Source organism: Halichoerus grypus, chromosome 6, assembly GCF_964656455.1.
Source record: "Halichoerus grypus chromosome 6, mHalGry1.hap1.1, whole genome shotgun sequence".
Lineage (NCBI taxonomy): Eukaryota > Metazoa > Chordata > Mammalia > Carnivora > Phocidae > Halichoerus > Halichoerus grypus.
Genome location: NC_135717.1, coordinates 43599082 through 43741104, shown reverse-complemented (window position 1 = coordinate 43741104; position 142023 = coordinate 43599082). Strand labels below are relative to the sequence as shown.

General features: G+C 49.8%; 2 protein-coding genes across 6 annotated transcripts; one reads left to right on the top strand and one right to left on the bottom strand.

The window, feature by feature from the left end:
* Positions 1–26140: 26140 nt before the first annotated feature.
* On the top strand, positions 26141–70483 carry PITRM1 (pitrilysin metallopeptidase 1). Of its 3 annotated transcripts, none has more exons than XM_078075083.1 (27): positions 26141–26276; positions 28863–28926; positions 30836–30942; positions 31473–31624; positions 32192–32306; positions 32381–32477; positions 33648–33808; positions 42657–42783; positions 43060–43148; positions 43949–44077; positions 44653–44766; positions 45743–45839; positions 46449–46583; positions 56041–56179; positions 60880–60996; positions 62028–62160; positions 63342–63462; positions 63565–63641; positions 63876–64041; positions 64283–64383; positions 65768–65888; positions 66624–66695; positions 67249–67361; positions 68503–68628; positions 69388–69533; positions 69876–69978; positions 70076–70483. In XM_078075083.1, the coding sequence occupies exons 1-27, from the start codon at positions 26152–26154 to the stop codon at positions 70167–70169; spliced, it is 3141 nt and encodes a 1046-aa protein (XP_077931209.1). In that variant the 5' UTR covers positions 26141–26151; the 3' UTR covers positions 70170–70483. The 3 variants fall into 3 exon arrangements, with proteins under 3 accessions (XP_077931209.1, XP_035944697.1, XP_035944698.1); XM_036088804.2 differs by having other exon boundaries at positions 28863–28962; XM_036088805.2 differs by lacking the exons at positions 69388–69533; positions 69876–69978; positions 70076–70483 and adding an exon at positions 68741–69372 and having other exon boundaries at positions 28863–28962.
* Positions 70484–71228: 745 nt separating this feature from the next.
* On the bottom strand, positions 71229–120263 carry PFKP (phosphofructokinase, platelet). 3 transcript variants are annotated; one of them, XM_036088808.2, is made up of 23 exons: positions 120073–120263; positions 108639–108712; positions 98890–98967; positions 96205–96394; positions 94856–95021; positions 94071–94115; positions 93777–93885; positions 90949–91044; positions 89623–89715; positions 88912–89037; positions 87625–87689; positions 87102–87171; positions 86817–86963; positions 85262–85332; positions 84702–84789; positions 84028–84180; positions 79743–79895; positions 77917–78081; positions 76301–76362; positions 75843–75954; positions 74820–74919; positions 71912–72014; positions 71229–71636 (listed from the first exon to the last, which is right to left on the bottom strand). In XM_036088808.2, the coding sequence occupies exons 1-23, from the start codon at positions 120182–120184 to the stop codon at positions 71489–71491; spliced, it is 2526 nt and encodes an 841-aa protein (XP_035944701.1). In that variant the 5' UTR covers positions 120185–120263; the 3' UTR covers positions 71229–71488. The 3 variants fall into 3 exon arrangements, with proteins under 3 accessions (XP_035944701.1, XP_035944702.1, XP_035944703.1); XM_036088809.2 differs by lacking the exon at positions 79743–79895 and having other exon boundaries at positions 120073–120261; XM_036088810.2 differs by lacking the exon at positions 108639–108712 and having other exon boundaries at positions 120073–120218.
* Between the last annotated feature and the right edge of the window lie 21760 nt (positions 120264–142023).

Sequence of the window (142023 nt, the reverse complement as noted above, 5' to 3'; positions counted from 1 at the left end):
AAGTGAAAAGTAGGCGGGGCCTGGGAGAGCAGGTGGCCGGGACCGGGAGATGGACGGGCAGGGCTCCAGCAGCCCATACCTCCCGGAATGGCTGGAGCTTTCTAGAATACAGAAATACCTTTCCATTGGTTGGTAAACAGCAGCTACTCCAAAGCCCCTACAATAACCTCCTACTGGCCAGTGACCCCAACTCCACCCACCAGCTTCCCAGCTCCCCCAAATCGAGACATTGAAAAACAAACCCCCAGCTGAGCATTGGGCCCCCTGAGACCCTGCTCTGCAAGTGTCAGGCGGGATCAGGGACTGCCCACACTGTCTTACTTGCTAGATACTCTGACATCACTGATGTGTTCTAGAAGAAGAGGGACATTCAGCGAACCACTCTGCAGGGAGAGACTGGAGGGGCACCAGCCCAAGGTCAGTGGGCTCCTTAGGAGCTGGCTCCTTAGTCTTCAGGGCTGAGGATGCATGTGGGTGACATATTTAGGAATATCCTTTGGCACCTTCCAGAACCATGATTCGCTGCTGACAGACAGCTCAGGCTGAAGAGAGAACATCCCACCCAGGATCTCCCACACGTCTTCAGGGGGTTGACAAGCCAACCTCCTTGCTCGGAACCCTACACAGGGTCAGAGCTGCTTTTATGCTCCAGTATGAGGGCAAGGATGCTGGGGACTCCCTCCCGAAGGGCCTCGCAGAGCGACAGTCCCCATGCCTGTGGCCTATCCCCCAGCCCCGTTCCCTGACCCCCGGCACCAAACGTGCTCTGAGACCTGGTGCTTCCCCAAAGGTCCCTCAAAGTCTCTCATCCATTGGCTGATGTAGCCAAGAGTGCCTGAGGTCAGAGTTTGGGATTCAAACAGCCTCTCAGCCAGTTTTTCACATAAGTAGAAAGAGCAGAGTACCCCAAAGTATGTGAGCTCTTCTGCCCTGTCCAGGGTATTTTCTAATGGCTGATTCTACATGTCAGCTTGACGGCGGCAGGATGCCCTGAGAGCCGATAAGCATTATTTCTGGGGATGTCCGGGAGGGTGTTTCTGGAAGAAATGAGAGTCAGAATTGGAAGTAAAGCAGGTCATCCTCATCAGTGCGGGGGTCGTGGTTCCCTCTGTTGAGGTCCATCCTCACAGGTGCCGGGCCGTGGTTCCGTCTGCCGAGGACCATGCTCACCAGTGAGGGGGGCATGGTTCCATCTGCCGAGGTCCATCCTCACAGGTGCCGGGGGCGTGGTTCCGTCCGCCGAGGTCCATCCTCACAGGTGCTGGGGCGTGGTTCCGTCTGCCGAGGTCCATCCTCACAGGTGCCGGGGCGTGGTTCCGTCTGCCGAGGTCCATCCTCACAGGTGCCGGGGGCATGGTTCCGTCTGCCGAGGTCCATCCTCACAGGTGCCGGGGCGTGGTTCCGTCTGCCGAGGTCCATCCTCACAGGTGCCGGGGCGTGGTTCCGTCTGCCGAGGTCCATCCTCACAGGTGCCGAGGGCATGGTTGCATCTGTTGAGGTCCATCCTCACAGGTGCCGGGGCCGTGGTTCTGTCTGCCGAGGACCATGCTCACCAGTGCAAGGGGGGGGGGGGGGGGCATGGTTCCATCTGCCGAGGTCCATCCTCACAGGTGCCAGGGGCGTGGTTCCATCTGCTGAGATCCATTCTCACAGGTGCCGGGGCGTGGTTCCGTCTGCCGAGGTCCATCCTCACAGGTGCCGGGGGCGTGGTTCCATCTGCTGAGTGCCTGTGTAGTACAAAGCGGAGGGACGGAGAAATTTCTCTCTGCCTGAGAGGACATCCTGTTGGCTCCGTGTCGGCAGAGAACCCTGGCTAATACACTACTGTAAAATGTAACTGCATAGGTAGTTCAAATATTTTATTTAATCAATATTAATTGGATATTTTATATTCCTTCCAAACAAGACAATATTTTAAGTGTTCGTTGTCATGTATGTATAGCTCAATCGTGTACTGCCCGGTGTATAGTAGATGACAGGTAAAGTCAGTGGGGGGGTTCAGGAGGCCGATAGAACTATAATTAGATGCCTTCAGTGAGACCCCAGCTGGAACCTGGGAGAGTAGGAACCCTGAGGACCGCAGGTCTAGCAGCAAATGAGAAAGCACCTCTGTGAGGGTGACGTCCCCAAGGACAGATGCCTATAAACACACGTGCTAAATGTGTGCTTCTGTTTTTAAAGCCGCAGAAATAGTTTGCATATCCTAGACCATTAGAAAGTTAAAATGAGCCCAGAAACAGGAAAACAGATTACGGGCTTAACAAACTGTTCTTGAGTCCATAGACCACGTTCCAGCACCAAAATGACCCTGTGGGGGTCCCCTGGAAAGTTGTGCGTCTCACCAATGAAACGTCTCCTGAAGGTGCAGCATCTGGCGTGCTGGGCAGTTGAGCAGGTCAGCTGTATCCTGAAGCACTCAGGGGACACCTTCCTGCTTCGGGCTGGTCCCCCATGCAGGGTACTCGCATCTCAGCTCCAAGCGAACCAGCTGTTTTCCAGGGAAACCCTACAATTCTAATAATGGCTATCATGTATTAAGCTGTCACTCTGTGTCTTGCCCTGAGCTCTGTGTTTAACATAGATTCTTGCATTTAGTGCCCCCTGTTTTACTGAACAATCCCCATTTGAGGCAATAGACTTAAAAAGGTAGAGCAACTGCTCAAAGTCTCTGACTAATAATCAGTTGGTCTGAGCCCAGGTCTGTCCCACACCTATGTCACCCGTGTTATCTCCTGTCCCAAACAGCATCACTGGTTTGAGCTGAAGGCGCCACAGACCGGGTGTCTGGGTATCCCCAGACTCATATATTGAGGCCCTAACCCCCAGTGTGATGGTTTCAAGGGGTGGGGCCTCTGGGAGGTGAGGAGGTCAGGAAGTAGATCCCTCAGTGGGAGTGGTGCCCTTATAAAAGAGACCCCAGAAAACCCCCTGTCCCCTTCCCCCATGTGAGGACACAGCAAGAAGACGTTCCATGACCCAGGACCTGGATTCTTAGCAGACACCGAATCTGCCAGTCCCTGCATCATGGTCTTCCAGCCTCCAGAGCTGTGGGAAATACGTTTCTGTCGTTTACCCACCCCCCACCCCCCCCGCAGCCCATGGACTAAAACACAAGGTCACACAAGTGTAAAAAGGCTCTCAATGACAATGTCGTGAATAGACAGCAGACGGGAGCCTGGGGCTGCTGGAAACAGGTCTGCAAACACGTGGAGCAAAGAGATAGAATTCACTGGTGGCATTGTGCTATAAATAAGCATTTCACTTGTTAATTTTTCACCTGATAGAAAAAGCAGTGTTCTCCATTTTATGCTCATGGACCAGACTCCTGTCCCCTGGGTCACTGTGTCTGCCGGCCTGACGTGTGGGCAACCCAGCTCCATTTTAATGATGAAAACACGGCACAGATGTGTGGGGTTGGGGTTGTGTATCCCTCTTCATAAGCAAAGCTGAGGATATTTTCTTTCTCTTTAGTGCTTGAGGCAAGCTTGAACTACAAGTTAATGGGACCCAAAATATCTCTATTTTATGTTATTAAAGATAATCTTCTTTAATTGACACAATCTAAGGAAAATAATATACTTTAGAGACCAAAAAAAGTAGCATATCTTAGATCAAAGATTTTTCCTGGTGATTGTGTTTGATTATCTTTCAAAAACATGCATCATAAGAGTTTCTAGAATGCAGGAATTTGATTCTTGATTTTATTTATTTTGTAGGTACTTATTCCGACTTTTAAATCATAAGACAACGGGGGTGTCCTTTTATAATGTTTACAATGTTGGTAACTCAGAGGGAGAAAACTATATAAACTATATATTTTCTTAATGGTTTTTTTTTTTTTTTTGAATAGCAGTATTTCTGGAATTGTAATTACTTTTTATAAACAGCTTCGTTGAGAACACAGCATACCCCTTGTTGGCCCCCTTGTGTTTCTGGTGCCTTCCCCTCCATCTGAGGGAAAGTAAAAAGAAAGAGTCATGGCCCCTACCCCCATGATGTGTGTGCTTCCAAGAACAGCAAACCCGGACACAGTCAGGACTTGTATCTCACATGGAAGGCCTGCTGAACGAGGCCTCTGCCAGCCTTTCGGAGAACCTGACTGCTTGCCTCGCTGATCTCACTTCTGCATGGTAGAGTGGGTGCAAAAAAGACTCCTGTTAAGATAAATGTTATAACACACACAAAGTGCTTGCACGGACCCAGGTGGTGGTGAGATCAAGGCGCCATGAGGGTTGGTGTCTAGTGAGGACGCTCTCGCTGGTTTGTAAATGGCTGTCTTCTCTCTGTGTCTTCACATGGTAGAGAGAGAGCTCACTTGTGTCTCTTCCTCTTCTTACAAAGGCGCCAGTCCTATCCAATCAGGGTCCCACCCTCATGACCTCAGTTACCCTTAATTACCTACCCAGAGACCCCAGCTCCAAACACCACCATACTCAGGTTTAGGGTCAACATGTGAATTTGGGGTGGTGGACACAATTCGGTCCCTATCTGGGAGCGAGGGGACTTTTCCATCCACACACACAGTGTGATGTTCTTCGGCCTTTTCTCACCCCCAATCTTTCAGTAGCCCTAAGACCTCTTACCCCAAAAAAACTTGGAATCTCACAGGAAAACCCTAAATGCAATGTTACTTTTACCACTGTTAACTCCTCAAACAGGAGGAAACAATCAATTCTCCCTGTGGGAAACGTGAATATGTGAAGTGTGTGGAGAAAATGCAGACCAGAGGAACCTCTGCGTCTACGTCCAAGACTATCACCTCTTCTCCAACCAGATCCAGCAGGTTCTGGAGAAAAGACTTTAGAGAGGTAAACTAGGATCTGTCCCCATTTCTTCAGTCTTGTTCTGAGAGTGCTTGGGCTTGGAGTCATGACGCAGAGTCCTCAGGGCCAAACCTGCCAAGTGTCCCCCAACCTGATGGAACCATGGAGAGATGGGACACTTGTTTTCTGTTTTAAAAAAGAAAAGAAAAGGAGGAGAATCTAAAGGGCAGTATAACTGGGAAAGTCATGAGGTCCCAGAATATCGAGTGCGAGGAGCCTGGAGGAGGGCCGGGCACCACGCTGGAGTAGATACCTTGAGGGGACACGCTTTCCTGGCCGTGACTGGATTCATGTGAATTAGGACAGCTCTCCAAGCCTTTGACCCTCGTTACTGCTTTCCTCGTCATGTCTCAGAGGACAGATGACACAGCAATCGAAAGCAACCCAGTTATTTCTAAAAGACAAATCCAGGACCTGAACTCTTTTAGGTTTGCCCTCATATTCCACAGCCAGTTGGACATGCTGCAGTGACGTCATTCATGGTTTGATTGTGTGTCTCACTGACCTACCTGAGACAGCCTCGTGAGACAACATGAAAGCTTCTGCTTGAACACAGAGACCCGACCTCAGCTTGAGCATTCGGTCCTGTTAGCTGGGACGACATGAACACCTGCGGAGATGAAAACTGATTTTGCAGGATCTATTTTGTGCTAAAGATATTGGGCATACCTAAGTACACTTATGGGACACCACTTGGGTCAACTTGTGCACCGCCAACTGTCCTTGGAGACGTCGCTGTACTAGTGCTTCTCAATGCAAATCTAAAGAACTCATGGAAAGAGCAAGATGTGGGTAAAATTATAATAGAGGGGGAAGCTTGGCTTCAGAAGATATTGCTGTCCTTGACCATAGGCCTTGGCAGTGTTTTCTGTTGCAGGTTAACTTAAGAGATGCATTTTATGGCAAACCCTGAAGTTGGATAGTATATACATAGTAAACCATGTGATGGATATAAAGCATCAGGAGACAGAAGCGATGACAAAGCAAAGCACATTCCTACTCTTATGTGGGACCAGCCTGTGTCTTGTCTAGAAGATTCCAGGGGTTCTTGCATGCCCCACCCCAGGACATGCAGCACAGACACACAAGAACCAAGCGGTCCAGAAATGGGAGGAACTCTCACGACCAGAGACCACCATTAGATGTCTCAGTCTGGAAAGATAACCAATGGGAAGCATTTGGATGAAAGTTTTGGCTTGATCAGAGTGTAAATTTGGTGAAGGAGGGAATTTTAGATTTGAAAGGTGGTTGTAGGAATACCATTCCATGCCAGAGAAAAGGAGTGGAATTTATTATCCCAGGCATAATACGGCTGCAAAGACTAATATTCTGGAAGCTTGTTTGTGTAAGATAATGAATTCTCCATGACAGACAGGTATGATGAAGCTTAGGAGCTGGGCATGGAAGGAGAAAGGAAACATGAAGAATACCGAGCTAGGCTATGTGTTGATCCATTGCCATAATGTTCCTCAGGTTCCTCTAGATCATAGCACAGAGCAAACCGCTGTAGCTGGAATGGTGTGTCTAAGATCACAACAGCATGTGGCCTGAGTGTCTGAAGGGAAACGTAGCACCTGAATCACGTGATCCCACATGCAGTAGGGGATATAGAGAAGCAGCTTCTAAGTCCTTTCTGATTCATATGGCCACCACATCAGTGTGAATTCATGATTAATTTGAGATGTATTTAATATTTCTCCTTCCATAATATATTCTTTTCTTTAGCAAGCCTCTCAATATTTCATTAATCTTTATCTCTCACATTCCTGTTCTTATTCCCCCAAAGGAGTTCTCATATTTCCTCTTCTGTTCTCATGATACTTTCCATAGATGTGATCCCAGACTTGAAAGTGGTAAAGAGCCCATTGATGTCTATCTTAGGGAGGAATGACTGGGGACCTCTCATGCTGGAATTTCCAGTGGAGGGGTCCACTTAGAGAGAATGCTCATCCTCTCCAATCATAGAAGGGCCCTGGGACCTTGGAACAGCTCTTCACTGCCTTCTGTGTGGAATTTATCACACTTTGGAGCAAGTTGGAGTCCCAGGGAAAGTCTCCACTGCATTCCCAACTACTGTCCAGCACCTGTCTGGTTATACAGGGGTTCTGGAAGCATTCTATGTTTTCTGCAGCCAAATCTTCTTCATGACCACAGAGTGTTATGTCTTCTGCTTATGTCTTTCAGATACTCTCAGGTTGGGAGACAAAAAGATCATTGGAGAGAATTGCATTAACTTACTGGGGTTTCAAAGAGTTCTACCCTGAGGAAGAAGCCATAAATATTCATAACAAGTCTTGTTTCCCTGGATCCTGATAGAGATGAGGTCTTTGTATGTTTTTAAGAAGGGTAAGACTATAGCTTTAGTTGATAATGTATTTGTTTTTAATAAAACTCAACAAAATATGTCTGTCTCACATCTCCCCAGGATATTATTTTATATTTTGCTACATTTGGTTTCTTAATGTCTTTTTGGAAACTAGAAGGATACGGGAAAATCATTCATTAGTAGAAGGAAAATTAAATAATCCACTGGCTTTCTGGAGGTTTTGTCAACTAGCTGGGCTTATCTTCAGGATGGCGTTCTTCATTTTGTGCTTATGTCCTTGAATTCCTGCTACATTAATAATGCCTGATTTTTGTGTAACTCTTGTGGTTGGATCTTCTCAGCGTTTTTATTGAGGTCAAAGGTTTCCAGATATTCCATTGTTATTGCTTGAAACAAAAGGTCTCATTATTGAACTTAACTTGGGACTCAGAACAATGAAAATTTCTCAAAACAGAAGAAAACTAGGAGACATCCAGTTCTTTCAACTTTTAGTTTCACAAACTTTCGTGGTCATTCCAGGAAATGGAGTCTATCCAGGCAACTGGAATTCAAAGGGAAAAACAAACACACAAACTTCTGAGAAGCACGTAAAGGGCATCTGTGGGAACAGAGTGCTTGGCTGAATCAAAGCTCGGATGCGCACCATCCAGGGCTCTCACCTCCCCTCCTGCGATGTGCAATTATCTGCAAGTATCGAGGTCGTCCCTCGGGTGGTCTGCCCGGAACCCTTGGAAGACCAAAGAAATATTGCACTTTAGATTTCATGGCAAATATTTTCAAAACTAATGTGTAGGTTCACCCCTGCTTGCATATCAGAGATTTTATTCACCGTTACTGTAACAGCTGACCAAGAAGTACTGTAAGGACTATCTCCGGGGCGCTGGGAAGGCACGGGCAAAGGTAACACGGCATACAATGACCGCTCTCAAGGTCTCCAAATAGAAGGTGGCCCGTGATGGTGCAGGTGCGGCAGGACAGGCTGGCTGTGGCCGACCAGCTAGCTATTGCCACCACCGCTGGAATGGAAGTCATCACCATCACCAGGATGCTCATCATCGCCGACGCCTTCCGTCAGAGTTTCTCCGAGTCGCCGCGAGCTCCTCAGCTGCCGAGCTTCTGCACCCGTGTCTCAGAGGCAGCCTGTCCCTCAATCACCGTCACCCAGCCTGGAGCACCTGCCTCTCCTGCCCCCAAATAAACTTGTCCTCAACAGGAACCAGCCCACTTGGGTCTGTCTTTTCAGGGCTTAGTGTGTGACCTGACACCCTTCCAGGCCCCACACGAGTGTTTACTGAGTCAATGAATGAATAAATGAATGATTTACTGTGTTTCAAAAATATGTCGACTATGTGTGCAATATTTAGAGATGGAAACCCCTCATAAGACAGTTGACCTTGTCAGGCTTTCCGATGCACTGTGTGACAGACGGAGCTGGGCTCTGACATCCGCTCACCTCCACTTCCGCATGCTCCTGCCGCCAGGGGGGGCTCGGCCTCCAGCTCTATTTGATCTGAATGCGTCAGGATGCTGAACCTCCCTCACGACCTCCTTCTTTCCTGCTTGCCACTTCTCCATCCCCCCACCCCAGTCCCATGGCCGCTGACACCAGCTCTGACGCAAAATCATGTTGCAAAAATCCAACCATTTCACTCATGCTGAACTCGTAACTGCTGACTTGATTTTCACAGCACAACGATTCAAATGCTCTCTGCAGTCGCGGGGGCTCCGTGTGTTCACCTGCCTACACAGCGCTGCCATGTGGGATGAGCAGCTCTGCCTTCAGATCCTGAATGTGCAGCCTGCCCTCCCCGCGGCTGCCCTGCTCTGTCTCTGGAGTCCGAGCCCACAGCCCACCAGGGAGCTCCTGGAGGGTGTGGGAGATCTGCCAAGACAGACTCGACAGGTGCAGCTTCTTGGCTTGGACACACATCTCTCGGGGTGACCCCGCATGTGGCTGGAGGGCCTGGGCAGCAGGACAGCCACCTCCATCAGCCTCCGTCCTCGGTCCTGAGGGGCTGCCGCTGGGCTTCCCAAATGCCTGGGGGCCGGGCCCCAGACCCCATTACACGGCCCCAGGCCCCCGCCAGGCACTCGTCCTTCGGGATTCCAGGCCAGAATTTCCCAGAAGCAGCTCCTTACCAGATGTGTGGAGATCATCCGTGACGTGCTAGGCGCCATAAGACATGAACAAGACAGTGAACCTAGCCCTGACTTTACGGAACTTTCCACCAGGGCAGGAAACTGGCAGATTTGATGGCAGTGGTCAGTGTTGCTGAGGGGCCCCTCGGTGGTCAGAGTGGTCTGCCCGGACCAGAGCCACCTGGGATGCCTATGGTTCTGGTGCACCCGGGTCTAGTCAGTTCTGGCCCATCTCCCAGGGGAAAGAAGGCCTCAGGTAGGCAGACCAGGACCATTTCAGAGCCAAGGAGTATTTCCAGGCAATACCAGAGACGTGGCTGCTACTCGGGCAGGCATAAGACCCATGAGGCCAAACTACCGTCTTCTCCAACCGGGGGGAGTCTTCAGGGCACATTCTGGGGGTGCAGCCACCTCTGAGCGTGCAGGGAGGATGACAGAGCTCAGGCCCAGCATGGAGCGTAGTTTGTGTGCCCTAAAAACGTGCCTTAAAAGATGAAATTTCGACACCAGGCAGCCTTGGTACCCTAGAATAATGTGTTCCACTTTGGGCCTGATTGGGTATCCCAGCCTTGGTCCTGGACTGTTTTTAGCAAACATTTCTCTAAACTTCCAGTTAAAATCTCTTTTCAAATGAGTTCACATAAACTTCCTGCTTCTTGCCACCTGTCCTCTCGAGATGGTTCTTCTCCTGAATCAGGCAACATTTCCTTCAGGAAGGCATGAAATATATAGGAAGGTTGCAATTTTGATGCTCCCAGACAGTATTCTTTTTTTTAAAAGATATTTTTTTTTATTTACTTGACAGAGAGAGAGAGAGCACAAGCTGGGGGGAGGCAGAGGGAGAGGGAGAAGCAGACTTCCCACTGAACAGGGAGCCCGACATGGGGCTCAATCCCAGGACCCCGCGATCATGACCTGAGGCAAAGGCAGCTGCTTAATCAATTGAGCCACCCAGGCGCCCCCTCCCAGATATTATTCTGATAGGCAAACATAGAAATCAATAAATATGCGTGGAGAACCAATGACACGCAAGGACTATACAGCACGTTTGTCAGGAACTTGCACAGAGAAGCAGCTCACTGCATGAAGGTCAGATTAATATGACCAAGGGTCCAATAGATGCCCCTTCACTTTGTTCAGGAAAAATGTGGGTACTTTCAACAAAAGTAAATAAGCTTTTTGAAGCATAGTTGATTCCTGCTTTGAAAGAAGTAAAATCTTGGGGCGCCCAGGTGGCTCAGTCGGTTAAGCATCTGCCTTCGGCTCAGGTCACGGTATCAGGGTCCCAGGATCGAGTCCCGCATCGGGCTCCCTGCTCAGCAGGGAGCCTCCTTCCCCTCTTCCTCTGCCCCTCCCCCTGCTTGTGCTCTGTCTCCCTCTCTCAAATAAATAAATAAATAAATAAATCTTTAAGAAAAAAAGAAATGAAATCTGCCACCACAGCCATGTTCTGTCTGCACGTGGAATAGAATTCAGTTTAGAAACAGGGGTGTGGATAAATATGTATTCACATGGATTTAAGCAGAAGGGGTGATCTTGTCCTAAGGGTATTGATTTTTATTTTTAAATTTGGAGGAATGCAGCTGAGGGAAAATGAGACAGTAGTCATAATGGGCTAGCAGAAATTGGAAGTGTTTGTTAGAGATTCCATTTTCTATTGTAATAGGGATAAAACTTGGAGACAGAAATTGTCAGTGTTTTCATTAACAGGGAGTCCTTAAGTACCAAAATGTTAACTCTATTGAATTGTAATCACCTAATATTCAATTCTTGTTACGATCCTCCAAACCAGTCTCCCAGGAGAGGCTTTGGCAAGTTTGATTTTGCAGAACAGTTTGCAATTCACCAAAATATATTCAGCACAAAGTCCAATCACATTAATATAAGTGCCTGAGATGAACAACCTGCAACAAAAGGGGAAATGAACAGCGAGATGAATCCCGTTCGCCTGACCCAGGGAACATGGGCACCGGTGCCACCTCCCGCCAGCCCAAGAAGGAGCTGACGCCACCTGGTGGAGGCGTGCGGGCCTCGCTCTTGCCTGAAGGGACGGCTCAATGCACTGCGAAAGTTCCATCCGATATCCTGCTGGAATATTTTCTCCCAGAAATGATGGCAATTGGAGGAGCTCTTTCCTAAAAGGAAATAGGTCTTATGTTAGAAAAGCCAGGGTCTTTGTAGGGTAATTTAGGGCTATTTTTAATATTCGGGGTCATATTGTGACTCTCCCATGAAGATGTTTTAAGAGATAAACTGATACTCAGCATTCGTGACAATGGAATGGCAGAAGAGAAGGCAGAGTGGGGAGGGACGCAGTCTGATTGTGGAATGGAGTGGAGTGGAGTGGAGTGGTGCACAACCACTGAGCATCACGACGCAGAAGAATATTTGGGGGCAGAGAAATATCAGCAGGAAGGAGTATGTGAAAAACCCAGGTCTCAGATCACAACATTAAGTATGACCGTATCTTTATAAACATGTACATAGGGAAAAAATAGAAGTAAAAACACCAAATATTGGTAGGGGAGGAGAAGGGGGTGTCAAGGCTTAGGGAGTCGGTCAGGGACGGCATCACAGGTGAGTCAAGTCCTGTAAGTGGGGCAGGAAGCATGGTTGTCTGGGACAAGGTCATCCCGGGTAAAGAGAACAGCAAGCATACGGCCCTGAGTGTGGTGTGCACTTGGCATAGGACACTGACCTACCTGTAAAGTTCTCTGGGGGACCCCAGGCTGTTACTAAGAAGTCAGAACACAGATGGTGGCTTTCAGTTTGTCAACCAGCTGACAAAAACCATGAGCTCATTCAATAAAGAGATGGGGCCCCAGAAAACGAACTCCCCACATGGAAAAGACACACCTTCAGCTTCTCCTCCCATTTCCCAGATTTCCCTGCACTTCCAGGGTGTCAGGCTGTTAGGCTGATGTGCATGGGTAAACCTGAGTCACATCTCGCCTTGGGTTGGAAAGATGGACATGCTCATTACTGTGAGGCTGATGGAGCCACGGCAATGAAGTCGGCTACGAAATTCTCAAGCCAACAAGTGGGTGTCCCAATTGATTACCCACGGCACACACGGGGGACCGCAAAGATGCAACACAAGCCAAGGCAGAGAAGGGGAAGTGTTTCCAGGAACAAGGCCCTTTGTCCAAAATTACGGCAAGAAAGCAGCCAGGTCAGAAAATCAACAAATGAATTTCGACTTTGTATCTCCAGGAGTTTGGGTTGTCAAACTTAAAGGTGCAAAGACCCCAGAGTAGAGGGAGCCTCAGACAGACTAAGCGCGGGGTGCAGAGAATGCAGGAGTCCTGCTCTGTTCTCTCCCTGCGTCATCTGGGGGCCGAAGCCAAGAATGGAGTATCTTTCCTTAGAGTCCCCAAAAAAGTTCTAGAAAATGGAGTTTCTAGTGACACGGCTCGAGTGGCTCGTATATTGCTTATCCCCGTTCCTGTGGCTGCTGGGATAAAATCCTGGGGTGCAGGCCTGGAGCGAGGTGACATTGAACTCCACGGACACCAGGACCGGGGGCCACGTGGGCGAGGCGGCGGGGCTCACACCCAGAGCACAGGGAAGAGGAGAAGTTGAGGAGCTCGAGGAGCAGGACAGCCCACGCGCACTTCGGGCCCCAAGTGCAGGGCTTCTCCATCAGGACACCCGGGCTCTGGGCGTGTATTTATAGATTGTCCAGCATCAAAGCTCCTAGTCTTTGGGAAACTCCCGTTTGCAGCTCATTTTTTTACAGCAACAATTGCTTTGCCTCACGTGTCCTTTTGACAATGCCAAGGCAGCATGAAGTGGCTGTGCGTTGGAATAACTGTCATGAAAGCAATTTCTGTAAAAATAAATAAACCCCGTAAAGGACGCGTGTACTCAAAAGCGGACCCCTTGCCAAGGAGAGGGTGGAAGTTAAAGGCAAGAGCCCCATCTAGTGGCTGCAGAACTCACATGGTCGCTGGACATCTGACCCCAGGATTTGGGGATGCAGCCCTATTTGGGGGAACACTACTTTATCACCAGAGGAAATAGGGTGACCGAAGAGTGGACGTTATTTGGTACCTTCAGAGACCTAACCGCAAACAATGAGAGAATTCATTGAAGGGATAGATGTACAGAAATGACTTTTCGTTGTGTCTGTGATAGATGGAACCCTGCTCCTGGCTCGTGTTGGGAAGCTAAAATCTCCCGCACGTGCCTGCTGACGTCTGCACTGCCGTGTTCCAGCGATTCCAGCAGGTGCTTTCCATTCACAGTCACACGACCCAACACCCCCACCACCAGTTTGGCTCTAACAGCCAACCATGGAAGTCTTGGTAACATAAGAGTATGTAGAAAGAGCAAGTCCCCCAAATTTGTCATTTTATGGTTTGATATGACATAACCTCATTTTAGAAGGTTAAAATCCACTACCCTGGGGCACATGGCTCAGTCGGTTAAGTGTCTGCCTTCGGCTCAGGTCATGATTTCAAGGTCCTAGGATCGAGTCCCGCATCAGGCTCCCTGCTCAGCGGGGAGTCTGCTTCTCCCTCTGCCTCTCCCCCCCACTCATGCTCTCTCTCTCTCTCTCTGTGTCAAATAAATAAATAAAATCTTTAAAAAAAATCCACTACCCTAAGAAAGATGTATATTTTAGGACAACATACAGTTGTAATAAAAATGGGTGGGAAGTAAAGTAAGGGAATAGTTTTCTTGGGCTGGAGGGGAGAGGATACTCTCTAGGTACAAAATTGTTCTTGTCACATTTTAAAATATTACAAAACACACAAGTATACATTATGATGGGTATTTGTACAATAGAGGTCTATCCATCTAGTCCATTCCTCAGCAGAATTTTTGTTGTGTCTGATGTGAAACCAGGTCTGAGCTCCTTCAGGAGACAAGCGGACATAGGCCTGTTTTCTCTGATGTGGTACTTGTTTAAAAAGTGGTACTTGTTTAAAAGTTGGAGTTCTCCCTAGTGTCATCATTGCTGCCCAATGAATTCCTCAAATAACAGAAGGTTAGAACAGAAAGAGACCTTGGAGGTCTGCTGGAACCTCTTTATGTTGTAGAAAATGAATCTGAAGCCCAGAGAGGTTATGTGCATTTCCCAAAGCCACACAGCTAAGCAGGACCCAGGCCTCAACTCCCAGCCCGGTACCTGTTGAAGCAACTTAGCTGCCACCTTCCAAATACAATTCAAGATCAGAATCGTGTCCATGGCCTTGTTCTGCGTGACCTTGTCGGCCTTCAATTGACACTTACCTTTCCAAAAGCCTGGGAAAGATCAGTTTACCTGTGAAATCAGAGACGGGACAGATGTTATTCATGGAACAACTTTATTTTATCCAGGAACTGAACCGAGTTGATGATTGTACACAGAAAAGACTTCTTTTCCTTGTGAAATGTTTCATTAAATTATTTCCACCCCACAGATTCATTGAAGTCAGATCACTTATATTAGAGTTTTATGTAAACTGTTGTCTATCAACAATCACAAGATAAATTTCAATATTCATTATTGAACTGTGATGAAAATACGACTTCAGGAAAGAGGAAATACAGTCTGTCATAATTAATATTCATGGAAAGTAAAATAAAATGATACTGAATGTGAAGAACCAAGTAATAGGTGGTACATCTGGACCCGCCATCTACATTTTTAAAGACATTAAGCAAAATATTTTGTTATTAAAGGCACGCAAAGGTTTCCTCAAGGAAAAAGCATTAGTGATTCCCATCGCCTGTATTTTGAAAAACCTTCAACTTTCATTCAAAGTGAGGATGATCTAAGCTCCTTGTGCCCTTGACTGACTCAGCACTGACCTTTGATAATTGCTTCAACTTGCCTCTGTTGATCGTAAGCAATAGATGCACTCAGACTTGATTATGAGTATGCGAGAGAGGCAATGAAGAGATTGAATCTCAGAGGAATTTTTTTTAATTTAAAGATTTTATTTATTTATCTGACAGAGAGAGACAGTGAGAGAGGGAACACAAGCAGGGGGAGTGGGAGAGGGAGAAGCAGGCTTCCCGCTGAACAGGGAGCCCGATGCGGGGCTCAATCCCAGGACCCCGGGATCATGACCTGAGCTGAAGGCAGACGCTTAACGACTGAGCACTCCAGGAGCCCCTCTCAGAGGAATTTTTAAAAACCCTAAGAGGGCCAGCTTGTGTGGGAGTCAACTGCATTATCATCCAAGGCCGCTCCAAGATCCCACAAGGAGGGACCTTGGGAACCCACTCCCCATCAACATAATTCAACTACACACTCCCCTCACTTCCTACTGGCCTGGCCGTTCCTTGATTTCCAATATAATCATTAGGAGAGGGCTTCCGGTAGGCTCAGCTGATAATGTCAGTTAATCACATCTGAGTGGAGACTGGCACTGAATCATGCCACAGCCCCGAGGCCAGCCTGTGAACGGACCGTCATTGGCCGAGGGGCCCATTTCTAAATCAGGCTGGGCCGAAGGATCTGGTCTTGGGACTCATATTGTCGCTGACAAACACTGGCCGTCCGAGGAATGGTGGCCGTTCTCTTGAGAGGCTGTGGACACTGTGATTGATTTGTCTCATATGTGTGCTAATTTAAGGAAATACGTTGCACATTCTTTCTGCAAATGCAAAAATAAGCCTCATCGAACAGCGTTTTGTAAAGGGTATGGCTTACCTGGTCTATTTGCTGAGCACCCAGTTGGGGACCCGTGTTGCTCAACCAGTATCTCTTAAATTCAAAAGTATTTTTGTAGTAATATGTTAAAGTACGTGTAGCAAGAACTAACTATACCCAGAGAGCATTGGCCTTTGCCCCTGCCTCCTGAAAGGTCATCTCTAAGCCCCTGGAAGGTCCTGCCTGATGGGAGTATCTCTGTTTACCTGGAGCCTGGGGCTACACTGATCATCTACAGTGTAATTTCTGGTGGGGGCTGTGGGATACGTGGTATCAGCTCAAGTTCAAGAGGGTCTGGAGACTAAAGATCAGACAGGCAGGCAGTCAATTATGACAGAATCCTAATAAAAACTCCAAACACCAAGGCTCTGGAAGCTTCCCTGGTTGGCAAAACTCCATGTGTATTGCCACACATCATTGCCAGGAGAAGCCAGCACTTCCCACGGGACAGGACAACTGGAGGCTCTGTGCCTGGCATGTCCTGGTCACTGCCCCCCGGCCCCTCTTCCCCTGGCCGACTTTCATCTCAATCCCTCTGCTGTGACAAACCACAGCTGTGAGTAAAACAGCTTTCTGTGATTCCTTGAGTCCTTCTAGTGCATTATCAAGTCTGAGAGTGTCCTGGGAATTTCCAAACTCTGCAAAGTATGATTATCCTTTTTGAGCTATTATTTAAATGACTAAATAAAAGAATTTCAAGTACAATGCGTGTGCAATTTAGAAAGAGGGCAGACATACACACATGTGCCAAATAAGCTATGACAGGTGCATCTCTGGAGTTAACATTCAACCTTGCTGGGGGAAACGCCTTCATCAGATGTTGGCCAAGGGCTAACAGAAACATCCTTGACCTCGCCAACTTTTCTCAGTGTCCTTGTTCCGGCTCATTGGGAGTCCTTTTCTCCGATCCACGTTGTTCTGTGCGGACATTGTTCCTTCCTTATATGCATCTGTCTGCAGTTGCCGGGATATTTAGCATGGCTCCTGGGGATGTGTTGGAACAGGCTTAGGCTGGTGGCAAAATGCATTAGAATGGGCCATCTCGTCCTAGGGGCACACGTAGTCCGGCTCCTTGTTATTATAGAAGAATATTGAATGGGTTGTCCCTCTTTTTTAAGAATCTGCTAAAAGCAGGGGTGTGACCGGGGCCCAGCACACCAGAGCACGCGTCCCACGACAGGGAGTTGAGGAGCCCTATGTTGGCAGAGATTGCTGGCGGCCACAGGCTCCTGACCCTGGGAGCTGGGAGAAGGCAGCCCAGCAGACTGGGGCATGTGCAGGGGAAGGCCAGGGATTTGGGTCATAACCTGGAGCAATGGGGTCGGCATGTACCTTTGCAGTGGCTGCAGGAGCCTGGGAGGACAGCCTCTCTGTGAGATGGGGTCAGCGAGCAGGGAGGAAGATAGAAAAATAATACCTCTTTCCTGGGCTCCAGCTGCATCATCAACAGGGCATGCTCCTAAGGATGGCAGGCACTTCCAGCATATTCTATGAAATGAATGTCTAATAGTCTGTTAGATGGCATGTTGGCACGTCTGCATGTACCACGACCCTGTACACACAGTTCTGCTGTCTTTCGTGTGTCTCTGTCTCTGGTGAGCTGTGAAATGTGACTCTGCCTCTCTCTCGGGGAGCATGCACTATTTTACCTTTTATACACACTGCCAGGTGGCGTTCTAAAGTATCTGCAGCAATCAATGCTCCCACCGTGTGGGCAAGAGGGGGCTACTCTAGATACCGACAATTGTCAAACACTTAAACCTTTGCCAACGGGACTGGTTAAAAATGGTTTCACATTTTTATTTTAATTTTTATTTCCTTAGTTGTGAGTTGGAGGGTCTTTTTTTAATTGGTCATTTGTAATTCTAGTTTGGAAACAACTTGACCTTTTTTTATGATCTGTATTTTTCTTAGAGATTCGTAAAAATTGTTTGTATGCTAAGGCCTCTTCCTGCCATGTGATTTGGAATTCTTGGCGGTGGGGGGATGGGGGGGTTGGTCTTTTGAATTTTTAACAATACTTTTGTTGTGCACATATTTTTAAATTTTATACTGACAAATGAACCAGATTTTTTTTAAAAAAATTATTTATTTATTTATGCATTTATTTGAGACAGAGTGCACACCCCGCTGTGCACATGGGGGGCAGGGGCGGGGGTGGGCAGAGGGAGAGGGACAAGCAGACTCCACAATGAGCGCAAAGCCCGACAGGCCTCCATCCCATGACCCTGAGCTAAATCAAGAGTTGGACACCCAACTGACCAAACCACCCAGGTGCCCCAAATCAGTGTTGTTTTTTTTTTAATGGATTCTGGATTTTTATATCATACATATAAATAATTCCTAAATTGTGTTTTAAATTTATCCATCTTTCTTTTATGTTTTTATGAACTCATTTTATATTAAACTCATTGACCTATCTGAAATCTCTTTTGGTGTAAAAAATGGGTCTGCATTGAACTGTTTTGTCGCAACATCATTTCTTAAATAATCATCATTTACTCAGTGATTTAAAATGCTTCCTTTATCATGGATGAAAATTCCATATGTTCTGTTGTCTGTCTCTGGACACAGTATCTGGTGTCCCTGAGATCAGTCTGTCTGCTCCCTCTTAATAGTCAACTGTGCTGGTTTCCTGGGGCCACCGAAACAAGCACCACAGACCTGGGCTCAAACAATAGACCTTTGTTGTCTCCCAGTTCTGGAGGCCGGGAGTCTGAGATCCAGGCGTGGGCAGGGCTGGTGTCTACCGAGGCCTCTCTCCTGGGCATGCGGACGCCGTCTTGTTCTCCCGACCCTCCATGTCCTCACATAATCTTCCCTCTCTGCAAGTCTGTGTCCTCATCTCCTCTCCTTATAGGGATACCAGTCAGATTGGATTAGGACCGGTCCTAGTGACCTCATTTTACCTTAATCACCTCCATAAAAAACCCATCGCCAAATGAAGTCCCATTCTGAAGACCTGAGGATTACTGGGAGTTAGGGCTTCAGCACAGGAGTTTGGTTGAGAAACAATTCAGCTCATAACACCATCTTACAACCTGAGACAAAAGATGGTTTCAGGTGAAAGATAAAATCAGTAAGAAAATAAATGCCTATCTGTTTGAATCATGATGACTCAGGTTATCTACCGTCTGCCTTCAGAGCTTTGCTAATGATCATGAACAGACATCCCGACATTTAATTTATCTGGAAATATATCAGACAGGTACACAAATTTAGAAAGGAGTCTGTGAGTCGGAAGGTGCAGAATGCAGACATCTGCTTCCAGCTTGTCCATTAAGTCCAGAGCTCTACATACATACCGCACCTGTGTGGTGGGCTGGGGGTGGGGGCAGGATAGAAATGAGTACTAACCGAGTACTAACATGTGCTGTGCAGGGTCCCTCAGGAGCCCATGCCTTTCTCTCATCCAATTCCTGATTCTTAGTTCTCTCTCCCCTTGGATTCAGATTTAATATTTGAGTTGAGACCTTCCCAACTTTGTGTTTTCAAACTCAGTTCCCTAAAGACACTTTCGTTAGAAATGGGACCAGCCCTGCATTAGAATGGGACCAGTCCTGCGCTTCCCACTGCACTCTAGCCGTGGGGATAACAGGGCCAGTTCTCACCCATCATGTCCACTCTGGCACAAATTTATTTGGCTCCTGACCCAAAAAGATCCTCATTGTTTTCCCAAGAAGTGTATTTCAACAAGGAGATGACGCCTTTATTATAAATGTTATCAATAAAGGAGTAATTTTCAAGATCGATATGTCGAAAGATGTGTTGAAATGAACCTACTTTAAAGATATGGTCTCTGAGTTTAAAAAAGAACCAATTCAGAAGTAACAAAAACAGCTTTTCTCCCATTGAGCTTTATGCTGTATAAATATGCTCTTGCTCTCGCCTCTGGCTTGTTTCCACTAAAAAGACATTTCATTAATGAATATTTATTTCACTGCCACATATAATAATGCATAAGAATACTAAATAAATGTTCTCATGGGCATTCTTTCCCTTCCTCCCTCCTCTGATATGTACCCATTTGTTCTTTCTCTAACTGACAGGTATTTGTTTCAAAACTCCAAAAAGTGATGTCTGGAAATCCAATTATAGTATTCATTTTCTTCTATTTCTGGCATGTCAAAATTCCTTTTTCAAACAAATAAGCTAGAATATGGTAGCATGTTTTGCTGAGAAGACCAACAATTCGCCATAAAACTTAACATTTGTTCTGTGAAATAGTGGTTTTGATCAGTAAGTGGAACTCAAGAAGGAAGCTCAGGGGGAAAGCCCAAGGGGTGTAGGTGGGGAAGGCAATGGATAGCCATAGACTTCCTCTTTTTAGGATATAAACCTGACAATTGTATTCTAAAGTATCAACAACAGATTAGTAAGATACTAATTTGAACAGTATAGCACAAACATAAATATTTTATTTTGAAAGATCCTTCTAGCATTTCATAATACAGGAAGTTGACTTATTTTAACATGGTGGTGGGGCAACATAATGGCCCCCAAGTGTGTCCACATCCTAATCCCTGGAACCTGTGAATATGTTAGGGTACATGGCAAAGAGGATGTAAGGTAGCAAATGGAATTAAGGTTGCCAATCAGATGATCTTAAAATAAAGAAATTATCTTGGACGATCTGGATGGGACCAGCATAATTACAAGGGTCCTTAACGAGGACAGCGGAAGGCAGAAGCAACAGATATAGAGAAATGGCATCGGGAGAAAGACTGGACCAGCCATTGCTGGCTTTGAAGTTGGAAGAAGGGGTCATGAGCCAAGGAATGTGGGCGGCCTCCCAAAGCTGGAAAAGGCAAGAAAACATATTCTTCTTGAAGTCTCTGGGGAAAGGGCAGCCCTTTGCTCTTCTTTTAGCCCAGGGAGACCTGTACTTCTGACCTCCGGAACTGTGAGATAATTAACTCATGTTGTTTTAAGTCAGAAAATGTGTGGTAATTTGTTGTAGCATCAATGGGAAATAAATACAAACACGTCACATTGTTTATTAATTCCCCATTTGGGGAAAGTCCAATGTGTCCCATTCTCCAGTAAGGCTTCTCTGAGCCATCCATCATTTGCCGGTAAAATCTTTGCCTTTGCCCTCCCAGAGGGCACTGCTTGCGACAACACGGTAATTTCCTACTTATTTTTCTGCAACCTATGCTAGACCAAAAGTTCCATAAAAGTGGGGACTATGTCTTTAATCTCTGCCTGAAAAGCTAGTTTCTAAACTTTTACCCAAATTTTGGCCACAGCTAAGTAGCTTATCCTAAGAGTCCGATAAATATTTATTCAACCAGAGTGATAATGGACCCCATTGTACTCCTGCCTGGAAACCAGTTACAAACGTATTATAAAGTGTTTTCAGTTTTATAATGTAACCCATGACCACAGAGCAGATAAAGGGTCAAACTCAGAGCCTGGACCTGAATACTGTAACCAGCCTACTGAGCTGTGGGTTAGTTACACCAGGAACCAAGTCATTCACAAGGAAACAGTAGCATTTGGGTTGCAGATAAAACATCAGAAACAGCCAAAACAGTTAGAATGTGAGCAATGGCTAGCCTTGGAGAAGAAACATTTGAAGAAAATGAACTTTGGCTTTGGAAGTCCCCAGAGTTTTATTTTCCCTCTTCATTTTATCCTTTCTACCTAGTGATGACACCCTGTCCTCATAGCCTTCCACACACTACTCAATAAAAGTCATTCCGTCTCAGTGTGAATTGAGGTGAATGAGTATTTGCATTTTAAGCATTTTGCTCAATTTGGAACACAAGTCTGTCTCCTGCTAAAGTATTTCAGGCAGCAGTAAATATGTGCTAAGGACAAGATGCAGGTGGAGTCCTTTCTTTGCCTGGACTCCAACTCTAAATTTGCACCTTGAGGGGGGTCCAGTCTAACGATTTATTCTGTAGTCGTTTTGAGGATTTCTCTGTTACAGGAAGCAGAAACAAAATTCAAATCATGTGTATTAAAAGCAGAAGTGAGAAAGCCCTTTGAAGAAATATAATATCACTATGGCCTTGGGGTAGGTGCAGAATGATTTGAACCAGCAATTCAATTTTTCCCATATAAATTACAAGATTCATTGAGTCTGTTCTCCAGTGACCTCCTTCTAGGTGCCTATTCCTGGCTTTCTTTATATTCCTTTAGAATCTTTGACTCTCTCAGTGCTAATATTAACACACTGTCTTATTTCTTATAGCTTTTTATAGACTTATAAAAGTCCTTAATAATAGGACTTGTCTTAATATCTGCTAAAATAAGTTTCCCATGTTGTCCTTCTTCAAAATTTCTTTGCCTGTTCTTGAATCTTTTGTCCTTCATCTGTATTTTAGGATCATTTTGTGCTCCTAATCTGTTGGGATTTTTATTGGGATTGCATTGCTTTTTTTTTTTTTTTTTGCAAAGAAATGACATCTTTTTCATCCTGTTTCCTATCTATGAATATAGACTGTCTTGCCATCTATTTAGACTTCATAAATTCCTTTCATTAAAATGTTGTTAGGTCCATAATTAAAATCTCCTTTTGACTTGTTCCACTCAAATGGGAGTACATTTTTCCCACTCAATGAGAGTTTCAGCCCACATCTAGTTCTTTTTTTCTTACTGATTTATGCTATATATGTATGAAAAATAATGCATACCACTATTTTTACTATCTGTGTAGTATTTAGTTATATGAATGTGTTATATTTTATTTAATAAAACTCTTCTTGGTAGACTTTAATGTTTTTCAATATTTGCTATAGTTAAAAATGCTACAAAGAACATTGTTACTTATACATCATTGTGCCCTGTGAGAATAGAGCTATAGGGTAATTCTCACAAAGTGAAATTTCTGCTAAAGAGTACACTCACTTAAAATTTGTATAAATAGTGCCAAAGTGCTTTCCAAAAGGTAAATATAGAGAGTAGCACATAGTCCTCAGAGCATAAAAGTACCTGATCTCCGTAACTTCACTAGCCTCACTGGTCTTAGATTTTATCAAACCATTATATCTGATAGATAATGTAATATCCCATTGTTATTTTAATGTACTTTTTCTTCAATTATGATTAATCCTGGATTTTTTTCACGTATATATATAAATTTGTAAGGTCTTTCAAAATTATTATTACTAGTATTATTAAAGGCGCATTAACCAAGAGGAATCTCAACATCTTACATTTTCTGAAACAACTGTTCAAAACATCTGAAGTCAAAGTACATTCAAGTGAAGAGCTTCTCTCCATCAAAGGTGGGTATCGGACAGCATACCTAGAAGCAGGAATGAAGCCAAAATCTGTCAAATTAATGTGAATTTTTTAATGGGTCATTTTAAGCAGACAGAAAAAAGAAAGCTGAAGGCTGGAGTTGATGCTGTACCAACGTCACAATTAAGACCCGAGATAACACAACTATGGAATCTTAGGGTTGAAAGTCGACTTGCAGAAAATCACGGGCCTGTTTTTCTGAGTTCAAAAGAAGATGAAAGGCTCTTATTCAAAATCCAGGTGGCAGAGTTCAGGTTGGCATGTAGGTGACCCACAATATATTTTTGTTGAATGAAAAACAATGAAGGAGCACTAGCACTGGAGTCTAGGCTTTAGGATGGGGATTTCTCCTTATTCCATGTTATTAGCAGTGTTTGTTGATCTTTTATACATTTCTATAATTTTATAACTTCAACATTGGAGGCACTGAGCTAATCCCTCACCTTGCATTTCCAACAGTCATCACTTGTGGTTTATGATAGACTCAGGAATAAAGGATTTCCAAAAAGTATGCATTATGTCAACAATGTGCAATCCTGGGAAACAACGCACTTTGTATTTTTCTTCGAGAGGTGAAAGAACCTTGACTTTTCTGTATTCATTGGCTGGGGTGGCCATCAAGAAGTACCACAAACTGGGTGGTTTAGAACAACAGAAATTCATTGTCTCATAGATCTGGAGGCCAGAAGTCCAAGATCGAGGTGTGGGCAGATGGTTCGTTCTGAGGCTGTGACGGGGAATCTGCTCCATGCTTCTGGTGTACCAGCAATCCTCGGTGCTCTTCGGTGTATAGAAGTATCACCCTGATCTTTGCCTTCATCATCACATGGCCTCCTGCATGTGCCAGAGGGCCCAAATATCCCCTTTCTATAAGGACACTGCTCATATCCTAATGACTTCATTCTAATTTCATTTCCTTTATAAAGACCCTACTTTCAAATGAGGTCACAACATATCTTTCTGGGGAGATGTAATCCAATCCGTAACCCTCAAATATTCACTCGGTTGCTTTTCTACATCCCAGACAGCACCTATTCTGATCGATGCTCATCTGACTAAAACAGTGTTTCATTATGACATTGGATGTGTTTTTGAAACATAGGATATTTCATAGACAATTTTTAATTTTTAACTTCTACATTGCAATGATTTTTTAATATACATCGAGATTACATACGAGTGTTAAAATTATATTGGGTGCTGTTCAAAACAGTTATTTATAAATTTTTAGTGTGTGTGTGTGTGTGTGTGTGTGTGTGTGTGTAGGTAGCCATCAATGAGGTTGTATGCTGTGGGAACATACCAGTAAGTGACAATTACTGGATTTATATAGCATCTATCCTTCATAGAAATCAAAATACTCTAACTTCCGGCGCTCATTTCCCTAAACACTCTCAGTAGGGTTAATGATATCCAACTGTCCCTGCAGGATCACAGAAATGCTGTGGTGACTCAGTAACATTTATCATCCAGATTCCCCAAGGAAGAAAGGTTTATGCAGGGAGCATGTTTGTATTAGTGGCTTCTTATCATCACCTCTGTTTGTTCTGGTTCAGGTGGTTTCTCCTCTGGATAAAGAGGTACTCAGTTACCTGCAGAATCCATGGCACCGTGGAGAGTTTTTTGGAGACTTTTAGTGGCTTTTCAATGTACTATTACCCTCTCCATCGCTGCCACAGCATTTATATTTTCAGACAGATGGCACCTGTCTACTTAGAAGCCTTTCTTTAGAGTCCAGAAGCAGGGGCAGGGAGATTTGAGTCCATCTGCACGAGAGGGCCAGGGGGAAGGAATGAGGGAGAAAGAGAAGAGAGGAGGCCATGGCTCTGAGAATCTGCAGACAGACGTAGGGCCGGACTTCCCCCACCGCTGCAGTGCCCAGGTGTGGTTAATCCCAGATGCCCTTCCACCCCACAGGCGCAGTGCGACCCACCCATATGATTTGCCCTCCTGGAGCCTATCTGTGCGTTTCAAGAAGGGCACGTGGGTACTTTGGACAACTTAGAAGTGCGGAGTCTTCCCAGACATGAAATGCAGGTAGGGAAAGCGATGAGTCAAAACACCCTTGCAGGTGCTTTGAGCTGTCCTACGATTCCCTGGGGACATTCTGAGCGGGACCATTCATAAGGAGGGTGACATCATGGCATCCTGACCCTGGAAACCATCTGGTGCAGTCCTCGGACCATTTCCCAAGCCCCGTAGCCAGGGGCTGAGGCACTTAGCGGGCCCCCAGCTGGACGTCCTTTACTCTCACTTAACTACCGGAGAACTGCAGACAGAGCTGTGAGCACGCACAGGTGCAGGCTCACGACCTCCTTCAGGAGACCAATGTCCCCACAAAGCCCTGAGAAACAGGTAGCTCACCTGGCCAGCCTGAGTCCGCCCTACAACCTGTGCAACCCACCTCACCTGCGCAGGCCCGCCCCTTGCCTTCATAGTCCCGCCCTCCCCTCGCAGTCCCCGCCTCTCCCCGCGAAGGCCAGCCCCTCGCTCGCTCAGTCCCCGCCCCTTGCCTTCACAGTCTCGGTCCCTCGCCTTCACAGTCCCCGCCCCGCCAGGCGCAGGCCCGCCCCTCTGCCCTCACAGTCCCGCCCTCTCCTGCTCAGTCCCCGCCCCTCGCCTACACAGTCTCCGCTCCTCGCCTTCACAGTCCCCGCCCCTCCCCTGCGCAGGCCCGCCCCCTATCGCTCACGCCCCTCCCCGTGCACGCCCCGGACTCTGCCCTCTGCTGCGCCCCCGCCGGGCTCCGCCCCTCTCCGTTCCAGCCCCGGGCTCCGCACGCAAGCCCCGCCCCCGCCATGCTCGTAGGCTCCAAGGCCCGCGACACTCCTCGGCCTATTGCCCCACCCACCCCGCGCCCCGCGGCCTCCGAGTCCTGCCCCGCCGCATCAGGAGCCCACCCTTTTCCTCGCCAGCCTATTGGAGAGAGCGTCACCGTGCACGCTGACCAATGAGAGTCGCGGCCGATGCGTCACGCCCCCGCGCCGTGCGTCTGGGTAAGTAAAGCTTCGACAGGGACCCGGTGCGGGTCACTAGCCATGTGGCGCTGCGGCCGAAGGGTTCCTCGCTTCCTGAGGCGGCTGAGCAGCGGGTGAGACGCGGGCAGGAGCGAGAGAAGTCGGAGAGGAAGGAGGCGAGAGCGAAAGGCGGCAGGGGCGGTCCCGGCGTGGGGGAGAACCCGGGGGGCTCCAGGGTCTTGTCCCGGCCCGGCGGTGCCGCACCACAGCTCCCTGTTCTGGGGCTCCCGGACCCCGACGCCCCTCGCCCGGGGAGCCGGGGGAGCCGGAACCCGACGCCCCTCGCCGGGGGAGCCTTGCAGAGCCTGGGTGAGGGACGGTGCAGTGGGTCCCCCTCACATCGCATCCCCCGCCAAAGGAAAGGAGTTCCGGGCCAGTTGTCAGGGTTGGGAGCCGCGCCAGGAAAGCTTGCGGGTAAAGCGGGTCGAGGCCCAAGGAGCCCCCGTGCCCCTGGGACCTTAGGCGATCCCAGAGTGGGTGGCCTTGTGTGCGGATTGTCAGGGCTTTTGAAGTGAAAATGGTCATTGATGTGGATTTTAATACGTGTAATTAAGGTAATCGCCAGCTTGTGGTTCTCATTAACATGATTGCTCCCATGTCTTCTACTTGTGAGCAGGGAGCCCTCAAGACACCCGAGGCTTCCACACGAAGTGCTTTTAAACTGCAGTGTTCTTAATAAAATTGGAGCTTCCAGAAATTGAAGTTTTTTAAAATGACTAGATTTATGAAAAAAAGATACAATCCAGCCTTGAATGATCACGCTCTATGAGTTTGTAGATAAGTTTTGTTTCATGCTAATTCACAAAACCTTGTTTATTTTATGGGGCAGTTTAGCTGTTAGCCCATATGAAAAAGACCGGGGTGTTCGTTTTTGGGTTCCCTGGTGGTGTGTTTGAATTCGGCAGCAGGGGCATTATTCATGTGTGTGGTTGGGTACCAGGAAGTATATGGGGGAAAGCCCATGTTGCCTCAGGCTTTTTCTGCATTTTCAGCATGAGCATTTATTTTGGGGGGTTGTGTTCTTGATGGTAAAAAACATCTTAAAATCCTCTATTCCATACTTCTAAAATTAGCTAAGTCAGTAAGGAAAGTGTTGGCTGATGATCGCACATCTTCATAATGTTACCTGATAACGACTGAATCAGTGTTTTTTTTTCTGTTTCTGTATGTATCTTCTTCAAAAGAAATATTTTTTGTGAGATATAATAATGTAGAAAATTCTTTAAAGCATATAATACAGTTGAGAGGGAAAATATTTAAAAATAGTGTCACCGTTACCCAGATTAAGGTTACCCCTAAATGATTGGCCCTCCCTCCCTCTTAGATATGATCTCTCTCCTGGTTTATTTCCTTGCTTTATAGATCTATGTATATATGTAAGAGTAAGCTCCAGAGATACAGCAGCTGCAGGAGTCAATGGATCAACAGTTTCTTTTCCCCCATATCCCCACCCACCTCTCTGGTAACAGTTTGTTCTCCGCAGTTAAGAGTCTGTTTCTTGATTCGCCTCTCTTTTTTCCCCTTTGTTCGTTTGTTTCTTATTACACATATGAGTGACATCATATGGCCTTTGTCTTTCTCTGACTCATTTCACTTAGCATAATACTGCCTAGCTCCATCCATATTGTTGGTTTTTCTTTATATTTTTACCATCTACATGTATTCGTACAACACAGTAGGATGATACTGTGTCTAGCCTTTGTATTTTTTTTTTTGGTTTAGAATTATGTGACCCACATTTTTGTTAGTGTGGTTGTAGTCCATCCATATTCATGGCTAAGCTTATTTCATGTATTGAGTAGTCCCCAATTTATCCATTCTGATGATGGATGTCCTGGTTGGTGGAGTTTGGAACTCTTTTTTTTTTTTTTTTTTTTTTAAGATTTTATTTATTTATTTGAGAGAGAGAGAATGAGACAGACAGCACATGAGAGGGGGGAGGGTCAGAGGGAGAAGCAGACTCCCTGCCGAGCAGGGAGCCCGATGTGGGACTCGATCCAGGGACTCCAGGATCATGACCTGAGCCGAAGGCAGTCGCTTAACCAACTGAGCCACCCAGGCGCCCGAGGAGTTTGGAACTCTTAGGAATGGTGCCAACATAAAGGATGTGTGCTGGTACATGATGAGTACACGTTCTCCAGGACACACATAGGGAGGTGAATAGTTGCTAATTTAAATGATGCCAAATGTTTTTCGGGAATTGTTACTATTTGCACACCTAGTTGCAGTTTAGGCAGTCCTGACAATGATAGATTTCTTACTTTTTACCAGTTTCATAGATGCGTAATGGGAGTTATTGCGATACTGTGTACTGAGATGGAAAAAGTCACTTTAACATGAGAGTTGTTTTTTATACAGGTAAGGAAAATTGGTTACATAATTATAGTTATTCATGAGTATTTACATATAAAAGGCTTGGAACATGCAATTATTAGTTGATATGAAGCTTTAGCTGAGTAGAGATAAAGATAATAAAATTGAAAGAACTAAAGATTCCAGAAATCAGTTTTCTGGAATCTGTTTGTAAGATGTAAGGTTTAATTTTTATTTGAAATGTCTTGATGACCTGAAAATGTTTTCGTGATGTTGCTGAATTACGGTAGCCGCACAGTTGTCCTGCAGGAGCAGCTAACCTTGGTTCCTTTCCTCCCGTGGATCAGTGCCGGCCCCCGAGCGTGGAGGAGGACGGGCACCAGCGCTTGTGAGAGAGCTCGGCAGCACGAGGTGGGAGAGCGGATCCACGGGTTCACCGTAAGCCAGGTGTGCACGGCCCAGCTTGTTGCACAGCCCAGACCCCAGGGGGAGCTGGCGTCTCTGTCCCTGCCCCTGGTTCCTCCGTGTTTCACAGTGGGCTCTACTGAGTGGAGTTTGCAAATGAAAGTATTTCCTGATTCTTAAATAAGGGATCCCCAGTCCCTTCCCTCAACCCAGCCCCTTGAAGCCTAATGTCTCTAGATTTGGAGTCACACACTGATGTTTGTGCATCCACACACGCGACTGTTCACTGTGCTCAGACTGCCCCACATCTGTGCGGGTCATGTTTTCCTAGCACGTGAGTTTGCTCCACCCACAAAAACTTGGTTTTTGAGCCATCTGAGTAAAGAGATTGTGGGCCTGTACGTTCACAGTGTTTTTTTCTTTTAACGCAGTAGTTGAAAAATATGCATTTCACATCACTGACTGGCCCAGTTGGCTTCATGCTATGGGTAACACTTGTACCAGACTCAAAAGGCAGGCAGCTCACAGTCCAGAAGGATACAAGTGCGGCTACAGTACGAGGGGGAACGTGATGAGACCAAGAGGAAGACGGGAGGAGAGGGTACTCTGCTGGGGGGGCATGGGGACAGGTTCACGGAGAACAGAGAGGTATGTAAGTGGAAGACGGAGGGCTGGATGTGCCCATGGTGGTAGTTCCAGGCAGGGTTCCGGGGGGCCAGTTAGCTTGAGGGAGGGGCTCACGACACTGGGTGAGAGCATGTGTGAGGTCCCTAAAGGCCCTGCAGAGGAGCTTGGATGTAAAATAGTGACTGTTAAGGAGGACCTCAGAGTTCTGTTTCTGTATTTTTTAAGTGTTACAGAAACTTCTGATAAAACATGATCCTTGTTTGAGGAGTAGTTCCCGTGAAAGAGGTTCAGAGGCAGACAGTTCACTGAACTGATTTTAAATACGTTGATCATCTCTTACAAAGTAAATTCTTAGATATAGATAATTTAATACTTGTAAACTAAGCCGGCATCACAGGCCTCTTTAAGTAATGTCGTTTGCGTGGAAGGCCCCCACAGCACGCTCAGGACACCTGAGTTCTAATCTCTGCCCTGCTGGTAGCTTGCTGTGTAAGCACAGACAGTTTACCTTCACAGCCTCTGAAAAGTGGGGGTGATAAATGGTGTGGCTATCGTAGTGATGCGCTATTGTGATTGAAGGGGAGAGGCCCCTGGCATGGTTGGACCATATAACACTTTCTAAGGTGCCAACAACCACGGGAACTTTTGGGAGGCTTACATGGCTAGGAGACTACCGTCCTCGGGGTCAGGATGTGTTTGTTTTTATTGGAGGTGATTTGGACCCTCCCACTAGGAGCAGGTAACTGGTGATACCCCAGCGCACCCCTGGGAATTCCTCAGAACTGCATAAACCAGATGAGGCACAGTTCAGTCCCAGGCTATGGCCCACTCCAGCATTTACCTCCCAGCGGGGCCATTCTGAGCATTCCTGCCATGATGTGTATAAAAGGAAGCCAACTGCAGGCATCGTAGGCGAGAGCAGGACTCCTTCAGTGTAGCCTGGTGTGAGAGATGGGGTCTGCATCCCTGTCTGACCATCCCTCTGAGCCTCAGCATTTCCATCTGCAGATGGGGGTGAGGATCCCTTCCTCCCAGGGTTCCCCGGGAACTATTCAGAAAAGTCTAGCAGATAGTAAGCATGCAAAAAGAAGAGGCGCCTAGGATGGTCAGGTACATAGGTCTTACTTGGCTCGTTTGTGAGATTCAGGGTTTGAACAAGGTGGTTTCTGATGAGCCTCCAGTCCCGACTGTTGCCTGATGACACAGGCCAGGTCCTGCAGTATAACCATACCTGTGCCGAACGCCTTCCCATCTGAGTTTACCTGTCCAGTATTTCTTGTTCATTCAGGTAACGGCCATCCCTGAACTGTCCCTGACTGCAGTGAAGCTCAGCCATGACAGCACAGGAGCAGAATACTTGCACTTGGCCAGAGAAGACACCAACAACTTGTTCAGGTGCGTGGGGGCATCGTGAGAGCACGTTCCACCGAGAATGTCTGCCATACATTGCATAGTTTAAAATCCTCGTTCAGGGGCGCCTGGGTGGCTCAGTCGTTAAGCGTCTGCCTTTGGCTCAGGTCATGATCCCAGGGTCCTGGGATCAAGTCCCGCATCGGGCTCCCTGCTCGGTGGGAAGCCTGCTTCTCCCTCTCCCACTCCCCCTGCTTGTGTTCCCTCTCTCGCTGTGTCTCTCTCTGTCAAATAAATAAATAAAATCTTTAAAAAAATAATATAAAATAAAATCCTCGTTCACTCAGGTTTTATTTTTATTGACCGTATCCTGAAAACCAAAGGAAAAGGTGAAATGAGTTTATGTCCTCAGCTGCCTAGAGTAAAAGTTCAGAGTCTGAATTAGTGATTTTCTAGGTTGTCGTCGGAGACCGTGTTGGTGAGTGGTTGGGTGGTCCGAATGGTCATACGTGCAGTCATGGCCGTAGCCGTGCCCTCCGCCTGAGCCTTGGGCTTGCTTCTCTTGTCTCGCGCAGCGTGCAGTTCCGCACCACGCCCATGGACAGCACCGGTGTCCCGCACGTGCTGGAGCACACCGTCCTGTGCGGCTCTCGCAAATACCCGTGCAGAGATCCCTTCTTCAAGATGCTCAATCGCTCGCTGTCCACGTTCATGAACGCTTTCACAGGTGAGCAGGCATCCACGGCCGAACCGTGCGGGGTCCCCTCCTTGCGGCGGGGGGTGAGGCTGGCAGCCTGTAGACCAGAGCGCACACACCGTCCTCTGGTCTGCTGCAGAGCTGCTGGAAGCGGAATCCTTTAGGAAAGCCACATTGTGGTCGCATTATAAAAACTGTAGTTTTAGGGAAAAGGCATATCTGACATTTTTCTGGAAAAGGTCAAAATATTATTCTTTTGGAGATGTTGCTATAAAATTTGAGCTCGGTGGCATATGTGAATATGGCAGTGGTGGTGTTTGAGTTGATTTCTAGGAACTCGGGCAGCACGTGGGCTTCTGCTGGGCGCAGAGAAGTGCCCAGGCCTCCAGGTAAGTGGTGCGCTGTGTCCGCATCCTGCGGGTCAGGCCCTCAGTGTAGACGTGTGAGGTCATGGCTGGCTGTGCCCCTTCCGCCCACCCCCAGCCAGGCCTGCCCGGGACAGTAAGGGCTCAGGGTGGGGGGCTGGGGGTGGGGCTGGAAGTGGCACATTCCTGTGGGAATCTGTCGAATTTTTAAAATCTTTTCATTTATACCCAGCTAGCGACTATACTCTGTACCCATTTTCCACACAAAATCCCAAGGACTTCCAGAATCTCCTGTCTGTGTATTTGGATGCAGCCTTTTTCCCATGCTTGCGGGAACTAGATTTCTGGTACGTAATGATTAATTAATTTAGACTTTAGTATTAGAGTCATTATCATTGTGTAATTACTTACCGTTATTTAGGCAGGAAGGATGGCGACTAGAACATGAGAATCCGAAGGACCCCCAGACACCCTTGACCTTTAAAGGAGTCGTCTTTAATGAAATGAAGGGAGTATTTGTGAGTTTTTTTTTCCTTTTTAAAACTGTTCCAGTGATCTTTCTGTGTAAAATATCGGGATGTAAAAGGGTCTGGAAGACAGTGGACGTTCTCTTATATCATTTGATGCACTTCTCCTGTGGGACTTGTTGAACTAGCCGGGGGACAGTGCAGTGAGCACCAGCCGTAGGGCAATAGAGGACCACGCTCCCGATTTCCTAGGGCCCTTGTGGCAGCAAGCAGCTCTCGAGCTGTGGGGTGGGACCCCTGGTTTGTGGTCTGCAGGAGGTCTGTCAGATGAAAGCTGCATGACAGTGATAAGAACTTGTCTTTTTTTCTCATTCGGGAGTTTCCCCAAGCCTGCATTACATGTTTTGTAATAGTTTATAGGATACAGAAGCAGATAGAGTCTAGCTGTCTCTCATTAAGCCAGACATTAAGGAGATTTGCAAAATGTGCAAAACAGTGCTATTTTTCTCAGTAATATTTCTGCTTCGTTCTGAGAAAGTTTCCAAAAAAATATTTGATAACATGTACTGATGGGTTAAGATAATGCGTGAATAAGTAACCTTTTAAAATGTCTCAGCTTTAATTTCTAACACAGAAAAATTATGTGTACACACACACTCTTGTGTAATCAGGAAACCCACATCATCAAAAGGTCTTTGGGGTCCTCATTGATTTTTAGGAGTATGAAGGATCTTGAGACTGGGCAGTTTGAGAACCTCTCCTTTGGGCCCATCCTCCCAGCCCCTCTGACTTTGGAGTCCTGCTCTGACAAATGGGACTACTTGATTCGGGCCTCATTTCTTCCAGTACCTTCTGGAAACTCAAGTTACAGTCACAGCTCTTGCTCCGGAAGCCAATGGGACCCCTTCCTGCAGCTCATGGGCAGGGACCCTTGTGCATCTTTCCTTGGTTCGCACGTCCCTCCCTTGGCCCTCAGCTGTGCCTTTGCTGGTGGCCCATGCACACTGCAGAGTGTTTTTTCTTTTCTTGCAAGACCCCTGATCTTTGGGTCCTGTGTGGAGATTGTGAATGAGTTGCATGCTTTGTTAGGATCTGCATGGACCGCCTTGTTTACCACTGCGACAGTTTGAATTGCTCCCAGAATGTGATTAATTTGCTGCATTGTAACATAACACTGGGTGTTATTTTTCACACACACATATATTTTTTTTAAATTTGAAGACAGACAACGAGAAGATATTCTCACAGCACCTTCAGAACCGACTCCTGCCTGACCACACGTACTCGGTGATCTCCGGGGGCCATCCGTTGTGCATCCCAGACCTCACGTGGGAGCAGCTTAAACAGTTCCATGCTACCCATTACCACCCCAGTAATGCTAGGTAATTTCATTTTTATAGTTTAATTAATGGTGGGTTGATTAAGAGTAGACTCATTTGCATACACTAAATGACATGGCTTCTCTCACATTTGGCAAAGAATTGTTTGTGAAGAACTGTATAAATTTAGAGGATTCTTCGCTTAATGGATTGCCTCTCTTTTGTGGATGCTCATTCTGAACGTCTACAGCAAGAATTTACGTGCCCAGCATGATGGTGACACCACCTCGTGAAGGAGGAGCCATATGCTGTCACGCTCCCTCCCTGTGCCTCAGCTTTCTGATGTTTAACACGGGAATGTGGGCTGCTGTCCCCTCCTGAGGCTGACCCGGGACCCGGAGAGCTTGCAGCCCCTTGCCAGGGAAGTGCTCCCGAAATGGTGGTTGCCCTTCACTAAACCTGGGATACTTGCTTTGTAACCCAATTGCTTGTTTCAGATGTTAATAGTAGTAAAACACCAGTATGTGTATTTATAAATCAAACACTGATGGAAAATCAAATTTTCAAGATTACTTTAAATGTAAAAGAATTTAAATTTTGGTTATGAAAACTTTCAAGCATACAGAAAAATATAGAGCCTAGAATAATGAACTTTATACACATACCACATAATATTCTTTGTCAACATATTTTAAAGGAGATTATAGTCATCATGATGGTTTACCTCTAATATTTAAATTTATGACCCTGAAACATAAAGATATTTTGGGACATAATACTATATTCACATTTAACAAACACTTGCGTGAAAGCACCTACTACTTATTCCAAATCCAGATTTTCCGCTAGTACCCAAAATATATGTTTGAGCCAAATGAGGCCCATATATTCTGTGTAAAGCTCTATTTTTCTCCCTGTAGACACAGGCCATCTGCTGGGTTGGTTTGCTGGCAACTTTGATTTATTTACTTATTTTTTTTATGCTCAAATTGTTTCAGCTGTGTCCCAGGGGAATTCCTTTAAGCTCGTCTTATGTCTTCTTAGTTTTCAGTAACTAGTTTCTGTGCCCCCCAAATCCAGGCTCCTTCTGCTCCAGATCTGTAGCTACTTCTTTCTCCAAGGAGTCCTCCAACCAAGTGGAGATAGGCATTTAGAGTGTCTCCCTGGACGCCAGGGATGCTACTTGTTATTGGAGTGCCACTCTAAACCATTGAGCGGACATTTTTAAAGGATCTTTAAGATATTAGCTCCCAAAGTCAGATGTGTTTATTTTATTGGGATATAATTGACATATAGCATTGTATTAGCCTTAGGTGTACAGCAAAATGATTTGGGTCATGTATATACTGTGAATTGATCACCACAATAAATCCAGGTAACACTATCACTGCACATAGTTACAAATGGTTTTTTCTTATGATGAGAACTGTTAAGATCTGTTCTCTTCGCAACTTTTAAATATAAGATGCACTATTGTTAACTACAGTCAGCATGCTGTACATTATGTCCCCATGACTTACTCATCTTACAACTGGAACCTTGGACCCCTTCTACAGATTTCATCCACCCCCTGCCTTGGCAACCACCAATCTGTTTTCTGTATCTATGAGTCTTAGCTCAGACAACAGCGTATTAAAAGAAAAAGAAATCAACTGGGTCATTGTACCCTTTTTCCCCTGGATGAATAAATGTGTTGTCTTAAAAACATGTAATCTGAAATTTGTAGCCTAAGATTGAATTTTGTGAAGTTCTTAATTTGTCAGTGGTAGATGGATTACTATCTTCCTGTAGCTAAGACCATCAAATATTTTAACATATCAGTTACTTTGTTTTTGAAACACCTTTATAGTGCATTTAAAATAAAGAGCAACTTTTGGCAGATTTACACTTAATTAATCACTTTTGCATGATTTGTATTTTTTATAAAAAGGATCAAAGCCTCTATTTGGTCTTTGTAGTCAAAGTAAGTGAACAGAAGGACACCTGGGTGGCTCAGTCAGTTTAAGTGTCTGCCTCTGACTCAGGTCGTGGTCCCAAGGTCCTGGCATCGAGCCCAACATTGGGCACCCTGCTCAGCGAGGAATCTCCTTGAGGATTTCCTTTCCCTCTGCCCCCCCTCCCCCCGGAGTGCACTCTCACTCTCAAATCTTAAAAAAAAGGGAACAGAATGTATTTCTATACAAACTTCATTTCAATATGGGAACAGTTTTATTATTAGGTGCTATGTATGTGTACCTTCTATTTTTTTTTTTTTTTAAAGATTTTATTCACTTATTAGAGAGTGAGAGAGAGAACACTGGCAGGGTGGGGAAGGGCAGAGCGAGAAGCAGACTCCCCGCTGAGCAGGACACCTGATGTGGGGCTTGATCCCAGGACCCCGAGATGATGACCTGAGCCAAAGTCAAATGCTTAACCACCTGAGCCACCTAGGTGCCCCAGCATACCTTCCATTTTTAAGTTTTATTGTAATTCTACTGTAGTTAACATACAGTGTTATATTAGTTTCAGGTGTAAAGTATCTTCATTCAGCACTTCCATATATTATTCAGGGCTCATCAAGATTCCCCATCACCTATTTCCCCCGTTGTCCCCACCACCTTCCCTCTGGTAACCATCAGTGTGTTCTCTAGAGTTAAGATTGTTTTTTTCAGTTTGTCTCTTTTTTTTTTTCCCTTTGTTCATTTGTTTTCCTAAATTCCACATGAGTGAAATCATACGGTATTTGTCTTTCTCTAACTTATTTCACTTAGCATAATACTCTCTAGCTTCATCTATGTCAGAGCAAATGGCAAGATTTCATTCTTTTTTATGGCTGAGTAATATTCCATTGTACATATATACCGTATCTTCTTTATCGAATCATCTGTAGATGGACACTTGGACTGTTTCTATATCTTGGCTATTGTAAATAATGCTGCAATAAACACGGGTATGTACACAGTGGCTGCACCAGCTTGCATTCCCACCAACAGTGTAAGAAGGTTCCCCTTTCTCCACATCCTCGCCAACATCTGTTGTTTCTTGTGTTGTTGATTTTAGCCATTCTGACACGTGTGAGGTGGTATCTCATTGTGGTTTTGATTTGTATTTCCATGATGATCAGTGATGTTGAACATCTTTTCATGTGTGTGTTGGCCATCTGGATGTCTTCTTTGGAGAACTGTCTGTTTATGTCTTCTGCCTGTTTTTTAATTGGATTACTTGGGGTTCTTTGGTGTTGAGTTGTAGAAGTTCTTTATTTAGGATATTCACCCTTTATCAGAGATGTCATTTACAAATATCTTCTCCCATTCTTTTTCCACATTGAGTATGATGTTAGCTGTGGGTTTTTCATATATGGCTTTTATTATGTTGAGGTGTCTTAGTTTTGTTGACTGTTTCCTTTACTGTGCAGAAGTTTTTTATTTTGGTATAGTCCCAGGAGTTTAATTTTCCTTTTATTTCCCTTGCCTCAAGTGACCTATCTAGAAAGAAGTTGTTACAGCCAATGTCAGATGGATTTCTGCCTGTGCTCTCTTCTAGGATTTTTATGTTTCAGGCCTGACATTTCAATCCTAAGTCCAATTTATTTTTGTGTATGGTTTAAGAAAGTGGTCCACTATCATTCTTTTGCATGTTGCTGTTCAGTTTTCCCAACGCCATTTATTAAAGATACTGTCTTTTTCCCATTGTATATTCTTTCCTGCTGTGTTGAAGATTAATTGACCATATGATCATGGGTTCATTTCTGGGTTTTCTATTTTGTTCCATTGATTTATGTGTCTTTTTGTACCAGTACCATACTATTTTGATTACTAAAGCTTCATAGTATATCTTGAAATTTTGGTATTGTGGCTTTGTTCTTATTCAACATTGCTTTGGCTATTGGGGTTCTTTTGTGGTTCAATACAAATTTTAGGTTTGTTTGTTCTAGTTCTGTGGAAAATGCTGTTGGTATTTTGATAGGGATTGCATTAAATCTGTAGATTACTTTGGGTAGTTTTAACAATATTGGTTCTTCCAACCTATGAGCATAGAATAGCTTTCCATTTGTGTCATCTTCGATTTCTTTCATCAGTGTTTTATAGTTTTCAGTGTACGGGTCTTTCATCTCTTTGATTAAGTATATTCCTAGGTATTTTTTTTTATTTTTGGTGCAATTGTGAATAGGATTGTTTTCTTAATTTCTCTTTCAGCTACTTCATTATTAGTGTATAGAAATGCAACAGATTTCTGTATGTTGATTTGTATCCTGCAATCTTAACTGAATTAATTCAGTTCTAGTACTTTTTTGGTGGAGTCTTTAGGGTTTTCTATATATAATGCCATCTACAGATAGTGAAAGTTTTAGTTCTTCCTTACCAACTTGGATGCCTTTTATTCCTTTTTCTTGTCTGAGTGCTGTGGCCAGGACTTCCAGTACTATGTTGAATAAAAGTGGTAAGAGTGGACATTCCTTTCGTGTTCCTGACCAATGGGAAAAGCTCTCAGTTTTTCCCCATTGAGTATGATGTTAGCTGTGGCTTTTTCATATATGGCTTTTATTATGTTGACGTGTTTCCTTTAAACCTACTTTGTTGAGGGTTTTTATCATGAATGGATGTTGTACTTTGTCAGATGCTTTTTATGCATCTTTTGAAATGATCGTAAGGTTTTTATCCTTTCTCTTATTGATGCAATGTAGCATGTTGATTCACTTGTGCATATTGAACCATCTTTGCATCCTGGGAATACATCCCACTTGATCACGGTGAATGATTTTTTAAGTATATTGTTAGATTCAGATTGTTAATGTTTTGTTGAGGATTTTTGTATCTATGTTCATCAGAGATGATGGCTGTAGTTCTCTTTGTGTGTGGGGGGGGTCTTTATCTGGTTATGGTATCAGGGTAATGCTGGCCTCATAGAATGAATTTGGAAGTTTTCCTTCCTCTTCTATTTTTTGGAAAAGTTTGAGAAGAATAGGTATTAACTCTGCTTTAAATGTTTCATAGAATTCACCTGTGAGGCCGATTGGTCCTGGACTTTTGTTTATTGGGAGTTTTTTGATTACTGATTCAATTTTGTTTCTGCTTATGGGTCTGTTCAAATGTTCTCTTTCTTCCTGATTCAGTTTTGGTAGTTTATATGATTCTAGGAATGTATCCATTTCTTCTAGGTTGTCCAGTTTGTTGGCATATAGTTTTTCATGATATCCTTTTATAAATGTTTGTATTTCTGTGGTGTTGGTGGTTATTTCTCCTCTTTCATTAGTGTTTTTGTGTATTTGGGTCCTCTTCCCCCCCCTTTTTTTTTTCCCATGAGCCTGGCTAGAGGTTTATCAATTTTGTTGATCTTTTCAAAGAACCAGCTCCTGGTTTCATCTATTCTATTTTTTTTAATTTCTGTATCACTTACTTGTGCTCTCATCTTAATTATTTCCTTCCTTCTGCGGGTTTGGAGCTTTCCTTGTTATTTTTCTAGCTCGTTTTAGGTGTAAGGTTAGGTTGCTTGAGGTTTACCTTCTTGAGGTAGGCCTGTATTGCAATAAACTTCCCTCTTAAAAACATTTGCTGAATCCCAAAGATTTTGGACTGTTGTGTTTTCATTTTCATTTGTTTCCATGTATTTTTTAATTTCCTCTTTGATTTCTTGGTTGACCCATTCATTGTGTAGTAGCGTGTTATTTAATCTCTACGTATTTGTGGTCTTTCCAGATTTTTTCTTATAATTGATTTCTAATTTCATAGTGTTGTGGTCAGAAAAGATGCATGGTATGACTTTGATCTTTCTGAATTTGTGGAGACCTGTTTTGTGGCCTAACATGTAATCTATTCTGGAAAATGTTCTACATGCACTTGAAAAGAATGTGTATTCTGTTTTAGGGTGGAATGTTCTGAATGTATCTGTTAAGTCCATCTGGTCCATGTGTCATTCAAAGCCATTGTTTCTTTGTTGATTTCCTGTTTAGATGATCTGTCCAATGATGTAAATGGGGTGTTAAAATCCCCTATTATTATTGTATTATTGATTAGTTCCTTTATATTTGTTATTAACTTTTATATATTTGGGTGCTCTGTGTTGAGTTCATAAGTATTTGTAATTGTTGTATCTTCCTGTTGGATTGATCCCTTTATGATTATATAGTGTCCTTCTTTGTCTCTTGTCGCAGTTTTTGTTTTAAAGTTTATTTCATCCAGTGTAAATATTGCTAAGCCAGCTTTCTTTTCACTTCTGTTTGCATGAGAAATGTTTTCCATCCCTTCCCTTTCAGTCTGCAGGTGTCTTTAGGTCTGAGGTGAGTCTCTTGTAGGCAGCATATGGATAGGTCTTGTGTTTTGTTTTTTTATCAGTCACCCTGTGTGTTTTGATTGGAGCATTTAGTCCATTTACATTCAAAGTAGTTATTGATACGTATGTACTTATTGCCATTTTGTTACTTGTTTTAGGGTTATTTTTCTGGTTTTTCTCTCTCCCTTGCTCTCTTCTTTTGCCATAAATTTTTTAGTGCCATACTTAAATTATTTTCTGTGTTTTTTCTTTTTTTTTCTTCATATCTGTTACTGGGTTTTGATATGTGGTTACCATTAGGTTTGTATATAACCTCTTCTGCGCATAGCAGTCTCTATTTAGTTGATGGTTGCTTAAATTTGACCCCGTTCTTTACTCCCCGCTGCCCATGTTTTAGGTTATAGTGTCATACTTTACATCCTTTTATGTTGAGAGACCCTTAATTGATTTTTACAGATATACTTATTTTTACTGCTTTTGTGTGTCCTCCTTTTTTTACTCTTTTTTTTTTTTTTTTCTCCTTTTTTTACTCTTACTAATGGTCTTCCCTTTCCACTTAGAGTCCCCATTAACATTTCTTGTAGGGCTTTTTTACTGGTCATAAACTTATTTAACTTTTGTTTGTCTGAGAAGCTCTTCATCTCACCTTCTATTCTGAATGACAGCTTTCTGGATACAGGGTTCTTGGCTGCAGATTTTTCCCATTCAGCACTTTGATATGTCATGCCACTCTTTCAGGCCTGCAGTGTTTCTGTTGAAAAACCCACTAATAGCCTCCTTGGGTTTCCCTTTTACATAACTTTCTTTTTTTTCTGCTTTTATAATTCTCTTTATCACTGATTTTTGCCATTTTAATTACTGTGTGTCTTGATGTAGACCTCACTGGGTTGATTTTTTGTGGGGCGTTGGACTCTCTTTGCCTTCTGTATCTGGATGTCTGTTAACTTGCCCAGATTAGGGGAGTTTTCAGTTGTTATTTCTTCACATAAATTTTCTATCCTCTTTTCTCTGGAATCCATATAATGCAAATGTTATTATGCAAGTCTTGTAATTTTGCATAATTTTTTTTCTGTCACCTGCTCAGCTTGATTAATTTCCATTGTTCTGTCGTCCAGGTTGCTGATTCGTTCTGCTTCCTGCAGTCTGCAATTTGTTCTGTCCGGTGTATCTTTAATTTCAGTTACTGTGTTCTTCATCTCTCATTGGTTCTGTTTTATCTCTTTATGGGTCTTCTGCTCTTTTCTTGAGTCCAGTGAGTATCTTTATGATCATCACTTTAAATTCTCTGTCAGGTATATGACGTATCTCTGTTGTGCTTAGGTCTCTTGCTCTGGTTTTGTCCTGTGTTTCCATTTCGACCTTACTCCTCTATCCCCTCATTTGTCTGGCTCTCAGCGTCTGTTTCTGTGCGTCAGGAAGGTCAGCCGTTTCCCCTGCTCTTGAGTGTAGTGGGCAGTGTGCAGTTTTCACAAGGTGGCGCTGGTCCTCTGCCAGAGGAGAAGCACTGCCACCGGGGAGACTGGAGTCTGGTGGGGCAATCTGCAAAGTGCACATGCTCAGGGCATGCCGTTCTAACAAGGGGTGTGTGTGTGTGTCCTCAGCTGGAGGTGACCGGCCGCCACCACCACCAGGACCGAGGCCCTGCAGAATGTGTGTTTTGGGAGAGACATGGTTTTGGCCAGGGTGCCCTGGTCCTCTGTGGGAGGGGACCCACAGCCCTGGGACTGAGGCAGGCCTGGCTGCAGGGGGGAGGCATGGAAGCAGGTGAGGTCATGAGTGCTGGTTGGTTCCCGCGGGTGGCCGCCCTTCTGCTGAGGTGCAGGGTTGGGAAGTGGTGCCTGCCAGCTCCTCTGTTGCTGGAGGAGTCTCCCATGACCTTGTCCCTCTGGGACACTCTGAGGTAGTAAACCACTCTCCTTGCTTTATGCCCCTGCCTTTTTCAAACTGCTGATTCTGTGCTGTATCTCCACTGGCTGTTCACTGTGCTCTGCAGGGACTCAGTTTCCCAGCACCCTCCAGGTTCTCCCAGAACGGAGCCTGCTGATTTTTTTTTTTTTAAAGATTTTCTTTATTTATTCATGAGAGACAGAGGGAGTCTGAGGCAGAGGGAGAAGCAGGCTCCCCACAGAGCAGGGAGCCCGATGTGGGACTCAATCTCAGGGATCATGACCTGAGCCGAAGGCAGTCTCTTAACCAACTGAACCACCCAGGCACCCGAGCCTGCTGATTTTTAAAGTTGCAGGTTTAAATCCCACTGGTTGTAAGAACTCATGAAATTCAGCCCCTCTGGTCTTCAAAGCCAAATGTTAAGGGGACTCATGTTCTATGTGGGCTCCCTGGTGTGACCCTCTGCTTCCCGCCTGCGGGTCCCTTCCTCCAGCAGACAGTCCCATGGTCTGTTTAGCTCCCTCAGCAACTCTGCCGTTCCCACCCTCTCCAGTGTGGTCTCTTCTCTACGTTTAGTTGTGGAGTTTGTTCTGCTGGTGTTTGGGTTGTTTTCCGGATTATTTACCCTGATGGAACTTTTACCTAGTTGTATCTGTGGGATGAGGTGAGTTTAGTTTCCTACTCTGTGTACCTTCCATTTTCTACAAAAAGGCATCTCTGTTGATTTCTCATCTTTTAAACTAAGATAGACTAATATATTCTCTGAACGTTTCAGGTTCTTCACTTATGGCAATTTTCCATTAGAACAGCATCTGAAACAAATTCACGAAGAAGCCCTGAGTAAATTTGAGAAAATTGAGCCAAACACTGCAGTGCCGGCTCAGAAGCCTTGGGATAAGCCAGTAAGTGCCCCATCCAGAGAGTAGGCGGTGTTTTTACCTACTAAATACACTGACGTGAAGAGTCAGACTGTGTATCAGTAATAAGATTTTCAAATGTTGTGGCCTCTGACTTGAATGTAAGAGCTTCTTTACCCTAAGGCATGGTTACTTGTTTGAAAAAGAAAATTTAGCAAAGAGCATCTCTTGGACCCCTTTATACCTATATGGGTAACTTACTCTATTTAAACCCAGTCATTCGTACTCTGCACCTACTTAAAGCATCACGTCGTTTTACAGAGAGAATTCCATATAACATGTGGCCCGGACTCACTGGCTGCAGGTTCCTCTAAACAAACAACCGTCGGGGTCAGCTTCCTCTTACCAGAGTAAGTGTCCGTTGTGAAGTGGGACAAGCGCAGCTTAGACGGGTTGGAGGCGAACTCTCCACATTAAATGGCTCAATGGTGAGGATTTAGGAGTTGAGCAGCTGTTGGATGGCAGGGAAGATGCTAACAACATCTGGGGTGGTTTGGGGGTAATTGCCTTTAGTAGCTACCCAGAAAAAAAAGTAACTTCTTACCGCATTTTAAAGCTTATTTCTGGGGAGAAAACAGGCTCGGACATCAGTTGTTAACATTTCTGGGGGTGGGATGCCATTGAGCATGAGGCGAGCACAGTGAACACTGGCTTCAAAACAATGTACCACCCATGGAGCTCTGTCATCGTAGAGACGTGGTCGGCTGCGGGCATGTGGGCAGGCAGGTGTCCTCAGCTGTGCGGCGGCAGGCTTGGCTGCCCTTGGTGGCCGTGCTGCTCGACCGACTGCCCCATCTCCTCACTGTTCTTGTCTGTGTGGACAGCGCACTTGTAATTGAGATGACACAGGTCAGAGTCCTTGGTGCGCTGTGATGGGATGACATTTGATATGCAGCCAAGTCAACTTCATGGTTCGGGACTCCAAAATAGTCTAGTTTATGAGAGCTTTACAAACTAAAAAACAGTTTACTCTCTTTTATCCATATAACTTAAAAGTTAAAATGCAAGCATTTGTAGAACATCTGCTTCTTTGGAAATAAAAGTGTTGATTTAGTAGTGATTTTAATGATTTTGAAAATATTTATGAGGGCCAACAGTTTCCCTTTTTCTCTCCCCCTCTACCCCCCACCCTCCCCGTTTTTAAATGAAGCATCACTGATACGTTTGAAGCCTTCACGTTAAACCTTCTGTCTTCACTCTTGATCAGTGGACCCAACTCCCCCTTCTACAAAGCCTTAATTGAATCTGGACTTGGCACAGATTTTTCTCCTGATGTTGGGTAAGTTTCATTATCCGATCAGATCAGTGGTGTTTGCATTTGGGGCCAGTTTTGACATTTGACAGTATCTAGACACGTTTTTGGTGCTCACAACCCCGGGGGGGGAGGGGGAGGTTATTGGCATCTGCTGGGAGGAGTGAGGGATGGAGAATGTTCGATATCCCACAGTCATAGGATGGTTCCACTGCTGCCCCAGCACAGAACTGTGCATGAGAACACTAGTCCAGTACAGCTGTTTTCTATCCCCTGGAGGGCACATTTGGGAAAAGAAAAAAGAAAGATAGCTTGACCAAGATCTCAGAATGGTGTACGGCTGCCCACTTTCAACGCCAGGTTGAAATATTTTTTCAAATCTTAAGATTTTGTAAAGCTCACCCATTTCATTTCTAGATTTAATTTTGCCATAACTCTAAAGTTTAACTCCTCATAACTCCTCAGTTATATCTGAGGACTGCTTCAGTGGGCTTTTTTCTTGGAAGACTTGGGAGGTTGGAGTGTCCATAGTTCTGTTCTCCAGAGTATTGGATCTCTTAAGTTGTCGGAATTCTGCCGTGTGACCCACTTGTGTATTGTAGATACAACGGCTACACACGGGAGGCCTACTTCAGCGTGGGCCTGCAGGGGATCGCGGAGCAGGACACCCATGCCGTTCGGGACATCATTGACAGGACAATCGAGGAAGTCATCGAGTGCGTGTGGCTTGCACTCTGCAGTCCCAACACCGTCCTCACACTCTCCTCACACTCTCCTCACACCATCCTCACACTGTCCTCACAGTGTCCTCACACTCTCCTCACATCGTCCTCACAGTGTCTTCACACCGTCCTCACAGTGTCCTCACACCCTCCTCACACCATCCTCATACGTTCCTCACACCGTCCTCACAGTGTCCTCACACTCTTCTCACACGGTCCTCACACCGTCCTCACACCATCCTCACACCTTCCTCACACCGTCCTCACAGTATCCACACACCATCCTCAGTGTCCTCACACCGTCCTCACACTGTCTTCACACTCCTCACACTCCTCACAGTGTCCTCACACCGTCCTCACACCTTCCTCACACCATCCTCACAGTGTCCTCACACTCTCCTCACACTGTCCTCAGTGTCCACACACCATCCTCAGTGTCCTCACACCGTCTTCACACTCCTCACACTCTCCTCACACTGTCCTCACACCATCTTCACACCTTCTTCATATCTTCCTCACACTGTCTTCACACCATCCTCACACCTTCCTCACACTGTCCTCACAGTGTCCTCACACTCTCCTCACACTGTCCTCACAGTGTCCACACACCATCCTCACAGTGTCCTCACACTGTCCTCACACCGTCTTCACACTCCTCACACTCTTCCTCACAGTCCTCACACCATCCTCACAGTGTCCTCACACTCTCCTCACACCGTCCTCACAGTGTCCACACACCATCCGCACACCGTCCTCACAGTGTCCTCACACCGTCCTCACACCATCCTCACACTGTCCTCACACTCGTCTCACACTGTCCAAGGAGGGAGCCTACCTCCTCCTGTGTTTGGCTGTCTCTTTACCTCATAAAATACACATTGGTTCACTTAGAATAGTTTAAAGACTCTCTGCTGCCTTGTCGCATGGGTATTGATTGTCTTTTTAACATCTCTTTTCTCTGTTTCTTTAGGAAGGGATTTGAAGAGGACCGAATTGAGGCTCTCCTTCATAAAATTGAAATACAAATGAAGCATCAGTCTGTCAGCTTTGGACTCACCCTGACGTCCGTATGTAATTTCTCCTCTATCTTCTTCTGTTTCTACTTTGTTTTTACTGTTGTGATCAGTGGGTACTTGACAGCGCTGGAAACAGGTGAATATTCATAGCACCATTCATTTGAACCGTGAAAGTTGTGCTGTTTTGGATATGATACAAATTTAATTTAGTTTTATAATACATTGTGTCTTTTTACAAGCATTATTGGCTTTCTGATACCTTTTTTTTAAGTCATTTGTTTTAGAGAGCGAGAAAGAGCATACATGGGAAGGATGGACAGTTAGAGGGAGAGAGAATTCTAAGCAGGCTCCACACCCAGTGCAGAACGCAACGTAGGACTCGATCTCACAACCCTGAGATCATAACCTGAGTCAAAACCGACAGTCGGACGCTCAACTGACTGAGCCACCCAGGCATCCCTCCTGAAAATTTTAGAACTTGTCCTTCACTTTATTAGAGAAAAAACACATTTAAAATTTTCCTAACCAAAAAATGACTTAATTTTTCTTACAATCATTGTGGTATTTTTAAATACAGAAACTGAGATCTTAATAAAATGTTACGTTTGATGTAGAGTTCGTAGTGTAATGTGCATGTGGATGTTACGTTCTTGGTTGCAGTACATCGCCTCCTGCTGGAATCATGATGGGGACCCTGTGGAGCTCCTGAAGCTGGGGAGTCAGGTGGCTCGATTCAGACAGTGCCTCAAGGAAAATCCACAGTTTTTGCAAGAAAAAGTAAAACAGTATTTTAAAGTAAGGAAATTGGAGAATTTATGTTATGAATAAGTAACGTAATTTCTTAACTATTAATTAGTGCTCATATTAACAAATTTAGTTCATTCTGATGCAATTTGGCTTTTTATATGAATACATGAGTTTGTCTTTTATATATGAAGATATTATTCATATGTATTAATTAACAAAAACATCTGTAGGCACTTTTGTTCTGTTTTGTTGAGAGGTTATACTATCCACTCAATTTTTTGGAAGGTTTTGATAAGAATTGTTCACTTGTCATTAAAAGATTAGTGGAATTCACCCATGAAAAAATACATTCCTGGGATTTCTTCATTGGGAGTGTTTTACTTTTTTTTTTTTTTGTCTTAATTACTGATTCAGTGTCTTCATGAGTTCCTGATCTCTTCAGAGTTTTCTATTTCTTCACCCTTCAGTCTTGGAAGGTGGTGTGGTTTTAGGAGTTTGTTCATCTAGGTTGTCCAGGTTGCCGTACAGTTCTTCCAAGTATTCCCTTGTGCTTATTTCTGTACTATCCGTGCTATTGTGCCTTTTTCCACGTCTGAGTTTAGTCGAGTCTCCCTTTTTTTTAGTGTATCTGAAGGTTTGGCGCTTTTGTTGATCTGTTTGAAAAAGTCTGATCTGTGATCTAATTTTTATGGTTTTCTTTGTTCTGCTAGCTTTGGCTTGATCTCACTTTTCTCTTTAGTGAGGATGTGAAGATAGGTTACTCATGGGTCTTTGTTTTTAATGTATGAGTTAACTGTGTACATGTCACTCTTCACGCTGGTTTTGTGGGGTCCTGCAGTTTTCAGTATGTTCTGTTCATAGCCTCATTTGTCTCCCGGTATTTTCTAAGATCCCCTATTACTTACTCTTTAACCTACTGGTTGTTTAACAATGTGTTGTGTCACTTGCATGTATTTGTTGGTTTTCCAGCTTTCCTTCTACGGGCATTCCTTGGAGACAGCACATGTATGGTTCCTGAGCACAGTCATAAAGCGAATATTGCAATAAAGCAAGTCAAATGAATGTTTTGGTTTCCCTTTGCAGAGGAAAGTTGTGTTTACACTACATTGTAGTCTGTTAAGCATGCAATAGCATTATGTCTAAAAAAAGTAACATACATATCTTAGTTAAAAAATACTGCTAAAAAATGCCAGTCATCTGAGCTTTCAGTGAGTCATAATCTTTGCTGGTGGCGGGTCTTCCCTCGATGTTGATGGCTGCTGACTGATGAGGGTGGTGGCTGCTGAAGCTGGGCATGGCTGTGGCAATTCCTTAAAATAAAACACCGATGAAGTTTGCCACAGCGACTGACTCTTCCTTTCACGAATGATTTCTCTGTAGCAGGTGGTGCTGTTTGATAGCATTTTGCCCACAGTAGAACTTCTTTCAAAATTGGAGTCAGTCCTCTCAAACCCTGCCACTGCTTTATCAACTGAGTTCATGTAATATTTTAAAGAATTTTTATTTATTTTAGAGAGAGAGCAGGAGGGAGAGGCAGAAGGAGAGTGAGAGAGAACCCCAAGCAGACTAACTGCTGAGCATGGAGCCCAACGTGGGGCTCGATCCCACGACCCTGAGACCACAACCCAATTACTGGATCGTAAATAAGGTGGTTCCATTTTTTTTTTTTTTTTTAAAGATTTTATTTATTTAATTGAGAGAGCACAAGCAGGGGGAAGGGCAGGAGAGGGAGAAGCAGACTCCCCGCTGAGTGGGAGCCCAATATGGGGCTTGATCCCAGGACCCTGAGATCATGACCTGAGTTCAGGGCAGATGCTTAACTGACTGAGCCACCGAGGCACCCCATTTTAATTTTTGAGGAACCTCCATACTATTTTCCAGAGTGGCTGCACCAGTTTGCATTCCCACCAACAGCATAAGAAAGTTCCCCTTTCTCCACATCCTTGCCAACACTTGTTACTTGTGTTGTAAATTTTAGCCATTCTGACAGGTGTGAGGTGGTATCTCGTGGTTTTGATTTGTTTTTCCCTGATGATGAGTGATGTTGAGCATCTTTTCATGTGTCTGTTGGCCATGTGTATGTCTTTGGAGAAATGTCTGTTCATGGTTATTATGCCAGTACCATACTGTTTTAATTATTGCAGCTTTGTAATATAGCTTGAAGTCTGGAGTTGTGATGCCTCCTGTTTTGTTTTTCAAGATTGCTTTGGCTATTCAGGGTCTTTTCTGGTTCCATACAAATTTTTGTATTGTTCATTCTACTTCTTTGAAAAATGCTTTTGGTATTTTGACAGGGATTGTATTAAATAAACAGATTGCTTTCGTTAGTATTGACATTTTAACAATATTAATTCTTCCAATCCATGACCATGGAATGAATGTCTTTCCATTTCTTGCATCATCTTGAATTCTTTTTATCCGTGTTTATAGTTTTCAGACTATAGGTCTTTCACCTCTTAAGTTTGTTTCTAGATATTTTACTGTTTTTGGTGCATTTGTAAGTGGTATAGTTTTCTTACTTTCTTTTTCTGTGGCTTCATTATAAGTGTAAAGGAATGCAGTAGATTTCTGTACATTGATTTGGTATCCTGCAACTTTGCTGAATTAACTTATCAGTTCTAGAGTTTTTTTGGGTAGTCTTTAGGCTTCTCTGTACATGGTATCATGTCATCTGCAAATAGAATTTTACTTCCTCCTTACCAATTTGGATGCCTTTTATTTCTTTTTGTTGTCTAATTGCCATGGCTAGGAGTTCCAGTACTATGTTGAATAAAAGTAGTGAGAGCAGACCTCTTTGTCTTGCTTCTGACCTTAGGGGAAAAGCTCTCAATTTTTCACCATTGAGTATGATGTTGGCTGTAGGTTTTTCATATAAAGCCTTTATTATGTTGAGGTATGTTCCCTCCAAGTCTACTTTGCAGAGGGTTTTATCATGAAATGGATGTTGTGCTTTGTCAAGTGCTTTTTTTTTTTTACATCTACTGAAATGATCGTGTGGTTTTTCTCTTTTTTTTTTTTTTTTTTTTTTAACTGATGTGACATATCATGTTGATAGTTTTGCAAATGTTGAACCACCCTTGCATCTTGGAATAAATTCCACTTGCTTGTGTTGTATGATGTTTTTAATGTGTTGTTGGATTTGGTTTGCTAATAATTTGTCGAGAATTTGTGCATCTAAATTCATCAGAGATACTGGCCTGTAGTTCTCTTTTGTTGTGGTGTCTTTATAAGGTTTTGGTATCAGGGTGATACTGGCTTTATGAAATGAATTTGGAAGTTTTCGTTCCTCGTCTATGTGTTGAAATAGTTTGAGAAGAACAGGTACTTACTGTTCCTTAAATGTTTGGTAGAATTGGCCTGTGAAGCCATCTGGTCCTGGACTTTTGCTTGTTGGGAGATTGTTGATTACTGCTTCCATTTCATTGCTAGTAATTGGTCTGTTAAAATTTTCTAATTCTTTCTCTTTTAACTTTTGGGAGGTTATATGCTTCTAGGAATGCATCCATTTCTTCTAAGTTGTTGAATTTGTTGGCATGCAGGTATTCCTAATATTCTGTGACAATTGTATTTCTGTGGTGGTGGTGTTACTTCTCCTCTCTCATTAGTGATTTTGTTTATTTGGGTACTCTTTCTTTTTTTTGATGAGCCTGGCAAGAGGTTTATCAATTTTGCTGATCTTTTCAAAGAACTAGCTCCTGGTTTCATTGATCTTTTTAAGTTTCTGTATCATTTATTTCTGGTCTAATCTTCATTATTTCCTTCCTTCTGCTGAATTTGGGTTTTGTTCTTTTTCTGGCTCCTTTAGGTGTAAGGTTGGGTGTTTATTTGAGAATTTTCTTACTTGAGATAGGCCTATATTGCTAGAAACTTCCCTCTTAGAATTGCTTTTGCTGCCTCCCAATGATTTTGAACTATTGTGTTTTCATTTTCATTTGTTTCCATGCATTTTTTTATTCCTTTATTTCCTGGTTGACCTATTTATTGTGGAGCTGCATGTTACCTAACCTCCGTGTGTTTGTACTCTTTCTGGATTTTTTTCTTGTGATTGAGTTCTAGTTTCATAGTATTATGATCAGAAAAGATGCATGTCAGGTGCTTTTTCTGCATCTCTTGAATTGATCATATGATTTTTATCCTTTCTGTTATTGATGTGATGTATCATGTTGATTGCTTTGCAAATACTAAGCCACCCTTGGATTCCTGGAGTAAATCCCACTTGATTGTGATGTATGATTTTTTTTTTTTTTTAGCTTGTTGACACTTGTTTTATGCCCTAATATGTGATCTGTTCTGGAGAATGTTCCTTGTGCACTTGAAAAGAATGTGTGTGCTGCTGTTTGAGGATGGAGTGTCCAAACATGTTAAATCGTCTGGTCCAGTGAGTCATTCAGAACCACTATTTCCTTGCTGATTTCCTGTTTTGATGATCTGTTCATTGATGATGTGGGATGTTAACATCTCCTGCTATTGTATTACTATCAGTTCCTTTATATTATTTTTTAAAATTTATTTATTTGTCAGATTGAGAAAGCGAGAGAGAGAGCACAAGCAGGGGGAGCAACAGAGGCAGAGGGAGAAGCAGGCTCCCCACTGAGCAGGGAGCCCGATGTGGAACTAGATCCCAGGACCCTGGGATCATGACCTGAGCTGAAGGCAGATGCTTAATCAACTGAACTACCCAGGCGTCCCAGTTCCTTTATATTATTAACTGTATTATGTATGGATTTGGGTGCATAAATATTTACAACGTTATGACTTCTTGTTGGATTGTACCCTTTATTATGATATAGTGCCCTTCTTTGCCTCTTGTTACAGTCTTTGTTTTAAAATCTGTTTTACATAATGTAAGTATTGCTTACCCTGGCTTTATTTTCACTCCATATACATGATAAATGTTTTTCCATCCCTTCACTTTCAATTTGCAGGTGTCTTTAAGTCTGAAAGGAGTCTCTTGTAGGCAGCATATAGGTGGGTCTTGTTTCTTTATCCATTCCATCACCCCGTGTCTTTTGATTGGAGCGTTTAGTCCATTTATATTCAAAGTAATTATTGATAGGTATGTACTTACTGCCATTTTGTTTCTTGTTTAGTGGTTGTTTGTTTAGATTTTCTCTGCTCCTTTCTTCTTGCTTTCATAATTTGTTGGCTTTCTTTAGTGATATACTTGAATTCCTTTCTCTTTATTTTTTGCATATCTATTCCTGGTTTTTGATTTGTGGTTACCATTAGGTTTGTATATAACATCCGCATATAGCAGTCTATATTAAGTTGCTGGCCACTTAAATTTGAACACATTCTTTACCTCTCTCTCCCTAAGTATGTGGTGTTGTATTTTACATCCTTTTATTTTATGAATCCCTTGACTGATTTTTGCAGAAATACTTATTTTTACTGCTTTTGTGTTTTTTACTTTTCATGATCTCACTTATGGTCTTTCCTTTCCACTCAGGGTCCCCTTTAATATTTCTTGTACGGCTAGTTTAGTGGTCCTGAGCTCTTACAGTTTTTGTTTGTTTCAGAAACTCTTTAGGTCTCCTATTCTGAATGATAGCTTTGCTGGATAGTGTATTCTTGGCTGCATGTTTTTCCCTTTCAGCACTTTGAATATGTCATACCACTTCCTTTGGGCCTGTTCCTGCTAAAAAATTCACTCATAGCCTTAAGGGCTTCCCTTGTATGTAACGTCTTCTTTTTTCTTGCTGCTTTTGAGATTTTTTTCTTTATCAGTATTGCCATTTTAATTACTGTTTGTCTTGGTGTGGACCTCCTCGGGTTGAACTTTTGGGGTGATCTCTGTGCCTCCTGGATCTGTCATCTGTTCCCCCACCCCAGATTAGGAAAGTTTTCAGCTATTAGTTCTTCAAATAAATATTCTCTCCCCTTTTCTGTCTCTCCTTTTAGGATCCCTGTAATGCGAATGTTATTCTGCTTGATGGGAATCAGAATTCGCTAAGACTATTCTCAATCTGCATAATTTTTTCCCTCTCATGTGTTCAGCTTGGTTACTTTCCATTTCTCTGTCTTCCAGGTCACTAATTCGTTCCTCTGCTTCATCTAGCCTATTTATTCCATCAGTTGTATTTTTTATTTTATTTATTGTGTTCTTCATCTCTTATTGGTTCTTTTTTCTCTCTCTGTGAAGGGTCTCACTGAGGTCCTCCACTCTTTTCTTTAGTCCAGTGAGTATTTTTATGATCATTACTTTAAATTCTCAGTCAGGCATATTACTTAAATCTTTTCACTTTAGGTCTCTTGGTGTGGTTTGGTCCTTTCATTTGGGACATATTCCTCCATCTCCTCATTTTGTCAACTCTCTGTGTGTTTCTTTGTGTTAAGAAAGTCAGCTATTTCTCCTGCTCTTAACCGTAGTGGCCTTATGAAGAAGAGGTCCTGGCGTGCCCTGCAGTGCAGTGTCCCCTGTTCCCCAGGGCCTGGAGCTTCAGGGAATGTCCTCCTATGTGTGTTGCATGTGCCTTGCTGTTGAGTCCTGGCCTCTTTTTTCCTTGAGTCCAGCTTTGTCTCGAGGCTCTCTTTGCCTGTTGTGGGCACTGTTTGTTTCCCAGCAGGGGTGGGGCGCGTTTTAACTAGGTGTCCAGTGGTTTGCTTGTGAAGTGGAGCCCTGCCCCCACTGCCACTAGAACTGAGTTCCCTCAAAACACATGCATCAGAGATGTGGTGTTGGCAGGGTTTGTGCCAGGCTTCTGGGGGAGGGAGCCCACAGCGCCAGGACTGAGACAAGTGCTACTGGGAAGGACAGATCCACCGAAGCATGGTGGAGGTGAGGCTTGGTGCCAGTTAAGTAAGGCGTGTCAGTGTGGTCCTGGTTCCCACAGATGGCCATTGTTTATGTGGGGGGTGGGAGAGGAAAGTGGTGCCAACCAGCTCCCTTGTTCCTGCAGGGAACTCTCCTTGATCCCTGTCTCTCTGGGCCATGCTCTGAGATGAGCAAATCACTGTCCCTCCTGCCTGCCCCTGGCAGTTCTCATACTGCTGGTTCCATGCTAGATCTGCACAGCTGTTTGAAGTGCTGTCTCTTTAAGGGCAGGATTCCATTTCCTAACACCCTCTGATGCTGATGTTTTAGATTCCAGACTCTGTGTCCCACTGGGTGTAAGAACTCAATGTTCAGCCCCTCTTGTTTTTACAGGCAGATGTTATGGGGATTCATTTTCCCCACTGGTGGGCTTCCCAGTGTGAAAGTCTGTTTTTCACCCTTCTCTGCATCACCTGCTCCCTCCCTGCCGTGGACAGCCATGGTTTGTTTCTCTCCCAAACTGCGTCTTTGCCCTTCTTACCTTCTCTGATGTGACCTCTTCTGTACTTGGAGAGGAGTTTGTTCTGCCAGTCTTCAGGTTCTTCTCTGGGTTATTTACGTTGATGGGAGTGTTTCTAGTTGTGTCTGGGATGCGGTGAGCTGAGGGTCCCTCCATCGCCGTCTTTCCAGCCAACCTAAGTGTCTGTTTTTGTGTCAGTACCATACTGTTCTGATGACTACGGCTTTGTAGTACAGCTTGAGATCTGGGATTATGATACGTCCAGCTTTGTTCTTCCTTTTCAAGATTGCTTTGGGCATTCTAGGTGTTTTATGATTCCTTATAAATCTTAGGATGATTTGTTCTTGTTCTGAGAAAAATGCTGTTGGTATTTTGATAGGGATTGCATTGAATCTGTGGATTGCTTTGTAGTATAGGCTTTTAACAATATGAATTCTTCCAGTCCGTGAACGCGGTAGATCCTTCCATATATGTTGTCTTCAATTTCCTTCGTCAGTGTTTCATAGTTTTCAGAGCACAGGTCTTTTGCCTTTTTGGTTAAGTTTATTCCTGGGTATTTTATTCTTTTTGGTGCAATTGTATGTGAAACTGTTTCCTTAATTTTTCTTTCTGCTACTTTTTTATTGATGTATAGAAATACAGCCAATTTCTGTGTATTAATTTTACTGAATTCATTTATTCTAGTAGTTGTTTTGGTGGAGCCTAGGGTTTTCTATGTTTAGTGTCTATGAAGAGCAGCTCTGTTGTGCTTTATGTCATCTACAAATAGTGAAGTTTTACTTCTTCCTTATCAATTTAGATGCCTTTTTATTTCTTGTCTGGTGGCTGCAGCTAGGACTTCCAGTACTGTGTTGAATAAAAGTGGTGAGATCAGACATTCCTGTCTCATTCTTGATCTTAGAGCAAAAGCTCTCAGGTTTTCACCATTGAATATGATGCCAGCTATTGGTTTGCCATATGTGGCCTTTGTATGTTCAGATATGTTCCCTCTAATCCCACTTTGTTGACAGTTTTTATCATGAACAGATGTTGAATTTTTGTCAAATGCTTTTTCTGCATCTGTTGGCAAATGATTGTGTTAATGTTATTGCTGAATGTGGTTTGCTGATGGTAATTTGTTGGAGATTTTTATCAGGGATATGGCCTTTCGTTTTCTTTTTTGTAGTGTCTTCAGTTTTGGTATCAGGGTAATGCTGACCTCATAGAATGTATTTGGAAGCTTTCCTTCCTTTCTGGTTTTTTTTTGGAGTAGTTTGAGGAACTTAGTTGTTAACTCTTTAAATGTTTGGTAGAATTCACCTGAGAAGCCATCTGGTACCTTGACTTTTGTTTGTTGAGAATACAAGAACAATCACCTGAGTGTGTGGATATTTTGGTTGTTTTTATGATGGATTCTTTTGACATTTGCTCATTTGTTTACATTTGCTTTAGGGCATTTGTACTTGGTGTGTATGCCCTGGTAGACTGTCATGAATGTGGTAGAACTTACAAGGCTTTACCACAGGGGTTGGACTGTAGTGTCTATGAAGAGCAGCTCTGTTGTGCTTTATGCCATTATGGACACGGGGCATAGGTTTGGCACTTGACCTGCCATCTCTGTTACTCCAAGGTACTTAATATAAAGTTTATACTATAGTCTGGTTCTCTTTCCTCCCTGTAGTAGTACAAATAGATGAGCAGAGCGTGTGTGTGTGCACGCACGCTCGTACACATGTTGAAATGAATGAGAGAAGCACAGTAAATCTAACGTTTTTACATTAGGTGGACATTTAATTCGTCCTCATAATTTATGAAATGCTGAATGAAGAATTTAGTTCTAATCTTTGAGAAGTTAATACTCTAAAGACGATTAGATAAAGATTACATTATTTTATTCTGTTATTTTTGACTTAGACTAAAGTCAAAGATTTATAATGTAAAACATGCACAAGTAAGGTATAAAGAAAATGTTGAATGTCGGTACGTTTCGGGTTTAGGCATAGTACCCGTAACAGTAAGCATCCTAATAGTGAGAACCCCAGCATGTGTGAATGACAGTTACTTTGTGGTGGCCGGGGTGTCCTGTGCCTCAGGGGCTTTCTACAGGACCACCTTTGAGGGATGCTCTGTTATCGCTATTCAAAACGTGCGGGCTCCTCCTGCCCCAGAGTGCGGTACTGGAGGCTCGTCAGCATGCTGGGCTCCAGTGAGATCTTGCTTCAGCTTGGCCTTTGTTGCTGTACCTGTTGCAGAATAATCCACACAAGCTGACTTTGTCAATGACACCCGATGACAAGTATCCCGAGAAGCAAGCATGGATGGAGACAGAAAAACTAAAGCAAAAGGTCGACTCTCTTTCCCCAAAAGACAAGCAGCAGATCTATGAAAAAGGTCAGATGTTTAATTTTGTCCTAACTCCCTAGCCTTCACCCGAACCCAGTGAACTTTATAAAATGAGTGGATAGTTGGAGGCAAGTATCATTTCAACTAACAAATATTTATTGGGCACCAACGAAGGTCAACGTTGGATGTGATGGCTTTATCCCCAGTACGATTGCCCTCATTCTAAGGAGACCGATCCTGTAGTTCAGCAGGAAAGGCAAGAGTCGTAGGAAAGAGGCACACTAGTCCCCCCCCGATCTGCACCTTCTCAGTCCCCAGTTTCAGTTACCCGTGGTCACCCGCGGTCTGCAGGCAGATGGCACTCCTTCTGCTCTGTTGTCAGAAGGTCAGTGGTGCCTCCTGCGCCGCAGTGCCTGCGTCCCCACCTCACTTCACCTCCCCACGGAGGCATTATGTCACCTCCGTTTGTCACAACAAGAGACTTTTTGAAAGATTCTATTTATCAGAGAGAGAGAGAGAGAGCGTGCACGAGCTGGGGGAGGGGCAGAGGGAGAAGCAGACTCCCCGCGGAGCAGGGAGCCCAATGTGGGGCTCGATCCCAGGACCCTGAGATCATGACCTGAGCCGAAGGCAGACGCCTACCCGACCGAGCCACCCAGGCACCCCACAACAAGAGATTTTGAGAGCGAGACAGAGACCATGTTCACGTAACTTTACGACAATTTATTGTTGTCAGTTTCTGTGTTATCATTAGCTGTTACTCTTGCTGTGCCAAATTTTTAAGTTGAACTCCCAAATTTTTAAGTTGAACTCGATTATAGGTAAGTATGTATAGGGTTTGGTACTATGCATGTAGTTTCAGGCATTCACTGGGGTGTTGGGAACATGCTCCCCACAGATAAGGGGGGGATTACTGTAGCTGCATAAGGTTTATTCAATTACAAATTTTATAAGTACTTGCTATTTACCAGGGGCTCTAATATGCCACTAAAGTATATGTTATGTTGTGATCCATAGTGAATTGCCAAGTGAGCACTGCATACAGTATGATTTTGAGTTCAGAAGAGGCAGGTCTCAGTGAAGGACATAGGCCTCGTGCTGGTCATGAGGCCCTGCTCAGGTCCGGGTGGTGCAGGTGTGGGTGAAAACTGAGTCAGTTACATAATTCCTTATTGTCTAAACACACGGACTGTTAGGCCCAGTGGTCTGCTCCAGAGTATTTGCCCAAGAGAAATGAAAGTGTCCACACAAATTTGAAAGAACCCACATTTCCATCAACATGGTATATCCATACTGTGAAATACTACTCAGCCATAAAGAGGGGCAAAATGCTGATACACTCAATATTGATGAATCTCAAAAGCATTGTGCTAAGTGAAATTAGCAGGCACAAAAAATACCTACTCAGTGAGTCCATTTATATGAAACTGTAGAAATGATAAAACTCTACTAACAGAAGGCAAGTGAGCGCAGGGGGTCACCTGCAGGGAGCCAGGAAGGAACTTTCTGGGGGATGGAAATGTTCTCTATCGTGATGTGATGATTACATTACTTATTGTATTGGTTAGAACTCATTGAATTACATCTTTAGAACTGTGGATTTTGTCATATGTAAATGATACATTAAAATCTACCAAAGTAGGTATACAGGACACACAGACACCACCTACCCCACCAAAGTGGTAGTTGGCTGGGATTACGTGAGGGATTTATCAGGTTTGTCAGGTGGTAGAGTTGGCTTTAGATAGGAAGTAAGTAATGCTAAATTTCAGATGACTTAATCTCGTCAAGGCAGAGTTAATTTCAGCGTGTAACCTCTTACTCTCTATCTCAGAGTTCCTGTTTTGCATACAGCTATTCTAAGCTCTTCATACATTTAATAGCTGATCGTGAGTAACGTAATTGCATAATAATCACTTCTGTTGCGGGAGTGCCAGTGGACAAGTCCCATCTTCCTTTTCTAAATTGAGATATTGATTGCTTCTTGGCATTTTGGCCAAGATCAACTGTAGTATCTGATGTGTGCTCTATTGGAGCCCAGTCTACCAAGTGGATTTAAGTAAGCAAGCAATTAGAGGTATCAGTGGTACCTTACATGAGGTTCAGGTGTGTAGCACCGTGAGCGGACATCTGTGCAGAGTGCAGTGATCACAACGCACCTCATTGACATCTGTCACCAGTCGCGATTTATTTTTCTTGTGCTGGGAAGTCATGAGATCTACTCTCTTAGCAACTTTCAAATATGCAACACGGCACTATTACCCAGAGTCACCAATGCTGTGCATTGCATCCCATGACTTATGTAAGTTTGTACCTTTTGACCCCCTCCACCCATTCCTCCCACCCCACCCACCAGCCTCTGGCACCCACCAGTCTGTTGTCCATGTCCGTGAGCTTGGTGTTTGGTTTTTTAGGTACCACATATGAGTGAGATCATACAGTATTTGTCTTTCTCCGTCTGACTCATTTCACTTAGCATAATGCTATGTTGCCATAAATGGCAAGATTTCCTTCCTTTTCTATGGCTGAATAATAATCCATTGTATATATACATCTTTATCCATCGGTGGACACTTAGTTTGTTCCCACAGTGAGCAACACTGTAATGAACATGGAGGTACAGATACCTTTTCAAGTTAGAGTTTTTGTTTTCTTTGGATAAACGCCCAGAGCAGAATTGCTGGATCATATAGTAGTTCTATGTTTGGTTTTTTTTTTTTTTTTTTTTTGAGAAACCTCCATACTGTTCTCCAGAGTAGCTACACCAGTTGGAATTCCCACCAGAGTGCAAGAGGGTTCCCCTTTCTCCACATCCTCACCAACACTTTATTTCTTGTCTTTTTGACTTAAGCCATTCTGATGGGTGTGAGGTGATATCTCATCATGGTTTTGATTTGCATTTCCCTATGGATGAGAGATTCTGAGTACTTTTTCATATTTTTCTTGGCCATCTATATGTCTTCTCTAGGAAAATGAGTTATTCAAGTCCTCTGCCCATTTTTAATCAGAGTATTTGGGCTTTTCTTTTTTGGTGTTGAATTGTATAAGTTCTTTTATATCTTTGGATATTAGTGCCTTATCAGATGTGGCCTGCCGGTATTTTCTCCCAATTCTGTAGATTGGCTTTCATTTTGTTGATGGTTCCCTTTGCTGTGCAGAAGCTTTTAGTTTGATGTAGTCCCACCCATTTTGTTTTTGATTAAAGCCCTTTATAGCATGGAACATAATTCCAGGCCTAAGCAACAGATCATACATTCCCTGAGTTGTCAGATTCTTGCCCTGGCCATGGAGGTGGGCTTGGTTCTAAGAAAGCCCGTGTACTCTGGTCCACACCCACGTGTGAGTGGATGGAGGCCTGTGTTACAAAAACGTGTTTTTATTTTACAGATCACCACAGAGTTCCATTAGGTAGGAGGCCCTGCTAGTGCATTTAAGGGGTATTTCAGGTCAGTAAGTCTTAGTTGTGGACTTCCATGGGAGCAATCTTCAATCAGAGTTTAATCTGTAGCTAACCACCAGTGAAAACAGTGGGAATGGGAAATTAATTTATGAAGACCTTGAAACGATCCTCCAGTTTGGTGTATGTCTGTGTAAGCGGTCATGCGCTGTCGTGAAGGGCTGTAGCGCCTGCCATGGGGAGCTTGTTGCCTGGCCGAGGAGAAGCTGCTCGGGATGGCTGTGCCGACCTGGGGCTCTGGAGAGGAGCTGTCGGGGGGAAGGGTGCCGCTCAGGATGACAGGTGGGCCTGGGCCAGTCTCGGATCAGGACACAGGGGCGGCAGGAAGCAGTCTCCCTCATACAGACCCCGGAGGTGTCGAGGGGCAGGGGTCCACCAGTAGTTGATGGAGGAAACACCCAGGTGACGGAGGGCCTGGGAAGTCTGCAGTAACTCCCGGAGCCCGCTCCTCAGTGCCTCCTGGAGGGGTCCCCCAAGGGGCCGGAGGGAGGGCAGCTGAGCCCTTTGAGGCAGCAGTCCCTGGCCTGTTCAGGGCTGCCCTGCAGCTCCCCCGAAGGGACAGGTGCTCAGGGACCTCAGGGAGGCGGACTTGGAGGCCAGCTCAGATTGCTGTGGGAAATGAAGCTCCCATCTGTTTGTTTGACAGAACTCTGTAAACTGGGGGGTCTTCACTCGCGTACCTTTCACTGCTGTCACCGGGTGCATGTGCCGAGGCTTTGGGGTTCCCTCCCGATGGGCTGGGCAGTTCTGTGACTCCAGGAAGGAGGGGTCTCTCCCCTCTTACCAGATCGGTGAGGGCTCAGGCCCAGAAAAGCTGTGCTTGAGCGTTTCTAGAATTTGTGAAATTTATGTAATGACACAAGCATGGTGCTGAGATTAGTGCAGATGAAATCAGAATAGACAAGTATAAAAGTTACTAAATTTCAGTCCAGCAGGAAATGGGTTGAAAACCCTGGAAACAGTGGGTTGAACGTTCAAGGATTCAGTATACAATGTGGGGGTGGAGGGGAAACTGCTTGAGCAAAGCCTCCCCCCCCCCCCCAGCAAAGTAGTTGTGCGTCCAGCAAGGACAGGAGAGTTCAGGAAAGCACGGTGTCTGCGGCCGGTTCCCGCGCTTGGGAAGGGGTCTGCCGGGCACCAGCAGTGGGAGCTGAAAGCACGCTGCTGGCCGCTCGGGCTGGCCGGTTGTCCGCGGGAGCCGCTGCGAGCAGGTACGGGCGCACGGCGGCGGCGGACCTTCCCAGACCTTTCCGTGGCCGTGCTGAGCACTCTTCCCCCTGCTTGTCTCTAGGCTTAGAGTTACAGACTCAGCAGAGCCAACCTCAGGACGCTTCCTGTCTGCCGGCCCTGAAGGTGTCGGACATCGAGCCCAGCGTGCCGCTCACGGAGTTGGAGGTGGCCCTGGCAGGTCGGTCCACAGAAGAAGGCGCCACGGGGGGATGTGTTCCGTGAGGCAGCTCATCGTGCGCTTTATAGGCTTGCTCTTCACGGGGCGTGTGGGTGGGTTTTCCCGTGCGTTGCCCACGGACTTCGTGTGCTGGGACCTCTGTGCTTCCCTGGCGGGGGCGCTGCTTCCTCAACCACAGGGGGATCTGGCTCAGGCGGGGCTGCACGGGACAGGCTCCTTCCGGCCCGGCCTGCTTCGCGGCTCTGGGGGTGGGGGGCAGCATCAGCCCGTCGGGGCCAGAGTCCATCCTGGGCAAGGTGTGCCCCGGCGTGGGGGGAGGGGTCTAGACCACCTGCTGCACTCCTCCAGGGCGTCTCGCTCCTGCTTTCCCCCAGCTCCTCTGTTCACCACGGCTGGCGCATGGGGGTGCCCGCATGGGTGACATCTCTGTTTCTGGACCAGGCCTCGGGAGGGTGGGGGTAGCATCCCACTTGTGTTTTAGTCTCCCCCAGCTTTGGTTTATCAGTGAAGGGATGAAGAGAATGAGTGAGGGTGAGTGACAGGTTGTGAGTCGGTGCCCCGCCCCCTCTGCTGGTTTGCGGTGCCGTGCTGGTGCTGGAAGGAGCACGTGCCCCTGAGTGAGTCGGGACCCCGGAGGCCGTGGGGTGCCAGGTGCCCAGCGGATCATCAGACCTGGGGGGGCGGACAGCATTTGAGATGGGTGAGAGAGTGGGGTCGGGTGTCGCAGGCGGGAGCTCTCAGTCCCGTGTCAGCGTGCAGGGCTGCACAAAGGGGTTGTGGAGGTGGGGCGAGGCGGGCCTGGGCCAGCTCAAGCACCAGGGCAGCCTCAGAGCCCGAAGAACACTGCTCCTGTTCCAGCCCTTCCAAAGGCGTGCGTTATTTTAGTGTTGAAGACTGTCTCAGTGTTTACTGTGAACGGGTAGGAGTCTTTGCTGAGAGAAAGTTTAAACATTCTTGAAAGGCACCAGCATTTTAAAAATACTAAACAATGATTTCACAATTCAAAAGTTAGCTGCCTTTCGCTTCTCCAGCCGGCAAGACCCCCGTGCAGTACTGTGCTCAGCCCACCAACGGCGTGGTGTACTTCAGAGCGTTCGCCAGCCTCCACACCCTCCCCGAGGAGCTCAGGCCCTACGTCCCACTCTTCTGCAGCGTCCTTACCAAGTAAGACACACACACTGTGGAATCAGGGCATCTTTGCATATTTTGTCCCTGGATTTTTCTGTATATGTAGTTATTTTTAGTGCATCAGCAATCACTTATCAGCATACAGTTTTAATTTAAAAAACCCATAGTATTATTAAACTGTGTAAGTAAAATGTGTAATATATTTGTTGAGAATTTTTCCTACAAAAGCCATATTTTCATTTTAAAATGTAGAACTTTAAACCATTTATAAACCTAGAGTACAAGGTAATACAGTTACATCTATCTCAGCAATTTAGTTCCTTTTAAAATTGTGAAAATGATTGTTTTTTAATCAGAAAATGTAAGTAACTAAATCTGACGTGTAGGCACGGGGTAATCTTGAGAGGCCGGGTCGTGTGCCCTCCTCCACCAAGCTAACTGTAATCGCTACTGCTCTTGTAAAGCTGGTGTCTGGGTCGATGTGAGAACACGGGCAAGTACACGCGACCGCACCTCGCCATTCCTCTGCTGGGTCCCGGTGGCTGAGGGTGCTGGGCTGAGGGGCCGGCAGTCGGAGCCGGGACATTTCCTTTCCCATGTGCCGGGACGGCGAAGGCCAGGAGACTCTGTAGGGGGTAGGCCGGCCGCCCCTGGTGCCACACGCACAGCCTTCCCGGGGTAGCAGCCAGAGGATGTGGGTCCTGTGCACCCTGGCAGGTGTCTGGGGAAGACCCCTCATTTGGACCTTCTCCACATTCTCTGCCCTCCGCGGCTCCCCCTGCTGGTCCTTCTGAGGCACAGCCGTCTCGGGGGACCCCGTGAGTGTCGCTGTGGCCCGAGTTACTACTTATGTTGGGCACAGGATGTTTCTTGGAAAAGCATCACCCACCTGAGACGACTTCTGCTTTTCCTAAAAGCTCAAAAAGGTCTCCTTTGTGAGCGTGAGCGTGTGGGCAGATGCCGTCCGTGCCAGGCCGTTCTAGAGGCGAGGAGGGCGGGAGCGCTAGGAAGGCCGGCAAGCTCGGCCCCGCCAGAGCAGAGCGTAGTGCTCCCTGCGCACACAGCCTGGAAGCCGCCCGGTGACCTCCCCGAACGCGCCAGCGTCCGCGGGGAGCGGCGCACGGCTGCCCTCCGTAGCGCGGGGAATGGAGGCTGTGGCCCTGGCCCTGCGGCCAAGACCGCGCTGCCAGCCAGGGCCCCTCCGTTGCTGTTGACAGGCTGGGCTGTGGCCTTCTGGACTACAGGAGGCAGGCACAGCAGATAGAGCTGAAGACGGGCGGGATGGCCGCCTCACCCCACGTGCTGCCTGACGCCGCGCATCTGGACACTTACGAGCAGGTAGCGTCGTGCTTCCGCATCCCAGCGTGCTCCAGAGCGCGTCTCCAGCATCCTTTTTTTCCCTCTTAAATAATTTCTTCTTTTCTTTCTTTCATGATTCAGGGTGTGCTTTTTTCATCTTTCTGCCTCGATAGGAACCTACCAGACATGATGCATCTGTGGAGTGAAATATTCAACAGGTAACTACTTATAAAGACCTAATCCTGGGGCTAGATCAGAGGACTGAGTCTGAAGTGCTGTGAAAGTAGGAGTTTTTACTCATTTCTTGGTTGTTGGTTTCTGAGCTTGATTTTAATTGTAACTCCTGGGGGTATTTACATCATCTGAAAACTTACATGTAATTAATTTTCCATGGTATTGAAAGGGATATGGGTGGGTCTCCAGGAACTTAATACATTTTTCTTTTTACAAAGCCCGTGCTTTGAAGAAGAAGAACACTTCAGAGTGTTGGTTAAGATGTCCGCTCAAGAGCTGTCCAACGGGATCCCAGACTCTGGGCATCTCTACGCGTCCGTCAGGGCGACCAGGACCCTGACGCCCACGGGAGACCTGCAGGAGACCTTCAGTGGGATGGATCAGGTGATGAGCCACGTCTTCCAGAGTTGGTGACAAACTGTTTATATCCCAGAAAAGCTAACTCTGACCAAATTTTATAGGGAAAGATTCTCTTAATTCATCCTCCTTGTCCCACCCCTCCCAGCCCGCCCATCCCCCAGCCGGATTCCCGAGTCGAGCCTGTCCGGTTTCCAACTGGGCAGGAGTGTCTGTGGTCGCCCCCTGCCTGGGGGTCTGTCTCCAGATGTCGGTTTCTCTGGCTCAGGTGAGGCTGATGAAGAGGATCGCAGAAATGACAGACATCAGACCGGTGCTGAGAAAGCTCCCGCGCATCCAGGAACACGTACTGCACTGTGACAACATGAGGTAGCACCCCTCCCCCCACCCCGGGCTGTTTCTGCACAGACATCTTCTCATTCTTCCCGTTTCCCTAAGTGTAGTTTTTAGATTCTTCTCACTTGAAGCTGTGGTTACATAAACTTTAGCTCAGAGACAGTGTTTGGGATAGGTCATAGAATTCATTCTAGACCTCAGATGTTATCATCATCAAGAAATCATTTTTTATGAGAAAAAATATTTTAAGTTTAGTTAATGTTGTAGAAGGTGGGAAGGAAAGCAAGCTAATTTAATCCTAGAACTGGAAAGTAGATTTCTTGCAAGTGTTCAGTTATGTTGGTTCCAGAAGTTAATTGCAAGACAGGAAAGGTTAGCTTGCTTAAGAGCAGAGTAAAAACGCAGTTTCTCACGAGAACAGTTCCCTGATGGTAAGAAAACATCTGACATCGGTCACACACAGCCTTAAGCCCTCAGGGCCGTGAGTGCGAATGAAATGTTCAGGTGATTGATGGTGTATTTTCAGCATCTCACTAGCAAGGACACAGGCTTAGATTAGCTTGTAGTACCTCGTCGAGATCCCCAGTATCTTCCCGGGTCAGTTCTCGGGAATCCGCGACCATCCGGGACGGCAGCACTGGTGTCCACTGCCTGGGGCCCTGCCCACCCTGCACCCATGCTGTCCTGGGCAGTGTAACCACTCGGACCCTCTGCTTCCTTGTCCATAAAACACTACTGTGTAGATTTATGCAAAGAATAAACGACAGTTTCCAAAGCAGTTGGTGTAGTTCCTGGAATGCAGTTAGCATATTAATATGGTGGTACCTGCTATTAAACTAAATTCAGGAGTGAGGGCCAAAAAGGAAAAGAGAGACACGGTCCGTAGTCTGTACCGTTCAAGTAACTTGCACATGACAGCAAGATTTGTGATTCTGTGGGATTTAGAAGAATTACATACAAATATGTTTTTGAGAGCACAGGAATTTTTTGGCAACTTAAACTTTTCCACTTTAATGACCAGTTCACATGTTCACATTGCTGATTCCTCTTCTAGACAGTCATGTAGGTTTTCTGCCTTCCGATAATGTAAGTCCGAAGGCATGGTAGGCAGATCTGTGTTCTGTGTTCTCCACGGGGCCAGACGTCAGAAGTGTGCTCCTGGTGTCCCGATGGCCCTGCCCCGGCTCTGGCCCGGACCTGATGGCAAAGCCTTTTTGGTAACTTGAAAGCGCGGTGGAGACGGTTGTATTACTTCTTTATCGGGCTCCTGTTTCTTCTTAATACTTTTAAACATGATTTGATACCAGATGGATGTAGTGGTCCCTTTTTTGTGTTACTCATGCAGAATACCGAATGAGTAAAACAGTGTTTTATTTTTATAATGATGGTTTCTTAGATATTTGTGATTTTTGAATAGGTGCTCCATGAATGCTACGCCTCAGCAGATGTCTCTGGCAGAAAAAGCAGTAGAAAAGTTCGTTAGAAACGTCGGTCGGAGTAAAACGGAACGGAAGCCGGTGCGCCTGAACGTGGTTGAGGTGAGCCCGTGCTCACGGGGTGGCGGCCACAGCGCGCGGTCCCAGGGTCTCCGGTGGCCCCTTTCATTCCCACCACTGTGCCGTGCATGGGTATGATGCCCCCGATGCCCCCGTGGCACGTGAGGAGCCAGAGTACGGCAGGGGGGCTTGCCCAGTGTTAGCTAATCCAGGAGAGAAGTGAATGCACAGCCTTCGGTCCCGTGTTCCCTTGTCACTGGAGCCACGCAGTGAACACTCTCCTGCTGGGGAAGAGTGGCGGGTTTGAGATCCGTGACGCTAGCGTGAGAATGGCCCGAAAGTGGCCCGGGAAAGCAGGCCTGGGACGCCCCAGCGCGGGGCTCGTTCTCCGGGTCGTACCTAGCACCGGCCGCCCACTTCCATGACCCTACAGAGCGGCTTTCATGTAGCTCACCAGAACAGTCCAGAAGCCTTCTCCTGGAGAAGGCGCACAGTCCGCAGACTGAGCTGATGCTCGTGCGCCCGTGACCCTGTCGGGCAGACCAGGCCTGTCTTGCCGGAAGCAGAGTCCCTGAGAAGCTGGCCTGCTCCTTCTTCTCCCTGACCGTCTGGAAGCCCGTACAGAAATCCCATCTGTTTCAGACAGCATTACTGGAAACAGGGAAGCATGTGTGCCCCAACACTTATTATTGGCCGTGAGTTTTCTAGACCATACCGTAGCCGTGTAAGGTGAGTTTGGGATTTTTCTCATTTCTCTTGGAAACATTTTATTTTCAGAAACCTGCACCCAGTGGATCCAGTGGAAGCACCCATGTTAGTGGCCCCCAAGTTATAAGGAGGCTGATAACGGTAAGTAAGCATAGTCCCTGTCCCCTTGGAAAGAGCGGTTTCCCATCTTACCTGTGCCCTGTCAAGTGTGGGGTGGCCGGTGCCTCAGCCATGGGGGCCTCTCCCCTGCAGGCAGGGGTGCAGGCCCTGGGCCTGTCCGGGGCCCTTGTGCTCCCCATGCCTTCACCCTGCACGGCGGACTGCCGAGTCGGGGGTGTCACCATCAGCTGGGCACCGGGCACCCCTCTCCCTGCTCTGCTTTGGTGGGGATGGCTCTTGGTTTGGTTTATCAGAGGATGGCGATTTAACATATCTCGGGGGGAAAATGCAAAGATGAGGTCACACAGTCACTTATGGATGGAAACCATGTAGGAGGAAATGTTTCTAACTGAGGAACTGTATTTTAAAGCCTCGGGTCAGGGTTTTGGAGTATTCCGTTGTAAAGTGAGCACTTGTGTGGAACGACAGGATTGCCAGTGCTTTGCCCTTAGCCATGAGCACCTGATGACAGTGGGGGCGAGTGGGGGGGGGCAGCCCGCAGGAGGAGCCAACACGGCCGGCCTGTCCTCCTCAGGACCCCACCTTCAAACCGTGCCAGATGAAGACGCACTTCCTGCTTCCGTTCCCAGTGAACTACGTGGGCGAATGCATCAGGACTGCCCCCTACGCAGACCCAGACCACGCCAGGTACGGGGCCAGGGGTGGGCAGGGGCTTCCCAGGAAGGGGACAGGAGAGCAGGGATGGCTGGTGGGCACACAGGGCCCAGACACGCAAGGCTGCTTCTGGGTTCAAGGGAAAGGACGTTTCCATGAGGGAAATAGACTCACAGGATGGTGTTCAGCAGTGTGGTCAGTTTGTTACCATGTTCCTGGGAAACAAACATGGGTTCTGTATGCTGAGCTCTGCAGACTACGGATACGTATTCTATTAAACAGATTGAAAGCATGGAGAGGTTATAAGAAGGACCCTGGGTAGTAGGGAGTATCGATTTTTTTTTCCCCCTTTCTCTGTATTTTATAATTTTCTAGCAGTGACCTTGTGTTCCTTGTGTAATTCAGAATGTTCAAAATTATGTGGCAGGTAAGCCCCTCAGTCCCTGTTTGGGAGTGGGGAGCCAGTCTGCATAGGTCTGGCACCGCAAACCCACGATATGAGCAGCTCCCCCACCACCGTCTTCCGGGGACACCTGTTTGCTCCTCCAGTTAGTGTCTGGACTTAGACCAGTCAGTGGAGAGCGAGTAGGGCCCCACTCTCTGTCCTGTGAAGGTACTTGCTAGAATATTCCGTTTCTTTTGCAGGGCACCCCCCCATAACTGCACTTCTGTTGCGAGTGTAGGACTCAGAAGGTCACTCTGTTGGAGTGTGTTTTCTTAGGGCGGATACCTACAGAAATCTGGTTAAGAGCTCTCTGTGTTTTCGTAGAGAGACACCCGTGCGCACACCAGTGGGGGGATTTAGAGAAAGGATGGTTTGTACGTTTGCCTTGAGCGATAAAGTTTAGTAATGTGTTCCTTGATCAGGTTGTTAGTGTCCCTGTGTGCTGTAGCCAGGAAGGGCCTAAACGTGTCTGAGGGACCTTCGTGTCCCTCACCACCTTTCCCCACAACCCTTGTTGGAAAATTCATCTTACGTTTTTCTCCTCATGTTTGTTCTCGTTCATTAGGAAAGGGGAGACCAGAGTGTATCTTACTGTATTTTTGTTTTTACCCAATGTAAGACAGCGAGTTTTCACCTAAGAAAGACAGCAAGTACATGATTATATTGCACCCGATACGTCCCTGCCAGGCCTATGGTTTTTAACTTGTGCTTTTTAATCATTCATTTCAGTCTTAAGATCCTTGCACGCTTGATGACTGCCAAATTCTTGCATACAGAAATTCGAGAAAAGGGTGGTGCTTATGGTGGAGGCGCCAGACTCAGCCGTGACGGGGTGTTTACACTTTACTCCTACCGGTGAGTCTGAGCGCCGCGTCTCCCCGGCTCCACTAAGCATCCGCGGGTCACTGTCGTACATGTTGGGACCAGCCTTTGAGGACGTGTTTCCCCTTGTTTCTCATTTCCTCAGCGCGTCACCACACCCAGCAGCATCCTCTTGGTTGTCCGTGTCTAGGAGCAGGAGTACATAATGGGAGACTTTGGCTTAAATACGCCCGCTACCAAACACCCAGATTCAGTTACAGAGGAGACCGGCCGAGAGCTTTCTGGGCTCGTGTCCGGCACAGAGGCTCAGTGGGGTGCCGGGCACTTCGTGGTCACGGCCCTGACTCTTCTTGCCCCTTTTCTTTAGAAAGTTTCCGAGGACATGGAGTATTTAGAATACTCTGCAGGCAGAATGAGTTTGCTGCCCCTCTGATGCAGTCTCTCTCTGCTCCCGCCTCACCACGTCCCTGGGTGCTTGGAGGACGTGTGTGTGCTTGTAGAGAAGGACGGGAGCGCGGCTGTGACCCCGCCCTCGGTGTCCGCTGCGGGGCGCGTGCTGCTGAGCACAGAGCAGGAAGCGAGGGCGTGGAGCTCTCCGGCCCCTTTATGGGGGGTTATTCGTCTAGTCCGCGTGTGTCTTCAGGATGTGAGGGGTTTTACTCAACCATTCTTAGTGTCTTTCCGTGAGTCGTCTTCCCTGTCCACCTGATCTCCTCTCTTCGCAAAATCAGAGAGGTGTATTTAATAATCTGGTGGTGAAGTAGGTCAGCATGGGTCTCTCTGGTCTCCTAGGGATCCACGTTCCACAGAGACGCTGCAGTCTTTCTCGAAGGCTGTGGACTGGGCTAAGGCTGGGAGGTTCACACAGCAGGACATTGACGAAGCAAAGCTTTCTGTTTTCTCCGTCGTGGACGCCCCCGTGGCTCCTTCAGACAGAGGTATTTGGAGTGAACAACACAGTGCACCTGATACCTGGTGTTCCCACAGTACCCCTCTTCCATCCTCCTTTATGATGCACAGATGTCCCCTTTGAGCCAGAGCTTCTCGGTGTTGGCCACTCGCAGAGGGTGGCATTCTGTCCTCTCAGAGCTTGAGTGATCTGAGGCCCGAGTCTGGGGGAGGGAGCCACTCTGACTTGGCCTCCACCCCCAAGGGGAGTGGCTTGGTGGGCATGTGAAGGTCAACAGTGTGACCTCTGGTGGAAGTGTGTCCCTCGGGTGCCCTTAGAACAGGATCTGCCGCCCTGGTCAGCTGGCCTGAGTTAGCGTGTTCATGGTCAGGGCTGGACCACTTCCTGTGTGGCCTCTCGGATGAGATGAAGCAGGTGCACCGGGAGCAGCTATTCGCCGTCAGCCACGAGGATCTCATCGACGTGAGCAACAAGTACGTACCACGTGGCCTAGTGTTCAGAGCCCTCCCGTGACTGCCCCAGGCTCCTAACGTGGGAAGCAGCCCTGACGTATCCCCACCTGCCTTCCAGGTACCTTGGCATTGGGAAGAGCGCACACGGGTTGGCTCTGCTTGGACCAGAGAATGCAAAAATCGCTAAGGACCCGTCATGGATAATAAAATAGCGAGTAATTCTGATGTGCTCAGGAGTTCAACCGAACCTACAGGCATGTGGGGCTCCTCAACATGAAGCCTGAGCTAATTTAGTTTGAAAGAGAAAAGTTACTGTTTCCCCCCACATTTTGCTCATACCTCATTCTTGTGTGGCTGGTCAGACCAAGCTCTTCTGTCTTAGAATAAATTGAAATAATCATGTGTTGAATGCTAGAGTTGCACAGATGATAATTTTAAAATATTGATGATATAAACGCTTATTTTACCTTACTGATTCTGGAGCATTTATTTTAAAAACTTAAAAATAAAAGACGCTCTGCCCTGACCTACCTGTGCTTTAGTCATTTTAAGTGACATTTTACTAGAGTAATTCTTGGGGCCATTATTAAAAAATAAGTGAACAAAGATACCTGAGGTGCCTTGATTTGTAAAACCAGTATGCTCACACCACAGACCCGTGGAACAGTCTGGAACAGATGGGCGGCCTAGCGGATTATAAGCGCATTAAGCTGCTCCCATGGTTTTTATGGGAGGGAGTGTCTGTGACCTTACGGATCTCCCACAGAAAGCACAGTCTGCGCTGGTTCTTCCTTGACCGTGCCGTTCTCGGTCTGAACAGACCTTGGCTGTGACCCTCCAGCTCTCTGTACGTCTCAGACGACAGAAGAGGCAGAAATGCTGTTCACTTAGCACCGATGTAGGTCAGCTAGCTCCCTGTCCTCAGTGAAGCAGGGCTCTGTGGGTCCCACCAGACACAGGCACGTGCTTCCCCGGTAGGAGGGTGTGGGGCTCAGCGGGCGCCAGGCGCGAAACCGTGCGTGTACGCTGGCCTTGTTCTTAACACACACATTGCTGGTTTCTGTTTTTAACTCCACGCCTGGCATCACTTTAGAAGGAGTGGGGTCACCTCTCCTGTGTGTCAGAGCGGAGCCTTTGTCCTTGCATAGGGCCTAGTTCACTGCTGCCAGTACATTGTGTCCGTCCCTGCCCACAGAACTGCCGGAAAAACCTTTACAGTTGCCCAGATCCTGAGGATTTAAACTCCTACCTAAAAAAACAGAGGACCACAGTTGGAGTTTGAGCTAAATGTTTAATTCTACTGGCTACGCACGGTTTAAAGCAGGACACAGTAGGAGACACAGCCGACAGCTCGTGCTGGAGTCTTAAGGTCCCCTGGGGATGAAGGACACAGGACGGGGGCTCTGTGACTAGGTATTAACGTCAACAGTACTCGCATCAAAGTGCCGATAAATAACTTAAGTGTTACAGAGACGGGTGGTAAACAGAAGTCCGGAGCTGCGCTGGCCGGGCGGGGCGGGTCCAGCGGCGTCTAGATGGCGGCAGGCTCCTCGTGGCCTCGGTGAGGCATGGGCTCCAGCTGGTTGGAGTCGGAGACCTCGTAGCTGGCCTTGTACTTGGCCAGGATCTTCATGAGCGGCCGCAGCTTCAGCCACCACTGCTCTTTGGGGATCCTGTGCCTGTGGGGCAGGAGGAAGCGACAGTCAGGACGGCCTCATCCCGGAGGACGGGCTTCGTGCACTCGGGGGCTGATGGAGGATCCAGCTGTTTTCGTAAGCTACTGGAAACCATTCTGTGTGTTTCTAGAAATCCTGCCCTGTTTCTCAAAGGCTTGTGTTTTCTAGATCGTGAGAACGGGTTCATGCCCATACCTCCCGCAGCGGCGTCCTTCCGCCCTGTCCCACACTCCTGCCCCGGCACTGAGGTGTAGACTGGAGAGGGCTTATTTACTTACTCAAAGTCTGTCTCTTGCCTCAGCTGGGCCACAGGTTGGAAAAGAAGGTTTCTCTTGCTTATTCCCAGCACACAGATGGAATCATCGCTCATAAATCTTCTTCCTGTAAAAGAGAGAGAGTGATGTCAGAACAAATGATTGGTCACGTTGAGGACAGGTGGAGAGGTGAGGGAGAAAAGGAGGTTTGCCGACGGCATGGAGCAGAATCCTGGGGGGGCAGAGAAGAACTCGGACGGCCTGGGCCGGAGGCAGGGCCCCTGCGCACTCCGGGGCCTGCAGATGAGGTGGGCAACGAGCCCAGGGAACCGGCACACGACTGTGCTTCCTCGGGGGCTGTTGGCTCCGGTACCGCTGAGCCCCCACAGGGCTAGAGCGGGGGAGGGCAGGGACGAGGAGGCTCCTGGGTCACGGCGCGGTCCCTGGCCCCTCGCCCTGCACACTCGCCCCCCCGAGAGGGGCAGGTTTACCTGCGCTTAGCGGTTTGCCCCCAGAGCTAAGGAAGGAAGGCGCGTGCTTCTCGGTGCTGGGGAGACAAGGTGTCACTGGGTGCCATCGCAGAAAGAGCCGGCTCCGGTGAGATGGCATCGGAAGCCGAGGCTCGTGTGTGCACAGACGGGGAGGCCTCAAGGTAAGATGAGCATCCTCAGGTGAAGTGGGGAAAAATCCCAACGTAGAAACAATCAAAGCCAGAGTCCGTTCTTTGAAGACTAAAATTAGGTTGGATCTATTGGCCTTGCTGTTTTTTAAGTCAAAGGTTAGAAATGAAACGGACACAGGTCTGGTCAGACTGGTCAGGAAAACGGGGGTGAGGTCAGGTGTCCGCAGTAAAGGGGGTTAAAGGGCCATGGGCACCAGAAAATTTCCTAGAAAACAGAACTTACAAAACTGCTCTTTCTGTAAACTTCGGTAAACTCCATAGCCCACGCCCCCCACAAAGGAAGCAGGAGGTGTCCTGGTCCCTGTTTCCGCTAACAGAGAAATCCAAAGAGGATTTTGGCTTTTACAAAAAAAGGCTAAAAGCGCAAAGAGCATTCAGCTGGGTCTTGCAGTGAGGTCTCAGTGGGGGGGCATCGAGAGTGGTGCCACCCAGCGCCTTCCCCCGGGAGCTGCACGCGGCCTCTGCGCCTGGGTGGCTCAGTCGTTAAGCGTCTGCCTTAGGCTCAGGTCATGATCCCAGGGTCCTGGGATCGAGCCCCGCACTGGGCTCCCTGCTCAGTGGGAAGCCTGCTTCTCCCTCTCCCACTCCCCCTGCTTGTGTTCCCTCTCTCACTGTGTCTCTCTGTCCAATAAATAAAACCTTTTAAAAAAAAAAGTTGTATTTCTGTATGCCAGCAGTAAGTAAAAAAAATATATATACTTACAATAACATTTTTTTAAATACCGAGTCAGGAATAAACTTAGCGAAAGATATTGCAAGATCCTTATGCTTTCATAAGAGATAAGGAAAGGCCTAAATGTATGGAGATACAGTGTTCATGAATTAGAAAATATTTTTAAAATGTCAGTTCCTCCCCCAAATGATTTGATTAAATTTAATTCCCTCAAAACATCCAACAGAGTTTTTGGTGGACTGTGACGGCACAAAGGACCAAGAATAGCAGAAACCAAAAGAAGTCCAGGGTAGAGGGGCCTCACCTTTCCAGCTATCAGAAATCATCTATAAAGCTGGAATGCTGGCGAGGATCAATAACTGAATGCCAAACCGCAAACCCAGTAACCCAGAGATTGTCCCACCAGCTTCACAGATACCTGGTCTGTGACGGAGATTAGAGACTTCTCAAATAATGGCACCCAAGTAAGTGATGATCCACATGAAATCAGACCTCAGACTTCAAGTGGATCAAAGAAGTAAATGTAAAAATGTTTTAGAGCAAAAGAGCTCAAACCATAAAGGGGAAGGTAAACGGTCTACCTAAAGATTGAGGAGAGGTGCCTTGCACAAAATGACAAGCCCCACGAGAGCCCTGTCTGCAACATGGGATGGGCAGAATATGAAATAGAATTTCCTAGAATATAAAGTAAAACAAGTTTCTGTAAAGTCATCAAAATATTTTTAAATCTATACAATGATATAAAAGCAAAAAATATATGTCAATAAGGTAAGTGTTACTAAGCAATAGAAAAGCAGGCAAAATACCGGAAGAACTCAGGGAAGCAGCGGGACCCTGAAGGAAGCACGAGGGAAGCTGGCTTCCCCTCCTCGCTTTGGAAGGTTCGCCTCAAAGCCACAGTGGAGCTGCCCCCGTCACAGCGACAGCCCGACAGGGACAGGTCACATGTCACACGGGCAGGACCAAGGAGACCGCATGCGCTGCGGGTGAGCCTGTGGTTGGGGACGCCGGGATGTGGGCCAAGGGTCAGGAACACCAGCCGGGTGCACATCAACACCCCAGCAAAAGGAAATGCATGCTGTCGGCTTCCATTCACGTAAACCACAGGGGCCTGTGAAGGTGTCCCCGAGGCGGCAGGATTACGGGAAAGCAGAAGGACTCTGCAATTCCGAGGCCACCTCTGGTGGGGAGGGAGGGAAATGTGCAGGAAGAAAGGCTAGGTTTGGAAGGAGCAAAATGTCCCGACACCTGCCAGTTCCTGTTTTCTCTGAAAAGAAAGGTCATGAAGAATCCGGATGTCCTAGGTGTCCTAAGTCAAGGCCAGTTCAGAGTGTGCCGTGTGGCCAAAGACAAGGGAAGGTCACATCTAGGGTCCTGCTGGGGGAGCCTAGTGTATGGGCAGCATCCTCGATTCAAGGAGGACGGCGCTGGACTACGGAGCGCCTCCCGCCACCGACGAGCAGGAGCGAAGCACTGCCTTCTAGGGTCACTCCGAATGACAGCCTTGAAAGCCACAGAGCAATGCAGCGTGGTCCCAGAGCGCATGGCCGTCCCCGCCCGCAGCCACCACTCCCTACCTTTGCCCGGAGCCTCTTTCAGTTTCGTGCTGATCCACTGCATGGCCCTGGCAGAGATTTTGGTTCCAAAGTTTCTATCAAAGGGTGAAGGCGCTCCACCCTATGGGCGGACAGAGTTACAGAGAGGTTACTGACACAGCTTGTCAAAATTCCCTGAAAGGTACGATTACTTCACAAAATGCACTTCATACTTTCAAGAGATTCAGAATCTGTAAATAAGGGTTTGGGGGGTTTTGTGTTTTTGTTCTTGCATGTTTTTACCTGCTCGTATGTAGTTGGGACCTGCGGCCAGAGCTCAGTCTGCGAGGCAAGCTTCCCAGTGCTCACCCCCACCCTTCATGGGGCTGTGCAGCTCGCAGCTTCATTATTTTCAAATCTCCTGTCGGATGTCTTAGTCTTATTTTGGGGCGGGGCAGGTCACAGTTTCCATTAAGAATCTGACCAACCCTGTGGGCTAGCTCCCACAAAAATACACAGATGCGCACGGGCCCTTTGGAATGGAGGAGTAGACCCTAAGTTAAAGACCCTAAGATAGCGGGGGGCAGGGGGAAGAGGAGGCAGTGTTGGGACCAGGACAGGTATGCCTTCCTGAGCTGTGGCCCTAATCCACACCCGTCTCCGGCTTTGTCATCTGGGATGTGCTTGCAAACCAAAGCACACCCCAAGATTCCTTCCAGACCATTCCGAATTTGTGCAAATCTCAAGTATCATTTGTTTGATGTGTAGATAGTTACTAAGGCCCAAAACTGAATGAAGTACTTCATTTGATTAGGTTTTTCCAATCAACGTTTCCAACATTGAACATTGATCGTCTTCCATCTACCCCAACACAGAATTTCTAAAGCTGGTGGTATCTGGTATGACTGAAATGGAACTATAACATAGGGAAGTAAATGCCAAGATGTTTAAAAACATCTCATGAGCACACAGTTTTTTTCCCCATTATGGCTAAAATAAGGCATCCATCTACATAGAGCCTCCGGACGGCGGCCTGCTTAGTGCCGCGCGGGCCCCAGGCCCCACCTGTTGCATGTGGCCCAGCACGTTTTTCCTGCAGTCGAACACGCCCTTGCCCTCCTCGGAGTACAGCTGGTAGATGAAGTCCGTGGTGTAGTTCTCGCTGCAGCTCTCGTTCCTGCGGCGAGGGGAGACACGGGCTCAGGGCGCCGGCGGGATGGGCAGCCGGCCCGTGCCCGCCTGGACTACACGTGTTCTTTAGAAATGCCAGTGGCTTAATTAAAGAAATGACTTGGTGGTATCTTTAAAAAACAAAACAAAACAAAACAAAAAGCTACAAAGCAAAAGTGAATTTTTGCGAAGTACCCTTGAGTTACGTAAATGTATGCCGTGTTTGACGCAGCGTGCAACGGCCCCTCCTGCATTTCTTCAGTGGTGACTGATGACCGCCCCTGAGTGTTCCGACCCTGGGGCCGGGTCGTCTGGGAAGCTCGGGCTCAGTGAGTGAGGACGAGTGTCCGTACCTGAGCACGAGTCCCCTCTGAATGGTGGTCTTCATCTTCTCCGTCAGGTGCTCCACGTTGGACTAGGGAAGAGCGTTGTTAGTCCGTCAGACGGTAGGCTTGGACCCGGCGCCCGCCGCGTGACCCTAGTACCGCACGCAGCAGCAGGGAGCGCATCACGGCTCCCACTACGGCACAGAGGACGGCACCCGGCGCGCGCAGACCGGGGGTGCACACGGGCCGGAAGAGACCAGCACACAAGGTCAGGCAGCGCGCTCGGCCCGGGAGGACTGCCGCTCAACTGGGCACAGGGACAACGTCCGGGGCCCAGCTTCCCTGCAGCACGCTTTCCACAAGGAATAGCTTTCCCTCTGAAATCGCGAATTCACATAATCTGTGCACTGAACCTGTGTGTCCCCGGTGTCCGTCACTCCTCATTTGCCCAAAGGAGGAAAAGCTGGTGTACCTGACGTCGTACATCATCTCCTAACTGCCTGAGGATTTGGGGGCCAGGAGAAGCTGTTACAGACTTGAATTCGTGTACAGAGTTTATAAGGAAAGGAGTCCTGTATCTTGAGCACAGAAACTGGGCAAGGAACGGAGGTGTTTGCGTGTAAGCAAACCTCAGTCGTCATCACAGTGGTTAGGGTCCGTGTGCCGGAGCAGAGACATGCGCTGGCCGAGCACGGTCTTGAGGTGGCTTTCTGAAGTACAAACATTTAATTCCACACTGTGAAGAAATCCATATCAAGCAGGTCTCTACTTGATTTATGTGGTCCAGAAACATAGAAAGACCTTAAAGTTCCTGTGCTCACGTCAGCAGCACAAAGTTAGTTTTATTTGTATTTTTGTAGGTTTCAGTTGTGTCTGTCTTACTAAGGCTTGTCCTTGTCCAGTGACCCCCTGGAGCCTTCCCACCAGCTCCCCTCTCTCCCCACGGGGGCTGCGCAGCCCGACTCCCCTGCACTGGCCACTCGCCCCCCATAAAGCTGGGCCCTAGGAACCTTTGCCAATTTGGAAAGCGCATGTCAGCCTTGGGATCCCACAGGGAACCCTGATGTCAGCTGTGGCCCCAGGTGCTGAGGATGCATCAGCGTGGGGGGGGGGGCATCTGTTCTGACAACAGTCCCACCCTGGTGGGGTGTTGCTGGGTGTGGGGCAGGCGTGCAGGGAATTCTGTCCTCACCCTGAAACTGCTCTAAAAAATACATTGTTAATTTAAAAAAAAAAACTCTTTAAAGGAAGCATGCCAACCAGAGAGAACAGGCGTTCAGTTTGGTTCTGTTTTGTTCTTAGTGCCTTCAGCCCGCCACACCGTGACCTCACAGGTCCCGCCACCCCGGCGGGCGCCGTGCACCACCCCTGTTACACCCAGCCTTTCCAGTAGGCGGGCCTCGGGGCTCCGGGGAGGATGTGCCCCGGCCACCCTCCCACACGGACACCTCCACAAGGACACTGGGCTGACCCGCGGACGGAGGTCTAACGGGAAGTTGATGCATCAGCTCACGCCCCTCAATTCGGTGAGGGGGTCACTGACAGTGTGTAAACCTTGGTGTCCTGTCAACCCCATCGCCCTCTCCTCGGAGCCAGCCCCCTGACACAACCGTGTCACCCAGGGCCCCGCAGCATCAACGTACCTGCAGGTCTCGGATATCAAACGGCTCCTCAAAAATGTAGGCAGCATCGGCTCCGGCGGCGAGCCCCCCCATGTTGGCCAGGTAGCCGCAGTAGCCCCCCATGGTCTCGATGATGAACACGCGGCGCTTGGTCCCACTGGCCGACTGTTTGATGCGGTCACACGTCTGGCCACAGAGAAGGACACGGGTCATTCCGGCATGGGGGTGTCCAGGCTGGGACGCGCACAGACTGAGGCTGCAGACCCCGGCGACCCCCCCTGCCCCTGGTTGGTGTGCTCACCGACCCCGTGTCCTGACACTGCCCACTGCGGGGGGGCTGGGACCAGCTCGCTGCAGCACCGTGAGGTTTTATGGGCTCAGTGCAATGTCTGTTAGGTTGGCTTCTTCTGAAAAGCTGCCTGTGACATTTGGGTTTTGGTCACCCTCAGTCCACCCCAAACACTCCAGCCCCTGAGGGCAGCTCTGTTCAGAGCTGGACAGTGGCTCCTAGACACAGGCCCTCCGGAGTCTTCCAGACGCTCAGACAGCGGGTCTCCTAAGAAAACGTCTGCCGTGGGCCGTGCTCAGGACACAGGCTCGGGGGTGCAACAGCAGACCCCTCCATCCGCCGCCTTGCACTGCCTCGCCGGCGCAGACCACGTGCATGCTCCTGGGACCACGGTGCCCTCATCTGGCTCCGTCCCGCACAACCACTCCGGTCCAGCGCTTGCTGGCTTGGCCCCGAAATAACAACTGCAAGTACACACCAAACCTCTCCCCGGCGTGGCCCACTTCCGGCACCAGCTCCAGCCACTGTCCCGCTCCCAGGAGATGGCCGGGGGACAGCGGGCCCCAGACGCACCAGGTCCTAACCCGGCAATTGCAGCCATGCTCCCCTCAGTTACTAAAACCAGCACTGACAAAGCCTTAGCATGGACGGCAGCCCCACCCCACGCTGGGGGTACACGGAGGGGGTGCTCTGCCTTTGGGGGGACAGCGAGGAATCCGGGAGCACTGACGTCTGCAGCGGCAGCCGGATGATTCTCCCAGCACAGTCTCTGGGCATGGCCTCACTGGACTCGAAACTCGGGAGTTAGAGTTCCAACACTGCTAACATTTTATCACACGTGTTTTAAAAACCTAAGTTGTGTGAAAAGATAAGGTGGAGCTCAGAACAGAGTGAAGACAGGAAAGAGCCCGTGGACCGGGACGGGGATGTTCCTGAGAATCAGGTGTCTGCTGAACAGGTGTCTCTGGAGCCCAGGGGACGTGAATGTCAAGAACACGGCCCACCCCTGGCCACTTCCCTCCTCCTGTTAGGGGAGGACCGCACCCCATAGCAGCCCGCCACTGCGCTACCGGAAGTCCTTGGCTCCCACATGGACCCCACAGACCAGTCAGTGCCCAGTGCGGGGGCCTGCCGGACCCCCGAGGATGGGGGGCCGTCCCCGGGAGCCGAGCCTCCCCCTGCACAACCAAGGGCATGTCCAAGCTGCAGACGTGCCTACTCTCCCCCACAGCTTTCACACTCACAGGCCCCGAATCCCTGCACGCACACCACGTCCGGGCTGGCCGTCCCCCCAAGCACAAGCGCAAGCCTCCTGGACACAGCCCACGAGAGACCAGGGCCTCTTGTTTTGGGGTGCGCAAGAACACACATCACCCGGAGCGCTGGAGGACCGTCCTCGTTCCAGCTGACAGTGGGTGGTAGGCTCTCCCTACAGTATGAGCTCCCACTAACGGACCACGAAAGGAATCCTAACTGTGGCTCATTCCTTCTGCAGCATCGGATGGGGAAGAGAAAGACCCCCCGCGTCCGGCCTGATGGAGCCACGGGGCCCTCTTACCTCCACCACGGCATTGAGGCCAGTGTCAGAGCCCATGCTCAGGTCCGTGCCCGGAACACTGTTGCTAATGGTGGCCGGCAGGACGCAAATGGGAACACAAAACTCCTGGTAGCGGTCGCGCACATCAGCGAACAGAATGGCGCTCTCGAAAGCCTGAAGCAGCGGTGCGGGCGGTCAGCGGGACTTCCCCAGCACCCCCTTGCGAGCTGCGTCCACGGGGCCAGGGGCGTGGGAGCTCTGGGTCTGCAGCGAAGGGCACTGCGGGAGTGGGGACGCTGCCATGGGGCGCAGGCCTCCAAGAGGAGGGGACGCAAGCAGGCAGGCAGCAAAGCAGGAGCCAGGGGAGGGGCCATGTTAGTGGTGGATGAACAGCGGACCTTCCTTGGCAGCTCGGAAGCCCTGAGGGAGGCCAATTGGGTGGGAGCATAATCGGGGCTAGGCCAGCCTGACAGCTTCGTGTGGTCCACGGGGGCACGGGACCCTGCAGGCTCGGCCTCAGCAGGGACCCCGGCACCGGCGTGAAAGGCAGCCCACAGGGCGACAAGCAGTCATTGGGCTGGAGAGCCCGGCAGGGTGCACCCCTGCTCTTCCCCAAGCCCTTCCCAGCCTGACACAACAGCATGGAGCGGCCTGAGCCCCAGCACTGCTCGGGGACCCCAAGGTAAATGTGTTTGCCTCCGAGGTCAAAGAACGGGGCTGTTCGCAAGCACGCGGGCAGAGGCTTGCGGTCCCCACCTCAGTGTTAGTCCAAGTGTTCATTAGTGGACACAGGCCCACCGTCCACCGTCCCCGAACCCACCAGGCTCGCTGTACGGCTGGGCGGTTTGAGAGACCACCCGCAGGTGCATGGACCCCTGTAGGGCTGTACTTACCCCCCTGCGTGACCACCGAGTGCTGTGGCAGGAGTGCACACAGATGAAGGGGGACGGCCCAGGCCTCCCGGAGAGGCCCATGCTCTCTATGGCCCCATGTTTCCCCAAAACACATCGGGTCCCAGGGGCCTGTGGCCCGAGGATGTGTGGATGGCGGGCCTGTGGCCTGTGGTGGGTTAGTCCGGGGAGCGGCCAGGAGGCAGGTGAGGGGGTCACTCCCCTGCCTTGCAGCCCCTCTGCCTTCGCCCTCCTCCACCTCAGCCTGCCCCCCTGTCCCCGCATGGACCCTGCCTTTCGGCCCCAGGTCCAGCTCGGGGCCCCGCATGGAGTGCCAGCGCAGGTAGGTGTGCAGCCAGCTGTCCCTGGGAGTCACAGGGCGGGCTCTGAGGCCAGGAGGGCGGTCAGCATCTCTAAATCCGGCATCCCGTAACCACAAGAACCTTCCCTCAATCTCCAGGAAAACGCTTGGGACCCTCCAGCGGGGATGGGGGCAGCCCTGCCAGGAGAGGGAGCGGTGGGGGGGGCTGGAGGGGACGTCGGGCCCAAAGTCCAGGGAGCAACGCGGACCTCCGCTTCGGGCTCTGAGTGCACAGAAGTTACAACACAACACCCCTGCATGAACACCGAGAAAAGACAAGACACCTTGGGGGGAAATAGCCCTGGCTCCCATCTCCTTGAGCTCCTAACAGGGCGGCCACCCTCCCAGCCTTCTCAGCACCACAGGGCTCAGCTCGGACCGGGATGGCTCGTGTGCCAGTTCTGGGGACGCCAACACAGCCCCCTTGCGAGCGCGCAGCCATGGCGGGACGGCTTTCTGAACCCCTGCTCAGAGGTGCCCAGAGTCACTGCAGCCTTCACGACACGCGAGATGCACAGAGGCCTGTTCTGAGTGACGCATGGGTAAGCCGAGCGTACGCGCGGACACGGAGGACGTCATCGCTGAGGACAGTGACGGAAGCGCCCAAGAACGTGACACGTCAGGGGCCTCGGCACTGCGGACACTGGGGCCGATGGCTCCCTGCAGTGGGGCCGAGCTGGGGCTGTGCTGAGGTGGGGGTCAGCGGCAGCCGGGCCTCTACCCACCATGTACCAGCGGTGCCCCCATAGGCCGTTCTGCCGACCGAAACTGTCCTTGGCATTGCCGACGTGCCCCGGGGGCAGAATCCCAGCGCTCCGGGCGGCCAGCCATGTGGCCAGGAGGAGCTCCTGGGTAGGCGCACGAACCCGCACTGAACTCACGGGTGCTCGGTCCCTCCGGAGCAGATCAGGAGGGACGCAGAGCGCCCTGTGCCCCGTCACCTCAGCCCCCAACGGCACGTTTCCAGCCTGCCACTCCCCTCTATGCGGCCAGCCCCGCCGGGTTCCAACCCAGATCCAAACCTCCTAAGCAACACACAACCTCACTCTGGCTTGCACAAACAACCCTGCAAGAAACCCGGCGATGTCCACATGCCATGCCCATACCCGCATCCCTACCAGGACACGCTCAGCAGGCCCAGGCGTGGGCGTCGAAGCTCTTACCCAGGTCACCCTGAGCACCCGACTCACCACGGGTCACAAGCCACCCGCGGGCTCGGGGCCTCGGCACACCCACACACCTGCTCGCCTAGTGAGGGGGGGTCTGGCACCGGCATGGACACAAAGCTGCCGACCTTGAAACTGGGCAACTGGCTGGGAGAAAATCAAACGAATGAGAAACCAGATTTAAAAGATCATATAACAAATTTCCAAATCCCTCCAAGGGGAGCAAAGCGGATCATTTAGAGTTTCCGTATATTTTTTGTATCTAATCTTTATAACCTGGAAACCATGTTTTGTAGCAGAGGAACCTGCAACTCTGAAGTGGGAGGCTCCTGGCTTCGTGTCACAGGGAGGTGAACGCCAACCGGGGCCAGGCCCTGCCGAGGACAAGTCCCGAGTCCCCATCCACCCCCACCCCCAGGAGGGTCAGAGCAGGTGACAATTAGAAAACGTGAACTTGCAGTTGCTTCCACTGAGCGTAAGCAGATGCAAACTCCAGCCAAGGGCAGAGAAAAAAGCAGGAAAGCCTGGACAACGGTCATGCACAGGGAGGGACAGTGACCCTTCCACGGAAGGTTGGAGCCCGATCAGGAGCAGAACTGCTTCACACCAGCCAAAGCAGGAGCAACGATCACCAGGACAGCGGGCTCAACGGCCCGGCCACAGGTTAGTGGTGCAGACAGGACGCTCCAGCGTGGACACACAGGAGACATGGGGCAGGGCTTTTTAGTAAAGAAACCACAGAAAGTTGAAGAAACTCAGAAAAGCAAAACAAAACAAAACAGAAAAAAGCAAGCGCTAAGCATTACTTACCATTTGAATTTTATTTAAAAAGCATTTCTTTTATTTACCAGCACTAGAGACAAATTTGATCCCATGGGGTTAAGAATAAAAAAATCCTAGAAAAACATTCATGGGATCTGTGTCCCACAAGGAAAATAAAGACTCGAGAATTTACTGGAAAATTTTAGACGCCAGATTAAAAAGGAGGAATGTATCCCGTCGGTTACTGTGCTTTGAGCTCCCATGCCATTTCCCCAGTGTGACTCACAAATATGGTAACACAAGTGCATTTCTGTTGTGTTACTGCCTTTTGGCCAAAACAACTAACAGGGCGTCAGGGATCTTTCAGATGTGAGTTAGAGTCCCCAGGTTACAACGGGGAGAATGGTGCTCGTGGCTGGAGCCACAGGTAGGATGGAGGCCACTGGTGGGTTCAGGTCGGTGAACAAAATTAGAGAATCCTCAGCTCAGGTTCTAGCCTCAAACATCTATGCAGGGGCCATCAGACCCAGGATCTGTCGTAATAAATTACGTTACGGGCTGGGGCACCTGGGTGGCTCAGTGGGTTGGGCGTCTGCCTTCGGCTCCGGTTATGATCCCGGGGTCCTGGGTCGAGCCCCGCATCGGGCTCCCTGCTCCGCGGGGAGTCAACTTCCCCCCGCCGCCCGCCGCTCCCCCCGCTTCTGCTCTCTCTCACTGTCTCTGCCACTATCTCAAATAAATAAAATCTTTAAAAAATTAATAAATAATGTTATGGGAGTGAAGTCAGTTTGGCCCAGCCAAAAGAAACCTAACTTCAATGATTATCCAAATCACAAAACCCTAGCCCACAACGAGCTGGGCTGCAGATGCCCCGTGTCGCTCGATGGGCCTCGGCAGGGATGCATCATCCTGGCCGCGGCACAGGACAACAGGTGGTGATAAAACAACTCTGGGCATTGGATTAGAGATGGTCAGGCTTTAAAAAAAAAAAAAAAAAGGAAAGAAAAAAGATTTTTCTGGAAACAAGCCCAGGTCTCACAGTCTCTAGTGCACGGCAGATAAAAGCGGGCCAGGCGCCCTCCGCGTTAGTGTCTGCAGCACCTGCTTTGCTGACCGCACAGACTTACGTCGGTGATGGTGTTCAGAGCGGTGTCTGCGCCGATGCTGAAATCGGAGCCCGGCACATTGTTGGAGACCGTGGCGGGGACCATAACCATAGGGACACAGAGCTCCTCGTACTTGTCCCGGGCAGCTGACAGCTCGAGCAGTCCCAGGTAAGCCTGTCAGCGGCGTGCAGGTGTGGGGGGGAGGGGAGCGGAGGGGCCGTTAAAACCACGGGAAGGCGTTAGGGTCACCAGACCGCGTCACACAGAGGCGACACCACATCTCCTGTGGGCAAGGGTCTCATTATTTGAGGTCCTCATGTTTTCTTTAAAGCAAGTGGGAAGGTTATTAGGGGACCGATCTTGGGTGAATAAAAAAAATTAAGGTCTGCGGTCCAACATGCAATCGGAAGCGATAGGGCCACGCAACTGCCCTGCTCTCTGATGGCCATTGGGCCTTGAATTTGAGAGAGACGATCATTTCTGCAGACTTGAAACGCATGAGAACTCAGTGGACAGATGCCTCCCAGGTAGGGAGTCCCATGCTTGTGCCCCAACTCGGCTCCTGCAGTGGCCTCCAGGGCCCAGGGGCTACCGCCCCCCGCCCACCGCACTGTGCTTGCCGGAAGCCTGCCCACGCTCACCCCCCAAACCTACAGCACGGACGAACCAGCAGGTGCCCAGAGACAGGGACGTACCTCAAATCCACCGATGATCAACAGCGCGTTGATGCTGTGCTTTCGCATCTGTATGGCAATGTCCTCCAAAGACTTCCCAGGCAGCGTGCTAGGAACAGTTCAGTGAAGGCGTGAGGCCGGACAGACCCCGCACAGCGGGTGACACCTCACCAGCACCCGCTGTGCCTCCCCAACCCCACTCGCCCGGCCCCCAGCCCCGGGCCGAGCCCTGCAGCCCCCACGAGCGGCGCCCGGGCCGGAGAGCGGAGCTGGGAAAGCAAGTCTGCAGAGAGTCTGTTTAAAACAAAACAAAACAACACAAACTGGAACAAACGTTCAGCTGTACAGTTGCTGGACCTTAAAAGAATCCTAATGCCTCATCAGAAAAAAAATGCACTATAAAAGCTTGTGAGTATTTGTAAGCCATGTGCCTCGTCTCTGTTCCAGGGCACGAGCCGGGCCGCTCACGGGGCGGGGGGCTGGCAGGTGAGCCAGCCGCACTTTCTGCACCAGCTACTCCTCTAGGATGGGGGGTCCTTCTCCTTCCTAAGAGCGGGTCAGAATCGAGACGGGGGAATTACCGTTTGGTCCCGAGAATGGAGCCTCCTTGGCCAGTCCAACCTCCGACGTCCCCCCAGCCGATCTCCTTTATCTGGGGAGCGACAAACAAATGGGGGGTCAGCTGTGCAGACGGCTCCCGGGTCTGCACCCTCAGCAGGGGCGCCGCCCCAGGGGCCTGCGAGGCGCTCGGGAGCCCACCCCTCCCCCGTCCTGACACTGAGCGGGTCAGAACCCAGGACGCCCGGGGCCCAGCTCTCCTGCCGCGTACCCCCCGCCACGCAGATCAGATCCAGACCTCGGCTGGCCAAGCTCTACCCATGGGAATGCAAGAAAAACAGAGACTGTTTTTCTTTATTGACGTAAAAGGAAACTTCTTTAAAAATTAGAAGAAATCTAAAGAGCGCAGCTGAGGCCAGCTAGGCGCGCACACACGCTGTCTCCTGCGCCGGCCCCCCTCCCCACTCCTAGGAGCAAAGGTCGCGTCCGCCAACACAGGCACCAACCTGGGGGTCCGCTCTGTGCACCAATTCCTCCCAAACTCCGGTCTTCTGCCTACACTTCTTAAAGACCCCGAGCCCAACCCTGCTTACTCCCCGGACGCCTCCCCCTGGGCATCTAGTCCCCCCTCCACGGGTCCCGTCCTGCTCAAAACCCTCCTGTCTTCTCCAAGCAAGAGCCAAACTCCTTCCAATCACCTACAAGCCTCCTGGCCCCATCCCCGTCCACTCCCCCGCTCTGCTGCTGCAACGGCCGCGTGAGCCCGCCGTCCCGAACCCCTCTGGGCCTTGGTGCTGTCCTGGCCCGGCCTGCACATCCTCATGGACACAGCGCAGCACCTCCGTCTCCAGTCTGAGATCCCTTCCCAGGGGCGTGTATCTGTAGGGTCCCAGGGCAGACCCCTCCTCTGGGCGTCTGTGCAGTGGGGTCCCTGCCTGCGGTGCCAGGCTGTGCTCCCCCTGCTCGCTCACCATCCTCTCCCTCCCCAAGCTACAACCCGGCAGAGGGGCTTTGCTTTCTGCACCAGCTGGCTTCCCCAGGGTAAGAACTCAGGGCATTGCTGGGTGATGGGGTGAGTAAATACTGTCCGGCAGGAGACACTTGCAGCCTCAACCACACTAAGCTCCTGCAGCATGTGACACATAATTAGTGTCTCTGTGCCCCTCTGTTTCTGCGTAAGGAAAATGGGGCTGATATCCCGGGTTTGCAGATCTCGTAGGAGTACTGAGTGTACACAGTAAGCACGCAAGAAGTGTGTGCTCGCTCTTTCCACCAGCTTTCATCTGAGTGCCTGCTGGCCGCGCCCCCTCCAACAGCACAACAGCCTCTGTTGGCCCCTCCCCCCGAAGGCCGGCCCCCACGGCCCCCACGGCCCCACTGCCTGTGGCCCCCGGACAAAACCGGTGGTGCGTTCCACGCAGAGCGTCCCTGCAGGGCCCAGAGCGCGAACCCCAGGATGGACCCAGAGCAGAAGGCGTCCCAAAGAGCAGCATCCGTGTCCACCTCTTCACGGAGCCGTAGGTTTGCGGCCGAGGAAGGGCAGTCCTCCGTTCCCCACGACGCCCCCCAGGGACTCACCTGGCCTTTGGCGAAGCCCTCAAAGCCGTCGTAGATGGCGAGCATCTTGTGCCCGTCTGCGATGCCCACGCGCACGGCCGAGCGCACGGCGGCGTTCATCCCGGCGGCGGGTGCCCCCACGTTGATGATGGCCACGGTACAGTTGCTCTGCGAGACAAGGGAGGGCAGGCTGTGTCCGCGCCACACATGCCGCAAGCGCATGGTGGGTACGCAGCCCGGGAGCCCGGAGGCGCGGGTCCGCGGGGAACATGGGGGTGGCTCTCGGGGCAGCGCAGCGTCCCCTACCTTCACGATCTGATCATCCGGCAACTTGATGGCGAGCCGCTTGTAGGTGTTCAGATTGCTCTCAAAGCTCCTGGAAGGAAAGGGCGCCATTGGGCCTGAGGTTAGAGGGCGGGCAGAGCGTGAGGGGCTCCCCTGGGAGAGCAGCTTGTGCCAGATGCACACAGTCGGCACGCCCTGCTCGGGGCGCTCGAGGCAAGCAGGCGGCCGGGGTGCCACCCCACGTCCCCAAGGCCCCGGGTATTTCCAGTTACGATGGTGCGTGCTTGTGCGCGTGGCTGAGAGACCTGGTCTTCCGTGCACTCCAGCATCTTTCTCAAAACGCCAGCCACGAACCCCTTTCTGTCTGCACCTCGCTAAGCTCTCAACAGCCCCACTGGCCAGAAAGCAGACCAGCTACCCATCAGGGCCCTTGGGCCACAGAGCAGTGCCCCGCGGCCTGTCTCAGCCTTCAACTTTGTGCGCTCAGACCGAAGGAGCACGAGAGAGTGCCAGCCCGAGAACGCAGAGCCCTCCGGATAGTCACCTCCCGCGGAGCCGCACGGCGTCCTTAAACCTCCTCTCGTCCATGGCCCTCTGCACGTCCTGGGTCTTCAAACAAATAAGGAAGAGAGAACGTGTCAAGACTCCCACGTCTGTGGATGAGCAGGCTGCCGCAGCCCGCGGCTCCTACCCGCCCGCCCCCTTCGCGCCGAACCTTCCAGCCTGGCAGCCCAGGGTCAGCAAGTCACGGCCAGTGCCGGCTGCGAGGAACACGCCTGGGCCTGCGCGGCTTGGGCAGCTTGGGAACAAGGATGGGGGTGGGCACAGCCAGCCGGGGAGGGAGATCCTGAAATCCCCGAGAGCAAAGCCAGAGCGAAACCAGGCTCTCAGACAGGCAGCCTTCTGAGCAACTCCTCACTGGATTCTGGCGAGGAAGAAGCACGACAGAACCGGCCTCTCGGGGAGCGGGGGGGCCGCTGCGGGGAGGATGGCGGTGCGGGGGGCCGGTGGCCCTGGGGAAGCGCTCAGGCCCGCCTCCGCCCCTCTTGACATGAGGATCTTGGGCAAGTTATTCCCCTCTGAACGTCAGCTCCCTCATCTGTGCACTAAGAAAAATACCCCCGACCCCCTGTCGTCGCTGGGGAGAGGAACGTGCCAGGCCCTTGACAGATAGCAGATGCACACGCACCTGCAGCCGTGCACGCTCGTGCACACACACACATTTATTCACCCCCAAAGGTTTCTGGAAAGCGCGTTTCTATGGCTACTTTCAACAAGTCCCCGGACGTGATTACATAATCACCTCTCTGTCTAGGTTACACAGTACGTTCACTCAGAGCTGCCGGAAAGGCCAAGAAAAGGGCGGTCACGGATAGGCTTTGGAGAATAAAGACAGGGACAGCATCTAATGCGGCTCGCTGCCACCTCCTCAGGTGGCCAGTGACCTGGAAAACCACAGCCCGTTTCCCTACGTCCAGGGGCACCCCCTCCCGGGCCTGAAGGAGGCTGGGGCACATCAGGATGTCACCTGCATTAGCCGCCCCACGGCCTCATCTCTGGTTGGAAGGTCCTCAGGGACAGGAGGGCAGGAGCGGCTGAAATCGCAGAGCTCCAGCCCCGTTCACCTCGCCCCCGGGACGCCCTCCCGAGAGTCCCCACAGACCCGTGTTCCTCCGTGTCTTCTTCGTCTGCACACGCTCCCTCCCGACACACTGACCTCACCTTCGCGGAGGTTAGTCCATGTGCCCCAGACCCACGACATTGTGCCCTGGGGGCGCTCAGTGAAGCCGCGCCGGACTCCTCAGTGAGCGCGGGGATGCCCGGAACTCACCATCTGCACGCACTCCACCAGCGGCAGGCGCACAGCCTGGTTCCCGCTCAGCGACACCACACAGGCCGGGGTCTCCGGGGTGGCCTGGAGAAGGGCGACCACGGCCTCCACCCCCATGCGACTAGCCTGGAAAGGACAATCGCGAAGGTCAAAGACAAGGTCAAAGGCCAAGGCAGCATGCCCTCCCGCCGCCGGATCCTCAGAGGCACGACCTCGGTGGCCCCAGCAGACGCATCCGTGAGCAGAGCCTGTCCCACGGTGTTCAGAGGGACCCAACCTGCCTCCCATCCTCCTGGACTGCGTCCCGAAGAGCTACCGACAGTCCACCCGCTTACTTTTAACCCGCCTCCAACAAGGACATTTCGGCCCCACTAGGAAGTGGCCGGCGCAGGGGAGTGAAGGGGAAGGTCAGAGGCACGGAGGGCACCCAACACCAACACCCACGAAACTGGACTTGGCCTCTGCTGACCCGGGGCCTGGGTCTAGACACCTGCACGCGGGCTATGTTCTCTATAGAGTCCCTGCCACCCTCACCCCCCAGGTTTGGGGGTCTCCCAGCATCTGTGTGACTGGGGGCCGAGCACGGTTAGCATGTCCAGGACGGGCCACCTACACTGCAGGCAGAGACGCTCTGAGCCGGACGGTCTTTGTGACAAACCATTCCTCCTCACTCCCAGGGGAAGGCACCTGACCATTTCCATCTTCACTCACCAAAATCCTGTCAAAGGCCGAAGGAGTCCCACCTCTCTGCACGTGTCCAAGGATGGTCACCCGCGTGTCGTATCCCAGCTGCTTGACCACGAGCTGCAGGAAACACAGCACGTAATGCAGGGGGTCACCTCGTGCAGGGTGCTGGCGCCCCAGAGGTCTCTCTACTCTTCGCTTCACACCGACGTGGGAAAAAATTCTAGTTTCTAAATTTCACTTCCTAAAAGGATGTTCAGCTTAATGGTGAGCTGAAGTTTGTTTTTCTTAAAAAGAATGCTTTTATTATCAAATAAAATCTTTGTCTCTCCTACCTTGCAAATGAACATAAGTAACATGATTTTTTAAAAAAGGACACGACATCCGTGATATTTTACGGAAATGCAGACGTTTCCCGGCAGCCCCTTAAGCTGGTACAGCTGAATCTGAAAAGCACGCCGTGGTCAACCACGGCGCCCCCTCAGGCTGGGCCCCACGAGAGCTGGGCCAGGCCCCGTCCTCCCCGGACCTCACCTCCTCCTCTATAAAAACAACAGGGTGGGGGTTCCATGAAGCCTGCGGCCCCCCAAGTCCAGGATTCACGCTCAGCTTCGCTGGAGTGGGAAAGAAAACCTTGGCCCTTACTGCTTCTTTCAGTACTGGCCGAGCACCTTCACACAGCTCCCCACGTTTTGGGGCTCAGGCACTCGGCTGGTCAGGGAAAGGAGAGAAACCACTTTGCAAAGCCAAGCGGATAACGTCCTTCGCTGTGATGGGCGGCTTCAACCAGAGCCTGCCTGCCCGTCTGGCGGTCTGTCTCCCCGGTGTCCCGTCTGGAGCGTGCGCAGCCACCGGCCTAACTGGACAGCCTGGCCCGTCCCGCCCACCCCGGGGCTGGTGCGACGAGCCAGCACCTTCGAGCGAGCCGCGCAGCAACGGGGCCTCCGGGGTGGCCCCTCCGCGGGGCCGGGTGCAGCATGGGCGCACACCTAACAGGCGCTCTCGTCTGCAAGAGCCCGGAGGCTGCACCCCCCCAGCTCCTGAGCCTTATCGCTGGCGGGGGCAGCTGATGCCCAGCACTGGGACCCCCGCCCCCCATCCCGCTGTGTCTCCCCGACTGACGGGCGGCTCCGGGGCCTCGGGGAATATTCCCGACAATAAGGCGGCAACTTCAGGAGACCCATGCCGTTAAAGTCGTGAGTCATTACGAAAACATCTTTAAATATCAGAAAGAACAGAAAGTGTTTTCATGATAATAATACAATGTTCCAAACTCGAACCCTGCCAGCCGCATTACCCTCTCCCGTTTCCAGGCTGGCGCCCGAGGAGAACTGCAAAATCGGACACACTCACCTCCTTGATTTGCTCAGAGGTAATAGGTTTATTTTGGGTATCTATGGCTCCCTCAGCCACAATTATGATATTCAGTCTTTTTTTCCGGGCACGGTTCTGGAGGAAACAGAAAATGAACACCCTCAAACACCTAAACCATTTTAACAACAAACAAATCCAGGGCCCCCTGCCCCAGGTGAACTGGCCTCTTGCCAGGTAGAAATCGTCACCTAACTTCGCAAGCAGGGTTTCCGACCATCGGGGCAGGTCAAGGCACTGTGGGCGCGAAGCTGGAGGCAGCAGGGGCGGGAGGGGCCCGTCAGATCGCCCCAGACGCAGGCCAGCAGCCAGGCAGCCCCGGGCTGGGGGCCATGCTCCTTTGCCATTTGGCCCCAGAAGGCAATGAGCTCAGCCATGGGCTCTGCGGCGCGTCTATACTGCAAACCAGGCTTCCAACCTCCTCGGAAGCCAGAGCTTCCCGCCACCCCACCGTGAGCCCGGCCACAAAGGCCGGCCACTGCTGTCAGAGCACGGAGCCCCAGGCCTGCACCGGAGGCAGGAGGGGTGCAGAGGAGAGCGCAGAGGTGGAGGCGCACCTGCGCGGGCCCGGCCGGACTGGCACGGCGCCCACACCTGTCGTCCCCACAGGCTCACGGCGGCCGTCATCCCGCGACGCCCGGAAATCACTCTCAGCAAGTCTGTTCTCTATCCTGTCCCAAGACCCTCCTCCCATGGGGGCTGTGAGCCCCAGCACAGGCAGTGCCTGAGGCCGCCAGGCCCATGCCGCCCTGCTGGCTGGTTCTGGCCAGGCTCGCCCGGTCCCTGCGGGGCGCCTCAAGCACATCTGCTGTGTGGTGCTGGCTTTTACGTTGATATAAATGTGCTCCACTTCGAAGAGCTTACTAGTCAGAAATACTTCCTAAGAGATGTAAAGATGCGGCTACAAGAGTGAATGTGAAAAAAAAAAAAAAAAAGTGAATGTGACATGTCCATGAATACGGGACTGGCCGCGGAGCCACACGTCATCCGTAAAACATAATATTCCAGAGGGTTACAGAACAAGAGTCGTCTACACATGCCTGTGGGAAGATAAGCTGCCATGCCTGGACAGGTGTGCGGACGCCTCCCACGTCCACACCTGCACGCATTCCTTCCCTGAGTCCTCACGACAGCACCAGGGGCCTGAGGAACTCAGGACCTGGGAATGCGGGGTCATCTGCCCAAGGTCACCCTGTGGGTGGCAGAGCCGAGGCCCAACCCTAGGACCTGTGATGCCTCGGAGAGGCCTTTCCTGTTTTAGACCGAAATGCCTGGGATTTGGGGCATGCTCTGAGGCTTGCTTCCTAGGCCAACTTACCTGACAAGATATTTGGAAAAATTCTTACAGCGCTACATCCACAACCAATAAAAATTAATTACAGATACGACGAGATCAAGTGTTTCTGCACAAGGGAGTCCAAGCCATCAGCCTTACATCCGCCAGCACTTAATGCGGGGACCCCAACTCTTTCTTGTTCTTGTCCTAGCTTGTTCATGAAGTCTGAAACCCAAGGAGGTTTGCAGACAAGACCACACAGATACGGAAACAATGGCAAAATCCAAAACTCAGCACCTAAAAACCAAACAGGGCCTCAGCCCTACCACCTTACCCTGACCTTGCGACCGCTGTGCACGGCCTCGGATCAAGGGCGTGTTTCCCCGTCCCCAAGGGCTGCCGCCAGAACTTGGCCTGTGACCGCATTGCCCTGGACCAGGCCTGGGGCTGTCAGCGGGGAGGAAGGATGGCCGGCGGGGACAGGCACGGCCCCCGCAGGATTGGTGATTAAATGCATGTTCTCAGAGCCACACACGCCCCGTCTAAGGCCAGTGCCACCCCTAATGTCACGCAGCCAGCCACGAATCACCCCACACCAGCTGGCCCACGTTCCCAGGTCGGAACCGAGAAACAATGAGTGGATTTATTACGTCCACGGTTAATACTGGGACTTGGGGCATTCCTGCGTTCACCGGTCTCCCGCAGCTGAGCCCCACCTTCCCATGGGCATGATTCTTCCCAGCAAAGCTATGGCGTTCATCAGCAGTTCCTTACATCGTGTTTGGGTCAGCAAAGCTTGTTGGGTACGTTGCTCAAGTTCCCTTCTTGGAACCTGTCACCTGAAGGTGGTGGCAATGCACACATGACCTGGCTACCTGCAGAGTGTGTGTGCTTGCTGAATGCAGCCATAACTAGCCCGTGCCACATGCTTACATTACGCACCTGCAGGACGGTGATGACGTGGCTGGGAAATGCACCCCACGCTGGGATTTCTGTCCCGGGAGCTAAGCTCGTATGCCCTCCTGAGAAGCCTTCCCAGAGGGCAACGCGTCCTCCACTAATAATGCTGAGTGGGGAACACAGGCAGCCCCAGACTACAAACAGAAGGAAAGGCCTGGTCCAGAGTACCCCGTCCACCATCATACCTGACGCATGCCCAGCGAGGCAGGGACAGCTCAGCCCAAGAGGGGCTTGCGGTCAAAACACGGGTCTGCTCACACTGGTGAGTGGAGACGGAACAGGATTTCCTCCCCGACTCCGATTTCTCTTAACAGCCATCATCTCTACTTAAGACTACTTCAACCTTCAGCTGCTGCTTTGCATGAAATACAAAGCTCTTGGGGTTTCTCTACGGCACCCCTTTGTGACACTGGGGGCAGCCGGGCACATGAAGAGCCAGTGAATGCAGACCCTACGTGACAAGCCTGGACTTACTTGAGAACCACAGAGTTTCCGTCCAGACTGGGACCCCCACAGGCTGCCGCACACGGCGGTCAGAGGCACCGGCAGTCGAGGGACACAGAACGCACGTTACCTCGGACAGCTTGATGCACATATTCTCCTGCCAGCCTTCTTCTGGTGGGGATTCTGGAAGGAACACCCAGTCCGCTCCACAGGCCAGGGCGCTCACCAGGGCGAGGTACCTATTCGGAAACGGCACCGATTTTGGAAGGCTGCTGCCGGGCAGCCACAGCTCGGAGGTGGCCCCGGGCAGTCGGGACATGAGCGTGCATTGGCAACAGCGGGCTCCTGCTTGGGGGCGTCTGTCCTGTGGGGCGCAGGGCTCTCGAGGGGGCTCACCATCCAAATTGCATCTACACATACGTACCCGCAGTGTCTCCCCATAACCTCGAGAACAAAGGTCCTCTGGTGGCTAGAAAAGAGACAAAGGAAACATCCACTTACCACCACTGGGAACCGCATGAAAAGCAAACAGGTAAGTACTCTGACTGACAAGCAGGGTGGAAAGCCTGCTTCATGGTGATGGCCAGCACCTGAGCTTCCAAAAAGGGCCCATTTTCTACAAAAGCAGATGCCACTGTGCTAGCATTTCGAGCTCTTGCGCGCAAAGGGGCTTTGGAGCTACACACTTTACTGCGAGCGCTCGCTCTCCCGCACACACGCGCACTCCCAGGACACCTCTAGGCTCCTCCCGAGGAGCAGGACCGGCCACGTCGCTCAGCACACGCAGCTCACGCCGGATAGGGAGCCGGCCCGGGCTATGCCCTTGCAGGGCGGGGAGCACTCCAGGTGCTAGGAACGACCGCTGGGCTCCCTCAACACCCTGGGGCCCTCAGACGCCGACTGAGCCAGAGGACAAGGGGCCACATCCAGTCCTGGTGCTCGCAGACCTTGCACGGGACTTCCCACTAGGATTATTTTGTCTTCCCTCCAGCAAACACTTTTTTGTTCTAAAATCAGGGATAGGAGTAACCTTTTACAGTTGAAAATAAAAAGTCAATGGGAAACCATTTTCTTGCTCTGGTTTCTAACATTCAGTAACAAGACTATATCAAAACACCGGTCTGGGGAGCCGTGCAGGGCCGGCACGGACGTCTGCACCGCAGCACATCTCACCCAACGGCCCTCCCCGGGCTCCCACGCATCTGTCACCTCTGGGCGGTGGTCATGATGGCGTCGACAACCTCGATTATCCTGTGCAAGGCAGAGTCGGTGCCAATGGTCATGTCGGTCCCACAGAAGTCGTTGTCGATGGAACCCACCATGCCCACGACGTTGAGGTACGCGTGCTTCTGCACCTGCTCCTTGTCGATCTCGCCTGCATGGGAAACCAGCACCGGCCGTGACCGGGAGCCGCGCCGACGCCACGGGCGCCAGGCTGCTGAGAAACAGGGCGTCCGGGTCGAGAAAGCCGGGGTTCTACACTGGCTTCCTGCGTGCGGTTTTGGCTTCTGAACCACCTCATTCTGCACACGTAGGGCATGACGGCCGGACGGGGGAGGGGCGGTGAGGGGCAGACGGGCGCGTGGGACCTGTGCCCGGCGTCCGGCGGGTCGAACCCGACTTCTCTCCGGCCACGGCCTCGGGCACGCGTGCCTCCGAGTGAGGACGCGGCCCCGTCACAGAATTCGGTACTTAGGGACGCCGGTTTCTCACACGCGTGGGGCTGGCTGTCGGCAGGGATCTACCTGCCGGCTCTCAGCAAACACTGCGCGGTCGGCAGATGTGCTCGTCAGCGGGGCACAGGCGGGGACCCAGCAGCGACCCCTCTGGGCCACCGCGGAGCCTGCGGCAGGCCCGCGTACAGCAGGTGCCCTTCGACTCGCGCCACGGGCGGCCGACGGCCCACCTCCAGTCCCTCAACGGACCTCAGAGGCTTGGGGCAACGGCTTCTGGCCGGCTCACCCCTTCACGAAGGTGCTGTTCCTTCAGGCAGTTCACTCCCACTGTCATGTTTTATGCTGAACCGGAATTACCGATCACCACCCTTCCAAGACAGAGGTCCCGGAACACAGGGGGTTCTCGAGAATCCTGCCCCCACAGTCTGAGAAGGGACGCGACCAGATCGGCCAGCAGAGCGTTTGCTACATCTCAGCTCAAGTCTTGCAACAAGCGGACATTCAGGAGCCCCCGGTGGAGTGAGGAGGGGTGGTGAAGGGCAGCCCGGCGCGCCCTCTCCTCCGCCCCCCGGGTCTCCTCTGCCGAGTGGGGACACACAGGAGACCTACTAGCTCAGATGGCCGTCAGGAGCGCTCCCCAAACCTGTGCCGGGGGTGGGCGGTGCCTGGCACGGGGCAGGACCAGGAACACAGAACTCATCATTCTCAGAGGCACAGGGTCAAGTGTTTGGGTGGTGGAGCGGAAGACCTGCACCGTCCCCCCTCATGCCTCTCCACAGTCAGATGGGCGGACGTGTGAGGTTAGGGCTCTCTGAAGGGAACGGAAAACGAACGGAGGGAACAGAAAACCCACGCGAGCAGCACACAGAGGCAGGGATGTACCATTTTGGGCCAGCTCTTCCAACAGCCCGCTCCACTCTTTCCGGAAGATATTGGCCCCCGTGAGACTTCCGTCCCCGCCGATCACACACAGGTTGGTGATGCCCCGCTGAACCAAGTTATGAGCAGCTCTCAGGCGACCTTCCCGAGTGCGGAAGGCTTTGCAACGAGCACTGCCAATAATGGTCCCTCCCTGGAAAACAAACAAAACCACGCGTGTTTATTTTCTTCCCGCAGGAGAGGAAGTGGGGGAGCTCAGCGCATGTGAATACCACTGTATACGTGCAGGACGTGCAGAATCTAGGTTCCCCTCATTTAATCTTTTAAGTCGCTCAAGTGTGGGTACGATGGACAAAGGCACGGGCATCATGCCCAGGGGGAGCCAGCGAGGGTCAGGAGACCGGGACAGCCGTCAGGTAAACACGCAGAGGAGAAGAGTCTGCAGGATGACCCAGCCGTGCAGGAGGCCTGTGGTGCAGTGGTAGAGCGTGGGGCGGCCGACCCCACACCCCCGAGCCTCAGATGGATGCAGCGCTGGCCAGAGAAGCGGCACGTCCAGCAGCCCCTGGTACCATCAGAGCTCACCGTATGTACAGGCAAGACAGAGACCGGTGAGCCAAAGGGATTTTTTTCCTTTTTTGCACATCTCCCTGCTGCACCCTTTTTGAAAGCTAAATCTTAAGAAAACTCAAGTTGGATCATCCAAACTTCCGAGAGTGAGAAGTCGTGAGTTTTCACATTTGGTTTTTCAAAAACGAACGATTCCTAGTTGCACTTGGAAAAAAGCAGGGTTCCTTCACGTACACCATGGATGCGCTTATCAAGCCTGCATTTGTGGGCCATCCTTCAGGTACACGCTCACTTTGTAAGGCGAGGCGCTCCCCCTGCAAAGGGAGCCTGTGCTGATGACAGCGAGTGCGGTGAGTCTGCATTGTGGGCGCAGCAGAGGGGGGCCGGGGCCAAAGGTGCAGGGCACACAGCGAAGATAAGCTGGCTCTCTGCTTCGACCAAGAGCGATCGGAGGATCATGTGATTTCTAACAACTGGGAGCTGCGTCAGCAGCCCATCCACACTGAGGGGATCACATGCTTGGGGCCCCAGGAGCGAAGCTACAGCTGAGGAATGCAAAGGAGGCACCCCTCCCTGCCCCCACACACTCAGGGGCGCCTGCACGTCCTGTCTCCCTGGGCAATCACATGTACACCCACTACCGTCTCCCCCCCGGGCTGATGGACCTAGCATGTCGCGTGAGCGTGGGTGCGTGAGGCGCTGGTGTGATCTATGCACTCACTGCAACGTGATCACTCCAAGAAGGCTCGTAGATCTACTTATCAGTTCACATCATTAGCTTTTTTTGTCGTAAGAACTTTCCAGGTCTACTATTTAAGAAAGTTTCAAAACTGTAATTATTACGCAGCACTGGTATGAAACCTAGGATTTATGTGAAATGATACCGTACTCAAGTTCACTAACCCGTCCATCACCTCAGTCACCTGCACGTGTGTGTATGTGTGTTGAGAACTAAGACTTATTCTCTTAACAACTTTCAAAGGTACAATACAGTGTTATTAACCACAGTCGCCATGCTTGTAGGTTCGATCTGGAACTCACTGGTCTTCAGCCTGGAAGTTTGTGCCCTGTGACCGGCGCATCCCCATTTCCCCTCCCCCAGCCCCTGGCAACCACTGTTTTGCTGTTTCCGGGAGTTCAGCTTTTTTAGATCCCACATGTAAGTGAGATCACAAGGTATTTGTCTCTCTGTGTCTGACTTATTTCACTCAGCATAATGCCCTGGAGGTCCGCCCACGCAGTCCCAGCCTGCAGGATTCCCTTCCTTTCTTCAGGCTGCATACAGTCCACTTATATCTGCGCGCCACGTTTATTTGATTCATCCTTCCGTCACACTAGGCACCTTCGGTGGGATGGTACCAATTTGGTTTCTATTTTAAAAATACTCAATATGAGTTACAGATTAATACATGCGTTTCAACAGGTCAAACCACGAGTGAAGAGCTTTTCCTCAAGTCCATTCTTTCCATGTAATCCGCCTCCCCAAGGATTTGGAGGCTTCCCTTGGCTACTGTGTTTGGGGAATTTATAGGCGTGAAACAATCAGGCAGGTTTCTTTTAAATTCAAAGTAAGCCATTGTTTCGCCTGAAGCCATACTCGCCTCATTCCTGTGCACACCAGAGCGGATGAGCCCCAACTGGTTCAGGCCAGAACCGGGAGGCTGGGTTCCCACTAAATCCTGCCGCCCTGGGAGGGACCGTTCCCAGGCTTTGTTACACTGACACCAAGTGACTCTCAAAAATCCAACAGGCGGGGGTATTTGCCGTGAACACAGCACCAACAAACCGAGGTGGCCTCAATGTTAATCTGGTCTTAAAAAAACAAAAACAAACCCGAAATCCGCCACAAGGACCATAGGGAACACTAGAGGTCACACGTAACTTTTTACTGCAAGAATAATCCTCTGTTTCCACGATGTAAAAGCTTTTTAAAAATGTTAATGAAATGACAAATTAAGGTGGTTTTTTTGGTTTTTTACCGTGTAAGTAGGTGAGAATAACGCCAGGCAGCACATTAATCCGTGTTAAGTATTACCGGAGCCTACGCATAAAAGGTTTCCAACGTTTTAAAAGCGGGACTTACTTTAGAGAAACAGAGTATTAGAAGTCAGCACGTACCACTTGGAGAATGCTCGAGACGCTCTCCCAACTGGCTTCAACAATGTTTCTGCCGCCATCGACCATGCCTTGGTAACCCTGGGGGAAGAGAACGGAAATCCTTGTAAAACAGGGTTAAACCCTAGTGAGACATTAGATATTAGATGGATCTGTGAATTCTGTAAAATGCAAAGGATGAGGACCCTGAGCCCCGAAGAGCCCGGTGGTTAGGAGCAGTGCAAGACGAGTGCTCGTTCTAAGCCTTCAGTGTGCAGAAAAGCCTCCTGATGGAATCTCCAATGAAGGGGAACTTCTTGCCAGACCCGTCCGCAGTACAATAGGGAGTAAGCTAGTTTATCACCTAACAGCGCCTGAGAGCCTGAAAGGGGAGAAAGTTACCCCAAAATGGTTTGTAATCTACCAAACTCGCATGCAAACCGTGGTGTCAATCACACGGCATTCCTGTCGGGGCCTCAGTTGGCCCAGGCAATCCATGCTGCTCTGGATAGACACACCGGATTTTGGAAAAGAACCACAGCCATCAGTCGGCCCTACCTTCCAGTTAGCGGCAGCTGACTACCCCAAGGGCCGGTGAGTGTGCGGGATGTGAGCACGCACTTTCGCCCGGAGGCCCAAGGACCACGACCTTCCAACTCCAGGTACATCTTGCTTCCCCCCCAGACTACACAAGACCAAGGAATCTGGAAACATCCATGTGCGTCTCTACCTGCGTGACTCTCTCCAGGACATTTAACCTTACAAAGGGGATAGGCACTAACCATTTAGAAAGTTTATCCTAACAGATCACTACAGGGGATTCAGATCTCCTAATCTAGTGAAGGTCAAAAGGAAAGGAAAAATAAAGATCGTTCAAAAGGAAATGGCCCACGGAGTAGAGACCCGTGTGTGGAAGTTAATCAACAGCACAGGTGTCTTTACAGCCATCGATGCATGCACCTGGGCTTACAAGTGTGCCCTTCCCGCCAAAAATGCGCTACTATGTTACGTGACTCACTGGGTCAATACGTTACATCTTAATAATATGTAACACATATTACCCTATTGTATACAATACATAGAACGCATTACTACATTATCTTTATATCAAGAAACACGGTATTATAGAATTATTTCTATATTTTATAGAGAGAATACATCTACATATACTTTTATAAATTCTACAGAGTGAACCTGCTTTCAACTTCTCTTTGTTCTCTTTCATTCCATGCCACCCTCCTCTTTCCTATTTGTCACACACATAATACTAGGCTACCAACACACACACCTGTGTCCCTGTCTATATTTGTACATATTTGTTATATAGTTACACATTGTATATGACATGTAATGTATTATATACGATATATAATCATATGTTCATATTTCTAATATATTGATATAATTACTATTACAAATACAACAAATATATATTTTATATATTATACAGAGTATACATTGTATATAACATCTAATACGTTATAGTTACGTAATATTTTCTACTACATAGTTACATATACATAAATACACATAAACCTGTGCGTGTCACAGTCACATAGGTGTTACGTGTGACAACCAGCAAAGGGACCGGTGGCCTGGAACGAAGCAGGGAAGCGGAGAGCAGGTGCAGGTTGGAGCTGGCCGGCCTCCCTGCGCCCCCTGCACGGAGCACGTGACTCTGGGGCTCTGGCACTCCACAGCACAGCCCCCAGCACAGGCCCACAGTCTTCCCAGGGCAGTGACGCACACCTTCTAAATGCACCTCCGTGAACCTTAAAGGGTGCGCGTTGTGCATTTTTAGCCCATTCCATATAAAGTACTGAGCCGCTGTGCTTGTCACTGTGGAGGGTGAGGGTGATAAGCTGGAGTGTGATTTGATCCAGGCCCGGTCCCTGGAAAGGGAGCTCTTAAGAGAGGCGGTATCTACACGGGGCCCCGTGTGTGCGCTCCCCAAGCACAGAGGCTGCAAAAGCAAGCCCTCCTTGCTTCTAAGGGCGTCCCAGGGATCTTCAGCAGAATATTAAAAACAGGTAGAGAGCCAGGTGATAGCTAGATGGCAGGCAGACAAAGAGAGGACAGACAGACGGAGGATCCAGTTCACCAAGTGCGGCAAACTCCCAGGCGCCTGTAAAGAACGGCCCCCAGCACTCTGCATGCATGCCACAGCACGGCCTGCTGCAGATACAGACTCAACAAGTCCGCATCCATGGCGGTGCAGACTGAGCTCACTTCCAAGAGGCCTGGTCGGCGGGGACACCACCCGGGAGCGGGCCTGCGGGCTGACTCCAGCTTCCAGAGCCTCGGCCACCTCGCAGACACGGACACGGCCCCTGTGCGGAGGCATGAGGTCTTACCTCCCAAGCCTGTGCACACGGCGCTGAGGACGAGAGAAACCATTACTCCTGAGGCCAGGAGGACAGGTGTATGCGAGGCTGTCCCGGGCAGGGCAGGGTGGAGAAGTGCGCTACCCACAGGCTTTGGCAAAAATAGGACGTGAACACCCTCTCGACGCCCACAGCCGCGGGAGTGATTTCTGCACACTCCACCTCGGGGACCCAGGGGATGGGGCCGCCCCAGACGCTGCAGGGCTGACGAGGACACAGAGGCCGGGGAGCATCCCCAGCTTCTCAGGGGTGTCTCTGCTGCGGGTGGCTGTCAGCCCTGGCCCGTGGAGGATTCCCGCAGCTTGTGCCCCCCCGCACAAGCACTGTGCCCAGCTTCTGCTGCTCCACAGGGGCCGTGCTGAGAACACAAAAACCCTCTTTGCCTTCAGGGTTCTTGCTCAGCATCTAAACAGTGACTTAATAAAAACATGGATAAACTGCTGGAGCAGGAACGTGGAAAATTGTTCTGTAAATCCTAACACGTATTTTGAAACGTAGAACGTTCTCCAAAGATCCTTTATGTCGGGCGGCATAGAGACCCTGGGACAGCGAGCGATAAAGGGATTTTTGTGATTAGTGCATCCACAGTGCGCTCCTGACCACACGCCTGGGCGCGGCAGGAAGTGACTCACCCTCCATCTGCAGACTCATGGAGCTCGTGCAACCCTCGAAAAGATCTCCCACTGCAATTTTCAGCGGTCGCTTACAAGGAAGTGGTTACTAAATTAAGAAGACTGATTTTACAAAAATGTACTGTAATTTATAAATTCGGATGCGCTGTTTTCTGTGGAAGTCTCTTTGGAGGCTTGAGTACTTTATCCCAATACAGCCAGAGCCCAAAATATTTTCTGAACTTCTTGGAATTTGCCTTCAGAGCCAGTTCGATGACTCGCACGGGAATAAAAACCACAGAAAACCCTTCAAAGCCACACTTAGTTTTTAACCCCGAGTAACACTGCCCGCCTTGTTGATCCTTATTCCCACGATGAGCCCAGGAGACCGTCAAGTGCGCCGTCTGTTCAGTGACATCTGGGAACATGCCACAGACTCTGAAATCAGCTTGACTTCTTGTTTGAAACGGTTCTGAGCAACAGGCAAAGTCAGCGTAGTCCCCAGTTTGTTCCTCTAGAGACTGCTGCATCCAGAGGTCACTGTGACCTGCGTTTTGGGGCACCTGTTAAATCCGTTCTGAGGAGAGTCAGAGCTAGTCCACTGCAGGTGGCTTTCTCTTATAAGAGATCTCATACTACGTATGGTTTTTAAATTAAAGACCCAGAGGGAAATCATAGTCCCACGCTATATGGCCAAGTGGGCTTTTCCCCTTGAACACGTATGTTTGATGAGTGCACCTGTCTTCTCAACTTGATAATGGTTTTTTCTGCATCTGATTTCCTGAATTACTGGGTCAACAACTCATTGAGTGGCAAACACTCCCAACTACCAGCGGAAACAATCTACCAAAGACAGCGTCCTTCAAAAGTATTTTCTAGATATCACGGTGACCAACACCAGAGACTTCTCCCCGTGCTTTGCTGCCTTGAGTAAATACATATTTATGTCTTCCTGGCTTATTTCTTAGTAAGTTAAAGCATTTCACTTACAGAACTTGAGGGCAAGCACATAGACAGGTCAGCTCTGAACTGCTCAAGTGTTAGAGTTGGTAAATGCCATCGTGCAAGACTAGGTGGGCATGAAAGAGGTGGGCAGAGGTCCTCTGGGTGGGCAGCGGTTTTCAAAGTTCAGGAATTATGACTCTCTTCTGCTACAGGAAGTTCACCGCAGTCCTTCCCGCCCCCACACCCAGCCCCCGCTCGGCCCCCACCAGGACCCTTTGGGGCGCAGATGCCCTGACCTGGAGGGCCCGACAGCCACTCCTGCTCAAGGAGCCCATGACTTCAGAGTCACCTTTGCACGTGTCTCCGGCAAGAGGTGGTCAAACTCTGACCTTCTAAAATAGGTCAGAACGTGCAAGGTCAAGCACTTCGTGCTTGTGGAAACCTGACAACAGAGACCAGTGGGATTGATTTAGCCGTCCGGCATTATCAGATTTCTTGACACCAAAGCTGCTAATCCCCAGTTCCGGGTAAGTTATAAAACCCAAAGCAGGACGCAGCAGGTGCGCCTCCTCCAGGTCAGAGAGCCTGCTACCTCTCAGACAGCCCCTCACCCGGCCGCACGGTGGTAACACACAGGAGGGGCGCAGGCGGTGAAGGAGACCGTCCTTTTGTGAGTAAAACACGGAAACGGTAACTAGCACAAGCCTGTGAAAAGCCCAGGGCACCATGGGGGCGGCAGGAGGACCGGTCACAGAGCAGGTGGGCAGTCAGAGCCGGTGCTCAGGGTGAGCACGGCTGGGTTCCATTATCTAGCCGTGCACCAGCCAAAGGGCCGGACCTGCTCCAGCTTGGCGGTCTCCACCTCCCGGTGACCTGCAGACTGATAATTTCACTGCACGTGCAGGCATCCTGGTACTATTTTCAGACAGACGTTTTGTGGTGAAGCAGCTCTGACTTTAAGGAAGTGAAGGTTCAGAGTTACATGTAAAACCTCAGGCAGAGGCAACAGCGTGGTTCTGGTCACCGTGCCCGGCCTTCCCGGCACTTGGGGGCAGGGGGAGGCAGGGACGGGATGGGTCAGGACAGGGATCACAAACCAGACACGCCCCCCAGAGGTCACCCCGGCATCCGGGCCCCCTCTCCTGCCGTCGGGTGGCGTCCAGCCGCTCAGGCAGTGTCTGCCTCACATGACACTCGGGGAAGCCCAGAGCCCGGCCCCGACGGGAGGTCAGGCCAGGCGGGGAACCACCGCGTCTGAAAAGGCCTGCCCGGCCTCTGTTGGGAAATGTGGGGTTTGGGTTGTCTGTGTTTCTGCCACAAGCATGCCATTTCTGACTTTCAAAATTGTGAAAGCAGGCAGCTCATCAGATCCGAGAAGTCACAGGCCCTGTGGCAAACAGAGGGTTTCTGTTCAGAAGGGGAAAATGATATTAACCTATTAGCAGACACATTATTAAAGCTTGTTTATCCGAGTATTAAGTCAGCCCTGATGCCCAGGGCCCCAGCCCGCTGAGCTCTGTGGGAGGCCAGGGTCCAGAGAGAAAGCCTCCCCGGGCCTCTGGGGCAAGGCCAGACCCTGCACCTGCAGCCGGAAGCTGGTGAGGCCAGAACAGCGCTCTGAGCTGCTCTGAGGCCCTCTCAGTAGGAAGTCCTGACCAGCACACGTGGAGATGCTTGTTTTTAACCCAATCAGCTGCTGAATGTGATGGGCACCACTCCAGCCTTTCTTCGAGCCTCAGAAAACGGGGATATGGGCCCTGTGGAGATTTACACGTCGGCATGAGCATGCCCAATGGGTAAGTGTTATTATAAAGAGGAAACACTTTTTAAGTGAGTCCTATTTAAAGAGCTGTAATTTTTGTCAATCTGCAGGAGAACCTTCAGCTAATAGGATTTTGAGCCCACAGATTGCATGAAATAGGACTAGCCTGTCTCTCCGACCAAGATCACAGGAACAGAGAACATATCTCCTCCCCCTGGTCCACCTGAAGCCAGGGTGGTCTACTGAGCATGGTCTTGAAAAACCACGTGATGTCCTTGCCATCACCATCCCCAAGTTGCTAAAGACATCTGTAGGTCTCTAAGGAAAAACCCTAGCCTAGAAGGGGGAAAAAAAAAAAAAAATCAACTGGCTCCATAGGTGGAAAGAATGGGTTAATCCACCACCCGCCCCAGCCTTCCCAGATGGCGCCCTTGGGCTCGTCATGCACCACACGTAGACCTGGCCCAGATTTATAGCCCTCCCCAGCTGCCAGCCAGACAGCACGAAGCCGGTGCCAGGCCTTCGGCAGAAACATCAGTGTTCTCCAATCAATCCGCTTCCCACAAACTTTCTGCTAAGGAAAAAACCCAAAACCCTTTGTTTACATAACACTAACCTGTTTAACTGTTTAGGTGTGCCGGCAACCTTGAAAGCCCTAGGCAAGCTTAGAAACTGGACCACAAATGAACACACGTGTGGGACAGGTTGCTGAATGAGGTTTTAAAAAACAAAACCAAACATCTTCTCAATTTGAGTCCAAATCGGTGTCGGACGGGCGTCCCCGACAGGGGTGAGTTTGCCCCCCAGGAGGACAAGTGCCGACGTCTGAAGACAAACCTGGCACGACTGTGGGGCACGGGGTGGTCCTGGCCGGTGCCCCCTGGCCCCGTCTTAGGGGCAGTCACACTAGGAGGGTACGGATGAGTCAGGTAAAACTGGCAGATTTTAGAGAGGCTTGGATTTCAGAGACAGGGTCATCGACATCTGTCCCGAAGAGCTGATGTTACCCCAAACTGGTACACTCCAAACTGTCTCCCAGGGCAAAGCCCGAGGGTCTGAGGCCGGCCGAGGGCTTGGTCTCCAGTGAGTCCAAGACCACCTCCCATGCAGCTGTAAAGAACAGCCCTGGTTCCCTACAATTTCTCTTTTCTGGGGGGAGGGGGAGGGGTGTCGCGAGAAGCACGGTCCACTCTCCAGACCAATGACTTCAGTTCACGTGAGTCCAGCTCCAGGCTGCTCCCATCTGCTTCCCATCTCCAGGGCTCACGGGCGGACTGTTCCTGGTTCCTGGAGCCTCTGCTCTTCTCCCCACGCACCCTCTATCCTCCACCCAAGGCCCAATTACCGGTAAACCAGTTATTACGAAAATAGTCGTCCTGACACTCACTACCCTAAGCCCGGATTCTCTCTGGCTCTTCCTGATGGAGAAACTGCACAAACCCCTGCATTTCCCTGAAAGACATGGGATCCATTCAGAGTCAGGACTCCTCGCTGCCCACCTGTGGGCGGGAAGGGGCAGGATGCCAAGCCCACCCCACCTTTCAGAGAGGGCATGAAGAACACGGCCCCTAAAGTAGGCAGAACACGGCCCCTAAAGTGGGCAGGAGGGGGGCGCCTGGGTGGCTCAGTCGGTTCGGGTCATAATCTCAGGGTCCTGGGATCGAGCCCCGCGTCAGGCTCCCTGCTCAGCGGGAAGCCTGCTTCTCCCTCTCCCTCTGCCGCTCCCCCTGCTTGTACGCTAGCGCTGTCAAATAAATAAATAAAATCTTTAAAAAAAAAAAGTGGCCAGGAGGAAAGCAGGCCGCAGAGAGCAGGCCACCTCTCCCAGCGGACAATGGGATGGAGGCATCTGGTTTCCTAGGTCAGGATTCCTCTGAAGAAAATCCAAGATGCTCTTCTCCTAAGGAAGCCCCAACGTCCTTATGTGTGGGCAAAGCTGCTATGTTCCTGCTCAATTCCTTAACTGGAAATGTGTGCAGTCTGGCAACAGAGGTCCCACTAAATATCCTATCTAAAACTGCCAGAAGACAGAGCCAATAAAACCAACAGAAACACAAGACTTAAGTCTGAAGGATTAACGTCGACACTTCCTATGTCAGTTTCCACACCCAAACATTCAGCATGCGCACAGGCCCACCCTGCTCTCCACGACACTCACAGCAAGGACACATCCAGCCCTTGGTTCAATGCGGGGCTTCCAGACCTCGGCACTGTGGGCCCTGGGGGCCAGATCACGAATTCCTTGTTGTGCGAGCTGTTCTGAGCATCAGGCTGCTGAGCAGCATCCCTGCTCTCTGTGCGTGAGATGCCGGGAGCACCACTCCCACCCGGTAACAGGACAGTCAAAAAATGTCTCCAGACACCCACGCCCCTGGGGGGTAGATCCCAGCCCTGTTACTGGTTTGATGGGGCATGGGAGCTTTCTCCCCAGCCCTGCCGGTGACAGAAGACATGGAAAAAGCAAACTTTCTTTTTTTAAAGAAACACGCATCAGTTTCTTTCACTATGAAATACCGGATATGACTTCCTTCCCTTCCCTCCCACACCCACTGTCACCTCAAAGACCCAGGGGGGGCCGGGGACAGAAGCTCAGCCCACACACCATTGCAGCGCCCCCGACCAGGGTGACACCCGCTGCAGGGCACGTTGTAAGCCAGGGGGGTCCAGATCGGCAGATCTGAAAACACGCCGTTAATTACAACAGAAGAACCTGATCTGAGGGTGCCCCAACCCCTAGAAGATTTTTAAAACCAGGTTCACAGAGGAACTGTGGTCAGGCCAGGGGGTGGTGGTCTCTCTCAGCCCTCAGGCAGAAGGCAACCCCTCCCCAAAATGGAATAAAATAAGATAAAATAAGATAAAAAGGCAGAGAGGTCTGTGTGCATGCAGTCTCCAGAAGTAGCAGGAACGCACACACATGTGGACACCTGTAGGACACTAGACATTGAATGGAGGGGATGGGGGAGGGAGCCTGGGGAGCCTGGCACTCTGTCCGCGCTGGTGAGGGGGCAGCTGGTGGCCAGCGCCTCAGCCCAGGGCCGACTCAAGGGCGCAACGTGACCCCAAAGAGCTGCAAACAGAACAGGACCAAACAATAGTCTGGGAGAGCTTTGGTTGGGCCCATCCTGTAACATCACCCAAATCAGATAAATGCAAACCCCAAACTCACAGAACCACAGCTCAGAAAAGCACACCAAAGCCCACGGCAAAAAAAACCCCTCTTTCCAGCAAACAATACACAAACCATTTTGTGGCCCAGTGAGCACAGGCTTATGAACAGCCACTTCCCAGAAGGAGAAAAGGACCTGGACAGTCAGCTCCTGGAGGGCGGGGGGTGCGGGGGGTTTAGGTCGGTGCTGCACACAGGACAGGCGCCCAGGAAGAATCAGAATACAAAATACTAACGGTGGTTTTGCAGGAACCAAGCCATTTAAAAAACATATGCTCTTCTTTCTGTGTTTTCAGCTTTATGAGATTTCATAAATTTAAAAAGTAAATATAAATTATTTTTTCCTGATAGTTTTTGAAATAACTAGCACAGTCCAAACTACCCTGGCGCTTTCCCTCCGAACTTGGCTTACTTCTCCACGATCAGGACCCCAGGAGCTAATGGGCCAGGGCTGTTGTCTTGTTTCAGGCGCTTGGTTTCGAAGTTAACACATAAACGGTTGTTAGGGAGGCGGTCTGGGTTCTACAGTAATGATGAAAAGCTCAAAGTGGCTGCTTTCTCCCACTTACCCCAACACTTATTCAAATTCACCCCCATATTAAATGAATATATCTCCTCTTTAGGGAAGAAGGGCTACAAATAAATACATTAATCCCATGAGATTTTGCGCCCCGTGGGCTCTCCCCTCCCCAAGCCCTCCCTGCCACAGATCTCACAGACCTGTACCTAGACCAGGGAGCGCCACCCCCGTCCCGCATCCCTGCGGGAACCCCCCCCCCAGCCGCCGGCCCCTGGGGCCCTGGCCTGGCCTGAGCCTGCGCATCTGGGTCAGCAGCACCCGGGGAAGGCGCGAGGCACAGGTCCCTGAGTCAGAGAAAGTGCGAGGGAGACGCAACACTGACCTCATAGATAAAGTACACTTTGGCCCCCACGTATATTCCCATGCGCACCACGGCACGGACAGCGGCGTTCATACCTGCGGAAGGAACAGGGACAGGAATCAGTGACCAGGCTGGGGCGATTCTGGCGCTAACATTGGACCCGCTGGGCCCAGGGGTGAACCGCGGGCCCGCACAGAAGGCTCCTCACATGGAGGACGGGCCTGGCGCATCCCTCCGGGGTCAATGTCAGCCCGGTGCGTGTCATCGTGAGAGAGCCCGGGGCACCTTAGAGTCGCGGGGGGCTGTAGGCAACACGGCCCGCTCACTAGACACCAGAGGGGAGGGGTGTTTATGTGCAGTTAGCCTTACTCAAATTTATATGGAAAAGGACAATTTCGGTGATTTGAGGAGGAGATGAAAGAAAAATACATGATTTCATTAGCAGCTACCAGGGGAAAACAATTTTTAGTCAATGGCCTTATATTCAAAATAAGTAATGCCGTTTTAGTAAAAGAAAAATTAAACCAATATACTATAAATACCTACTCAAGATAAATCTAGGACATTTTCCACACTTTCCCAGGGGCTATTACTTAAAGGGGATTAAAAGTGGCATTTTTTTTTTTTTAAGATTTATTTATTTGACAGAGAGAGACACAATGAGAGAGGGAACACAAGCAGGGGGAGTGGGAGAGGGAGAAGCAGGCTTCCCACTGAACAGGGAGCCCAATGCGGGGCTCGATCCCAGGACCCTGAGATCATGACCTGAGCCCAAGGCAGAAGCTTAACCAACTGAGCCACCCAGGCACCCCTCAAAGCAGCTTCGTGCAACATGGTCTCGTGTGTCCACCACACTCATTTGCTCTCCCCGGGAGCTGCACTTGTGAGCAGCCCATCTGAGCGGTACAACCACTGTGGAGACCTAAGTGAACAGGTCTGGATTTCGCCCCTGCAGAATCCTGTGTCATCACCGTGGCTAAGAGTTAGGCCTATGAGGACAAGGGCCGGGCCGGGGCCTTGGGGAGGACACAGTCCCCAGCCTCCAGCGTACAGCCCCTGGGCTCCCAGCCAAACTCCCCGAGCACACCCACCCAACAGCTCCAGTCTGCCTTCTCCACGAGTTTACATTTCAGAAACCAACGTCGGGACTGAAGATGCTGAGAACACCGGCCATGACGTAAAGGCCACTCCTGGTAACGGCACATGGAAGGCGCCGTGGCTCCCAGGGGCGTTAACAGACACGGAGACTCAATTCGTGTGTGCAGGAACGGTAAACCTGCTCAGAAGACAGGGTAGAAATGTTCACGTTGCACTGACCCTCCTCTGAGATGCGAGAATAAGGCCGTTGGCTCTCAAAGGCGCCGAGTCTGAAAGGCTGCCATAGGCCCATAGCTGGACAAGCTGTGGACCTTAGAAGTCAGTCCACGGCTCAAGCACAGATAAAATCTACATGGACGTGGACATGTGTGTATCCGGAGTCTCACTACTTCATGTTCAAACCTCGCTCATGACATGAAGAATTTGAATGACCTACTGATTAACAGGTGTTCGTCCCTCCAGACCCCGCAAACTCCATATATCAAGACGCGACGGACCCTTGTTCCCCCCTCACGCCCCCACCTTGTGCCCGTGTTCGCTCTCTTACTGCAGGTATGGCTCCCTGTGACTCACACCCAGTACGCACGCCCTCCCCAGCCCCTGCCCGTAAAACGGACATTTCTCCCGAGCTTTGCCCCGAATCCTGCCATGTCCCTCTAACGTTATCCACACCATGGCCAGAAGGACTTGAAACAGCTTTTTCTCTTTGGTTAGCAATTACACAAGTAATTTATAAGTACATTCTTCTTGTTAAAAAAAGAAATAGATTTTGGAAAAGGCACAACTAGGGAGACAGTAAAAAGATCAGGGTCACCAGGAGCTTGGGGCGACAGGAGAGGTAGTGATGCTATTCTGATGCTACACGGGTGGATGCGGTCATTCCACATCTGTCCAAACCCACAGGACACACACCACCAGCAGGGACTCTGGTGGAAACCATGGGCTTTGGGGGAGGATGGGGAGTCGGTGCAGGTTCATCGTCTGTAACACACGTGCCACAAGGTGGGGACGTGGGGAGTGGGGAGAGCTGTGCACCTGTGTGGCGGGGAATACGGGCACTCTTTGCACCTTCCACTCAATTTTGCTATGAAACAAAACTGCTCCAAAAAATAAAGTCCTTAAAAAAAAAAAATCAGGGGGGCCTGGCTGGCTCAGCCCCAGCAGCATGTGACTCTAGGTCTCCGGGTTGTGAGTTCAAGCCTCACTTTGGGTGCAGAGATTACTTAGAAATAAAATCTTTCTTTTTTTTTTTTAAGATTTTATTTTAGACAAAGAGAGTGGTCCAGAGGAGGGGCAGAGGGACAGAGAAAATCCCAGGCGGACTCCATACTGCACATAGAGCCCTACCCAGGGCTGAGATCCTGACCTGAGCCGAAACCAAGAGTCAGACCCTTAACTGACTGAGCCAACCTGGTGCCCCAGAAATAACATCCTAAAAAGTAAAAGCTGCCCTGCGTCCTTTCCCCTTGCCTGCCCCCTGGAGCCAGCCAAGGGACCCCCATAGAAACGTGGTCCCACGCTGTGGGACTGTGCTGGCACCAGCCGGAGGTTGACCGTATCAGCCTCCGCAAGCACGAATTCGCCCACGTTCCTGCTGTGGGTCCTACGGGGCCTGCACGCCAATCTGCAGGGAGAGATTTTCCACCTCGGGACTCCGACCTGCCTGGCCCCGCCCCCCGGATGCTCATCCTTGAACCTCAGGGCCCTCTACACGGCACAACCCACAGCTCCCCCAGGACTGCCGGATGCGACCTCGAGACCTCGAGACGGGGCTCCTGACCTCCAGAAAGCCCACCCACTCCCCTTCTCGCTGGGAGAGCGCTCCGCGCCCGCGCGCTGTGGGGCAAGGCCACACGTGTGGGGCGTTAGCTACTCCGCGGCCGGTCCGGGGCGCACGCAGCCTCGCCCTCAGACCTTAGGGGGATGGAGAGGCCCAGCTGCTCGCGGGCCCTTCGGACAGACTCCAGGATTCTAGGACTCGCTCGGCGGCCACTGTCCCGGGGAAATTAACCCCAAACACTTCAACCACACCAGCACGATCACCAGGTGACCAGCATGATTAATACCCGACGTCAGGCCTTCGCCCTCCTGAGCACCCCTTTATGAGGACACAGCTCCAGGGGGTCACTCCTAAAGGCACGATAAATTGGGGGGGTTCTAACCAATGTAAGCAATGGCAGGAGGAAACTGTGACAAGTACACGTGATCCGGAGGGGACGCCCAGGAGACCTGTCATGGGTGGCCCGTACACCTTCACACCAGCCCCAGCACCTGACTCGCACCCCGGCCTCTTGGGGTGAACCTGTGCTCACCTGAGAAGGAGCTGGTCACCTGCAGCAATGGGGGTCCCCTCGGCGCTGCCAGAGCCCCCGGGGAGGGGGTGGAACCTTCCGGAGGGCAGGGACGGAGGAGCCGGACTCGGCATCTTCCACAGGTTCCCCGGGAGGGCGAGCTGTAGCCAGTGCATCCTAAGAACCACCTCCCAGCCTCCCTGGGCTTTTACTGAAAGTGAGTGCAGTTGAGTTAAACCTGCTGACCTCTTCCCACAGCTGGGGCCAGCCCCGGGCGTGGGGCGTGGGGCGGGCCTGTGCCTCAGCTCAGGGCGGATGGATGCTCACAGCAAGCCCGTGGGGTCCGGAGTCCCCCAGGGGGGATGAGGAAGTCAGGCTCTGAGCAGACAAACGGAAAGCCAAGGGAACAGAAATGATAAAGGGCACACCTGGAGTGTAAACCTTAGTCTCCGTTATATTTTAACTTAAAAGACGAGCGAATTCCCTCTGGTACAATGGCTGTGCATTAGAATCTCCTAAGGGAACCCTGAGGAATAAAAAGGGCTGCTGGTCCCCAGTTCTGGGTTTCACTGTTTGGGGCGGGGCCTGCTGGGTCTGCCAGGGCTCCCTGCCAGTGGGGTGTAGGGTTGGGCCCTGCGGGTGGACACCTTCCAAGGAGGGGCCCCTGGAGGACAAAAACCAAGCACAGCAGAGAACACCCCCGTGTTCCCCCATGGCCTCTGTCACACACAGTTTGGACGATGGGCTTCGTTCCTCGTGCTTTTGCTTTTGTGTTGGTAGCCAGATCTGGGAATTCAAACAACTCTCCTCATTACTACCATGGGAAAATGTAATCCTGCTACCAGGTCAGAATCGTAGTATTTGGAAAGTAACCTCCTTGTCATTTGTAAAAATTTAGACCCTGGCCCGCAGGGAATGGAGAGGTTGGTTATGGAAACCAAAAATGAAATGAACAGACCTTGAAAAAATTAGGAGCAGCTGAGTGGGAACTGTGTGATCAGTACTTGAGATGAGACAGACAAAACAGGCCATTAAACCACTGTCTTGATTTTACATATCCGCTGCTTCTTACTAAAATATCCTGCAGGGAAGCAGGGCCGTTAAGATCATTCCTTCCTGAGTTAAAATAAACACTTAAAAAAAAAAGAGTTGTTCAATCAGTCACTATATTGTATATCTGACATTAATAGGACACTGCATGTTAACTATACCGGAATGAAAACAAAAACTTAAAACATTATAATAAAAAAATTAATAATTTAAATTAAGAAGAAGAAAGATCATTCCTTCCTTGAGGTCATGGAGTGCAGTGGACCTGTTTCCAAATGCCTCCGGAGATCTGCTCTGATAACATTTAAACTTGGGATATTCTGCAAGAAGCAAAGGATATGTTGATTCTAATAAAATAATGGGGGTTCATTCTTGTTGTTTCCCACGTGACCTGAAGAGTACAATCAGTCTCTTTACTTAACCCTTTAGACCAGACTGTCTGGAGCTATTTCCCCCAGCTCATCACCTTCCCCTTGCGATGGCCACCCCAGGTGCTGGAACCCCACTGTCCCTGGGACGGCGGCACCTGGCCAAGTCAGAGCGGACTGCATGGCTCAGCATGGAAAAAAAAAGAATGTGGGATATCTTATTGATGATCTTTATAGTGATGAGGGATTGACTACTAGGTTGGATAAAATATACATTTACAATTAATTGTTTTCGTGTGGTGACAGGGTAAAGTCACATACATAACGGGCTTCGCGTGGGAGCCTGTTTCTCCCACACAGCGTGGGATCTAGTTCTGAATCTACTCTGTAGCAGTAGTGTGTTTACCTTACTGCGGGAATCAGTGCAAAGCTCTTTGCAGAAGGGGATGAATATTCCCTTCCAGGTACCTAAAGTAGCTAAGCTCCTGCTGATGGGTTTCCGCGGGTCTTCCCATTGCTCACTAGTGTAAGCACCGCTGTAAAGAACATTCTCTCACCAGCCTACCTGCTTCCACCTCTGCTCCCGTCCTCGGCCTTTCCTCCTGCAGTACAGATAAGCTCCTATCTGAGGCGAAACCCTCCACTTACAAAATCCACCCCACATCCCCGGGTCCTCGCCATAAGGGCACCCTGCGGCAGGCGGGCCCAGCTCCACCCCTACAGCCCTCCAGCCATGGCCCAATCTGCTCCCCATGAGACCCTAAACTTGGGCTCCCAACCCCACCCCTCCTGGCTGCCCCACAAAACGACCCTTATCAGAAGCAGCCAGGACCTGCAGGGATTTTCTTGCTCCCACGAGGTAAATCAAAAGTCCTCATTGCCTGGCCCTCCCGGGAGCCTCACCCATCTGGCCCTGACCTCCTCCTCCCAGCCCCTACACATACTTCCCCCCTCAGCAGGGCTGCTTTGCCCCAGCTCACGCCTCAGCCCCTGTGGGTTGGGGGTTGGGTGCGGGGTCCCTGACCACAGGTGCCCGGGGCCTTGCAGAAACAGGGGCTCTTTCCTAGGTCTGGCTTGCTTCCAGCACTCAGTGCCAGCCCCCTGAGAGACGGGGGTCCACTGTCGGCCTGAGGCATGGCCTCGCACCTCCACGGTCATCATTCATTGGTGGGATGAGGATATGAAAAGGGGAACCAGACCATAGGAATGTTAACCCAGAGCTGAACCAGTCACCCTACACCACTCATCCGACCATTTTCTGGCCAAAAGAAACGTCCAGCCACGTCACTTATTTACACCTTTTTATACAAGGGGTCCTAGGGTAATTAACCTTCCCAGTCAAGGTCCTCATCAAGGTCAGAAAGCCATCCTACGAAACTGCCCCATGCACCCGGGACGCAAGCGTGGGGGACCAGGTGTGATTCTCAGGCCCCCACTAGACCCAGACCCACAAAATCAGAAGGACTGTGCAACCGGGAGGCAGGAAGCTCGCGAGCCCCCAGGGGCAGGAGGGCTGGCGGGGTCCTGAGCGGTGTGCTGCCCTTTCTCTTCTGCGCCTCCCCCTGTCCTCCTCCTTCCACTGAAGGGAAGAAGAAGGGGGAGGAAGAAGGGAGGATGGGAGAGGACAGCGGGTGAGTGACTCTGCGTCCTTCATTTTGCAAACGAAAAATAGAAGCCCTGCCCACGGCTAGCAGAGAGCAGAACCAGGAACCAGGACCTATTAATCGGTCTTGCGACTCTCGAGGCTCTGCTCTGCCACACGCTTTGCTGCTTCTTGTCCTGACAAGCACAATTACTGTAATTCCCAGCAAGCTAAGTAGACGGTGGCGAAGATGCAGGGCCCGAAGGGGCAGTGGGAGGACACGGGGGCTTCCTGGCAGGGGCGCTGCAGCAAATAAAAAGGGAGCCCCGTGCCAAGCTTGCTTTTTCTCAACATAAGACTGCCTGTTCTTTATCCAAATACACCTTCCCGACCTAGTTACAACCGCACTAGGCCTACAGTTTTGTGTCCCGACGTCTGCCTTTACCACGTTGCTGGCCCATCTCCAGGCTTCTAATGGTGATTGCTTCTGACGGTCCATCAGGTTGGTGGAGCGTGTCCCCCGGGCCCCAGTTCTCCCTGATGAAAGGTTTCAGTTCTGAACCAAAGCTGTTTGTTCCCCCCAAGGCAGGATTGAGTTTTTCTGAAAGAAGACAAAGCGTCTAGCTTCTGAGAGTCGCCTGGGGGTGCCCCGCAGAGGGTGTGCATTACAGAAGAGGGTGCAGTGGCTGATGGCCCACGGCACGCACGGGGTGAGCACTGTAGTTCTAACACGCCGCCTCCGAGACGCAACCGTGCTTGCTAAATTAATTACTAAATTTTACGTGGAAAAAAATCCCCCCACTCTAGAACATATGTGTACAGAGTTCCAGGATAGTAAGGGGCCCCCAGGCCTGGGCCCCCGTTTCCCTCTGCACCGAGCTGGGCTCTGCAGCAGCACAGCTCCGAATGAATACAGAAGGATCCCGCACAAGCGGGGCCCCAGTGCCATGTTCAAGCAGTACGTGATCAATGGCCGAACCGCCCCGTGCTGGGCTCAAGCCACCAGTGCCCCGCATTTCTGCCGACCGCTATAAAGTTCCAAGGTTTGAGGCATTAGCCATTCCCAGATCCTGCTCTGCAGATAGAAGAGTGCTTCTGATTAGTGAAGGTTCAAGTCACTGGAATGACTTAATGAGAGAAGGAAGGAGCCAGGACTGCAGTCACCCAGCATTTTATGAAAGGGAGTGGCCCATAGGGCCCTGGAGGGATTCAGGGGGAGCCATCCAGCAAACATCCGAGAGCCTGCCTCATGCCGCTGTGCTGGACACCAGAAATGCACTGAAGACGACCTCCCGTCCTCTCTGCAGCCGCAGGGCCCGGCCCCGTCTACCACTTAGAACTCAAGGAAGCCAGTTCCTCGCAAAGCTCGCTCACTCCCGCGTGAACCAAGAACAAGTTAGTGCACACGAGCGTAGCGCCCGCCACCAGCAAACGTTAGTGATTCTTGCTGTTCTTTTAAAGACTGACACAGACTCAATTTATGTGAATTCTCTGGATACTGTATTCATGTTTGCTTCGCCTTAGGCAAAAGAGGACTTTATAGCCACGCTGCCTGCAGGGGGCACTCAATTTCTCCACCTTCTCATCTGCACCTGGCTGATCCCAAAGACTGTGTCTACGCCCATGAATCATTTTTGGTGGATGACACAATCTTGCTCGAGGGTAGCTACTTAGTCATGGAAAGGCTGTCTGTCCAGCAAGGTGGAAAATCAGTTTTAACTTGCAGACATTCCTTGTGACAGCAGAAGAAACCCAAAGAATGAGAAAAGTAATTAGCCCTGGAAATAGTCTTCCTTAGTGGGCGGGGCTGGGGCAGTAGGAATAGAGATGCAGGATTTACTTTTGTTTTTTAATAATTACTAAATTCGACTGGAAAACAAAGTGTTTCATCACTCTGGCTTTGGCTGACCTAGTGCTATCCCTGTAAAAAGGTGTTTTCTGCTCTACTACCAAAGCTGTTTAAAAATCATCTGGACACCCCTGAGTGGCTCAGTGGGTTAAGCATCTGACTCTTGATTTTGGCTCAGGTCTTGATCTCAGGGTCTTCAGATGGAGCCACGAGCCAGACCCTGCCCTCAGCAGGGAGTCTGCTTGGGATTCTCTCTCTCCCTCTCCCCCTTCCCCCCCACCCCACTGTCTCTCTCTCGCTCTCTCTCTCTCTCTGTAATAAGTAAGTACAGCATACATAAATAAAACCTTTAAAACTTGGACTTTCACTTTACAAGGCCCCTGAAGAGCATGGCCTCCTGGGAAGTCCCTGGGACTGAAATCTGACAGAAGTTGGTTTAAATACTGTCAGAGGCCACATATGAGCTGTGTAACCCAAACCAAGTTGCTTATGTCTCTGTAGGTCTCTCTCCCCACCTCCAAAACGAAGACATACATATCTGGGAGCAATGTGATCAGGCCTGGAGATAACTGTAAAGCTCCCGGGACACAAAATGTGCCCAATAAATAGTAGCTATGCTCACCTCCCCCCCCCCCGCCCCAGTTGGAATTTGACCAAAATTTTACATCTGATTGGAAAACCTGACATTAAGACTTGCATATGCTCCCCTGGATCTTTAGCAAGGAGCCAAATTCTCCCTATCACAGGGAAAATCAAGTACTGACAGAATTTGGAGTCAGGATAAAATGGCAAAAGAACCAAGCGTCTCAGACAATATCTCTAAGAATGACCTTGTCTAAGGGTCTGTAAACGTGTTGCTGCCAAGACCAGCTCCTCTGAGCACATGTCCAGACAAGCCTTCTCAGAAGGACATGTGCTCAGATGCTCCATCAGGTCAGAGCAGCAAAAAAGCGGGAGACCGTGCTTTGCACGAAGTCCAAGAAAACCTCCCCTCTGCCTGGGGTGAAATGCCGGGAGCACAGGGGCTCTCCCTGGGCCAGCCCGGAGGTGTCAGCTGAGAGCACCGCGCATCTCCTGTGGCCCTGACACCAACCAAGCAGGCTTCTCATGTAATTTGGGTTCTCAGAGTATCCTGTTCCACTGAGCAGAAGACAGGTGGACTTCCTGGCCCCTATTGGAACTACTCACAGGTGGCGGAGCCTGGCTAGGTTCTGTGTGTTGCACCACGGTCCCCAGTGCCTGCACGTCATTTACCAAGTAGCTGAGCAAACTCTTGGACAAGGATTCCAAAGAGTGGACCCATAAATGTTTTTTTTTTTTTTTTTTCTCCAACAGACACAGCACCTTAATTGTCAAATAACCTTGAAACTCTGGCCTTGAAGCCTGGTGGTTTTAGAGACTAGTTCCTCTTCCTGTGCCAACGGTGTATTCCCTTGCAGGGCCCCGATTGTGCTTCCTAATTCGTGCTAGGGCAGGTCTCCAGACGCACGTGCTTTTTATGCCATGTGGTAGGAAGCCACTCTTAGCCCCACCGCGACCCCACAGGGCTCCACGTGGCACACCTCTGGGTGTTCATTTACGTCACGTGGGCGATATCCTCGGTGTCACTGCATTTCCCCAATCCGGGTCTTGGCTCTACCACCTTTTCCTTCTCCGGAATGTTTACACCGGGGCTCACTTTACTAGAATACCAGTTCAGGCAGAACAGCCCGGCTTCGCTCGCGGACGCACGCAAAAGGGGCCCGTGCAGTGGGGGCGGTGACTGGCGCCGCGGTCCCCGCCCACAACAGGACGAGGCGGGTCTCACCGGGGACTCACGCTCCGAGGACGCTGCCTGCGCTAGAGCGCCATCCCCTCACCTACTGCGCGCCGCGCGCCGGCTGCCGGTGCTTGATGCCTAGGGCCAAGGGCGCAGGGCGCGCGGGCGGCGACTGGCCGGGCATCACGTAGACGCGCGGCGGGCGGGGCTGCGGCCACAGCGCCCCAACCTGCCAGCCCCGCCCGACTCAAGGGCGAAGGCAAGGTCAGGCGCACGGCGGGCGGTGGGCAGCAGCCGAGGGCGCCTGGCGCAGCACCTGAGCATCCCTCCACCTGGTGTGTCCTGGAAATCTGGAAAAATCAGGCACCAGGGGTAGGAGAAAGAGGAGGAAAGAAAAACCAAACCCAGCTTGGGGAGGCGTCTCCAGCCAGTGCGATCTTAGGCTCCAGGGACGCATCCGCCCGCAAAGCGGCGATCCACTTTGTAGCGGGCGGCTCGCCGCACCCAGGGATTTACCTGGATCAGGAAACCCCACCGCCTGGAAATCCCTGTGGCCCCACGTGCACCCAGCGCCAGGGGCCCGGGCGTGGCCATGTCACCCCCTCCTTTAAATTTAAATACTCTTTAGGTATCCGCGGGCCCTGGGCTTGGGTCCCCTTCTCCCCCAAATCTGCCTCCACATGGTGAGGGGAGGAGGGCTGGAGTCCGCGCCCTGGGTGCTGGTGACGTCCCGGAGACCCGGCTTCCTGGTCCTTCCCAGCCAGAGGAGGCTGGCGGGGCGGGCCTTGTGATCCATTTCAGTTTTCGGTTTTGTCAGGAGAGCGGTGGAAAGCCTCCAGCGGAAATTGGGCCGTGGGCATCCCGGGCGGGGTCCCCTCGCGCCCCCCGCCGCGCCCCACCAGGGAACAGCGGGGACCCCGCCCGCGCCGCGCGGGGAACGCGAATCCGCAGGACGCGCGGCGGGGATCCGTTGTTTCCACCCGGTGGGGGCGGGGTGCGAGGGGGGTGGGGGCCGCGGCATCCAGGTGGCCGCGCGACTCCTAAGCTTCCCAGGGGTGTCGGCCCCACCCTACGACTCGGACGAGAAATGACCTCCAAGGGCCGTCCAGGAGACCCCACAGCCAGTCTCAATTTAAAAACTAAACGTGGAGGGGGGAAATTAATTGATCTTCCCGATAAAGGATCCTAAGGCCACATTCTTCCCTCCTCCTGCGGGAGGGAAGACTCCTCCAGACTCCTTCTGAGGCTGCACCGCCCACTCCTGCCCCGGAAGGTACCCCTGCGGTTCCCGGGCGCCGGGGTTTCTCCCCCACCCTGCTCTGATCCGCTGTACCCCCTCTCCCTCGCTTCTTCCTGGGGCTCCCATCGCTTGTCCCCGCTTGCCCCGCGTACCCCATCCCCTCTTCCCGGTCCCTCCTCCCATCACTTAGCCCCCGGCCCGGTCAGGCGGTCGCGCACCTTGGGCATCCCCGCCGCTGGTCAGCACTCCGATGGCCTTGCCGGCCCCGGAGAGGTGCTCCAGGCACTTTCGGAAGGAGACCTTGCGGTTGGCGACATCTTCGTCGTCCATGGCGAGCAGGCCGAGACTGTGCTGGGGCGGGTGCTCAGCAGGCAGTGCCCCCGCCCGCGCCACTGCGACTCAGAACCGTCCGCCCCGCCCGCTCGGCGCGCGCCAATGGGCGGCCAAGGGCGGGCTCCAGGGCGCGGGGGCCGGCCGGCGGGACGCGCGGGGCGGGGGCGCGCCTCAGGCCAGTCGGGGAGCTCGGCGGGTGGTGGTGCGTCCAGGGTGGGGGAGCGCCGCAGGTGGGGGGAGGTACGAGGGGAGCGGGCGGACCCAGCGCCGAACGCGGGCGGGAGTAGCGCGGAGGAGGAGCGCCACAGGTGGGGGCGGGGGCAGCGGATGGTCTCAGAGGGGCGGGGCGGCAGGTGGAGGGTGCATCGCTGGTGGGAGGAGGATCAATGTCCGCTGGGGAGCACTCCCGGGGGAAAGAAAAGCATGGCAGGTGGGCGGAGCATCTTAGATGGGCGGGATCACAGCAATTGTGGGAGCATTGCCGGTGGCAGGTGGGGGGGTGCGGGGCCAGCGGCTACTAGGGAAACAGATCCCAACGGAGGCGCTCCCCGCGGGATTCCTCCCCGCGCGGCGCTCGGAGCCGAGGGAGCCCCAGATTTTTCTACGGCTCCCCCAGGTTTCACCTGTGGCCTGGGGTTGGGAGGACGTGCAGCGGATCCTCAAGCTGGTGGCAAAAGTGGGCGTCGCTGGCTGGCGATGACCAAGCCCTGGGCCTGCCCCCGGCTAGAGGAGGAGCAGGAAGTGACCGCGGAGATGGTCTTAGCGACACCCTCCAGTCAGCCAGCAAGACCTGGATGCAGAGAAGACAGTGGGGCGATGGAGGGCGCAGGGAAGACTTGTCGGGGGAGATTAGACCGAAGCTCTTACCTAAGGACACTGGCTTGTACGTGTGTTGTCAGCTAGAAACTCCCACATCTCTGCGGGGAATCTCCGAACCTAAAACATTCCTTTCCAGTATCCTCGGGTGAAGGATGAACGACCAGCCGACTCTTCACCGAGCTCAGCTCAATGCCAGTTAACTGCTTCGGATATGGAGCCGGTCCCTTTCAGGGGCCTAGGGTCACCAGGCACCCAGCACTGTGCTTGGAGTGCAGGTTACCCCAAGAAAAGAGTTTCAGAAATGCCCCATTGACAGTTCACGGTAGGGTGGCACCAGGCCTCAGCCTACAGATAGAGGCTCAATCAATGTTTATCCAGTGGATACAAGAGGGGAAAAAAGCTCAAGGAAAGACTTGAGTTAACCCAGAGAAGTGTGTAATAGCAACACAAACAAGCTATCTACATAGGGCCACCCCTGCCAAAAGATGGCCATACGCACATTTAGGTGCTTACCTCCTCCCAGCTACACCTGATCCTCTAGCTCATCTCTCTGAGCATCAAAAATTTATTGTAAAAGAGAAAGAAATACCTGCTTTAGAGCTGGAGGTCTGACCTCTGCTGGTCAGTATTATTGGTGAATCCCTCAACCCCAGGGTCATCAGAATCACCCTGGCCTGGTTTTTCCCAGCCCCACCAGAATCACTGACACCAGGGAATATGTATTTTTAACAAGCTCCCCGTGTGTTCTAATTATTGCAAAGCCTGAGAGTGACTGCTCAAGTGGATTAAGCCTGAGCAGCTTAGGGGCTGCTGGAAAGGAACACTGGGCCTTTTGGGAGTCCTGGGTGGGTGCCCTTCACTCTCCCAGGGCAGGGGAACGGAACCAGGCTGCACCCAGAGGTCCCACACTCGCAGCCTAGGATTTTTGCTCTAGAATCACCCACTCTTTCCTAGGGCATCCTACACTTTAAAACGTTGGGGCACACTGAATTCTATCTTAGCTGAAAGCCCTTTAACTTCGTATACAATTGGTATTTTTGTAATGTAAAGTCAGAGGTTGGCCTTTTGTCACTGAATTGTCTGTAATATAGAAAACAATGGATATAGGGGCACCTGGGTGGCTCAGTCATTAAGTGTCTGCCTTCCCAGGGTCCTGGGATCGAGCCCCACATCCAGCCCCACATCCAGCCCCACATCCAGCCCCACATCCAGGCCCACATTGGGCTCTCTGCTCCGCTGGAGGCCTGCTTGTCCCCTCCCACTTCCCCTGCTTGTGTTCCCTCTCTCGCTGTGTCTGTCAATAAATAAATAAAATCTTAAAAAAAAAAAAGAAAACAATGGCTATAAACATGACAATAGGTTAAGTAAATTATGGTAAAAATATGTACTGGAATAGTTTTCAATTGCTGTTACTATTATGAGCATAAACATTTATTGACATGGAAATATGTCCAGGATATATCCGTAAGAGGCAAATACCGTGAGCCCCTGCGTGTGCGTGCACAAGTGTGCATGTATATGTAAACAGATCTAGATATTTCTATTCTCTTTCTTTTGCTTATTGTGGGTATTCTCTTATCCTGCAATGAACAAGTATTGTTTTGGAATAAATATGTGATAGTTAATTGAAAACAGTAAGGTTAATTGTCTTCAGACGCCCAAGGTTCTGTCTGTTTTGCAAAAGCTAAGATGTATGTATGCAGAGTTGTGGCTCAGGGGAGTCACCCGTCGCTCTCCCCCAGCTGCCACCTGGAGCCCTGACCCATTGTTCTGAGTATCAGAGTGCCATGTACAGAGACCGCCAGCTAATATGGAGAGACGGAGCCCTCTCCTTTCTTATTATCTTGCAATACGTGTATTTTAATAGTTCTTCAAACCCTTCAACTGGATGGTTTTTGCGGGGTGTTTGTTTGTTTAACTTTGGCCTTGGAAGAGAAACTGATACCAGAGGGGACAATTGCATGCCCTCCTGACTGCATCGCTTACCTCTAGCAGGATAGGACATGTGCGCTAGTTCTCTGTTGCTGCCTAAAATTTACCCCAAACTTCTGTGGCTCACAGCAGCACATGCTTATGTCACAGGAAGTATTGTCCCGTGGTCAGGAATTCAGGCGGGCTTGGCTGGCCCCTGCCCATAGCCTGCCCAGGCTGCAGCCAGCTGTGGGCCAGGGTCTGAAGGCTCATCTGAAGGCTCCCCTCTGCACACACTCCCAGGTTGCTGGCAGGATTTGTTTTCTTCAGGGCTGCTGGAGGAACGGTCCTAGTCCTTCCGGCCTGCAGGCTATAACTCTGCCCCTCATCTTGGCAATTTCCTTCCCTTCCAGCCATCCAGCTAGCTTCGAGCTAATCTGCAACCACACCACATGGCCTTGCCTTTTCCGCATGCCCCATGTTCCTCTCCTCCTTCCTAGAATTTGGAAAGTCCACGCACCAACGCTCCATCATCTGCTAACCTAGGGAATGCGGCCGCCGCCCCTGCTTCCTGGGGCCGGTTGTCTTTCAGTGTCCTTGTCCAAATTTAAAAATAATTCTGCTCTGCATCTAACAGCTAAACTTTAAATTATATATAGAACAGTTGGAGGCTTTCCAAGACCTTGATGCAGAATCAGATTGTCGAAGCTAATGAGAATATCTAGAAACCGGGGGGGAAGATGGAGAGGAAGACAGTCTCACTATTTCTGCCAAGTATGTGGCTGTTCAGAGTTTTGACCCTCTGGGCATCTCCATTAGTAACCTGGAGCCTCTCACTGAATAACTTTATTTCCTTCATGGTACCTCGGCGCAGGCTGGCCAATGGAGACTTCCCCATACTAGCAGCGCGGTTAGGGTAACAGGAGGCCCCAGTCACGCGTGCAGCGTCCGTGGCGAGTAGGTGGGGGCGTTGGTCTGTTTCCCAGGAACATCATCTGGGCCTTTCCAGGCTTGCTGGTGCTTCTTTCCTCAGAAAGCAGAAGGAAAGAGAGATGGCCGTCTTGAAGAATACATTATAGAGGGATCTCCCAGTTAGGAAAGGAAATGATGATTCTAGCCACATGACAGAGTGATGGATAACTTCCTGAGACGAGCCAGAGGTTTGGTTAAACATTACTCTGAGGGTGTCTCTGGATAAGGTTAGCACTGGAATCCAGCGACTCAGAGCAGCAGATTTCCCTCCCCGATGTCAGGGGGCTCAGCCAGCCCACTGAGCGCAGGAAGAGACTAAAAAGGCAGAGGGAAGGATAATTTGCTCTCTCTGCTTGAGCTGGGACACCCTGTTGTCCTGCACTCCTGGGCGTTGGCCTTTGGGTTTGGACGAGAATCACACTAGCCACTTTTCTGGATCTCCAGCCTGCACGTGGGACACCATGGGACATCTCAGCCTCCAAAGCGGCCTGAGCCAATTCCGTATGAGAAACCGCCTCATATGTGTATAAGTATATCTCACTGGTTCTGTTTCTCCAGAGAACCTTGCCTTGGACGTACAGCCAGGTTAAAGACTTGTCCCGTGTTAGTTGTGAAATGCTCACTCTGAATGCTGATTTGCATATTGCCTCCACAGGCCTGTGCCCTCCGTTGGCATTCGGAAGTTTGGATTTGTAATGCCTGGTTCGTATGGCTCCTTACATCCCCGTCAGAACTGAAATGATTCGTGGCTGAGGTGTTGAAGGGCAAACAGTCCGAAATACCGGAAAGCCAAGCTAATAACGATAACCCGTTTTCAGTTTGCAAACGGGCACGCGGGCCATGCGTGTGGTAGAGGCACATGCCAGCACCCAGCGGGAGTTATTAACACTTGGGGGTGAACTTTCTGAGATTCTGATATAAGCCACAGACCTCTGCCTCTGCCCCAAAGTACATACATGCATGCTGCACACAGCTGAGGGAACTCGCAGGCCGTGAGTGGCCAGGGCTAGCCCAGGGCTGACGGCTAGAGGGCAGAGCTGGGCTCGCAGGCCCAAGGGCCGGACGCCTCTGACATGTGCTAGGTCTCTGTTTGGCTGCCCACCTGCAACCCCTCTTATCTTAGGAGGGCAAGCCTGGCGGGTGGTGTTTGAGCCCAGGCCAAATGGGGACTCAGGGTCCTGCTCCCTGGGGAGGGAGCTGGGGGTCTTGGGCCCAAGTCTGTTGCTGGGTCAGCCATTTGTGCTTTGTCCCCCTCCCAACCCCTGCAGCCCGAGAGCCCTGCAGAGCTCCGTGTTTCTCCCGCGGAGCAGAGAGGGGGCAGGGGACACTCTTGGGACATGCTATCCCCTTATGAACAACCCTCTCTAGTCCGACCGGCATTCACTTAGGCCTTTCTTCCTCTCTTCTGAGGCACTCTACAGTGGAACACGCTGACCATCTCTGCACGGGGGCGCCCTCAGGCCACTTCCTGGTGACCTGCTCACCCCCTCGAGTGGGGTCCCTCCTCACGTGGGTCCGACAGGCAGGGCGCACAGGGGCCTCGCTCCTGTTTCCCTGGCATGGCACCCACAGGTTCACATAGGGGTTCCGCTGCCATGGGCCCAACCCGCCAGGCTTCACGCCCCCGGCCTCTGCTGGCTTCAGTGAAGGGCCATTTCTGGAGCCATTTGCTCATTATGTGGAGAGTCAGCTTGCTTAACCTAGGAGACTGGAGGGCTGCAGACAGAGAGAGGCAGAGACAGGGAGATGCACACAGATGCGCAAGGAGGAAGCAGAAGCTCACCCTGACTCAGAAGCTCACTCCCTGTGGCCCGCCTTCCCGACCTCCACTGTCTGGGAACGTCTCCCTGACCCTGACCATCCCAGGTCTGCCCAAACCATCAACAAACAAGAAAGCTTCTGAAAGCCATTACTCCACTGTTCTTGTTTCTCAGCTGTAAAGGATGTGGTGCTATTTCCTACATCCTCCCTGCGCCCCCAAACCTTCTCTCTGGTGGGGTTGGTTGCAGTCATTTGCCTTCTGCATCGATTCACTTGAAGACAGAACACACTTACCGTCTCCCGGGATCATCAAGCTTGGGGTCCCCTTCCCTCCCAGCTTCAGGGAGAAGCCTATACTTTAGCTCTCATTTGGTGGCACGTAAAATGCCAAATAAACGTCATAAACGTCAAGGTTTCTCCTTCCGTCCAAGTGTTGGGTCCGTGTTTTGCTTTCATTACCCTGGCTTAGGGCTGCCTGGATCTCTGTGTCCCATAGATTTATGGAGGAAAAAGCATTCAGGAAGCCCCGATTAGTCCCACGCGGTCTGTCAGGAGTCCCCCCCCCCCCCCCCCCGGCGTCAGGAGGGTGGCGCGATCCCACAGCCGGGGCCCTAAAGACTCAGCAAAGCTCATGACAGTTCCTGGAAAGGCTTTCAGAGTGTGGATACTCACCTGAACGTCACAGCCTTTAGGCAGGTGCAAGGGAACAGCTTCAAGTCCATGGAGAAGTCCGCCTTGATTCCTTCCAGCCTTGCCTGAGCCTTCTGTCTCTGTCCACCCTCCATTGGGGTTTAGGCTTCTCTTCCCAACTCCCCACGAAGCTGCTTTTGCATGAGCCCCCAAGAAAAAATATGTCTTACCATTACATATAGTTGACCTACAAATCTTCCAAATTCAGAAAAAAAGAAAAAGAAAACATTCACAAGCACAGGAGTTTTCAGCAAGATGAGGGCGGATCACTCAATATCCCACAAATTGACCTCACTCTTTTCTGTCCCTGGTCCGAGCTCGTGATATTTGCTCAGGGCATCCATGAATTTCCACCCCTCTCTCAAGGCACAACTCAAAAGCAGATGCAGCTGAGTCTCCTGTCTCTCCTAACTAAGCACATGGGCCGGCCCAGTAGAAGAGGACACCTCCCAGGCTTCTTTGTCGATCTAGCTGGCCGTGTGACTATTCTGGGCCAGGAGATGCAAGTGGGATTGTTGAGGAGGACTTTCAGAAAGACTGCTTAAAAAGAGTCCAACTACCAGCCTTTTCCCTCTTCTTGCTGCTTGGAATGCAGATGTGATGGCAAGATCCAAGTCACCACAGTGGAGCATGCGGTGCTCTAGAAGATCCTCAGTAAAGACAGTAAAGCAGAGGAAGCTACAGAAGAGGCTTGGCCCTCTGAAGTCTGTGGATCTGCCGCACAGCGGCGGATTGCCTGTCTTCAGATTCCTCTGATGGGAAAGGATAGACCTTTACATGTGTAAACTACTCCGAGCTTGATTTTCTGTTCTATGAGCTGAACCTGACCCTTACTGGCATGTACCTCCTGCTTACATTTTAGGCTGATCTGTCAGGGAACTACGTCCTCCCAGAAACTCCTAGAGAGTAGAAGGGGCTTTTAGGATCACATAACCCATCTTCCTCATTGGATAAATGAGGACATGAAGCTGGGGGTGGGTGAGGGGGAGAAAATGGTTGTTCAGGCCTAGAATTGTATGGCTTCCATGGCCTCATCTCTTCCTTGCCCTCTGGAATTGCTTAGGGGACACCGAAGTTGAAACTGACCACTGAAATTGACCACTGAGCACCTGAGTGGCTCAGTGGGTTCGGCGACCGACTCCTAGTTTCAGCTCAGGTCATGATCTCAGGGTCCTGAGACCGAGCCCTGCATAGGGCTCCAAGCTCTCAGCAGAGAGTCAGCTTGAGATTCTCTCTCTCCCTCTCCCTCCGCCTCTCCCCCATCTCAAATAAATAAATAAATCTTAAGAAAGAGAAAGAAAGAAGAAAGAAGAAAGAAGAAAGAAAGAAAGAAAGAAAGAAAGAAAGAAAGAAAGAAAGAAAGAAAGAAAGAAATTTACCACTGACGGTGCAAGGTGTTCTGAACATGGCAAGGAAAAGGAAGTCTGAACACACTATGGGCAGATGCAGCTCAATCCTCGGTCCTGGCCCCCACGAGGCCGTTCTTCCCCGCTGAAGCCCTGTGTGATGCTTCTGGCCAGAAGTGCTCTGCCTTCTCTGAGCCCCTCACGATTCTGGGTCTGCTGTTTGTGGTTTATCACACCCTGACTCAGAATTACTGGGTCCCGGGACCCGCAACCGCCCCGACTAGCCACGCCTGCCAAGTTCTGATCTGCTCACAACACCTGCGGCCAGTGGGACGTGGGGCTAGAGAGGAATTTAGTAACTCAACAAACAGAACACGAGCCTCTCCCCCCACTCCATGTCTTACACGGGAAAGAACAATATAGAAGACCCCCTCCCACTGCTATTATTAGGTAGGATTATTTTCTACCTAATTTCTTTTCTCAGTATTTGCCCTTAAACTGAGCTCTAGGGGCCCAGTGCCATCTGATTTTAATGCCAATAAAAGAAATTCCAGAGCCTCTTTTTTAAACAAAAGTCTAGTTTTAGTTGTTTTATTATCTAGTATTTTGATTCTTTATTTTATTTTCTTTTTGCTTAAAGAGCCGCAGACAGAGAAGGAGATGTCCCTGCTGTAGCTACAGGCAGGGAGAGAGCAGGTTCTTCCCACAGTCAAGCGCACGTGTTAAGCGGACGCCAGCCAGGAACAAGTCTGTGGCCCTTGCAGCCCGGCCTCCACGTGCAGGGCCGGAAGCAGGACTGTGACCCCCACGCCCGGAAGGACTCAGCACTAGGGGACACCCACCTGCTTCCCTTTCCTCTGCATGCATACCTGCTCCTGTTTATTTTTAATTTGGCAAATTATCAGAAGTAAGAAATGAAACCTGCTTTCAGTAACATCCCCCCAGAAGCTTCGCTGGTGGGTCCCGGGGAAACACTGTGACTAGAATTTCTCTCTGCTGCGTCTCCTTTCTGTTGTCCCCTTATTGTGCTCCAGACCTCCTTGGCTCTGTGGTTGTGCTCAGCAACGTCCTACACCTGTCTGCTCGGCTTCCTGCACCCACTCCAACGTCCGGCGTGGGAACAGCTGAGCACCGCCCCGCTGAGAAGGGCAGGAAACAGACAAGCATTGCTGTGAGCAAGGAAGACAACGTTATTCTGGAGACAGGTGTAATTAGTCACTGGAAACATGATGCTGATTCACCTGGTCCCCACTAACAGGGGCGACGGGGGTTCCAGGTAATCTGAGTGCTCAGTATGGTCCAGGATGCCGGCACTCACGGTGTCCCTGGCCCTGGGGACTTGGAGGGAGGTCCACTCTACAGGCAGAGTCTCCGCTCTCCCAGAGGAGAATCTCATGATTCCGGCCTCACTGCCCCGACCCGTGGGCCTCAACCCCACTCCGAGGCCAGTCTATGTCATGCCTCACTTGATCTCTGCCTCTCTGGCCAGAACACAGTGCCTCCCGGGCGCGCGGGCCTGTGGAGCCGCACACAGGAACCTTTGTCCCTGCCCTGGCCGCCTGGTCCTGGCGCGGGAGGCACCACTCTGGGGCTGCCTGGCTCCTGGTCTTCTGCTTAGCTCCAACATTCCGACCTCAAGAGAGGGTTCAGAAACTTTCTTTTAAAACTTATTCTCGGGTTGTTTTTTTTTTTTTTTTTTTTTAAGGCAGACAACCAAAAAATAAAGTACACAACTAAAGTAAGAAGAATCAACTGCGAGTCCAAAGTGTAGGTATTGAAATGGCCTATGCGTGCCCGCTAGCGGTCAGCACGGCTCTGACCGGGGACGGGGCACTCAGATTCCGCTTCACCCTAAAGTCTCGCTTTTGGATGATGGGTTTTGCAGGGTTTTTTCCCTTTGACGTCTAGTGATTTGGAATCACAGAAATAATACAACAGGAGTTTTTACAAGTAGTGTGGACATTTGCAGGTGGGCAAAATCATTGGAAACCAATGTACAAATCAGAGGGCAGTTTGGTATATGGGGATGAGTAAAAAAGATGCTGGATGATTTTAAAGGAATTTCCCACCAAAGTGTTAACTGGAGAAACAGACAGAGAAAGACAGGGAGACAGAGAGACACACAGAAAGAAACAGAGAGACAGAGAGGAAGAGAAGAACGGTTGATCACTCTTGCCTAAAGATCTGGGACTGATTGTCCAGAGCCTTCCCTTGAAGCATTTTGGAGAGGGGCTGGTACAGTTCATGCCATTATCCTTTTTCTAGAGTATGACCGTTCTCAGGCTGCTCTGGTTCTGCTCTTTACTCTCCGCTTTAGAAATGAGGCTCTTATGTTTAGAGCTTATTTTCGCATCTTGTTAGCTATGGCTTGGTGACATTCCAGAAATGACTTTGATTATAGGAGCAAATGGGTCCTCAGATTACCTTCTGTGAGAGGTGCTTTGGGAAATCTTCCCGGAGGGGGCTAATTCCAGATAGCGTTTATGAGCTCCTGAGATCTCCTTCAAGTTCGCTGTCTTCCCGGACTAGTTCTGGCTCCCCCACTGCTGTGTGTGTGTGTGCGTGTGTGTGTATGTGTGTGCACGCGCACAGGCTCATGTCTACACACCCACACACGCTGGGGCAGGTTAGCAAGCTGCATTTGTACTCCTGGCTTTCACGAGGCGGAGAAGCAGGACTCAGCGTGTGTCCTGTGTCAGTGAACACCAGGCTCCCAGCCGCAGAGCAGCCTGTTTTCCAGGATCAGGGACATTTTTCAAGCACTCAGGCCTTCCAGTCCCTTCCTGGGCCCTGGCCGCCTCCATATATTCCCCTGTTATGTCTCCTACTGACCGTGCCCTGGCTGCAGCCTGGCCAGCATGGGGTCTGCCCCTCCCTGCGCTCAGGGGGGTGACCGAGACTGGTGGTGGGATGTCTGAGGGTCAGACCCGGGCCCAGGGGCTTAACTGGCTTCCAGAAATGGCCATGTGACCTGTAACTAGAAGGACAGATAAGGGTGGGGAATAATGGGGCAGAAGGATGTGTGTAAGGAGAAAGCAAGCTGTGTGGGCACACTGTGCAGGTGGGAGTCAGCAAGAGTTGTCTGCAGGCATGAGGAGAGGCTGCAGCCAAGTGGAGAAAGAGTGCAGGGAGAGAGGGAAGAACAGGCAGAGCAGGGGGAGAACAGGGAGAGAGCAGGGGGAGAACGGGGCGGGGAGAGCAGGGAGAGTAGGAAGAGAGCTGGGGGAGTGTAGGGAGATCAGGGTGAAAGCAAGGAGAGCAGACAGAGCAGGGGGAGAGCAGAGAGGGCAAGGGGAGACAGGAGGAGAAAGAGGGAGAGCAGGGTAAGGGCAGGGAGAGTAGGGGGGAGTGCACTGAGACCAAGGGGAGAACAGAGAGAGCAGGGGGAGAAGTGACAGGGTGGAGGGGAGAAGGGAGTGCAGGGGGGAGAGCAGGGGCTGGGGGGGAGGGCAGTTGGGGAGAGTAGGGGGAGAGCAGGGGGAGGAGTGACAGGGTGGAGGGGAGAAGGGAGTGCAGGGGGGAGAGCAAGGGCTGGGGGGAGGGCAGTTGGGGGAGAGCAGTGGGAGAGCAGGGGGCAGAATGACAGGGTGGAGGGGAGAAGGGAGTGCAGGGGCAGGGCAAGGGGCAGTTTGGGCAGAGCAGGGGGAGCAGATGGGGTCCTGGCTGACCATGCGGGGTGGGGGCAAGGCAGGCCCTCAATGTTCCCAGTCTACGGGGGCACTGAGCTCCACAGGAGGGAGATTGGTGAGTTAGAGGTGAAGACTAGTCGGGCTGCCATCTGCTCGCCTGGTGGGGGGCGGCAGAAAAGCTGGACCTCTCAGGCCCAGGGCACTGATGACCCCCCTCCCTCCCAGCCCTCAGCCCGCCCCACTCTTTCAGGGAAAGGAGGTGGTCACTAGGTGGGGACCTGGCTTTCCACCAAGGACAATTCAAAGGAAACGTGTGTGACCGCCAGGCCAGGCCTCCCTCCCCTGGGCCAGGGCTGAAGTCATCCTGGGCAGGAACTTCCTTGGGAGGCCAATGGGGCAGCGGGCGCCCTGGGCGGGGCTGCAGGGGCGGGTGGGCTCCCCGGGCAAGTTCCAAAGGCCAGGAAGGGAGGGAGCAGGGAGCGGGGAGAGCAGGGCACAGGCTGTTGTGCCTTCTGGCTGGGACTGGAAGGCTGGGCCCAGGCCCCAAAGGGCCCACTGTGTAGACAAAGATCAGGACGGACATGGTCTCTGTTCACAGAGGAGGATGCCAGCTCATCTATGAGGCAGCTCGGTGACAGGCTTTTGAGGAAGGGGCCGTCTGTAGGACCCAGTGGCCCACCTGTTGTCCAACATGGAGACGCTCTCACACATTGACTGAGCTGTGTGTGCATTTCCCTTTTTATTACATGGGAACTAACAGGAATCCAGATACATTGTCTTGGCTCTTTTCCCCAGCTAGCTAAAGTTGGAATTTAGAAAATACATACATATGTAAAGAGCAATTTCAAATCAATAAGCTTTATATAAGTGTTACCATGACTGGAATCTTGAGAAAGCAAAATCCTGATCAAGCAGACTTGGGATTTCATTAATTTCTGGAGAGCTGGCAAGGTTCTGTCTGCCGGCCAGCTGGATCTGGCCAGAAACATCCAGAGTCTCTGCGCTGAGCACCATGGGATGCCCCAAGCTGGACAAAGCCTGTTTTTCATTGCAATCAGGAAAACGTGCAATGTGTGTGTGTGTGTATGACACAATATTACATTATATTAGTCTTCAGATTTATCTCAAGATATTAAAAACGACCCTTTGAGGGGCACCTGGATGGCTCAGTCAGTTAGGCTAGGCGTCCAACTCTTGATCTCAGCTCTCAGGGCGAGAGCTCAAGCTGCATGTTGGGCTCTGTGCTGGGTGTAGAGACTACTTGAAAAAAATGATGCTTTGGAATGTGGTTCCATCTGTCCTCACTGCCCTCTGTCCCCTGTTACTGCAAGTGCTGTCTGGGCTCCCCGGAACCCACATCCCTCCGAGGGATGCAGAATCCAAGGCTTCATTTCAACACGGTTCTCCAGGTGATTATATGCATTTTAGGATCCAAGAAGCACTTCAATCACTTTGCATTATTGACCAAGAAATGGCCTCGGCATGTGAAGAAGACCCCTGATCTTTGATAACAGCAGCCGCTGACAGCCCCTTAGGTCTTTCCTGTGTCCCCTCCTCTAGCTGTGCGTGCTCTTCCTCCTCACCCACCACACAAGGGCCCCAGACCTCTGCCAGTGGAGCCCTGGACCCCGCCTCTGCAGCCCTCTGGGGTCAGATTGCATAGGTGATTCCCTGATGGGAAAGTTAGGGCACTTGGCATCTTTGCCTGGCCAGGGCTGGCCACACGATAGGATGGGACACAGTGTTATTAGTCACAGTCACCGCGCTCGACTTCAGATCCGCAGAACTTACTCATTTTGGAGCTGAAACTTGGTGCCTTCTGACCAACCTCTCCATCAACTGCACCTCCATTAAAAAAAAAAAAACCGAGAAGAGGGGCACCTGGGTGGCTCAGTCGGTGAAGCATCTGCCTTCGGCCCAGGTCACGATCTCAGGGTCCTGGGATCGAGCCCCACGTCGGGGTCCTGGGATGGAGCCCCATGTAGGGCTCCCTGCTCAGCGGGGAGTCTGCTTCTCCCTCTGCCTCTCCCCCTGCTTGTGCTTGCTCTCCCTCAAGTAAGTAGATAAATAAATCTTTAAAAATAACCTGTTGGCTTTCACAGTTATTTTTCGTATGTACTGTGAAGTAGAGCTTAAATTTCATCTTTCTTGGTTTGTTTTTTTCATTTGCAATGAACAGGTTGTGCTGCTTCACAACTACTGGTTGAAAGACTAACCTTTCTCCCCGAATCACGTCCTCACTGTTGTTGACTACGGGGCCATGTAAGTGTGAGTGAGTGTGTGCCTCGCTCTCCACCACTGATCCACGTGCCTCTCCCCTCCCCACACCGCCTGCTCCAGCTTCTCTCAGGACTTCAGAAAGCTCCAAATAAAGTCCTGTGAATCTTGCCTTGTTTTTCTTTTTAACTGGGTCTTGTTTTGAACCTTTCGTGATAAAAGTTTCCTGAGGACATTGGGCTGAAGTTTTGGTGCACTCTGCTTGTTTTTCCAAGTGGGCTTTGTCCATGTATGGCTTACACCAGGAAAACGATTTCACTGAATCTTGAACTCTGTCTCCTCTAAGACCCACCACTGTTTTCCGTACCAATGCAGAAAGAGAGAAAGGAAAAACCTCTGAGTGTAATATGCACCCTGAGTTGGAGACATTAGAACATTAAAAATGTGCTGTCTAGTATTAATGAGAAATGGTCAACGGTAGAAAATGATAATGAAAAGGGCCGACTCATCATGGTGGCATCGTCCCCAGAGAGGCGGAAAATTCTCTCGATTTTATGAATGAGCAGAATCTCCTTAGCTGAAAGGGACTGCTTTTTCTTCTCTAGAAAACTAGAAAACTAGAGAACACATCTTTACGTAGCGACTACGTGTCTCCAACTGTGACTAATAACCAGGGGCCCCTGGTGCCACCTTTCTTTTTTTTTTTTAGATTTTTATTTATTTATTTGAGAGAGAGAGAGAATGAGAGAGAGCACATGAGACGGGGGAGGGTCAGAGGGAGAAGAAGACTCCCTGACGAGCAGGGAGCCCGATGCGGGACTCGATCCAGGGACTCCAGGATCATGACCTGAGCCGAAGGCAGTCGCTTAACCAACTGAGCCACCCAGGCGCCCCCTGGTGCCACCTTTCACTGTATTTTTTGGTTTCTTGTTTCGGTTCTTCAAGACGTTCAGACATTCTTCATTGGTTAACTAATTCGTTGTGGGAGACGTCTGGCACATAGGCACGTGTGTGCTCCCAGCTCTATCATATCTTGTAGCTACGTGTGTTTTGACCTTGGGGTAGTCCATCGACCTTTACCATGGCCCCTCCCGCATTAGTTCATCTGCTTATCACTGGACAGACCTGCCAGATTATAGTCATGGGTGATTTCCTAGGGATGTTAGGATCACGTTATTGCAATATAAATACAGCTGAAGTTTATTGCACGCATGCTGTATGTGAAATGCGGCTCTGAACAATCCTGTGGATGATCTTATGTAGCCCTCAGATCGTCTTACGAAGCAGGACCTCCAGGACCCACATTTTATCGCAGAGGAAGCTGAGTCTCAGAGAGGTTAGAAACTTTCCGGCGGCCACACAGCAGAATGGCGGCCAAGCCTCAGAGCCAGGCTCTCGCCCCCAGGAACCCGGTCTGCCCCCAACCCAAGCCGCTTCACCTCGTGCCTGGGATGCGAGGCCAGCTGGTGATTCTAGAAAAGTCGTTCCCTAGAAAGCTTTACAAATAAACCATAATTTCAGAGTTACCTATGTTTGAACAGAGAATATTTGGTTGCCATCTTTTATTCATGACCCACATTACTGCTTTTATTTTTATAGAACAGTCATGGATAACATCATTTTTTATTCCTCGGTACTTATTTGTGGCTTTCAATGTCGTGACCTTAGTTGTGCAGAATCTTCTAGAAGAAGACTCTAGAGTCTAAACTACCCTAAACTGTCACATCATATGGATGCTTCCACTATCCTGAATTGCTATGTTTTCTATATATATTTTCCTCCTCACATCCCTCCCTAGCTAGGGGCTGGGGTGTATCATTTCCTTTTGCCTTTTGCTAAAATTCTATTTTCTCCTTTCTTCTTGCAAACTTCCCCACCCCCGCCCAGGCTCTGCAACATCGCAATCCTAAGGGCACCAGTTCCTATGCTCTTCCTTAGTCGGGTAAACGTGTGGTTTTATTCTGATGCTTTGACCTCTGTGGTCTTGCTGAGGGCCTGCCCCTCCCAGAGGAAGCCAACTCCTAAACTGGTGAAAGACTTGCCTGGGGGCTCGCCTTTCACCTTTCAAAAGCAAACCAAGCCAGCCCAATCCGGCACCCCCACGCTCCTTTGTTAACTATTACACTCCTGGGCTACCGTCCCCAACCCTTATCCCTGCAGAGTCAGGTATCTGACGGCTGGGGACAGCTCCTTCTCCCTGAACCCACCAAAATTAATCAAACTAGCCATTCCTAGCCCTGTGCATGCTGCCTCCTGGGTTCCTTCTTGCAGAAGCCACAGTAAAGGCTCCTGCCTGCATTCCCCCTCACTCCTGCTGCCTCCCACGCACCCTAGTGCTTCCCCACTGGGCACAGCAAGGCATCGGACGCTCCTCCCTCCAGACAAACCAGGTTTTCAGCGACAGTCTTCCTGATCTGTTGATCTCACCATTCTGAATAATAATAAAACCTACATTTAAAAATACATTTCCAGAAAGTATTCCTTTCTTCACATGGGAAATATTTACAAACTATCCTGGAACCATGTGTGCATGGTTCTGAATGAGGTGGAGAGTCAGGTGCTCTATAATCTGTTCAGTTCAAATCTTCTAAACACAAATCTTTAAGGCTGAGATGACACAGCCCTGCATCTCATGCTCCTACATAGACACTTTGACAATGAAGTGGCTCATTATTGCTTAAGTGTTTATAAAACAATATACCCCTACCAGATACTTTCCAGGGGAAAACGTACGCGATCACAAATTAATTATAATAGATGCATGGCATCAGTCACTTGTAAGTGCAGAACAGCAATATTTTTCTCCAGAATCTTACATTTGCTGGAAAGTCTCCCTGGTTCTGAAATGGACCGCTTCCCAGCACACATGGTGTTTGTTCTGTGAAAAAAGTAGTTACGCGCCATGCGTAGGTTGAGGCTCTGATGTTACATGGAGCCCTTTAGTGAATGGTTCTCATTATACATCTGGCTGGCCGATATAGAAATATAATTATGGAATCTCAGATGTTTTATGATGGTGTTTAACCCTCATGACATTGAGCTCGAAATGATCACACAGTGATGTTCTGAGTAGTATGGAGTGTGTGTGAGACAGAGACAGCAAGACAGACCGAGTCTACTGTTGTCACGTAAGACAAGTCACAGCGCTATTCAAACAAAGGACTCATTTTCAATTCCTTTTCTTGGTAGGAAGTGGTTTCCTGGTAAAAATGAACCCCAAACACCACCTCTGTTGCCATAATAGAAAGAAGGAAACAAATCCTCTAAGGGGAACAGAGGGAATACTCTCAGGGTAGAGATGCATAATTCCCGCAAATCATGTCCAAAATCTTCTAGAACATATGGAAGAGAAGCCTGGCTTGGCATAAAGCAATGGGATATACAGACTCCACTTGGAACAAATTTATAAGCAAAGACTACACTTAGGAATAAGAGTCCTGATAGGAGAAGTAAACATGTCAGTGGTAGGAGGTCTGGGAAGCAGGGAGGAGCCAGAGAAAACACAATCTTGACCAGCAGGAATGTTCCTGGAGTGACGGTAGATATAGCTCATCACCGATTCTTTACTGAGAAGTGAGTGAATGGAATCAAGGTCTATTTATATATATGTGCATATTCTATTGCACACTATGAGTACTTTGTGGTTTCTGTTTTCACCCAAGTTCCACTTAAATAAATTGTTTAAGATGTATGGGATTGACACTACCTGACGACGGAGACTCTGGTGCCAAAGCATATAAAACATCGGGTTAAAATCCCCCCCGAAAGAATGTGGACTTTAGGAAGGTGATTTCTGTCTGAGGGTGCCGTTTCTACTGCATTATTTTTCAGACCATCGTGATTCTGCCCTAAGCGTTTCTCTGGACCTCATGAAGGCAATATTTGCTTTAGAGAGATATGAATTAATTATTACTCCGAGCCCTTTGGATAAACTTTTTAAGGAGATGCTGACTCATGATGAATGTCTTTTGGAGCTGATTATTCCCTCTGGACTTGAAGTTCCCATGTTTATAGAAGAACTTGGCCCTTGAAATATTAAGATGGGGGAGGGTAAACATGCCTAGAGGTTTGTTTAAAAAAAAAATGACTTGATTTAAAACCACACACACACACAAAATGTGCAGTCTTGGGAACGATCAGTATAATGGCCTTTGGACTCCCCAGTAACTAATTCATTGTATGAATTGAGAACAATGGGCATTTTGCTGTTTATTTGTTTTAGGTTATCTTATTCTTTTAATGGGAAGATGAGAGGGTCCACATTGCAAGTTCACGGTCTCTAAAATAGTTTTGGCTATTTTGGTCACAAGGAGCAAATGGAGTTCAGTGATGAGCCAAGACCAGACAGTAAAGTCTTCACTATTTCTCCTTGTCCTTGGGGTAACGAGTCATTCTGACTCACTCCACTCCTTAAGGTTCCTCAAAGTTCTTATTAAAACAAGGCTATTTTAAAATTATGTGGTAATCAAGGGGAACTTCCCGCCCAATCTCCTAACCGCATCTTAGCTTCCACTTTGTTGAACAAGGATCCCGGTTTATTTGACCTTGAGATAATTGAGATTCTTTCCCAAGTATCTGTTGTACTTACTTGATCCTAGAAAGAATTTACATCCTTAAAGTTTCTCTTCACAAGAGATCACGGGTGTGCTCAGAAACGTGGGGCTTTATTATAGGAGGGAAACACAAATCATGAGTTGACTTTCCTTTGCATTGTCTCTTTTCCTGTCAGGTCACTTATGTTTGTAAATCATATCCAACAGCCCCTGTGCAGATCCTAATATGATATAATTCAGAATCACCTCGGTCAGTGTGGGGCTCTTACGTTGAAAAAAGCTTTGCACTGACAAGTACTGGGTCTCAGAAACAGGATCTCAATTTGAGTGTGGACTTTTCCATCGAGATGCATCAAATTAAATCGTTTTTCAGTGAGTGTTCTGCTATGTGTGGGACACTGTTCTAAAGCCCTATAAGCGTTTTTAACTCATACAACCACCTGCTATCCCTATGAGGGAAGTCCTGCTTGTGTTCCCAGTAACTAGACAAGGACACTGAGTGACAGACCATTTTATCTTGCCCACAGTCACCCACCGGGAGGGCCCGATCCAGCTGGTCCACGGCCCCGGCACTTGGCCACAACGCTCTGCTGCTCTTCTAGGACCTCCTGATATGCAAGTAATTTGGGGTTTTTACATATAACAAAAAATAACTTCCTCATCACAAGTGTGAGCTGGGGAGTGAGTCTCTGGTGTGAGTCTAGCCCAGCCACTTCCTAGCTGGGTGCCTTTCAGGAAGGGATTTAAGTGCCTCTGTCTGCAGGATCTTATCAAGGACGTGAAGATAAGCCAACCGGAAGGGCTGTCGAGATAATTAGAGAACCTACGTTCCCCCAAGGCATGACACCTGAGCTTTCCTGGCACTTTGGAAGTAATTATCAATAACCATTGATTAATTATTAATAAAAAGGCAAACAGGGGTGGGAAAAGTATGGCTAAAAATAAGGAATTTTTGAAACCAGCTGCCCTGCCCAGAAACAGTTGAGTCAGTCCCTGTAGGTTTTTCTACCCCTACTGGCCGCAGTCAGACAGAGGCGACTTGGCTAGGCGCCAGACCCTTCACCTGTGGGTGGAGCCAGAAGGTGGTGAGCGAGTCTGGTTTCCTTTTTTACCCCAAACACTTCATTAGTGTCTTGTTGTCCATTATTGAGCAGGTTCAAGCTGACTTCCAAGGTATTTGTGGAATAACAGAAGATTTACTGATAGCAGAAATCTTATATTTGCACTCTTTGATAAGTTCAAAAGAAAGAACACTTAAAAAAATAAAAATGATTTGCAGTGAAAAAAACCAAAAAAGAACATTTCTTAAGTCCTATATAAGGACACTTCCTAAGTCGTCCATTTATATGAGTTTGTATCAGTATGGGCCTCTCTCACCCAGCAGGTTTGAGGTGAACTGTCCTTTTCTTGAAGTATGTTAACGTTTGTGCAGCTTTTATGATGTCACATTGTATTATCGAATATTCACACTTCTTTTTTTTTTTTTTTTAAAGATTTTATTTATTTATTTGTCAGAGAGAGAGAGCACAAGCAGGGGGTGTGGCATGCAGAGGGAGAAGCAGGCTTCCCTCTGAGCAGAGAGCCTGATGTGGGGCTCCATCCCAGGACCCTGGGATCGTGACCTGAGCCAAAGGCAGATGCTTAACCAACTGAGCCTCCCAAGCACCCTGAGTTTGCACACTTCTTATCCAATATGAGTTTGGAAGTTTCTCCCCAGGGTTGGGCTGCCACAAACGTGATTTTCTGTGGTCGCCCAGCACAGTGTCTTGGGTACTCATGGTATTTGGTCTGCCACTAGCTTTTAGGTGCAGACCACATTCCATTTTGATACCTGTCAGCAATTTGAATTGTCACTGTGGATTAAGCAGAACGTGTTCCTCTTTCTTCTACAGCTTCTCGTTGTTGGCTGAGAACGTTACAGGAAGCAATCTATTACATTTTAAGCTAAAAGCACTTCTTTCATCTTTGTGAGGACTTAACACCATTATCATTGTAGTAAACAATCCCTAGGTTCTCACTTATTTACAATGCTGGTGTTCAGTAATTCTTGCTCATTGATATTATTCAATATTCCAACAGAGTAAAAGCGAAGTAAAACTTATGCATCTAGTGTAGGGGGAAACATGTGGATGGTGTTGTTCAGGACCCACCCTAACCAATTAACCATTTGTACATTTCAAATTAATCACATTGTAAATGTAAATGCAATAGCAGTCTTGTAGAGCCCACTCAAATCTGGCAGCAAGAACAAAATCTCTCTCTGTGTTCCTTTATTACAACTATTTTTGGTATTTTAAAAATAGTTTTAAAGATAGATTCCGAAATAATTTAGGTTCCACAAAAAATGCAGAATAAATGAGGTATTTCTGAGAAAAGTATTTTCTAGTTGTGAGACTGTTTACTGATCCTGTTTATGATGCAATGATGCTAGTGAGCTCCATCCCTCCTCACAGAAGGCACCCCGAGGGTCTCGGTGTGACCAGACGGTCCCTATGGGGCCAGGCAGAACCATCTGCCCTCCTCTGTATGGAAAGAGGTTAAGGTGCAAACCTGTCACTTGCTTCATATGACCTTAAATCAGTCATTTATCATGCACAAATATTTGCGGTAGGTGTTTTTCTTAAACCTACTTTATGCTTCACACTTTAATGAGATTATGGATTATTGAAGGACAAACAGTCAGAGTTTATTTTCTTAAATGAATTAGACAAGCCTCCACTTACCATTACTTGAATCTTCTGTGGTATGTGGTCAGTCTGTTGATTTCTTGCTTTACAGGCACAAGTGATTATGTTATTCTGGGGATGGGGGTGGGGAGAAAGCACAAATATGGTTGCATATTTCAAATCCAAGATTAAAACTGCTTAAAGTTTTCATGGATAACAATTCAATGATTTGTGGCATTCTGTCCACATTTGTACAAAAATAACTTTAAGTATTTGATATGAGATTGCGTAGTTTTTAAAAATTATTCTCATTTCACATGGCCTTTTGGATATCATATTCCTAACAGACACTGATGAAAGTATTTGTGTGAATATGTTTCAAAGGTGCATAAACATTTAGTTCAATTGGGCCAATGCCAATTTGTTTGATTTAAACCTTTTCTGATAATGCTTTATTTATATTAAATATAATATCATTCTTAGGAAGCCATATTTAAAGAGGAAAATGAACTAGCGACAGACTATGAGCTGGTGCTCAGTTGAGCACGGTCATGCAAAGTTTTGAAGACATAACTCTCAAATACTGGCAATCCCACTGTGTATACCATTTAACTGTTATAATAAATTATAACAGTAACTGGGATGAAGTGTCTGTAACAACAGGGACAGGCACACAGATATGAGGAGATGGCACCTATCAGAACTTGTGTTTTTTTTAAAAAGATCCCCCCTCAAGTACTTAACACACAGCTCAGATTTGCTCTGGGGGAGGCGGTAGGCCTACTGAGCTGGAATAAGATCACACAGGGCTCACCTTCTGAGGAGGAAAGGAAATGCCATGTAGAAAGCCCTTCGTTACCTTAAACAGAGGGGGTCGTGGGTAGTGACTCACTGGTGTAGACCGTGTTGGTTCCCTCAGGGAGGCGTAGAATGTTGGTTCTCTCAGGGAGGTGTAGACCTTTGGTTCCCTCAAGGAGGGGTAGACCATGTCGGTTCCCTCAGGGAGGTGTAGGCTGTTGGTTCCCTCAGGGAGGGGTAGACTGTGTGGATTCCCTCAGGGAGGGGTAGACTGTGTTGGTTTCCTCAGGGAGGTGTAGACTGTTGGTTCCCTCAGGGAGGGGTAGACTGTGTTGGTTCCCTCAGGGAGGTGTAGACCTTGCTGGTTCTCTCAGGGAGGGGTAGACCATGTTGGTTCCCTCAGGGGGGTGTAGACTGTTGGTTCTCTCAGGGAAGGGTAGACCGTGTTGGTTCCCTCAGGGGGGTGTAGACTGT

Excerpts from the sequence above, each read along its gene's own strand:
- PFKP (XM_036088808.2), bottom strand. The coding sequence starts at position 120,184 with ATGGACGACGAAGATGTCGCCAACCGCAAGGTCTCCTTCCGAAAGTGC. Across the intron at positions 95,022-96,204 it reads GGAAGAGCTGGCCCAAAATG|GCGAGATCGACAAGGAGCAG; the intron begins GTACATCCCTGC and ends TTTCCCATGCAG. Across the intron at positions 84,181-84,701 it reads TGATCATCGGTGGATTTGAG|GCTTACCTGGGACTGCTCGA; the intron begins GTACGTCCCTGT and ends CGCCGCTGACAG.
- PITRM1 (XM_036088804.2), top strand. The coding sequence starts at position 26,152 with ATGCGTCACGCCCCCGCGCCGTGCGTCTGGGTAAGTAAAGCTTCGACA. Across the intron at positions 32,478-33,647 it reads ATGAAATGAAGGGAGTATTT|ACAGACAACGAGAAGATATT; the intron begins GTGAGTTTTTTT and ends TTAAATTTGAAG. Across the intron at positions 44,078-44,652 it reads GATTTTTCTCCTGATGTTGG|ATACAACGGCTACACACGGG; the intron begins GTAAGTTTCATT and ends TGTGTATTGTAG.